The sequence below is a fragment of the Coregonus lavaretus genome, assembly GCF_964263955.1.
Source record: "Coregonus lavaretus genome assembly, chromosome: 12".
Taxonomy (NCBI): Eukaryota; Metazoa; Chordata; class Actinopteri; order Salmoniformes; family Salmonidae; genus Coregonus; species Coregonus lavaretus.
This window is the reverse complement of record NC_139999.1, coordinates 20,118,932-20,236,552: the sequence shown is the minus strand read 5'-3', so window position 1 is coordinate 20,236,552 and position 117,621 is coordinate 20,118,932. Positions and strand designations below refer to the sequence as shown.

The 117,621-nt window shown below is 43.5% G+C and overlaps 1 protein-coding gene and 3 pseudogenes across 4 annotated transcripts in view; 2 read left to right on the top strand and 2 right to left on the bottom strand.

The window, feature by feature from the left end:
• The first annotated feature begins 1,273 nt into the window (after positions 1-1,273).
• LOC311138357 (desmocollin-2-like) lies at positions 1,274-35,281 on the top strand (annotated as a pseudogene). The gene is made up of 8 exons: positions 1,274-1,315; positions 3,323-3,454; positions 15,830-16,012; positions 16,322-16,465; positions 31,364-31,518; positions 31,763-31,923; positions 33,609-33,766; positions 35,144-35,281. The product of its transcript is annotated as a desmocollin-2-like (transcript).
• An 803-nt stretch (positions 35,282-36,084) lies between these two features.
• On the bottom strand, positions 36,085-40,281 carry LOC311138356 (protein LSM14 homolog B-like; annotated as a pseudogene). Its single transcript has 5 exons — positions 40,278-40,281; positions 39,863-39,985; positions 39,543-39,706; positions 38,873-38,960; positions 36,085-36,244 (listed from the first exon to the last, which is right to left on the bottom strand). The product of its transcript is annotated as a protein LSM14 homolog B-like (transcript).
• Positions 40,282-41,391: 1,110 nt separating this feature from the next.
• On the top strand, positions 41,392-52,897 carry LOC311137972 (transcription initiation factor TFIID subunit 4-like; annotated as a pseudogene). Its single transcript, XR_014615473.1, has 15 exons — positions 41,392-41,628; positions 41,759-42,619; positions 44,300-44,454; positions 44,616-44,735; positions 45,337-45,450; positions 45,702-45,824; positions 47,812-47,901; positions 48,036-48,230; positions 49,546-49,681; positions 49,772-49,883; positions 49,993-50,162; positions 50,290-50,420; positions 50,507-50,632; positions 50,787-51,084; positions 51,285-52,897. The product of XR_014615473.1 is annotated as a transcription initiation factor TFIID subunit 4-like (transcript).
• Positions 52,898-73,066: 20,169 nt separating this feature from the next.
• LOC311137899 (cadherin-4-like) overlaps positions 73,067-117,621 on the bottom strand; it is a gene marked incomplete at both ends in the record, with an annotated part of 368,521 nt that continues 323,966 nt past the window's right edge. The window contains 10 exons of the mRNA XM_084172505.1: positions 73,067-73,273; positions 73,909-74,073; positions 74,300-74,439; positions 74,611-74,844; positions 82,918-83,154; positions 84,878-85,029; positions 88,162-88,415; positions 88,587-88,772; positions 93,923-94,060; positions 108,450-108,622. Of these exons, the coding sequence (XP_084028631.1) occupies positions 73,067-73,273; positions 73,909-74,073; positions 74,300-74,439; positions 74,611-74,844; positions 82,918-83,154; positions 84,878-85,029; positions 88,162-88,415; positions 88,587-88,772; positions 93,923-94,060; positions 108,450-108,622 (1,886 nt within the window). The remainder of the gene's footprint in view (positions 73,274-73,908; positions 74,074-74,299; positions 74,440-74,610; positions 74,845-82,917; positions 83,155-84,877; positions 85,030-88,161; positions 88,416-88,586; positions 88,773-93,922; positions 94,061-108,449; positions 108,623-117,621) is intronic.

Sequence of the window (117,621 nt, the reverse complement as noted above, 5' to 3'; positions counted from 1 at the left end):
TACCAATAAACACATTAAACGTGAGACAACTAGACATGCTAGTGTAATTGTTCACCACACAGGCACTACCTTAGGCAGATTTTAAATGAGCTAACAGGTGTCTAAAAAATGTAGGCTACGCATAAGGAATGCAGTTCAACTGCTTTCACCACTCTATTGAACATACATGAGCATACATCCATCCCCAAAGGTTATGACAATCTATCGTAGTGGCTGTCAGATGAAATCTCCAAAATATACACTTTCCAGGAAATGGAAAAACTGCAATATTTTGACGTTAACGAACGACAATCATACACTGAGTGTACAAAATATTAGGAACACCTTCCTAATATTGAGTTGCACCCCTTTTGCCCTCAGAACAGCCTCAATTCGTTGGGGCATGGATTCTACAAGGTGTCGAAAAGTGTTCCACAGGGATGCTGGCCCATGTTGACGCCAATGCTTGTTGTGTCAAGTTGGCTGGATGTCCTTTGGATGGTGGACCATTCTTGACACAAATGGCAAACTGTTGAGCGTAAAAAACCCAGCAGCATTGCAGTTCTTGACACATTAAAACTGGTGCGCCTGGTACCATACCCCGTTCAAAGGCACTTTTGTCTTGCCCATTCACCTTCTGAATGGCACACGCACAATCCATTTCTCAATTGTCTCAAGGCTTAAAAATCCTTCTTTAACCTGTCTCCTCCCCTTCATCTACACCAGGGATGGGCAACTTTGATGGGGTGGGGGCCACAAAAAAACGGAACTCATCATGAGGGGCCGCAGTGGCTCGTGGGTCTGCGTACCAACATTCATACCCCCGATTTTGCCATGGGGTGTAGAGAAAATCCCTACCCCGGTCAGTAATTCGACCATGCTTACTACAAGTTTAGATCGCTGGCCGCTAGACTAATTTACCAATCTAAAAATGTTTAGCTGACATGGACTAATTGAGTGACTGCTTATGCACAACCAATTTTTTTATTGCACCTTGTGTATTCTATTATTCTAACTCTCAAAAGTAATTTGAGGGGCTGCCAGTTGCCCAACCCTGATCTACACTGATTTAAGTGGATTTAACAGGTGACATCAATAAGGGATCATAGCTTTGACCTGGATTCACCTGGTCAGTCTATGTCATGGAAAGAGCAGATGTTCCTAATGTTTTGTATACTCAGTGAGGGGAGTTACTGTTTCAATACATGTAAAAATTTTACCTGGGTCATGTTTAGCATGGCACACTGTGGTAAAGCAATTGTAAAAACATCTACTACAGTGTGCCCCACTGAACATGACCCCGATGATCTTTGCCATCTGGCTGTTTACCCAAAAGGTATATGAAGACACCAGTTTTAAATGACAGTAGCACAGTAGTAGACTAATTACACAAATAACAAAATTGAATAATTCAGAAGTGTCAGTGTAAGTTTAACCTTTGGATTTGACTCCATAATTTCCACTTTCAATCATTGGCAGGTTCTTCAAAAATACTGTATGACCTTATCTTCAAGTTGCCTAATTATTTCTTAAAGTTCTCTCAATATATTCTCCTCACCTCCTCATAAAGGCCCCCTCTTTCTCTCTCTCACACACTCATACATGAACGCACACAGATTGTATAAGCCCTCCCCCTCAATGTGTGTATTACATGAAAGGCAGCATTTCCTCTGTCGGTGCTCAGGACCTGCCAGATACCATCACACTCTCCCCTAGGCTGGTCATCCAACTGATGTGTCTGGCTTTACCATGACATCAGTCATATTCATCTCTACTGGGCTCTTAAGTGATGGTACTGATTTTTGGATCAGTCATGTTATACTTTAGAAACATTTCAATAATCTGAAATGGTATCTTGTAATTTCTTAGGTGACCTGAATATGCCGTTAGCAAAGTGTACACTCTGCACATTCTGGATTTATTTTATCAGAGTTTGAAACTGACTATTGATGGAAGCTTGAACTTTAATGTATTCTACGTACTATTCTAATTTAGAAAGGGTATCTATGCTGTTCTGCAATGTTGAACCTACAGATTATTATAAAATGTGAATGGTTGCTATGAAAAAAGAAAAAATATGAAAATGTATGCACTCTACTGTCAGTCTGAATAAGACTGAAATGTAAAATTATGAATCACATACAGTAAACATATAACATTGTTAATTTATGATGTTCAGGACAGGCTTACTATTACTGACTCCTTTCAGGAAGGTCCCATTACCACAGGATCTTCATGATACACTTTAGGGTCAGTTAAAAGCTTGTAAAGGAGAGGTGTATCCAATTGCTGATGTCTATCTTAAACCATCCTGCAGGTCACAGTAACTCCATATTCCCACAAATAGTGATGGCTACTACTGAAGGCTTAAAGGCATAGTTCACCCAAATTACAAAATGACATATTGGTTTCCTTACCCTGTAAGCAGTCTATGAACAAGGTATGACAGCAATCCATGCTTTGGTTTACTTTCCCTGGCATTGTTTCCACATAATAATAATAATAATAATAATAATAATAATAATAATAATAATGAATTAAACTTCTATAGCGCTTTTCATAGAATCACAAAGCACTTCAAGCGCAAAAAAACAAAGAAGCAATATATAAGGACAGGTCAACCAATAGAGGCCAAGTCTTTGAATGCTGCATCCTCCAAAGATTGAGAGGGTCAGTTCATGGTTTGAGCGAAGGGAGCTGGTCAGAGGATGGTAGATGATGATGATGGAGTCTGCTGATGATCTTGTAGAGGGCAAGTCTGGGAACCAGCCTTATAGCCACTGGACTTCTCCTCTTCCACTCTGTGTAGCACCCGCCTAAAATGCTAACCTTTTAGCATTTATGGCACAAATCCCATTCAAGTCGTGGGACCGATATTAGCATTTTTCGCGCATCATGTTCAAATCATCTATAAGTGACTTTGTTGAGCTTCACAATCAATTTTTAGATACTTTTGGATGATTTGGACATGATGCGTGACAAATGCTTATATCAGTCCCATGACTTGAATGGGATTTGTGCCACAAATGCTAAAATGTTATCATGTGGAAACAGTGCCAGGGAAACTAAACCAATGCATGGATTGCTGTCATAACTTGTCCATAGACTGCTTACAGGGGAAACCAATGTGTCATTTTGTAATTTGGGTGAACTATCCCTTTAACTGGGCATAATATGAAACCCTGTGCTCATTGTGTTCTCTCTGTGAGGAGTTGGGGTCTGTTTGGTCAAAACACAATTTGGTCTAGTTCAACCTTATGAGTCTACTGTATAATCAGCTCTCAAACCATATAAAAAACTAAAAGCATTTTATTTGGGACAAATCATTCACTAAACCTCACAGACTGCAGAAAAATACACTGTGATGGTGGAAGCAAAGGACCACGGTGAAGTTGTCAGTCTGTCTAGTTCAACTACTGTGGTCGTCCATGTTGAGGATGGCAACAATAACCTACCAACCATAACTGGTCACACAGTAGATATTTGACTAAGTCTACACATTGTAATGTCTCATAGTTCCTTATGTAATAATGCTTATGTGCTTTCTGTTTACGTATGTGAACTTGTGCTGTAAGTTTACACAACAATGAGCTGTTCTGGAATGTTTAAAGATTGTAAAGAACGCTCCTGTCCTGTCAATAAGATTAAATTAGATTTACCAGGGTCTAAATGGATAAAGGTCAGGCATAAAGGTCAGCCGTTGTGCTCAGGGAGTTGGTCAACCATGGTTTGCCAGTGCTGTGACAAGATATTGTGTAAAATAATGAATTTGAAGAATTTATCGGCACTGTATGTTTGTTAACTAGCTAGCCAACCAGTTTTAGAGGAATGATTCCATACATTTTTCAAATTAACTGCCAATATGCCAACATTCCATTCAAACAATGCAGTCAATCCACAGCCATACACTGTCTGAAATCAGTTGTTGATAGGACTTAGACAAGTTATAAATGCAACAAGTACTGATATTGCATCATATAATAGCACTCACAGCTTTCCAAGAAAACAGAAATGGAGACATTTCTGGTCTGTTTACATATACTAAACCGGCTATTTATATAGAAAATTGGTATAAAACCTGTATAAATTGTATTTATAATTATATGACAATATTTTAGATTGACAATAATTATATTACACAATTGATATATCACATGCCTTACTTTTATTCCCCTGCATAAGTAAAATCAGGATTATGCCTCACTGTCATTAATTCCAATTAGACTGGTTTGGATATCTCCCTGACCAATATGGCTGCCATTTTCACCCCATTCTGGAACATTGAGGGTTTATGACAAAGTCCGTCTAGAAATGTAATAGCATATCTATGGGTCTGGGCACGGTTACATAAAACATCTTAAGTGTTTCCCTCAAGGGTTTACCTTATGGAATCCTTTTTCCTTACCTAAGGAAATTGTTTAAGGATGTTGCATAGAGCCCCTCAAACATTTCCTCAGGTAAGGGCATTTCTGGTTACAAATGGAGACGACTTGATTCACTGACTGAACCTCTTGTCAAAGAGATTGCATTTATTTTGGGAGATCGCAAAATATAACTTCTACATTCAAGACAGGAGAAACAAATTGATTCAGCAGATAATAAAACATGTTTCTTATACTAACTTCTTTTCTCAACTTGTTTCTATTACTTTCTAGCAAGTCAAGCTAACTTGAAGAGTAGGTAGCTAGCTAGTCAGCTAGCTTTGTAGCCATGGATTATGCACCTTCCATTGTTTAGCTACCTACCGAGCTAGCTAGCTACCTCTGAGACACAAGAGGTTGATGGTGTAGTATCTGAGGAATTATGACTTTGCTAACGTTTTCAAATGGTATCTGAGAGGATGTTTATTCAGCTTGGAGGGAGCATCTGGGGAGCAGTTTTGTGGGGACACCCCATAGAACAGAGGAAGTATGTTGTGTGGAGACAGGTGATTGGTCTGTATGGGAAACCACCCACATCATGGTAAAGATTATAAATACTTGGTTGAGACAAAGGAGATCAGAACAAACATATTATTTTGGGTCGCTGTTCTCCAGATGCCTGCAGACATCTGTAAACTTATGCTGAAATCTTGTGATATAAATAAAACTTTATAATCAAAGTACAGTGTAAGTGGACTCCTTGGTCTCACAGCAAAGATTAGCATTATTCTTTATAAACAACAGAAATGGCGACGAGGATTTGGACGAATTGCGTTTTTTCTCAGCGTTCCATTCATGGGCGCCGAGCTGACTTTCGCTCCGGAGTCCGGCAGATAAGGGTGAGTTTTCTCACTACTTTGGGCAACTGGTCAGTTCGTGTGTCTGTGCGTTGAATGAATGCACCGTTAAGAACTTGCGTGTGTTATTTGCTGTGGGATAGGAGTCCGTTCTAAATTTGTTTGCGCTGGTAAACAACGCAAAAAGGGGGGAGTGTCTATAGGGATATTTTGCTTGAATAAAATTCAAGAAGAATAGATTGAAAGGAATAAGGCCAAGGTAAATGTATACAAATTAGGACCATTGCGAATCTATGGGAAGCCCTCTCAGGAGGCGATCATTAGGATGGGCCGAAAATCCTAAAAACACGTTAGGTGTATTTAGGTGAGTCCAGGGGACTTGAGGCTGTGGTATATATATATATATATATATATATATATATATATATATATATATATATATATATATATATATATATATATATATATATATATATATATATATTCGGTTGCAAGTTACCTCTCAACATGTGGTTGACGTTTATATGATTGATGTGACCGCTCATTGAATTTCCGCGGACCTCGTGGTAGCCTAAATTTAGGAACAAAGGAATTATACGGCGCAATGGAGGTAACATGCTATATGCTACCTTAGGGGTCCATAGGAATGGAATTAAGCCTCTTAAACTGTATGTATGTTTGTGTAGAATAGAGTAGGATTTGTGTTCTATGGTTTGTGAGCTCTGTTAAGTGTTATTGTTTGTCTATGGGGGGTAAAAGAGAGGAAGTACAGCGGGACTGTCTACTTTCTGTTGTATAGCTTGGAGAGAGCTGGGAGAGAGCTCCATCCACTCTGAAATCGTATTGGCGGCAGGTAGCTTAGTGGGTAAGAGCGTTGTGCCAGTAACCGAAAGGTCGCTGGTTCTAACCCCCGAGCTGACTAGGTGAAAAATCTGTCGATGTGCCCTTGAGCAAGGCACTTAACCCTAATTGCTCCTGTAAGTCGCTCTGGATAAGAGCGTCTGCTAAATAAAAAAATTAATTAATTAAATTAATTAATTAAATTAATTACTACGCATGCGTGTGATTTTATGACTTTAGAGTTACGTAGGGAAAATATGCCACTCCCCTACACTGAGCGGCTGGGAGATGCAGACAAAGAGAGAGAAGATTTAGAGACTAATAGTGTATTCTGGTTGTTAAATCGGCTGTTGTTTGAAGATTAAACTGTTTTCTTGAGACCTATTGAATTGATAAACTAGAGATATGTCGACGGATTAAAAATAAATAAAATAAAATGTTATTGAGCTATTTATAATATTCCTGAGTTAAGTTGTTTGCTTATTTCTTAGCGCGAATGTGAACGGAGGAATATTGAATGGTTGAAATAACTCAGTGTGTGCATAAAATACTAAATTCTTGTCTGTTCTTTGTTATTCTGTCATATGAGAGACGAGAGGGAGGAGACAGAGAGAGAGCGGAAGTGCTGACGTGTACATCACGCGACAGGGTGTGCTGCGACAGAGTCTGCTGCAATGGATCAAGTCAAACTAAGGCCAGTACTGTTCTATTTACAAAACGTACCTTCCCATACAGGATATTTTGTGTGCCTAGCAACAGACTGATCAATTGATGTAATTGCATATTGGAGTTTTTGTGAATAAGTTGGTTTAATTAGAGTTGTGTTGGGAATCGAGTACTGACATTATTCTGTAAAATTAAGGTAATTGGGTGCTTATTAAGCAATTGGTTTGTGAGTACTGTAGTGTTGCTGGATTATAGGTCTTTTCTTTTTTGGATTGCTCTGAAGTTGACTACTTTCATTTACTTTCCTGATTGGATGTGGTAAGATTGCCACTAATCAATAATTTGGTAAAATAAAATAAAATGAATAAATAAGTAAATTTATGAATTAATTAATTAATTAATTTAGGGAGAAAAAAAATAGGGAGGAAACTATAAGCTATATAGTCTAAAATAATAAAATAATTCACAATAAAGGACTATAAAATAGTTGTTACAATGGGGAAAAAGGACATCAAAACTATGAAAGTAATTACACCTGTTGATATAGTTGAAAATAGTAATCCTCTAGTTAATGGTATTGCAAGGTTATCTGGAAAATGGAATAAACGTTGGCCTGACATTGAACAACCATGGCCAGTGGAAGGGACTCTTAACCCTGACGTCATCAACATGATGAAAGTGATTGAATAATAGAGAGAGGACAAGCAGACACGACCATAAAAATTAATCCAAACTCCAAAAGTAAGAAAAAACCGAGATGTCTGGAAACTAAGAGTGGAGTGAGGTTAAGGAAGATAGAACTTGAAGATGAACAAGATGATGATGATGATGATCAGAGTGATTCAGAAGAGATCATGGGTGGATATGACCCTGTGATCAGACGGAGGTTGGCCAGAGCGGAAAGAAGGGGTGATGGATGTTTGAAGAAGAAGAATACAAGAGATTCGAGTTCTGATGAAAGTAAAGATGGAGACAGCGATGAAGATTTGGAGATTAAAGGTGCTTCATATTCAAGAGGATTTTATCCTACAATGACTAGCACAGAAGAAATAGAACGAGATATAGACCGATGCGTATCATGCCTGGATAAAGCGAATAATTTAGAAGAAGTAAGAGAACTGGAACAACAACTCAAGAAGCTGAAGATACAGAAGAGGAGAAAAAACTGCTGAGAAAAGGATCCCAAGAATTGGAGAAAAAGTATACATTGAGGCAAAGGAAAGAGGGCACCAGTAAGAAGATGATATTTCGAGGACAACCTAGAATATAAGCCTTTGCAAAATACCGATATGTCAGATATACTTGAGAAGCTGCCTACTCTTCAAGATGGAGCCTATCCTTGGATTTAAAAATTGGAAGAAATTACGGTGGGAACACAGTCAGCCATAGGAGACATTAAGAGACTTTTGGCTAATCTCCTTGGGATTCCAGATATGGAAGAAATATTTCAGAGAGCGGGACTCAATAGATATGTGGGGACTGCAGTGAATGATCCTGAATTGTTGGCTGCAAGTAGGAATCGTCTGTGGAGAGCACTGAAAGATACGTTTCCAACAAATGTGCATCCTGATAACATTCTGATTGACCGACTAGGACAACAAGAAAATCCGAAAGCCTATGTGTCAAGAGTCCATCAAGTGTGGAGAAATATTACTGGAAATGATCCAGATGTGAGTCAAATTGAGCAGTCAATTTTGAAAGCTAAACTGCAGATGGGACTGCCCTCACCAGTAAGGAGCAAACTGGCAGAGGTGGTTGGACTTGGAAGCATGGCAAAAGGTGTCTATACAGATCATATAGCCCATCAAGTGGATCTGTACAGGAAAAAGGAACACAACCAGAAAGGACCAAGAAACTCTCAGAACTTGATGAAATACAACTGGGGGGAGAATAAGAAGGAGAAGAAAAGCTTTGGTTATGAAGAATCAGTGTGCACCAAATCAACAATCACTGCCACAGCTTCAACTGAACAAGGTCAAATGCAATTGTACCAGCCACAACTAGTGGTACAAGTTGTTTCATATCCATAGATAGTTTCTGGAAAGAAAGAATTTCAGAGGAAGATACAGGAGCAAGTGAAGATCATCTGGAGGACAGGTGAACCCCTATAGGGGCAAGGAGCAAGGATTCTAGGGGTGCCCAGAAGATCCGAAAGGGGGGTGTCAGCTGGTAGCATCAGGACCGGAAAAAGATCCAACAATTGAGGTGAAAATAAACAACCGAACATTGGAAGTGATGATGGATAGCGGAACTGCTTTTATCTGTGTTCAGCCTGAAGAGGTTACACATCTCACTATGTAAAATCAACTAATTAGGATAGGGATTCGAGAGAGTAAAACAGTTGATTCCTCTTACGAAAACATTTGAGCTCTGCTATAAAAATCAAAAAATTACAATACCCATACTGGTATCAGAACATACACCTATTGCATTGTTGGGAAGAGATGCATTGTGTAAGTTGAACTGTACAATAAGATGTACACCAGACGGCTGTCTGGTAGAAGTGCCAAAGGAGAAGGTTTACCAATTGTTGATGATGACAGAAATGGATTTGTCTTTAGTATTCTGGATTGGAAATCTCAGTGAAGATTTTTTAAAGAAGGCTAAGGTTAGGAGAAAGATTATAAAAGAGTATGGTTTTTGGGAATCATATTTGCTTGAAAAGATTGACTATATCATAGGAAGGAGGACAATCTGTCTGAAAAATAATGTTTACAGGGTGTGACTGTTATTCTTGGTTACATTCCTACACCAAGAGGTGAATAAAATGTCAAATTAAGCTAAAAGATGCTCAGTCGTTTGCCAAGTCTGTGTGTAAAGAAGTCACAAGCAGGTGGGGACTACCCGATCACATATCCTAAAATTAGTGGGAAAGGAATTTGTGGATAAATCAGTGAAATGGTTTTTGAAAAAGTTAGGAGAAAAGTCAGATTAAAATGTTAGCAAAACTAGGGTTGAAGGAACTCTAGGACAGTCAGCTAAGCTTCAATGTTAGTAGTAAGAGAGAGAGAACAGTGGTGAAGGGAAATTTAGAGTTCAGGGGGAAAATGAATGAGATGAAACAACGACAATGACATCAACACTTCAGCCTATTATAACAACAGTGAGAAGCAATTCAACTCTTTCAACATTGACAGTTATTAAAGCTATAAATGTATCACATTTGATTACAAGGGAGCCAATCGCTCCAGCACCAATTTTAGAGGAAAAGACTGTCATTAGGGTTAGGATGGGTGATACAGCTCATCTTCCTTGTAGATGTGAGCGATGGAGTGGGGGTGGTGACGTTCCTCCCACATGGAGAGATAATTATGGAGAAGAAGTGTTGTTATCAGGACCGGAAGTAGAAGCTGTTTCACCTAGTCAAAGGAAGTATATTTTGTACAACGATACGAAGTGGAAGAGGGTTATGAGTGATTGCTCACTTATTTTGCGGAATGTTACATGGAAAGATCAGGGAGAATATATGTGTACTTATTTAGTGCAAGCATTAAAGTTTGTTCCGGCTAAGAATTATTGGTTAAAAGGCTATGTAACTCGTAAGGTGACGCTTATGATGGAAGATTTGAGGTCTGTTGAAGCTTCCACAGTCACCAAAGGAGTTCAGGAGAAGTATATTACAGTAGCCACTCCAACAGTAAATACTACACAGAGGATATCTGTAACTTTCCCACTGGAAATAGTTAAGAGTGTTAATACATCAACTAAAGCAACTATTTTAATAGTAACTTTGAAATAGATTAATGGTACGACGGCAATAACAAATGTAGGAAATATGACACAGACACCAACAACAACTTTTCTGAAACTAAAGGATGTAGCAAGAGTGACTCAGGAGTTTATGATACGGATGGAGAGTGCTGTCAATGGTAGTAAGGATAGTGTTGAGATAGGAGAGAAGATGGTAGTAGAAAATGATGCAGATTCATCTGAAATAGTGCAGGATACAATCATGGAGTTACAGGATGAGTTCTTTGATTTTAATGGAAGACAAGAAGATATATCTGATCAATACCGCTCGTTAGGGAAGAGAGAAACTAAATAATAATAATATGCCATTTAGCAGACGCTTTTATCCAAAGCGACTTACAGTCATGCGTGCATACATTTTTTTTTTTGTGTATGGGTGGTCCCGGGGATCGAACCCACTACCTTGACGTTACAAGCGCCGTGCTCTACCAGTTGAGCTACAGAGGACCACATGGAAGGCATATGGATTTGATTCTTCTGTTTTGCAAATTAAAGATGGATGGGCAGGTAGGAATCTTTGGTTCCAGCAGTTAACTCATTCTGTAAGATCAGTGATGAATCTTGAGGGTCCATGTCTGTTGAGAATTCCAGCACCAGGCACATGGGGTTCTATTTTAGAGACGGTTGCTAAACCTTTATCAAGTACGTGTCAATCTTATGCTTTATCATGGCTGTTGTATCAGCAACAATCATTAACAGATACAATAATGTCGTTGTCGAAACATTTGTTTAGGCCTAGGTTTAAGTGTTCTTGGTTAGATGAATTACCCTATGTGAATTTGTTAGATGGGAAGGAAAATCAGTTAACAGCGACTCCTGAAGCATTGGAGGTGAAACCAGTGAGGGCTAAAAGCTGTTTTTGTTCTAATAAAACATATGATGGAAAGGGGATGTTTAGGGGAATATCAGATGGTGATGATTATATGATGACTTTGGGGTAAGCAGGAACATAAGGTTAGTAATGAGAAATATAATGTAACTTTTGAGGTTTAATTTAGTAAAGAGAGGAATTTCATAGTCTGGAAGCCTACCATTGGAGGATAAGTATAGGAGAGAAGTGGGGACTGGGACTTTTTCCATGGTATGGTGTAACATTTTTGGCAGATCATATTGATAATATTACCTATAATTTGAAGGGTTTTGCAAATGAAACGATAAGAGGGTTTAACCTTCTGTCAAGACTCAAAGGAGTATTGATAGATAGATATCAATTTTGATTATCCGATTGTTTTTCAAATGTTTTTAAATGTTAGTGTGATTTTAGTATTTTGTTATGAATCAAAGGGGGGAAATAGAATGTGATTCATTTTATATATCATTTTTATATTTTTAGTTGATATTGATGTTTTAATTTGAATGTGTTGTTTTGCAAAAGATACTGTTTGGTCTTTTCTTTTCTTCCAGAAGCATATGGGGGAATGTGTAGAGGGGATTCAAATACTCAAACATGGACACTATGAAAGGACAATATGAATGGACTGGAGGAGGTGGAACAAGGAAGGTGTGGAAATGTTCCGATTCCATCATCAACGATGCATTGGAAGTCGACACTGCTGAGGAGATGAAGTGTAGTGGACTACATTCCAGTGTCTGCAATGATATATAGACATATTTGCATGTGTAATACATAATTTGTGTCATATTCTTTCTGTATTAATTTTTGTAGAATGATATTTGCTGTTATTGGGTACATGTGGGGATCTCAGATGTTTTTGTTTATTTCGTGGATGCTTAGGGACATGGGGTCTAGGCAGGGATAGAGAGAATCCACAGGAGGGTCCGATGGGTTGACCAGCCTGAATGTGGACATTTTTGATTGTATTTTGTTTGCTGAGGCTTTCATGTGTATTCAAATTGCATCATAGTTTCAAATGCATTGATAAAGATTTATGAATTGATCTGGAGTACTTAGGTGGTTGCCTGGGGCAGAGGGGCCGTGAGAGAATTTTACTGTCTTGATTGATGGAGGGATATTTGGAAAGAAGGCTGCCAGACAGGTTTTTCGCTCTCACACTCCATAAAGATTTGTTCATATTTCATAGAAATGTATTTACACTCCATAAAGATTTGTTCATATTTCATAGAAATGTATTTACACTCCATAGAAAAATGTGTTTTTGGTTTATTGTTAAAGATACTCAATAAGATAAATTGTTACTTGTCATAATCCTATTCTTTTTGTTTTCGAGACTTAATTTGTCTCGAAGGGGGGAATATGTAGTATCTGAGGAATTATGACTTTGCTAACATTTTCAAATGGTATCTGAGAGGATGTTTATTCAGCTTGGAGGGAGCATCTGGGGAGCAGTTTTGTGGGGACACCCCATAGAACAGAGGAAGTATGTTGTGTGGAGACAGGTGATTGGTCTGTATGGGAAACCACCCACATCATGGTAAAGATTTTAAATACTTGGTTGAGACAAAGGAGATCAGAACAAACATATTATTTTGGGTCGCTGTTCTCCAGATGCCTGCAGACGTCTGTAAACTTATGCTGAAATCTTGTGATATAAATAAAACTTTATAATCAAAGTACAGTGTAAGCGGACTCCTTGGTCTCACAGCAAAGATTAGCATTATTCTTTATAAACAACAATGGCACCTTAACTGGGGAGGACAGGCTCGTGGTAATAGCTGGAGCAGATGAGTGGAATGGTATCAAATACATCAAACACATGGTTTCCATGTGTTTGATGCCATTCCATTCGCTCCATTCCAGCCATTATTATGAGCTGTCCTCCCCTCAGCAGCCTCCACTTGATATCCATACTGAATGAAGCACTTAATGGACCTCATGGGCACACTTCATATTTTCACTTTATTTAAGGGGGAAATTCACCTTAAAATCTTTTGTGCAACTGACTTAAAGTTAAGGAAACTTTAAGGGAAAAGATAAGGGGAAAATGTAATTAAGATGTTTTATGCAACCGGGGCACACTATTCCTGCTAACACAGTTCCATCTGAAATGTATCACTACGCTTCATAAGAATATCATGTTAATGTTGCTGTCCGAATAATCTCCTGAATTTATCTTTACTCACACATTATTTCCACTTGTTTCCAGGCTAGCATTTAGTTGGGTACAGCGGGGGTTAATATAAGCCTCACTGTCTCCCTGTCTGACCTCGGAAACAATGTTTCACTTTAGGATTTCGATCTCTGTGCCATACATGGAGAGTGAACGGTGCCCAGACGAGACGAGACAACTTTTTCTGAACCAGGCAAAATCACGCATCAACGTCATTATCATGGACATATCCAAGTAAATGCCAATAGAAAAAAAGCTCAAACAAACATGCAGCTAGTGTTGTACTGTCATTCCAGGTTAAATGTTTGACTCGACTGAGTTAGCTGAAATTGGCTATCTAGCTAGCAATAAAGCAATTGTACACGAGAGGGCGTGCTAAACGATTTGTTTTGCACGGGTGTGCTGTGGTCATAGGTACAAGATGGAGCTAAGTACCGTAAATCAGCACAGCTGTGCTAAAAAAGTTGTTTAGCATGCCCTCTCTACAACGTTATTTTGATAAATGTATTCATAGCCTACTGTTTTATCCTTCAACGAAAATATAGGCCCAGTCCCGTCACATCTATAGTTGCTAGCCAAGCCGGCTGGCAGTTCATTCTATCGGTTAGGTTGTCAGAGACGCGACCGAGGCGTTAAGTCTTTTTGTTCTTTATCTATGGACGTGACCCAATCGTTTGTTCTAAATGTTCCGTTGCTATTCTGGCTTATCCCTTGCTTGCTAGCTAGCCAACTATGGCTAACACAGTCGGAAAGTATTCAGACCCCTTGACTTTTTCCACATTTTGTTACGTTACAGCCTTATTCAAAAATTGATTTAAAAAGAAAAACTCATGAATCTACACACAATACCCCATAACGACAAAGCGAAAACAGGTTTTTCAGAAATGTTGCTAATGTATTAAAAATAAAAAACAGAAATACCTTATTGACATAAGTATTCAGACCCTTTGCTATGAGACTCGAAATTGAGCTCAGGTGCATCCTGTTTCCATTGATCATCCTTGAGATGTTTCTACAACGTGATTGGAGTCCACCTGTGGTCAAATCAATGGAAGGCACACTCCTGTCTATATAAGGTCCCACAGTTGACAGTGCATGTCAGAGCAAAAACCAAGCCATGAGGTCGAATGAATTGTCCGTAGAGTTCCGAGACAGGATTGTGTCGAGGCACAGATTTGGGGAAGGGTACCAAAACATTTCTGCAGCATTGAAGGTCCCCAAGAGCACAGTGGCCTCCATCATTCTTAAATGGAAGAAGTTTGGAAACACCAAGACTCTTCCTAGAGCTGTCCGCCCGGCCAAACTGAGCAATCGGGGGAGAAGGGCCTTGTTCAGGGAGGTGACCAAGAACCCGATGGTCACTCTGACAGAGCTCCAGAGTTCCTCTGTGGAGATGGGATAACCTTCCAGAAGGACAACCATCTCTGCAGCACTCCACCAATCAGGCCTTTATGGTAGAGTGGCCAGACGGAAACCTCTCCTCAGTGAAAGGCACATGACAGACCACTTGGAGTTTGCCAAAAGGCACCTAAAGACTCTCAGACCATGAGAAACAAGATTCTCTGGTCTGATGAAACCAAGATTGAACTATTTGGCCTTGATCGAGGCAAAGATGAACGGAGCAAAGTACAGAGAGAACCTTGATGAAAACCTGCTTCAGAGCGCTCAGGACCTCAGACTGGGGTGAATGTTCACCTTCCAGCAGGACAACGACCCTAAACACACAGCCAAGACAACGCAGGAGTGGCTTCGGGACAAGTCTCTGAATGTCCTTGAGTGGCCCAGCCAGAAACTCCCCGAATACAGGTGTGCCAAGCTTGTAGCGTCATACCCAAGAAGACTTGAGGCTGTAATCTCTGCCAAAGGTGCTTCAACAAAGTACTGGGTAAAGGGTCTGAATACTTATGTAAATGTACTTTTTCTGTTTTTTTTTTATATATACACATTTGCAAAAATTTCTAAAAAAACAGTTTTTGCTTTGTCATTATGGGGAATGATGAGGGGAAAAAAACAATTTAATCAATTTTAGAATAAGGCTGTAATGTAACAAAATGTGGAAAAAGTCAAGGGGTCTGAATACTTTCCGAACGTTTTAATGAAAATATGTAATTCATTGTTATTTTAATATGTTTTTAACAGTTTATAAAAGCAATAAGGCACGCGAGGCAGGCAGTGCTGTATCATGAATACAGTCACAGGTAAATGGGTTGACTGGCCCTCCAGTATCGCGTTGGGCCGAACAACGCCATTTACCTGTGACTGTATTCATGATGTGCCTTATTGCTTAAATAGAACAGTGGACTGTAATTGTATGATTCAACCTTTCTCACCTGACCCCAAGCATTAGGGAACTGGCAGGGTGATGAAAGGAGAGACTGGGGCTTCACCGTAACGGATACATGTAACAGACTTGGATACCAAGAACACCCTGGCATGGATGGTGAAATACACCATCGAGGGGGATGAGAGAGGACACTTTAACATAGTGACTGACTCAGAAACCAATGATGGAATCCTGACAGTTGTGAAAGTGGGTGTTATCAGACTGCATTTTATGCATTGTATTGCCTCCACCTGTACTGTCTGAGATATAGCGGATAGGTAAACTCTCATGTTACATCCTGTACTTTACGACCATACCATGCATTTCTAATTTAGACAGGATATTATTTAGAAGCTTTTTTATTGTCTTCTGAAAAAAGTAAATCACAAAATTCAAAAAAAGGTAGCAAATCATGTTTTTGCTGCCCTTAAATGAAATGCCATTGTTTTGCACACTGATAGTGATTGAAGCATTACCTAGCCCTAACAACTTATCCTCTGTACTGTGTGACTGTAGCCCCTGGACTATGAGGATGGGGCAGAGAGACAGCTGACAGCCATTGTGCTGAATGAGGAGCCATATTTCTCTTGTGTAGTGAAGGAGAGAACAAACTCAGGGCATTGGAGTGTTGACCCCACCGGAGACGAGTTACACATCATGGTAGTGTCATGCGATAATGAGTAAAGAAATGGACCAAAGCCCACTTCTATGAAATTCATCCTTCAAGTAGAGGATGCCAACGACCCACCAGTGTTTCTGGACTCTGTCAAAGATGTCATGGGGGAAGAGAACACAGAGATTGGACACCCTGTAGAGACGTTCACTGCCATTGACCCTGATTTCAAAACGTTCAATGCCATTGACTGCTGCTTTCAAGGAGCGGGACACTAATCCAACGCTTATAAGAAATCCCGCTATGCCCTCAGACGAACCATCAAACAGGCAAAGCGTCAATACAGGACTAAGATTGAATCCTACTACACTGGATCTGACGCTCGTCGGATGTGGCAGGGCTTGAAAACTATTACGGACTACAAAGGGAAACCCAGCCGTGAGCTGCCCAGGGACGCGAGCCTACCAGATGAGCTAAATGCCTTTTATGCTTGCTTCGAGGCAAGCAACAATGAAGCTTGCATGACAGCACCAGATTTTCCGGACGACTGTGTGATCACGCTCTCGGTAGCCGATGTGAACAAGATCTTTAAACAGGTCAACATTCACAAAGCCACGGGCCAGATGGATTACCAGGACGTGTACTTGAAGCATGCGCAGACCAACTGGCAAGTGACTTACATTTTAGTCATTTAGCAGATGCTCTTATCCAGAGCGACTTACAGTTAGTGAGTGCATCAGTCTGGCCCAGGAGTGTGAAGGTGAACGGAAAGGCTGGAGCAACGAACAGCCCTTGCTGTCTCTGCCAGGCCGGTTCCCCTCTCCACTGGGGTTCTCTGCCTCTAACCCTGTTGCAGGGGCTGAGTCACTGGCTTGCTGGTGCTCTTTCATGCCGTCCCTGGGAGGGGTGCGTCACTTGAGTGGGTTGAGTTACTGACGTGATCTTCCTGTCTGGGTTGGCGCCCCCCCCTTGGTTTGTGCTGTGGTGGAGACCTCTGTGGGCTATACTCGGCCTTGTCTCAGGATTGTAAGTTGGTGGTTGGGGATATCCCTCTAGTGGTGCGGGGGCTGTGCTTTGGCGGAGTGGGTGGGGTTATATCCTTCCTGTTTGGCCCTGTCCGGGGGTTTCTTCGGATGGGGCCACAGTGTCTCCGGACCGCTCCTGTCTCAGCCTCCAGTATTTATGCTGCAGTAGTTTATGTGTCGGGGGGCTGGGGTTAGTTGGTTATACCTGGAGTACTTCTCCTGTCTTATCCAGTGTCCTGTGTGAATTTAAGTATGCTCTCTCTAATTCTCTCGTTCTCTCTTTCTCTCTGAGAACCTGAGCCCTAGGACCATACGTCAGGACTACCGGGCATGATGACACCTTGCTGTCCCCAGTCCGCCTGGCCTTGCTGCTATTCCAGTTTCAACTGTTCTGCCTGCGGCTACGAAACCCCTACCTGTCCCAGACCTGCTGTTTTCAACTCTTAATGATCGGCTATGAAAAGCCAACTGAGAGACCTGAGCCCTAGGACCATACGTCGGGACTACCGGCCGTGGTGACTCCTTGCTGTCCCCAGTCCGCCTGGCCTTGCTGCTATTCCAGTTTAAACTGTTCTGCCTGCGGTTATGGAACCCCTACCTGTCCCAGACCTGCTGTTTTCAAACTCTTAATGATCGGCTATGAAAAGCCAACTGAGATTTATTCCGGATTATTATTTGACCATGCTTGTCACTTATGAACATTTTTGAACATCTTGGCATGGTTCTGTTATAATCTCCACCCGGCACAGCCAGAAGAGGACTGGCCACCCCTCATAGCCTGGTTCCTCTCTAGGTTTCTTCCTAGGTTTTCGCCTTTCTAGGGAGTTTTTCCTAGCCACCGTGCTTCTACACCTGCATTACTAGCTGTTTGGGGTTTTAGGCTGGGTTTCTGTACAGCACTTCGAGATATTAGCTGATGTAAGAAGGGCTATATAAAATAAAATTGATTGATTGATTGCATACATTTTCTTCACTGACATTTTTCAACCTCTCCCTGACCGAGTCTGTAACACCTACACTAACAGTCAAAAGTTTTAGAACACCTACTCATTCAAGGGTTTTTCTTTATTTTTACTATTTTCTGCATTGTAGAATAATTAAAACTATGAAATAACACATACGGTTGAAGTCGGAAATTTACATACACTTAGGTTGGAGTCATTAAAACTCGTTTTTCAACCACTCCACAAATTTCTTGTTAACAAACTAAAATTTTGGCAAGTCGGTTAGGACATCTACAAGTAATTTTTCCAACAATTGTTTACAGACAGATTAATTCACTTATAATTTACTGTATCACAATTCCAGCGGGTCAGAAGCTTACATACACTAAGTTGACTGTGCCTTTAAACAGCTTGGATGATACCAGAAAATTACGTCATGGCTTTAGAAGCTTCTGATAGGCTAATTGACATCATTTGAGACAATTGGAGGTGTACCTGTGGATGTATTTCAAGGCCTACCTTCAAACTCAGTGCCTCTTTGCTTGACATCATGGGAAAATCAAAAGTAATCAGCCAAAAATTGTAGACCTCCACAAGTCTGGTTCATCCTTGGGAGCAATTTCCAAACGCCTGAAGATACCACGTTCATTTGTACAAACAATAGTACGCAAGTATAAACACCATGGGACCACGCAGCTGTCATACCGCTCAGGAAGGAGACACGTTCTGTCTCCTAGAGATGAACGTACTTTGATGCGAAAAGTGCAAATCAATCCCAGAACAAAAGCAAAGGACCTTGTGAAGATGCTGGAGGAAATAGGTACAAAAGTATGTACAGTGAGGGAAAAAAGTATTTGATCCCCTGCTGATTTTGTACGTTTGCCCACTGACAAAGACATGATCAGTCTATCATTTTAATGGTAGGTTTATTTGAACAGTGAGAGACAGAATAACAACAAAAAAATCCAGAAAAACGCATGTCAAAAATGTTATAAATTGATTTGCATTTTACTGAGGGAAATAAGTATTTGACCCCTCTGCAAAACATGACTTAGTACTTGGTGGCAAAACCCTTGTTGGCAATCACAGAGGTCAGACGTTTCTTGTAGTTGGCCACCAGGTTTGCACACATCTCAGGAGGGATTTTGTCCCACTCTTCTTTGCAGATCTTCTCTAAGTCATTAAGGTTTTGAGGCTGACATTTGGCAACTCGAACCTTCAGCTCCCTCCACAGATTTTCTATGGGATTAAGGTCTGGAGACTGGCTAGGCCACTCCAGGGCCATAATGAGCTTCTTCTTGAGCCACTCCTTTGTTGCATTGGCCGTGTGTTTTGGGTCATTGTCATGCTGGAATACCCATCCACGACCCATTTTCAATGCCCTGGCTGAGGGAAGGAGGTTCTCACCCAAGATTTGACGGTACATGGCGCCATCCATCGTCCCTTTGATGCGGTGAAGTTGTCTTGTCCCCTTAGCAGAAAAACACCCCCAAAGCATAATGTTTCCACCTCCATGTTTGACGGTGGGGATGGTGTTCTTGGGGTCATAGGCAGCATTCCTCCTCCTCCAAACACGGCGAGTTGAGTTGATGCCAAAGAGCTCGATTTTGGTCTCATCTGACCACAACACTTTCACCCAGTTCTCCTCTGAATCATTCAGATGTTCATTGGCAAACTTCAGATGGGCCTGTATATGTGCTTTCTTGAGCAGGGGGACCTTGCGGGCGCTGCAGGATTTCAGTCGTTCACGGCATACTGTGTTACCAATTGTTTTCTTGGTGACTATGGTCCCAGCTGCCTTGAGATCATTGACAAGATCCTCCCGTGTAGTTCTGGGCTGATTCCTCACCGTTTTCATGATCATTGCAACTCCACGAGGTGAGATCTTGGAGCCCCAGGCCGAGGGAGATTGACAGGTCTTTTGTGTTTCTTTCATTTGCGAATAATTGCACCAACTGTTGTCACCTTCTCACCAAGCTGCTTGGCGATGGTCTTGTAGCCCATTCCAGCCTTGTGTAGGTCTACAATCTTGTCCCTGACATCCTTGGAGAGCTCTTTGGTCTTGGCCATGGTGGAGAGTTTGGAATCTGATTGATTGATTGCTTCTGTGGACAGGTGTCTTTTATACAGGTAAAGAGCTGAGATTAGTGTGCTCCTAATCTTAGCTCGTTATTTGTATAAAAGACACCTGGGAGCCAGAAATCTTTCTGATTGAGAGGGGGTCAAATACTTATTTCCCTCATTAAAATGCAAATCAATTTATAACATTTTTGACATGCGTTTTTCAGGATTATTTTGTTGTTATTCTGTCTCTCACTGTTCAAATAAACCTACCATTAAAATTATAGATTGATAATTTCTTTGTCAGTGGGAAAACGTACAAAATCAGCAGGGGATCAACTACTTTTTTCCCTCACTGTATATCCACAGTAAAACGAGTCCTATATCGACATAACCTGAAAGGCCGCTCAGCAAGGAAGAATCCACTGCTCCAAAACCACCATAAAAAAGACAGACTACGGTTTGCAACTGCACATGGGGACAAAGATCTTACTTTTTGGAGAAATGTCTGGTCTGATGATACAAAAATAGAACTGTTTGGCCATAATGACCATCGTTATGTTTGGAGGAAAAAGGGGAAGGCTTGCAAACCGAAGAACACCATCCCAACCATGAAGCACGGGGGTGGCAGCATCATGCTGTGGGGGTGCTTTGCTGCAGGAGGGACTGGTGCACTTCACAAAATAGATGGCATCATGAGGAAGGAAAATTATGTGGATATATAAAAGCAACATCTCAAGACATCAGTCAGGAAGTTAAAGCTTGGTCGCAAATGGGTCTTCCAAATGGACAATGACCCCAAGCATACTTCCAAAGTTGTGGCAAAATGGCTTAAGGACAACAAAGTCAAGGTATTGGAATGGCCATCACAAAGCCCTGACCTCAATCCTATAGAAAATGTGTGGGCAGAACTGAAAAAGCGTGTGCAGGCAAGGAGGCCTACAAACCTGACTCAGTTACACCAGCTCTGTCAGGAGGAATGGGCCAAAATTCACCCAACTTATTGTGGGAAGCATGTGGAAGGCTACCCGAAACGTTTGACCCAAGTTAAACAATTTAAAGGCAATGCTACCAAATACTAATTGAGTGTATGTAAACTTCTGACCCACTGGGAATGAGATTAAATAAATAAAAGCTGAAAGAAATCATTCTCTCTACTATTATTCTGACATTTCACATAATTAAAATAAAGTGGTGATGCTAACTGACCTAAGACAGGGACTTTTTACTAGGATTAAATGTCAGGAATTGTGAAAAACTGAGTTTAAATGTATTTGGCTAAGGTGTATTAAAACTTCCGACTTCAACTGTATGGAATCATGTAGTAACCAAAAAAGTGTGAAATAAATCAAAATATATTTTATATTTGAGATTCTTCAAATAGCCACCCTTTGCCTTGATGACAGCTTTGCACACTCTTGGCATTCTCTCAACCAGCTTCATGAGGTAGTCACCTGGAATGCATTTCAATTAACAGGTGTGCCTTGTTAAAAGTTAATTTCTGGAATTTCTTTCCTTCTTAATGCGTTTGAGCCAATCAGTTGTGTTGTGACAAGGTAGGGGGGGTATACAGAAGATAGCCCTATTTGGTAAAAGACCAAGTCCATATTATGGCAAGAATAGCTCAAATAAGCAAAGAGAAATGACAGTCCATCATTACTTTAAGACATGAAGGTCAGTCAATACGGAACATTTCAAGAACCTTGAAAGTTTCTTGAAGTGCAGTCGCAACAACCATCAAGCGCTATGATGAAACTGGCTCTCATGAGGACCGCCACAGGAATGGAAGACCCAGAGTTACCTCTGCTGCAGATGATAAGTTCATTAGAGTTACCAGCCTCAGAAATCGCAGCCCAAATAAATGCTTCACAGAGTTCAAGTGACAGACACATCTCAACATCAACTGTTTAGAGGAGACTGAATGAATCAGGCCTTCATGGTCGAATTGCTGCAAAGAAACCACTACTAAATGACACCAATAATAAGATGAGACTTGCTTGGGCCAAGAAACAAGAACAACATACATTAGACCGGTGGAAATGTGTCCTTTGGTCTGGAGTCCAAATTGGAGATTTTTGGTTCCAACCGCCGTGTCTTTGTGAGATGCGGTGTGGGTGAACGGATGATCTCTGCATGTGTGGTTCCCACCGTAAAGCATGTAGGAGTAGGTGTTATGGTGTGGGGGTGCTTTGCTGGTGATACTGTCTGTGATTTATTTAGAATTCAAGGCACACTTATCCAGCATGGCTACCACAGCATTCTGCAGCGATATGCCATCCCATCAGGACAATGACCCAAAACACACCTCCAGGCTGTGTAAGGGCTATTTTACCAAGAAGGAGAGTGATGGAGTGCTGCATCAGATGACCTGGCCTCCACAATCCCCCAACCTCAACCAAATTGAGATGGTTTGGGATGAGTCGGACGGCAGAGTGAAGGAAAAGCAGCCAACAAGTGCTCAGCATATGTGGGAACTCCTGATGGAAAAGCATTCCAGGTGAAGCTGGTTGAGAGAATGCCAAGAGTGTGCAAAGCTGTCATCAAGGCAAAGGGTGGCTATTTGAATATGAAATATATTTTGATTTGTTTAACACTTTTTTGGTTACTACATGAATCCATATGTGTTATTTCATAGTTTTGATGTCTTCACTATTATTCTTCAATGTAGAAAATTGTAAAAATAAAGAAAAACCCTTGAATGAGTAAGTGTTCTAAAACTTTTGATCGGTAATGTACATGTTTCAAACAGACCACCATAAACCTGTGCCCAAGAAAGCGAAGGTAACCTGCCTAAATGATTACTGCCCTGTAGCACTCATGGCAGTAGCCATGAAGTGCTTTGAAAGGCTGGTCATGGCTCATATCAACACCATCATGCCGGAAACCCTAGACCTACTTCAATTCGCATACCACCCCAACAGATCCACAGATGACGCAATCTCAATCACACTCCACACTGCCCTTTCCCACCTGGACAAAAGGAACACCTATGTGAGAATGCTGTTCATTGACTACAGCTCAGTGTTCAACACCATAGTGCCCACTAAGCTCATGACTAAGCTAAGAACCCTGGGACTAAACACCTCCCTCTGCAACTGGATCCTGGACTTCCTGACGGGCCACCCCCAGGTGGTAAGGGTAGGCAACAACACATCTGCCATGCTGATCCTCAACACCGGGGCCCCTCAGGAATGCGTGTTTAGTCTCCTCCTGTACTCCCTGTTTACCCATGACTGCATGGTCAGGCACGACTCCAACACCATCATTACGTTTTTTTTTTTTTTTTTCTTTTTTCTTGGGGTAGATCAGTTTTAATGTTGCAGATAGATTGTAACTTCCATCAATGTAATTGTCTGCATCACTTCCAATCCCCCATATGTTTTTTTCTCTTGCATATATATGATCAGTTTTAATGTTGCAGATAGATTGTAACTTCCATCAATGTAATTGTCTGCATCACTTCCAATCCCCCATATGTTTTTTTCTCTTGCATACAGTGGGGAAAAAAAGTATTTAGTCAGCCACCAATTGTGCAAGTTCTCCCACTTAAAAAGATGAGAGAGGCCTGTAATTTTCATCATAGGTACACGTCAACTATGACAGACAAATTGAGAAAAAAAATCCAGAAAATCACATTGTAGGATTTTTTATGAATTTATTTGCAAATTATGGTGGAAAATAAGTATTTGGTCACCTACAAACAAGCAAGATTTCTGTCTCTCACAGACCTGTAACTTCTTCTTTAAGAGGCTCCTCTGTCCTCCACTCGTTACCTGTATTAATGGCACCGGTTTGAACTTGTTATCAGTATAAAAGACACCTGTCCACAACCTCAAACAGTCAAACTCCAAATTCCACTATGGCCAAGACCAAAGAGCTGTCAAAGGACACCATAAACAAAATTGTAGACCTGCACCAGGCTGGGAAGACTGAATCTGCAATAGGTAAGCAGCTTGGTTTGAATAAATCAACCGTGGGAGCAATTATTAGGAAATGGAAGACATACAAGACCACTGATAATCTCCCTCGATCTGGGACTCCACGCAAGATCTCACCCCGTGGGGTCAAAATGATCACAAGAACGGTGAGCAAAAATCCCAGAACCACACGGGGGGATCTAGTGAATGACCTGCTGAGAGCTGGGACCAAAGTAACAAAGCCTACCATCAGTAACACACTACGCCGCCAGGGACTCAAATCCTGCAGTGACAGACGTGTCCCCCTGCTTAAGCCAGTACATGTCCAGGCCCGTCTGAAGTTTGCTAGAGTGCATTTGGATGATCCAGAAGAGGATTGGGAGAATGTCATATGGCCAGATGAAACCAAAATAGAACTTTTTGGTAAAAACTCAACTCGTCGTGTTTGGAGGACAAAGAATGCTGAGTTGCATCCAAAGAACACCATACCTACTGTGAAGCATGGGGGTGGAAACATCATGCTTTGGGGCTGTTTTTCTTCAAAGGGACCAGGACGACTGATCCGTGTAAAGGAAAGAATGAATGGGGCCATGTATCGTGAGATTTTGAGTGAAAACCTCCAGCCAATCAGCAAGGGCATTGAAGATGAAACGTGGCTGGGTCTTTCAGCATGACAATGATCCCAAACACACCGCCCGGGCAACGAAGGAGTGGCTTCGTAAGAAGCATTTCAAGGTCCTGGAGTGGCCTAGCCAGTCTCCAGATCTCAACCCCATAGAAAATCTTTGGAGGGAGTTGAAAGTCCGTGTTGCCCAGCGACAGCCCCAAATCATCACAGCTCTAGAGGAGATCTGCATGGAGGAATGGGCCAAAATACCAGCAACAGTGTGTGAAAACCTTGTGAAGACTTACAGAAAACATTTGACCTGTGTCATTGCCAACAAAGGGTATATAACAAAGTATTGAGAAACTTTTGTTATTGACCAAATACTTATTTTCCACCATAATTTGCAAATAAATACATAAAAAATCCTACAATGTGATTTTCTGGAAAAAAAACTTCTCATTTTGTCTGTCATAGTTGACGTGTACCTATGATGAAAATTACAGGCCTCTCTCATCTTTTTAAGTGGGAGAACTTGCACAATTGATGGCTGACTAAATACTTTTTTTCCCCACTGTATATATATATATGCAAGAGAAAAAAACATATGGGGGATTGGAAGTGATGCAGACAATTACATTGATGGAAGTTACAATCTATCTGCAACATTAAAACTGATCTACCCCAAGAAAATAAAAAAATAAAAAATAATAAACGTAATGATGGTGTTGGAGTCGTATATACATACAGAACATACACATACATATACACATACATACATATAAATACATATACAGTGGGGGAAAAAAGTATTTAGTCAGCCACCAATTGTGCAAGTTCTCCCACTTAAAAAGATGAGAGAGGCCTGTAATTTTCATCATAGGTACACGTCAACTATGACAGACAAAATGAGAAGTTTTTTTTCCAGAAAATCACATTGTAGGATTTTTTATGTATTTATTTGCAAATTATGGTGGAAAATAAGTATTTGGTCAATAACAAAAGTTTCTCAATACTTTGTTATATACCCTTTGTTGGCAATGACACAGGTCAAATGTTTTCTGTAAGTCTTCACAAGGTTTTCACACACTGTTGCTGGTATTTTGGCCCATTCCTCCATGCAGATCTCCTCTAGAGCTGTGATGATTTGGGGCTGTCGCTGGGCAACACGGACTTTCAACTCCCTCCAAAGATTTTCTATGGGGTTGAGATCTGGAGACTGGCTAGGCCACTCCAGGACCTTGAAATGCTTCTTACGAAGCCACTCCTTCGTTGCCCGGGCGGTGTGTTTGGGATCATTGTCATGCTGAAAAACCCAGCCACGTTTCTTCTTCAATGCCCTTGCTGATGGAAGGAGGTTTTCACTCAAAATCTCACGATACATGGCCCCATTCATTCTTTCCTTTACACGGATCAGTCGTCCTGGTCCCTTTGCAGAAAAACTGCCCCAAAGCATGATGTTTCCAACCCCATGCTTCACAGTAGGTATGGTGTTCTTTGGATGCAACTCAGCATTCTTTGTCCTCCAAACATGACGAGTTGAGTTTTTACCAAAAAGTTATATTTTGGTTTCATCTGACCATATGACATTCTCCCAATCCTCTTCTGGATCATCCAAATGCACTCTAGCAAACTTCAGATGGGCCTGGACATGTACTGGCTTAAGCAGGGGGACACGTCTGGCACTGCAGGATTTGAGTCCCTGGCGGCGTAGTGTGTTACTGATGGTAGGCTTTGTTACTTTGGTCCCAGCTCTCTGCAGGTCATTCACTAGGCCCCCCCGTGTGGTTCTGGGATTTTTGCTCACCGTTCTTGTGATCATTTTGACCCCACGGGGTGAGATCTTGCGTGGAGAGATCGAGGGAGATTATCAGTGGTCTTGTATGTCTTCCATTTCCTAATAATTGCTCCCACAGTTGATTTCTTCAAACCAAGCTGCTTACCTATTGCAGATTCAGTCTTCCCAGCCTGGTGCAGGTCTACAATTTTGTTTCTGGTGTCCTTTGACAGCTCTTTGGTCTTGGCCATAGTGGAGTTTGGAGTGTGACTGTTTGAGGTTGTGGACAGGTGTCTTTTATACTGATAACAAGTTCAAACATCTGCCATTAATACAGGTAACGAGTGGAGGACAGAGGAGCCTCTTAAAGAAGAAGTCACAGGTCTGTGAGAGCCAGAAATCTTGCTTGTTTGTAGGTGACCAAATACTTATTTTCCACCATAATTTGCAAATAAATTCATAAAAAATCCTACAATGTGATTTTCAGGAAAACATTTTCTCAATTTGTCTGTCATAGTTGATGTGTACCTATGGTGAAAATTACAGGCCTCTCTCATCTTTTTAAGTGGGAGAACTTGCACAATTGGTGGCTGACTAAATACTTTTTTTCCCCACTGTACATACATATATATCCATATCCTTTAAAAAAATATATTTCCCTTTATTTCTTTCCAACCCCACCACCCCTTCCCTAATTGGAGTAAACTAGTGAACAACAACGCTTAGGCCTCTACTTCCAGCTTATACATACTAAATACATTTTATGGACACAGTCAATTTTAATTTTCTATTTTGTTTGTTTTTACTCCTGAACTTCCTCTATCCTCAACCTCTCCGATCATTTTCATGATGTCCATCCGGTTTGCTTCTATATGCAATATATTTCTAACTGTGCTCTTTCACAAAAGCTCTCAACCTATAACCTATATACCTATTATGGACACAGTATGCTTTACATGAGTTATCTTGTTGTTATTAGTTGTTGTTAGTTGTTATTAGTCCCATCCTTCAGCTCCATTCAACACCTTCCATCTATCTCTTAACACCATCCATATTGGATTTCTATTTGCCATATATTTTTCAACTGTACTGTGATGTTTCACAAAAGTTCTGAACCCTTCTATTCTCATTGTTTCTACAGATAGTAATTACAAAATAAACATTTTTGCTAGAAGTATTATTATATTATTGATCGATTGACTATGACTTTTCAGATCACCCAGTAGTGCTCTCTGCAGGGTTAGCTCCAGGTAAATATTGCAATCCTTCAGCCATTCCTGGACCTGTGACCAAAAACAAGCTACAAATGGACAGTACCAAAACAATTGATCTAAATGATTCTGTCTCTTCGCAGCAAAATCTGCAGATCTGGGAAGATTGTATCCCCCATATAAATAACATTATATTGGTAGCAAGAATTTTGTATAATAACTTACATTGAAAAATTCAAAGTTTTGAATCTGGCGTTGTTTTGCGTATCAGTTCATAAACACTATGCCATGTAATCGGTACGTCAAAAATCACTTCCCAACTTTTTTGCAATCTATATGGGACGGCTGTCAATCCTTTGGTCCTTAAATTAAACTGGTATACTTTTTTATTTATCACAATTTTCTTTAACCATTTATGTTCTTTAATGCAGGGCCGACAGACACGTTCCTTACTTTTTCCCCCTACCACTTTCCTCTTCCATTTTTGGGGTAATGCTGCAATTATTTGGTTGTAATTTTGGGTAAAGCAGACATTTCCATATGTTTTTGTTAGCTGCATGTGCGACATAACTCCACCAGTCCTACCTATGATATCATTTACAAAGATTATACCTTTTTTAAACATTTTTTCAAAAAATAATGTTTCTTTATCAATTAGTAAATTTGAGTTTAACCACAATATTTGTTGCATTATTTGTTCTGTCGTTTCTGGAGGATTAAATTGAAATTGCAACCAACTTTCTATGGCTAGTTTAAAAAATAGTGATATTTGGGAGATTATTTCCTTTTCAAATAACTGAAAGTGAGAGGTTGTAATCTGAATAGAGGGAAAAAGGCCATTCTTGAACATGGGGTGAGACAATCTTACTAATTTGCTAGAGAACAAGTTCGGATTTAAGTATAACATTTGTATGACTGAAGCTTTTAGTGATAGGTCTAATGCTTTAATATTTAATAATTTCTGTCCTCCAAATTCATATACATTATATAAATAGGCCTGTTTAATTTTGTCTGGCTTGCCGTTCCAAATAAAATGGAATTTGTTTTTCTCATATAATTTAAAAAACTGTTTGCTAGGCATAGGCAAGACCATAAACAAATAGGTAAACTGGGATAATGCTAAAGAGTTAATCTGTCACGCCCTGACGTATGGAACTCTTGTATGTTGAGTCAGGGTGTGGAAATCTATGTGATGCATTCTATGTTTGTGATCTAGGTATTGTGTTTCTATGTTTGGCCGGGTGTGCTTCCCAATCAGAGACAGCTGTCGCTCGTTGTCTCTGATTGGGGATCATACTTAAGTAGGCTGTTTGCCTACTATTTTTGTGGGATCTTGTTCCTGTGTTAGGCTTGTATTGTGTATAGCCTTGGATTTCACGTTACGTTGTTTCTTGTTTTGTTTGTATGTTTATTTGAGTTAAATAAACATGTACGCCTTGGTCTGACCCGTCTCTCAACGATCGTGACATAATCACGGTGATTTTTCCGCAAATAGACAGGTATTTACCTTTCCATGGTAGCAAGATCTTATCTATTTTTGCTAACTTTCTATAAAAATATATTGGAGTGAGATCATTTATTTCATTTGGGATATGTATTCCGAGTATATCCACATCACCATCTGATCATTTTATTGGTAAACTACATGGTAATCCAATACGTAATATAGTACATTTATCATAATTTGGTTGTAATCCAGAGAGGTTAGAAAATGTATCTAGATCCTCTATGAGGCTGTGGAGGGATTAAAGTTGTGGATTTAAAAGAAAACATGAATCATCAGTGTACAATGACACCTTTGTTTTTAAGCCCTGGATTTCTAATCCCTTGATATTATTGTTGGATCTGATTTTAATAGCTAACATTTTGATGGCCATAATAAATAGATATGCCGATAGTGGACAACCTTGTTTTATTCCTCTTGGCAGTTTAAAACTTTTTGAGAAATAGCCATTATTTACTATTTTACACCTAGGGTTACTATACATGATTTTAACCCATTTTATAAGAGATTCTCCAAAATTGAAATGCTCCAGGCATTTTTATATAAACTCCAGTCGTACTTTATCAAATGCTCTTTCAAAGTCTGCTATGAATAGCAGGCCTGGTTTCCCAGATTTTTCATAGTGTTCTATTGTTTCCAGTACTTGCCTTATCTCCAATGTATCGTCCATGTAAAAAACCTGTCTGATTAGAATGAATAATGTCCGACAATACCTTTTTAATTCTATGCGCTATACATTTTGCAATTAATTTTTTTAATGGAGTGGATCTTTATATTTCCCACTTGTATCCTGTTTCAGTAATAATGAAATCAGACCTTTTCTTGAGTGTCTGATAATCTACCATTTACATAGGAGTGGTTAAAACATGCTAATAACGGTCCTCTGTGTATATCAAAAAAGGTTTGGTATACCTCGACTGGTATGCCATCCAACCCTGGAGTTTTCCCGGACTTAAACTCTTTAATTGCATCCAGAAATTCCTCCTCTGTAATTTCACCTTCACATGAGTCTTTCTGTATGGCTGTTAATTTTACATTATCAATAGAAAAAAAATCCCTACAATTAGCTTCTGTTAGAGGAGATGGAGGCGACTGAAACAAAAACATATGCTTAAACACCACCATTAAGTTTGCTGACGACACAACAGTGGTAGGCCTGATCACCGACAATGATGACACAGCCTACAGGGAGGAGGTCAGAGACCTTGCAGTGTTGTGCCAGCACAACAACCTCTCCCTTAACGTGAGCAAGACAAAGGAGCTGATCGTGGACTATAGGAAAAGGAGGACCGAACAGGCCCCCATTAACATCGACGGGGCTGAAGTGGAGCGGGTCGAGAGTTTCAAGTTCCTTGGTGTCCACATCACCAACAAACTATCATGGTCCAAACACACTAAGACAGTTGTGAAGAGGGCACGACAACACCTTTCCCCCTCAGGAGACTGAAAAGATTTGGCATGGGCCCCCAGATCCTGAAAAAGTTATACAGCTGCACCATCGAGAGCATCCTGACCGGTTGTATCACCACCTGGTATGGCAACTGCTCGGCATCTGACCGTAAGGCGCTACAGAGGGTAGTGCGTACGGCCCAGTATATCACTGGGGCCAAGCTTCCTGACATATGCTTCCCCACTCCCCGTTCAGGTATGTGAAGGGAGATGATCCGGATGACTGGGTTATGGTGGACCCTCATACAGGCCTTGTCATTACCGCCAAGAGACTGGACACAGTCATACTCTATGCAGTTGACAATGGTAAAAACATTCATAATACAGTCAATGCAGTTGATCAGCAAGACAATATAATCAATGTTTTACAGCCCTTTATTCTGTGCCAAAACACAAGATATATAATTTCACACACTATGGTAATTGACTTTTTAATGGACATGTGAGCCACAGATGACAGGCACAGGGACCCTGAGGATCCACGTGACGGACCCACAGCTGTCTGAGAGCAGACTGGACATGTGTGTGTGTGAGGGGCCCACCAGGGCCAACATCACAGCCTCTGACCTGGACCAAGAGCCCTGTGGAGGACCCTTCCAATTCGAGCTGCCTGGAAACGTGGAGGGGAAATTGAGAATGGACCTTTCATATGGTAGATGATTCTGCTCTTAAAAATGCCACTTGTTAGGTTTTGTGACAACTAAATCGCTGTGCGAACAGAACAGAAATGTTGTCAGAAGTAATCACCCATCTGGCATAAAAGTTCAACTCAATGTCATCTGTGAAAACTATCCCTTATCTATCTCTGTGTTGATCTCAACATGTATGTCTCTCATTAATTTCATTCACAAGGTTTCACTGTGACCTGGTGAAGGAGTATTCTGTGGATGCAGGTCCATACACTCTCCAGCCGAAGATCTCTGACATGCAAGGCCAGTTCTTTTTGTACAACCTCTCTGTCACTGTGTGTGACTGTTCCGTTTTGCCCAACTGCCACCAGAGCGGAGCCACTGGTGGCAGTTGCATCATATTCGCTTCCTTGTTTCTGCTACTCTGTAAGACACTCTTCTTTTGATACATTGTGTAATTCATACTATGGATGTACAGTGGGGAAAAAAAGTATTTAGTCAGCCACCAACTGTGCATGTTCTCCCACTTAAAAAGATGAGAGAGGCCTGTAATTTTCATCATAGGTACACGTCAACTATGACAGACAAATTGAGAAAAAGAAATCCAGAAAATCACATTGTAGGATTTATATTGAATTTATTTGCAAATTATGGTGGAAAATAAGTATTTGGTCACCTACAAACAAGCAAGATTTCTGGCTCTCACAGACCTGTAACTTCTTTAAGAGGCTCCTCTGTCCTCCACTTGTTACCTGTATTAATGGCACCTGTTTGAACTTGTTATCAGTATAAAAGACACCTGTCCACAACCTCAAACAGTCACACTCCAAACTCCACTATGGCCAAGACCAAAGAGCTGTCAAAGGACACCAGAAACAAAATTGTAGACCTGCACCAGGCTGGGGAGACTGAATCTGCAATAGGTAAGCAGCTTGGTTTGAAGAAATCAACTGTGGGAGCAATTATTAGGAAATGGAAGACATACAAGACCACTGATAATCTCCCTCGATCTGGGGCTCCACGCAAGATCTCACCCCGTGGGGTCAAAATGATCACAAGAACGGTGAGCAAAAATCCCAGAACCACACGGGGGGGGACCTAGTGAATGACCTGCAGAGAGCTGGGACCAAAGTAAAAAAGCCTACCATCAGTAACACACTACGCCTCCAGGGACTCAAATCCTGCAGTGCCAGACGTGTCCCCCTGCTTAAGCCAGTACATGTCCAGGCCCGTCTGAAATTTGCTAGAGTGCATTTGGATGATCCAGAAGAGGATTGGGAGAATGTCATATGGTCAGATGAAACCAAAATATAACTTTTTGGTAAAAACTCAACTCGTCGTGTTTGGAGGACAAAGAATGCTGAGTTGCATCCAAAGAACACCATACCTACTGTGAAGCATGGGGGTGGAAACATCATGCTTTGGGGCTGTTTTTCTTCAAAGGGACCAGGACGACTGATCCGTGTAAAGGAAAGAATGAATGGGGCCATGTATCGTGAGATTTTGAGTGAAAACCTCCTTCCATCAGCAAGGGCATTGAAGATGAAACGTGGCTGGGTCTTTCAGCATGACAATGATCCCAAACACACCGCCCGGGCAACGAAGGAGTGGCTTCGTAAGAAGCATTTCAAGGTCCTGGAGTGGCCTAGCCAGTCTCCAGGTCTCAACCCCATAGAAAATCTTTGGAGGGAGTTGAAAGTCCGTGTTGCCCAGCGACAGCCCCAAAACATCACTGCTCTAGAGGAGATCTGCATGGAGGAATGGGCCAAAATACCAGCAACAGTGTGTGAAAACCTTGTGAAGACTTACAGAAAACATTTGACCTGTGTCATTGCCAACAAAGGGTATATAACAAAGTATTGAGAAACTAATAAATTCATTAAAAATCCTACAATGTGATTTTCTGGAAAAAAAATTCTCATTTTGTCTGTCATAGTTGACGTGTACCTATGATAAAAATTACAGGCCTCTCATCTTTTTAAGTGGGAGAACTTGCACAATTGGTGGCTGACTAAATACTTTTCCCCCCACTGTAGTCCTGTTTGTCTGCTTTCTTAATTGTTTATTAGAAAAGACTACAATTAATATTTGTATCCGACTGTCAATTTTCCTGCTGATGGCAATTTCCATCTCTTGTGATGCGGAGATGTCCACCATCCATGTTGACCACAGCTCTGGAGATGTACTGCTCCACTCCAACATCGAGAAACCAGGAACTGACTGTGAGGTATTGTAATACCTCAACTGCTGGCCTATAAATGTACAATAGTTTATATTTAATAACAAAATTGAATAAGGTGCAATTACAGCTTTAAGTATTTGTTGTTGACAATCATGTATTTGTTGATTGATGCCAAGGTACCCAATGCATCATTGACGCCTAATGTCAATCATCAGCAAACATCACTGATGAGTTGGTATCAAAAATATGGAGTAATTCAATAAAGCCAATGGACTCAGAATATGGGTGAGGCTATAATTATGATTGGGCAATAGACACGCTATGTTTGTTTATTTTGAGCTTTTGCAGAAGCAGCAGCTTCTCTTCCTGGGGTCCACAAAAAACATGACAAGTAAAACACTGATACACAAGGACAGTCACAGAAATGTAAAATACAATGATATACAAACACAAAAAAATAAACAATACAACAAAATTATGTGTGTGTGTGCGCGTCCCCTCACAGTCCCCGCCGTACCTTGAGTTGTTGAATCCGTTTTTTTAAAGGTAATTTTGCTGTTTGCTTGAGTAATTGGAGATGGGAATTCCATGCGATCATGGCTCTGTATAAAACTTTGCGTTGCCGTGAATTCGTTTTTGGACTTGGGGACTGTGAAGAGACCCCTGGTGGCATGTCTTGTGGGGTATGTATGGGTGTCGGAGCTGAATGTTATTTGATTATGCAGACAATCTGGAATTTGTCACAGTAATATTGCTGAACCACTAAACAGTCTATAAAGAACTTTGAGATGAATATCCCTATTCCTTACCTCACCTTGTCATCAGTCCTACAGGATTTAGACAAAAGCTTTATAAATCTAAATGTTGTGGAGCATGGTGAACAACATTTAAGATCTGTTCAATGACAGCTCAATGTATAAGGTATGCATTAATCTGGTCATGTCAGATTATCCACGTTAAAATTATAGAGTATGCAGGCATGGTTTTAGCTTGGTCTGAATTTCATGACTCATCATACCCGTATGCTGCGTTTTCCACTCTTAACTTTTCAAACTTTAGAGGACGAGTACACCAATAAATTACAAACAATGGCTGCCATCATCAGGTAGCCTACAGTAGCTGGCATATATCCACTTATCAAATGTCTGTTAAACAGTTGAGACAAGTGCACTTGTTTAGAAGTCTCCTCTGTTCTACAGGGACCGGTTTTACGCAGGAAATATTGCACTACTAGAAGGTACTCTAGTTTTGTGACAGAGGCTGCCATGTTCAACTTGGGCCATCAGGTTGGTTTTTCAGGTGGCAGACTTTTTTTGCCAGATATGCAAAGCCATCAACTTATTTTTGGAGACCTAGTGACATGTAATTTAGTTTGCTACTACTGTTCTAGACTGCCAACTCATCTCCCCTCTCTCACTGCAGAGATTAGTCTCCATACAAGCCCCAGGCCAGGAGCTGGGTGATCATGACCCTCACCCCTACTATGAGGGAGACTCAAACTCTGCCGCAGAACCAGACCTGGACTCTCCATCTCCAGCCCCGACAACACCCTTGACCTGAGCGAGTTAGACAACCTGGGGCCCAGGTTGAACCAGCTAGCCTCTATCTGCACACCAGCCTATGCCAATGATTAACACTACAGTATAGTAGGAGCAGCATGTAAAATATTAATTTCAATTTTGAGATCAAACAACTTTTGCAAATTGTTTGAAGTTCACTGTTGACAGAATATGAAGAATCAGTACAATCATAATTTGTCATGTAATTTAATGGATTAGTAACAATACAAGTTTCCCACAGTGTTAATGTGAATTTTCAGTATCAAGAGAAAAAATGATTTGCTTTTGTACAACCATGACCAAGTTAGCATGTGGAAAATGTGAGATACACAAGGAGGGACAGAATCAGATTTAATTCACCACTCCTTCATGAAACTTTTTTTTTTTTACTAGTATTCTTTTTATACCCAAACTTAAATCTCAGATGAGACATTGTCAAAGAAGCACTTTGTTTTGTCATAGTATAACTTCTCCCTGGGAGGATCCTCCTCCACTGTGCCCTCATGTTCTGGCCCTTACTAACCCCAGAGCCCACCTTCTCCTCTGGGTCAGAATGAGAACAACCAAGGGTCACATTTTCATACTGGGATTAAGAAGAGAAAGGCCACAAACTCCAAACCACATCTTAGGTGTGGTTAAAATATAGACTTGCTACTGCAGGCAAGACAACTTACTGCCTAGATTGACGACCAGAGTTACACATACAGTATTTCACTGAGCAACAGTTTCAAATTTGGACTACTTGAGGAATCACTTTTGATGCAGGTACCTTCGATGGTCAGCTTTTCCTGAAGCTCCTTCTCTAGTTCATCTTATTTTTTTTATTTTTTTTTCTGGGTTCTCTAGTTCATCTTTGTTGAACTGAGCATTGGAAGTTTCAAAATCAAAGTCAGACTCAAATTGTAAGCTTTTGAGTTTTCTACAAGAAGCTGACCTCTCCCACTGTTCCTTGACCTACGATTGCCTGTGAGCATAACACTGTTACATTTAGACATTTGACAACAGTATGTGTATTAAAGTAGTAAAAAGTTTAGCATTGGGTCCATAATTATAGCGCGCAAGGACTACATCAAGCTTGTGACTCTACAAACTTGGATGCATTTGCCATTTGTTTTGGTTGTTTCAGATTATTTTGTGCCCAATAGAAATTATTGGTAAATAATGTATTGTGTCATTTTAGTATCACTTTTATTGTAAATAATAGAATAGGTTTCTAAACACGTCTACATTAATGTGGATGCTGTCATGATTACAGATTGTCCTGAATGAATTGTGAATAATGATGAGTGAGAAAGTTAGACAAATATCATAGCCCCAAGACATGCTAACCATTACAATAACAGGGGAGGTGATATTTTTGCGTCTAACGCTCATCACAATTCTCGATTCATTCAGGATTATCCATAATCATGGTAGCATCCACATTAATGTAGAAGTGTTTAGAAACATTATATTCTTATTTACAATATGTGACTCCAAAATGCCAATTATTGACCATTAATGTCTATTGGGCACAAAATAATATGAACCAAAAACAAAAAGCAAATGCATCCAACAAGTTTGTATAGTAACAAGCTTGATGTAATCATTGCGTGCTATGAATATGGGACCAAATACTCACCATTTGACTGCTTTAATACACAAGTGAATTTGTCCCAAAACTTTTGGTCCCCTAAAATGGGGGGACTATGCACAAAAGGCGCTGTAATTTCGAAACAGTTCACCCGATATGCATGAAAATACCCTCAAATTAAAGCTGACCGTCTGCACTTTAACCACTTGAAATGTAATCTACATAATCCCCAAATGTAATTATTTATAACGAAGGCCATAAACTATAACTAGTAAGGATTGCATACTCAAAGAAAGGTTAAAATCTCACCTTTCTGGTAAAATAGTTATGAATTGCTGAGGTGTAGTCACTTTTGACAACACAAGCACACAGTAAAAATATGATACAAATATTAAAATATGAAATTTGATATGATGTATTTCCTATACAAAGCTGTATAAGTAGGGCTTAAAATGACATGCTTTCTAAATATAAATAGCATAATCAAATAAAATGACTAAGATTTCACCTTCCTTATAACTAAAATACATAGTTGTATGTTTAGTGTTAGAGAAAATTTGCATATTTTCTAAAGGTCTCGCTTGATCAAAATGTCTGTTAGCGTCGCTGGGAACGTCTCACATAGCTCTAGCTTGGCTTCCTGAACTCGTTAGGAACACACCTTTCATCTCATATTAAGCTTGTCTGTCTATGACAAACAGAAAGCCTGAATTTAAAATCTGAATTATTTTAGATTAATGGATATATAACCAAAAATATATAATAAATAAAAAAAATCTATGAAACCACTCTCCTGTTGAGCTACGATGTAACGATTGCAGCATGCATGTGCTTTGTCCGTGGCTGTGATGTAGGGTTCAGCCATGAGTTGATGGACAGTCAGAAAAGCAAATGAAATGGTAGGAGGGACATCCCAGCTTGAAGTGGTTTCAGATTCCACATCATATGTCACACAGGCTCAGAAAAAAAAATATATATATACTGTGTTTGTGGGAACCAGGGCTATTGCTCAACACAAGCCAGTTCGATCTGGGGTATCCACAGATCGATTTACATTTTACATTTTAGTCATTTATCCAGAGCGACTTACAGTTAGTGAGTGCATACATTATTTTTTTTCATACTGGTCCCCAGTGGGAAACGAACCCACAACCCTGGCGTTGCAAACGCCACGCTCTACCAACTGAGCTACATGGGACTATAAGCGAAAATGTCAGTCGGAACAGGTACCAGAACCACACAGGTCCTACATCTAAGAGGTTAACTTCGTAGTCATTGTATCATTAAAAATCCAAAGTGCTGGAGTACACAGCCAAAACAAACAAAAAGTCACTGTCCCAAAAAATTTTGAGCTCAATGTAGTTCTCCTGCTCCCTAAAGTGATGAGAATTCACAAAGCAGGAATGAAAACACGGCAGAACAGGTGTTACTCAAACTATGTACCAGGCTGTATCAGAAACCATCATTCCGGTTGTCTGAGCTTACCACTGGAGGCAGTCGTCCTCTGAGACTGAGGATCATCTTTGCCAGAGCGCTGGGAAGGCCGACCAGACTCTGTTCCTTACTGCTGGGAGGCAGACTGGCCACTTGTAGACAGAATTCTCCACTGGTACTGTCTGGACAGCCTGCTCTACCATCAGGCCTCTTCTCGCTGGAAGGCTGTGAAGGACTGTTCCTGAGGAAGGCCAGGGAATAAATGGGAAAGACATTTTAAGAGATCTGGGGACAGTTTCCCACAGACATCTTATAATAATATGCATTTAGCAGATGCTTTTATCCAAAGCGACTTACAGTCATGTGTGCATACATTTTTACGTATGGGTGGTCCCGGGGATCGAACCCACTACCCTGACATCTTGAGATGAGACACTACATGGTGACAAAGTTCAAAGACATAGCAGTTATGTACAAGGGCCTCATAACAGTTCATTGGCTATTATGACAAAATCTTGAAATAAAATACATCATGAAGGTGGTTGTGTGTTTGCTAGGGTCTCTCTCCAAGACAGTGTCACTCACCCAGACCCAGGGCAGCAGCATACTGCTGGCTGAGTAGAGAGCTGGCAGCCAGCTGGTTATATGAAGGCACCATACTCCTGTAGGGGGCCTGGGACAGGTATGTGGCAGAGGCGCTTTAACACTACCCGCATGTACATATTATCTCAATTACCTCAACTAAACGGTGCCCCTGCACATTGACTGTACCGGTACCCCCTGCATATAGCCTCCCTACTGTTATTTTATTATACTGCTGCTCTTTAATTATTTGCTATTTTTTATTTATCTATTTTTTACTTTTCTTAAAACTGCATTGTTGGTTAAGGGCTTGTAAGTAAGCATTTCACTGTAATGTCTACACCTGTTGTATTCGCGTATGTGGCAAATACAATTTGATTTGACTTGATTTGGACAACTACAAAACGCAAAGCAAACAAATGCTTAGGGGCGCCTTCCTCTGTCCAGGCATCACTGACGCCTGCCAGATCTTACAACGCCTGGATAGGTATTTAACGCATCAGCTAACCACATATGTTACAGCAATCTGTCAGTCGATGACGTGGGACGCAACCATTGGTTGATGCATGCAACGACCAGTCTTAGGCTGTGTGATGATATGCATGGCGGTCAATTATGTCATGTTTTTTTTATTTTGCAGAGTAGAGTTGATGTATTGGTCCTTGTCTCCTACCTGTACAATGGCAGGGTCTTGAGGTAAACCATGGTGTGGTTTAGGCGGCTCACACACATTTATGTCCTTGATGTCACTTCCTCTGAAAATGATGTATTTATACATTTCATCTTTGGGTAACACTGGTCTGTTTGTAGGCTGGCCTTCTGTCCCAAATGATTTATCCGTGGAAAAAAGATGACAAGATTGTTACCCGAATAGGCATGTAGGCCTATAGGTCCAAACTCAGTGTGCCAGAGTTAATAATTCACAAATGTGCAGCACTATTTAAATTCGGGGCAAAACCAATTGCCAAACACCTAAATTGAGGGAAAACTCACTCTTTGCCAAAGCCACCATCGAATTATCCGTGTCGATTGTATACAAAATACCCTCATAACGAATCCCGGCCTTGGATATTATACTTATTTTACTTCCAATATGAGTTGCAGTGCTAACTTTTGCTGTTAAAATGAGCTTTTATTTCTACTTCTCAACACAAGCCGTCGTTTTGTTTGAGCATTCCCCGAAGCCCACACCAAACTCGAATTTATCAGCAGGTGCACAATTTTTTAAAACAGGTGCTTTATATTACAAACCCAATTGGGGAAACGTCCATTCAAATTATAGCCTAGAAGACTAATTTAATTATTGTCGTATCACTGCAACACGTGACTTTAATAGGCCTAGAGAGCAATGTTTCAGTTGGATTTAGGGGAAAACTTTTTCTGACAACTCGAAATTGATTTAAACTACCCATGGCACATAGGCCTATCATTGATGGGGCATCAAGTGTCCTATGTATGCACTGTGAAATTTCTAATATTTTTTTCAGTCATTCATGCAGCTAAAAACCAATCTGTTCAATATGTATTTTTTTTTGTGCTGCATTTTCTCCTCTCTATCTTCGAGGAAAGACACATGCTGCCCTATTTGTGGGATAAATTAACAACCACTAAAAATCATGAGCTGGAGAATATCTTCATCCGTAACCACAAACTTTCAGTGACAATTTCCCGATTTATCATAGTCCTGGCCAAAAAAACACTTTCATTGGGGATTCTCAATTAAACGGGCTTTTGAAAAATACTGCTAGGCAGCTGTGTCTGGGAAATCGACCCTTTAAGGGCAGGGGCTAAGGTTTTTAGGCTATGCCGGCACAGATAAATAGCCTACAACATATTGTCATAGACTGTTTTTTTGTTTTAATTGTATACATTTTTTTTTACATTTACGCTATTTGTCTCCGAGATATGCATTGTCTGTGAGCTGTTTTTTAAAATAAGACAAAGGGGATATAGGCTTACACAAGCCTAATAATAGGCAGATCCTATCAAAAACAGCAAATTCTCAAGTTTACCATTTTATAAATTCCACACAGAATCCAACTTTTCCTTTGTGTTGACAGTCCCCATGTGGTTTTGACAGCATGCAAAAACTGTATTGTAAGAGGTGTGGCCAAACGCATTTCTACAGTGGCGCTCCAAACTAGCTGAACAAAAACAGCGTAGCCATCTTGAAGCCCCAGAGCACAGGACCCAGATGCAATCCACCCGGGAATTTCTCTAAATGTTTGGTTCAAATCCTGTCGCTACCCATAATTTCATCATCGAATATAGAGTAATTGGCTAGAATATGAACGCAAATACGTGTCATACAACGTCTACTATCGAGTTGATTTTCTCCCCACTAGCTCTTGTTATTCGTTGTTGTTTCAGCCCGTACATCCACGGTAATGTCAGTCGGGAGCCATTTGTCCCGCCCTTTATCGTCTGCAAACGACCAATCACCGCACTTCGGAATCCCTGTGGGGTGACGTTGCATGTATTCTGCGCATGCGCGCGTCACTTTCGGCGCTCCATAGCTCGGAGCAGTGTGAAGATGGCGGCAGGCTCCGATCTGCTAGATGAGGTTTTCTTTAACACTGAGGTGGACGACAAAGTAGTTAGTGATCTTGTGGGGTCTCTTGAGTCCGAGCTTTCGGGTCACAGGAACCCTGAGGCAAGCAGCCAGACAGTCGCTAAACACATGGCCAGTTCCGGGACAGGGGTTAATGCTAATGTCCAGCAGAACAAACGGCGACTTGCTCAAGAGGTTGCAAAAGCAGGTATGCTGTGTTAACGTTGTTTTGCTTGTTGTTTCAAGTGTAAACGAATGCAAACACCAGTTTATCTTGTGAGTACCTACTTAGCATTGTGTCACCCCCTTCTCTCACCCTTGTTTCTGCTCCACAACAGGGGCTGGAGTGCAAGGGGGTGTCATTATTAGTAATACGATGTCCCAGGGTTCAGCTATGGATGCCTTATTGGCTGAGTCGGACTCATCGGTAGGACACAGTCAAGGCAAGACGGTTGCTGTCAGTGACAGTATAATAACTCCTCTCCCAAATCACGGGGGAAAAGTAGCCTCTTCCGCAGCTCAAACTTTGAATGGAGGCAGTATAATGAACTGTTACAATTCAGGAAGCGCTGTCTCTCTTACTGGGACACCGCTGTCAAGGAGTTGCACGAGTAGCAGCAATGCCTCGGTAGCTGTCACAGTTGTCAACAACGGGCCGGGGTTGTCAAAAGGACATGCGAGCGCAGTAATGCCACCTTCATTGAACAGCACTATCATCCAGACATCATTCGTGAACTCTCAGAATGTTGTCACCTCGTCTCACACTGCGAGTCTGGGCACTGAACCTGCCATATCACATATTGTGAGGCCATCTATGCAAACTGAGGGATCGGGTACAGCGTTGAATGGTCCTAATGCGGGATTGCCTTTCAATGTCAATGTAGCGGGTCAGCCCACTACAACTGCACCGGGCATGGCCATACAAACTCCACCATTGAACAATGGTCAGTCGCCCACCTCTGTGGCTGTCAGTGCGTGGTCGCACATCATCAAGGCAGAGACGCCCAAATCAATCATACAGACTGCTCCTGGTGCTGTAACGAACCCGTCGTTCCAGAGCGCACCGAGGACTTCCACTCCGGTGACAGTGGCTGCCAGCCCGGGAGGGATCCGAGCTATCGCGCAACAGGTGTTGGCCCCTCGGCACCCCCAGACATCCCCGAACCAGCCCAACGTTCAGAACATCCAGCTTCCCCCAGGTATGTTTGTCTCTCTTTGAAATTAAATAGTTACAAAAATGTAATATTGTTCTGATATGTATCATTGTTTGCCTACACATCATTTTAAAGACAGTCAAATAGAGATATATTGCAGAATTGATCTTTGAAAATTATACTTGCTGCTTCATTGATTATTCACTGATGATGATGACCCATCAATCAAAGGGTAAAAACATACTGGTTCTTCATTGCATCATCATTTGCACAGAAAATCCAGAACTTTCCCTGCTGATCTGTCTTGGTAGTTCATTGAATTGATGTAGAGTGCCCTGTTGTGCCTCCCAAGCGCACTCCTGTTGTGTATGTGCTGCGCTGTTCTCTGCCTGTGCACTGTTAACACACTTCTGTCAACTCCTGTTAACACACTCCAGTCAACTCCTATTAACACACTCCTGTCAACTCCTATTAACACACTCCTGTCAACTCCTGTTAACACACTCCTGTCAACTCCTGTTAACACACTCCTGTCAACTCCTGTTAACACTCCTGTCAACTCCTGTTAACACACTCCTGTCAACTCCTGTTAACACACTCCTGTCAACTCCTGTTAACACACTCCAGTCAACTCCTGTTAACACACTCCTGTCAACTCCTGTTAACACACACCTGTCAACTCCTGTTAACACACTCCTGTCAACTCCTGTTAACACACTCCTGTCAACTCCTGTTAACACACACCTGTCAGCTCCTGTTAACACACTCCTGTCAACTCCTGTTAACACACTCCTGTCAACTCCTGTTAACACACTCCTGTCAACTCCTGTTAACACACTCCTGTCAACTCCTGTTAACACATGCCTGTCAACTCCTGTTAACACACTCCTGTCAACTCCTGTTAACACTGGAAATGGAAATTGATGTATGTATGACATGCAGATAATCAAATACTCAGAGCTTTTCAATACATTTTCTCTTATCCCTAGGCTTTATTTCTTCTATCATGTTACATTTAGCCTACAGAGTAAAAAGTTCATAAACATCAATAGATATAATGGCAGGCAGACAGGGATATGCCATATGCAAGTATAGCATACCGTACTATCCTGGTAAGAGCACTACTACTGGCTAACCACAGACTGTATTACCTGTATGATGATGATGACGACCACCACCAGAAGTGGAGACTGTTGCTGCCCAATGTGCCAGCCTGTCTGAGAAGTGTGTGTATAATGTCCTGTCCTCTGTGAGCTCTCTGTGAATACAGGACCAACTGTGCCTGTAATGCAGTCAGTCTTTTTCTTGAGACCCTTCTTGTAGTGTAGTCAGTGTTGATCCCCCTGTGGCGAGGCACGGTGTCCCGATGCATTACCATGCACATTACAGCGTGACTCGTTTACACTGCCGCATCGGTCTGTATGGAACTCTGCCGCCTTGCCTCGTCTCGCCTTGCTTCTTTAGGAAGACTGATTAGCATGAAATGGCACAGTGATTATGGCCCTTATCCAGCGCTCTGTCTCTCAGCTAAATGTTAGCAGATGTGGGAGGATTGGAGCTAAACTGCTGCCAAGTACTACCTGTTCTATAGAATCCCTCTTCTGTTGATGTAGAGGAGTGTTGTTACAAATGTGTAACAAATGTGTTACAAAGTGTTGTAAAGGGAATCTAACATGGTGACAGGAGGGTTAGGGGAAGTCGAATGACTTCTTCTCTCTCCCACAGGTATGGTCCTGGTGCGCAGTGAGAGTGGGCAGCTGTTGATGATCCACCAGCAGACCCTGGCTCAGATGCAGTCCCAGTCCCAATCCCAGGGAGTCATGGCCCCCCGCCCAGCCACCCCCACCAGCACTCCTCCTTTTCAGATCACCTCAGTCCAGGTTTGTTCAATAGACAATGTCACCTCAGCCCAGCTACCTCTACCAGTACTCTCCAGATCAGACCACCAGCCACTCCCCTTTTCAGATCATGTCATTCCAGGTTAAATCAGTCTTTCCCCTGGTGCAGATCAGCTGGTCTTAAACCTTCCTCTTTTCTTCAGGCTCCTGGAACGCCCATCCTCACCAGGCAGGTGACTCCCACCACTATCATCAAGCAGGGCCCACCTGTGCCAACCTCTGCTCCTGTCACCACCACACTCCAGAGGCCTCCTGTCCTACAGGTACAGTGGGGGACAGGCAGTGGGGGGCTACAGCAGAGCAGGAGAGATGTAGCATACACACAGTAGGGTATATTATACAGTAGGGTATATTATACAGTAGGGCCTTAGCAGAGGGCAGAAACAGCACCAGTCATGTGGAACTTGCTTTTAAAAAATCTTGAGGGGCGCTTCTGTAACATAGGCATCTCCTTTGAGCTTGAATCCCCTTTTGTGTGTGAGAGTGCCTTCCTGGTGTGTCAGTTTAGTGTATGTGTGTTTTCTGTGTATCCACTATGAATGCAAGCTGCAGGCTCTCACAACTCATTATCACAGCCAGTGGTTTCAATGAATGCCTGATTTGTCCCGGGCCAACAGTTTCGGACTCCTTTTCAGTTCTCTAAGGTCTTGTATGCACTGGGTCCTCTCTTAAACGTATCTGAAGAGTGTTTGCTGTCGGCCAGTGCTGGATAGTATGTGTGTGGAGCCCCATGCTATAGCTCTCCAACCCCTTTAATGAGGTGTCTGCTCAAAGCTCACTATTTTGGTCATACATTTGATCTGGCTTATGGCTTATGGTGCATTGAACATAACAACCTGGATGATGTGTGTATTTACCCCCCAGAGTCCCATGATTGTGGGAGGGGCTGCTGCAGGCACTTCTATGGGGACAGTGCTACCAGGGGCCACCCAGAGGACCGTCACCATGTCACCTGGGACCACTGTCACCTTGGCAACGGTGCGGAACTAGGTTCCACCCACCCCCATTGGTCAGGGCTAGGCCCTCTGTTCAGGGAATGCTCCTCTGCTAGACCTTAGCTGTATTTCTAGTGCTTTGATGGTCTCTGGTAAATGCAATAAAAATATGGCAGATATGATAGAAGGATACGATGGCTTTTGATGTGTGAATGACGCAAGAGCCCATGATGGTTGCTTAAATAAGGAGCTTGACTTTGTTTCTAAGGCTGCCCTTTGTTTGTTTTGCTGTAGGAGACGATGGATAATGTGAAGAAATGCAAGAACTTCCTGTCTACGTTAATCAAGCTGGCGTCCAGCGGGAAGCAGTCCTCAGAGACTGCCGCCAACGTTAAAGACCTGGTCAAAGATCTCCTGGTGAGTGACCACACCAGGGCTGCTGGAAAACATGTGGCGAGGCAGCATTTGCCACAGCACTTTTCAGTCAGGTGTGGCTGCGTCACACCACTTTTGATTTAGTTTAATAAAATATATTGATGCAAAGTGTTAAAAAGTGCTGTTTTTTAGACCAATTTGCACACGATTTCTCTGGCCTTCACATTGGAATGCTGCTGCAGGCTCTTAACATGTCTTGACCAATCAGATTCACGTAAATTGCAGGTCGCACAGGCGGGGCACAAAGCTCAAGGCGTTATCTCAACTTATCCGGTATTTATTCAGCAAGCGTTATAACACATCACTCCCGACCGACACAAGCAAAAACTCTTCCATAAATGTAGCAGCCTATACACCTAAACATTAGCTATCTGACATTATGTATTGCATAGAAACGAGACCATTTTTTAGTCTGATCAACTGTAGGCTACTAACAACAGCAACTGTATAGTCTAGCCTACTATGCGCCCTGTCCCTCTGGCCAGGGTAAACAAAGTGGTAACGTTGTGTATTTATAGCCCATTTGTTTGTAAGAAAATGTGAATGGGAGAAAATGTGGTTTTTATACTGAACAAAAATATAAACACAACATGTAAAGTGTTTGTCCTATGTTTCATGAGGTGAAATGAAAGATCACTGAAATGTTCCATACGCACAAAAAGCTTATTTCTCTCAAATGTTTGTGCACATATTTGTTTACATCCCTGTTAGTGAGCATTTCTCCTGCCAAGATAATCCATCCACCTGACAGGTGTGGCATATCAAGAAGCTTTAAACAGCATGATCATTACACAGGTGCACCTTGTGCTCAGGACAATAAAAGGCCACTCTAAAATCTGCAGTTTTGTCACACAACACAATGCCACAGTCTCAAGTTTTGAGGGAGCGTGCAATTGGCAAGCTGACTGCAGGAATGTCCACCAGAGCTGTTGCCAGAGAATTTGGCAGTACGTCCAACCGGCCTCACAACTGCAGACCACGTGTAACCGCCAGCCCAGGACCTCCACGTCTAGCTTCTTCACCTGCGGGATCGTCTGAGATCAGCCACCCGGACAGCTGATGAAACTGAAGAGTATTTCTGTCTGAAATAAAACCCTTTTGTGGGGAAAAACTCATTCTGATTGGCTGGGCCTGGCTCCCCAGTGGGTGGGCCTATGCCCTCTCAGGCCCACCCATGGCTGCGCCTCTGCCCAGTCATATGAAATCCATAGATTAGGGCCTAATTTATTTATTTCAATTGACTGATTTCCTTATATGAACTGTTACTCAGTAAAATCATTAAAATTGTTGCATGTTGCGCTTATATTTTTGTTCAATATATTAAAACTTGGGCTGACTAGTTTACCTAGACCTTTTCAATCCAAAATTATTAACTGGAATTAATCAATAAACACAATAGCTGACACACTGTGAATTAATCTTTAAATATGCCAACAGTTGCATAGGGCAGGACTACATGATGCAAACCTGCATAAAGCAAGCTCAGCCCTGTGAGTTTTATTGTCCAATTAGGTTGCTTTCTCTGTGTAACCCCCCTAGTCCTTCTTTAAAATATAATTCATATGAACAAGGTTGCTGCAGTTTGACAGAGTTTTCATCCTCCCCAAGGCCAGGAGTTAAAAAAAAACCCATGTGACCTGATTAGAAAATCTCTGGTACCATCATAGCCCACATTAAACCTTTTTACAACAGATTAATCACGTTATACCGTATAAGGTCCAGAGTTTTACTGGTTTAGGTTACCAGATCAGAAAAAAACTACGGGCCCCAGATTTTTTTTTTGACACACCACTCTGGGACCTGTGGTGCCCCCTCTAGACCACACACCTCTGATGGAATCCAGCTAGAGATCAGGAGATATTTGGTCCAACTGTTGATGTCAGCTGCTGAGAGTATCACAATAGACAGGGATTGCAATCTGATGATTAACATTTAGCATATTTCTTTGGTCTGTTCTCATTTCCAACAGGAAGGGAAGATTGAAGTTGAGGACTTCACCAACAGGTTATACAGGGAGCTCAACTCCTCACCTCAGCCTTACCTCGTGCCTTTCCTCAAGGTAAGGAATCCTCCTACGCACCAATGAATAAACAAAACCGAGTCACCCACCCACCAGTTTGCTCTCACCAAACCATTCTGCCAAATGACCAAATTATCTCTGCCTTTCTGTCTGTGTGTCTGTCTGTCCTCCAGAGGAGCCTTCCTGCCCTGCGGCAGCTCACCCCAGACTCGGCAGCCTTCATCCAGCACAGTGGGCTCCAGCAGCAGGCCTCTGCCACCACCCCCACCACGGTGGTACTGGGCAGCCCAGCCCTGCGTCCCGCAGCCCCACCCATCAGACCACACCTCCAGCCTGTCATCAGCAAACAGGGGCAGACTACCCCAATGGTACTCTACCACCATATTGCTATTATTAGGGATAGATTATAATCACATATCATTGTTTACTCTTGTTAAAATCTTTAGTATTAGAAGTACACTACATTACCAAAAGTATGTGGACACCTGCTCGTCGAACATCTCATTCCAAAATCATGGGCATTAATATGGAGATGGTCCTCACTTTGCTGCTATAACAGACTCCACTCTTCTAAGAAGGCTTTCCACTAATGTTGGAACATTGCTGCGGGGACTTCCATTCCATTCAGCCACAAGAGCATTAGTGAGGTTGGGCACTGGCTCGCAGTCAGCGTTCCAATTCATCCCAAAGGTGTTGGATGGGGTTGAGGTCAGGGCTCTGTGCAGGCCAGTCAAGTTCTTCCACAACGATCTCGACAAACCATTTCTGTATGGCGCTCGCTTTGGCCTTACCCAAACTGTTGCCACGAAGTTGGAAGCACAGAATCTTCTAGAATGTCATTGTATGCTGTAGCGTTAAGATTTCCCTTCACTGGAACTAAGGGGCCTAGACCGAACCATGAAAAACAGCCCCAAACCATTATTCCTCCTCCACCAAACTTTACAGTTGGCACTATGCATTGGGGCAGGTAGCGTTCTCCTGGCATCCGCCATACCCAGATTTGTCCGTCGGACTGCCACATGGTGAAGCGTGATTCATCACTCCAGAAAACGCATTTCCACTGCTCCAGAGTCCAGTGGCGGCAAGCTTTACACCACTCCAGCTGACGCTTGGCATTGCGCATGGTGATCTTAGGCTTGTGTGCGGCTGCTTGGCCATGGAAACCCATTTCATGAAGCTCCCGTCTAACAGTTATTGTGCTGACGTTGCTTCCAGAGGCAGTTTGGAACTCGGTAGTCAGTGTTGCAACCGAGGACAGACATTTTTTACGCGCTTCAGCACTCGGCGGTCCCGTTCTGTGAGCTTGTGTGGCCTACCACTTCGCGGCTGAGCCGTTGTTGCTCCTAGACGTTTCCACTTCACAATAACAGCACTTACAGTTGACCGGGGCAGCTCTAGCATGGCAGAAATTTGACAAACTGACTTGTTGGAAAGGTGGCATCCAATGACGGTGCCACGCTGAAAGTCACGGAGCTCTTCAGTAAGGCCATTCTACTGCCAATGTTTGTCTATGGAGATTGCATGGCTGTGTGCTTTATTTTATACACCTGTCAGCAACGGGTGTGGCTGAAATAATTGTTTGAAGGGCGTGTCCACATACTTTTGTATATATGGTGTATATGAAAGGATTTTCCGGCTACATCTTTCCAACCGCCCCATTGACCCCTAACCTTGAACCGTCAGGTGCTCCAGCCTCAGCAGCAGGGGGCAATGGTAAGGCCTCTTCGGGTGACCCCCATGGTTACCCTCAGAGGTCAGCCCCCCCACAGTCATATCATGCTGGGACAGCCACAGGTGCAGCTCAGACAGCTACAGACAGGTGAGTGGGGGAGGAGACCAAGTGATACACAAAGAAAAACCAAGAAATCCTATCTGTCTGATCTCTTTCTCTCTCCTGTCTCTCTCCCAGTCCCTGTGGTGAAGCCTGGAGTGTTGACTGGATCTAAGTTGTCTCCTAGTGCTGCCTCTCTGGCCACTGCAGCTCAGACGAACAAGCTGAAGGAAGCTGGGGGCACGTTCAGGTCAGCTATGGATGTCACATCCACAAACCAGTAGGAGGACAATTATCACAACTAAAATGAAAGATTGAAAAGTTCTGTAGCTGTTGCCTGGCTGACTGTGTGTGTCCAGGGATGACGATGACATCAATGATGTGGCGTCTATGGCTGGGGTTAACCTGTCTGAGGAGAGTGCCCGTATCCTGGCAACCAACTCCGAGCTGGTGGGAGCAGTGACACGGTCCTGTAAGGATGAGGCCTTCCTCCATACCTCCACACTGACCAGAAGAATACTGGAAATAGGTGAGACTAGCACACACACACACACACACACACACACACACACACACACTGAAAGATGCACCTTTGAGCTTAGCTTTCATACTGGTTCCCTAGATCCTCACTGACTGCAGGTGTTTCCTCTCCTTAGGTAAGAAGTTTGGTGTGAGTGATCTGGGGCCGGAGGTAGTGAACTACGTGTCCCACGCCTCCCAGACCAGGTTACAGAACCTGTTGGAGAAAGTCTCTGAGGTGGCCCAGCTGAGGAACATCAACTTCAAGGTCTGTACGGTTTTGTGCATATTTGCTTCTTTAGCATCTGTTCCATGGTCTGGTACTTTATGGTGAATTAATGTATGTGTTGAAAGGAGGACAGTCGGTACGAGCAGACGAGCGACATGCGTGCCCAGCTCAAGTTCTTTGAGCAGCTGGATCAGATGGAGAAACAGAGGAAAGAGGAGCAGGAGAGAGAGATTCTGATGAAGGCAGCAAAGGTACTGGAGCTGTTTCAGCACAGACCCATTCCACTATCACTCCCATTATATTTGACTTTTAGGACCACTATGGGTGAGAGGTGGAAATTAATTACTTTATTCTGGAGACCCACTTGACCCACTCCTATCTGTTTTCTGATGGGTGTCCTTTCAGTCTCGTTCTCGTCAAGAAGACCCTGAGCAGCTGCGGTTGAAGCAGAAGGCCAAAGAGGTAAGAGGGATGGATAGGGTCATGAGAATTTGGCATAACAAAATACATGTGACTGAAGTGTCCATAATAGGGGTGTGTTTGTGTAGGCCTATCTCAAACGTGTATATGTGTGTGTCTCCAGATGCAGCAGCAGGAGCTGTTTCAGTTGAGACAGAAGGAAGCTAACCTGACGGCGCTGGCGGCCATCGGCCCCAGGAAGAAGAGGAAAATGGAGGCTGCAGCCGCTGCAGCTGGAGCTGAGGTAACATGGTCTCCACCTTCTCTCAAAGTGTGGTTGTGGGCTGTTTCTTCATGTAGTCAAATCACAATCTTCTGTCTCCTTTTTTTATTTCTCTTTCGCCCTCAAACCCCCTCAACTCTCTGCCCCTTTCTCTCTTTCCGCCTCAAACTCCCTCTCTTGTTCTCTCTGACTGTCGCTCTCCCTCCCCATCTCTCTCTCAGGGCTCAGGGTCCAGTCCCGCTCCGTCTGGTAGTGGCAGTTCAGGAGCGTCCAGACAGTTTATCCGCCAGCGCATCACGCGTGTCAACCTCAGGGACCTGCTCTTCTGTCTGGAGAATGAGAGAGACACCAGTCACTCCCATCTCCTTTACAAAGGCTTCCTCAAATAGACACCCATAGAGACAGACCAGAGAGCTGTCACTCTAACCTCCACTACAGCAACTCCCTCAAATAGGGCTGTACCCTAGAATTGCATAAAGAGGACAGTAATACAACGATGTCAAGATTCTCCAGGCCACAGTGAATGGCGCTAACTAAAGTGACTGGAACGTTTGTCTCCCCTGTATACTCTGGTTCTCCTATCGCTCTTCATCTGGTTCTAGGCCCGACCGCTCCCTCTACACTCCTCCACCTTCCATCAGAGCAATCCTGGAACTCTCACATTTTCTACTGTTTTATTTTGTTTTTATTGACTTTGTTTTAGAATCCCCTTTTAATTAAACTGTAAATAAATAAATACACATTATTATACATTTTACTTGGAAGGCCGTTTTGTAGTGTGCAAATGAACGATTCTACAAAATAGTCAATTCATTTTGTAATTCTGTTTATATGAAACAAATATTTTAAATAATTAATCAGCAGTGTTTCTAGCGATTGTTAAGAACATTATCCTTATTTTGTTATAGGTATTCTATCGGCCTCTGAATTAGTTTGAACACTTCTGATTTCTTCTTGCCTTCCTAGCAAAGCAATTAATCTAGTGATTCCTTCTGAAATCTGAAGCAGTCGATTTGTCTCTTTAGTTTGTCTATGTTTGAGCTTATCTTGAATTCAATGTCTTGTATTTATATTTTGTAATCAGATCAAACACGTTTTTGTTTTCAGTCTCCGTTTGTGTTTTTGAGATCACATCTCTCCTGTGTTCTGCATGGGTTAACGTGTGAAAATCTGTATTTTAGAGTATAGTCTCTACAATTGTGGTCTAATGATTTAATCCTTTTTTAATTGAATTTTTTTGGTAATTTAGGTATTTGCAATGATTAATTATTGGATTTCTACAATAGTAAAAACTATTTTAAAATATACACACTCAAAGAACCCTTTGTCACCACAAAACAACTGTGCACATGCATGTAGGAAAGTTTCATTGGTTTTTCATTGGACTGCATGTATTCTTCTACCATTTCTCAAATAACTTAATTATTATAAATCATTGCATTATTTTCTATTCTAACCCTAGACTTGATGATATTCTGAGGTATGAATGTTGATGTTATGATTTTTAAAGCTGTCCTATCTGTTCAATAATCTGTGCTTCTGTTCTGATGCCCCATTGCACAGCCCTGGCTAGAGCGCTGTGGTATATTTTCCTGATCACTTCGATTTTAGATGCAGAGTTTTCGGTACCTGTTACTTTCCATATTTGTCTCTTACAGAGAAATCAAAGTAATGGGGATGTCAGAAGCATTGCATGTCTCCCTTATTTCTTGTACATTTTGCACAGACACTTGTTCATATGTAAATATTTTACCTAAAGTTTTTTTAACTGCATTGGTTTTGTATAGGATTGAAAGAGAATAAACTCCTTCAATAAAAGTGAAAGTCCTGTTTTGCCATCACGGATGTCTGCATGTTCAGTTGATGAAATGAAATGATGATTTGGTTATTGCAGATCTTGGATGAACAGTGTTGTAGTAGAGCTGTAGTTTTGCAAGGGCAATATACTGTACAGACTGCCCATGTAGCTCATTTTAATTTAGGTGGTCTGGTTGAACCAATAGGATTGAGACATTTTCCCATTCCCCTGACCCATTTCCTGTCTGCTAGCATCTATACAACCAACATCTGTCATCCTCAACATACAGTGGGGAGAACATGTATTTGATACACTGCCGATTTTGCAGGTTTTCCTACTTACAAAGCATGTAGAGGTCTGTAATTTTTATCATAGGTACACTTCAACTGTGAGAGACGGAATCTAAAACAAAAATCCAGAAAATCACATTGTATGATTTTTAAGTAATACATTTTCATTTTATTGCATGACATAAGTATTTGATCACCTACCAACCAGTAAGAATTCCGGCTCTCACAGACCTGTTAGTTTTTCTTTAAGAAGCCCTCCTGTTCTCCACTCATTACCTGTATTAACTGCACCTGTTTGAACTCATTACCTGTATAAAAGACACCTGTCCACACACTGAATCAAACAGACTCCAACCTCTCCACAATGGCCAAGACCATAGAGCTGTGTAAGGACATCAGGGATAAAATTGTAGACCTGCACAAAGCTGGGATGGGCTACAGGACAATAGGCAAGCAGCTTGCTGAGAAGGCAACAACTGTTGGCGCATTTATTAGAAAATGGAAGAAGTTCAAGATGACGGTCAATCACCCTCGGTCTGGGGCTCCATGCAAGATCTCACCTCGTGCGGCATCAATGACCATGAGGAAGGTGAGGGATCAGCCCAGAACTACACGGCAGGACCTGGTCAATGACCTAAAGAGAGCTGGGACCACAGTCTCAAAGAAAACCATTAGTAACACACTACGCCGTCATGAATTAAAATCCTGCAGCGCACGCAAGGTCCCCCTGCTCAAGCCAGCGCATGTCCAGGCCCGTCTGAAGTTTGCCAATGACCATCTGGTTGATCCAGAGGAGGAATGGGAGAAAGTCATGTGGTCTGATGAGACAAAAATAGAGCTTTTTGGTCTAAACTCCACTCGCCGTGTTTGGAGGAAGAAGAAGGATGAGTACAACCCCAAGAACACCATCCCAACCGTGAGGCATGGAGGTGGAAACATCATTCTTTGGGGATGCTTTTCGGCAAAGGGGACAGGACGACTGCACCGTATTGAGGGGAGGATGGATGGGGCCATGTATCGCGAGATCTTGGCCAACAACCTCCTTCCCTCAGTAAGAGCATTGAAGATGGGTCGTGGCTGGGTCTTCCAGCATGACAACGACCCGAAACACACAGCCAGGGCAACTAAGGAGTGGCTCCGTAAGAAGCATCTCAAGGTCCTGGAGTGGCCTAGCCAGTCTCCAGACCTGAACCCAATAGAAAATCTTTGGAGGGAGCTGAAAGTCCGTATTGCCCAGCGACAGCCCCGAAACCTGAAGGATCTGGAGAAGGTCTGTATGGAGGAGTGGGCCAAAATCCCTGCTGCAGTGTGTGCAAACCTGGTCAAGACCTACAGGAAACGTATGATCTCTGTAATTGCAAACAAAGGTTTCTGTACCAAATATTTAGTTCTGCTTTTCTGATGTATCAAATACTTATGTCATGCAATAAAATGCTAATTAATTACTTAAAAATCATACAATGTGATTTTCTGGATTTTTGTTTTTAGATTCCGTCGCTCACAGTTGAAGTGTACCTATGATAAAAATTACAGACCTCTACATGCTTTGTAAGTAGGAAAACCTGCAAAATCGGCAGTGTATAAAATACTTATTCTCCCCACTGTATGTCCTCCAGCTCAACAGACTGACGTATTGGAAACAGATGCTACATCAGATGCTAAGTAACGTTCACCACAACTGGGGGACTGAAACAATCACACCATTCAGAGTGTCTGTTGGGACATAGGCCTGATGTTACATTGATTGTGACCAGCTTCAACATGCATGCAGAACAATTCATATAATGGACAGTTGCAGCTTTCAATACTGATCCATTCTATTTCCGCTCTGTTCAATGGTCATGCTGTTGATCTCCACAAGATGGCAGTAGTAACTTGTGCTATTGACAACAATAACAACAATATGACAGGTGCATGTTTTCAGGTAACCTCAGCAGAGCAAGATCTGCTCAATATGGACTTCATTATAAATTGTAGGCCTAGCCGCATGGCTGTGACTTGATTTATCACTGAACTCAAGTATTGCACTGTTTACTCAGTACAATCTCCAATCTAAGACAGCCCGAGGGTGGGGTCGGTGCTCAGTGTCTGTGACCTATAAAGCATCATCTCATGGATGCTCTTGCTGTGCATATTCCTAAACAACACACAGCTTTTCATTGAATAGTGATCATTGTTTCCAGTGTCAATAATGTACACAAGTGTGTGGCACTCCCCCAAGTGAGCAGAGCACTCAATGCTGGGATGTGAGTCATTTTTGGTTGGTTCCTTGATGCCAGACAAACAGGGCATTTGAGTACAGCTCTGGTTTTTCAGGCTCACCTACCCTTTGTGCTTCGGCCCAATCCAATATTTTCCCTGGTAATTCCCCTCTACTGCACGACATGGCTGCTCTTTCAGAGTTAAGACCACATAAGCTCCCACTTGAGTGCCAGAAACAGAACGACGACTGTAGTTGCCTAGCGACATCTCAGCGAGTGCACCTGGAGGTGGTGGGTAAACACCCTGAGCCTTCAAGGGGGTAGAAGTGACATCACTGCTTCCTGTGATAAGGATCATAGAACGTGTTTGTTTCTGACCTCTCATTTGTTGAAGGGGAACTGCACCCGCTGATTTGGCATCGTTTTTTGGCTTGCTCCTCAATAAATGATTCTTCTTCTTATTTTTCTTCTTCTTCTTTGGAATTTAACGGCGGTTGGTATCCAATATGTTGCATTACTGCCCCCCAACTGGACTATAATATAAATCCATTATACTTTGTGATAAAAAATAAAATAAAAACACCCTTCCAACTAACCCTAAACTCATTAAAAATCCACTACCCCATTCCACTACTTTGACCCTATCTGCTCCTGCACCATGCCAATGGCCTGGGAGGACGGGACACCACCACTCAACACGCCCTGTAACTCTTCTCAAGTCAAATCTCGTATGCCCAAATACTTCTCTGCAGCTGCCACCACAACATCTATTTTCTGTAATTTACATTCCATTTCTGCGGTACAGTTGATAACTATTGCTATGAACGCTAAGAAGCCAACCTTACTGAAGCATATATCACTCATTGGCCTATCCCTCTGTGCTGGCACAGATGTACTACTCACAGGGATCCTTTCAGGATCCCTCACCGTTGACCCCTCCTCTACTTTCTTCACTGCCTCAGCATACAACACCTTCTGCACTACTCTGACTCTAGCCACCTCAACCTGCCTCTCTCGCACCGGACACTTCCGATCCCCAGCAACATTGGCACCTCTACAGTTGAAACACACCATTTTATCCACCGAAACTACACAATCCTCTATCCCATGCCCTGCTGCACACTTCCCACATTGGAATCTCCCTCCTACAAACTGCTGCGACATGACCATAAATGTTGCACCTGAAATCTCTAACAGGATAACTGATATATCCTAACATGACTTTGTCGGGTAAAGACTCAAAACTCAAAGTGACTGACAGTGACTCCTCTGCTTCACGACGGTCACCACTTGGTCTGCGTCGCAAAAAACAGTGGGCATCCCAAACACCTGGAATCTTCAACTTCAATAGCTCCACCTCCACAATTAACGATACCCCAGAAATCACTCCTTTCAATGGTGCCCTGTTCCTTAGAGAAACAGATCTTGACCCAAATATCACAAGTCCACTACAGGTTACCTTCACTGATTCAACTTCACCCAACTCCTTTCCCACCCACCCTGAAACCACAAATGGATCCGCCAAAAGGCAAGGATCCACTTTCTCCAAAAATGTCACTCCTACTGGACCAGATTCTTCTTTATCATGAGCATTGATGCCAGGCTGGGGTTCCGAGCTCTTCACCACACCTTCCACCTCACTTAACTCACCCTCATTTACTTCCATTTCACCTCCAGAACTCGGTCTGGCGCACGGCTCACTCTGTTTGCACTTGACACCATACTTGACACCAATCCTCTTCAACACCCCATCTCCATTTTTATCGCCATCTTCCTCAAATTCAAATCCATCCTCATTCTCTTCGACCTCTTTTTCCTATTTTTTCTCCTCCGTTCCTCCTCAGAAAGCCACCTTTCTGTGTCCCTGTCCCAATACTCCTCTTCTCCTGACTTTGCTGGCAGCCCGGTGGCATCCCGACTTAACTCCATCCCATAATCATCCTGCTCACCTTGGAAACGTGTCTTCTCTGGGCACCAAGATTTTGAGAGCATGAGCAGTGGCCACACAGAAAAAAGATCCCCAAACTCAACTCTGTTCTACTCCCGTCGCAGCGGAAAACCTTCAGCTCTCCGCTTCTTTCGTCCCTCTCGCAGAATAATCTTCTAGCCTGACTCCAGCTGTCCGCCTACGGTTTGGTTGAAACAGCCCACCTATTTACCTAATGCCAATGGGAACTAATGTGTAGCACAAAGTGGGATACCGCAAGAAATGCTGGCGGCCATTACAGAAGCCAAACGTGAGTTCTTCTTCTTCTTCTTCTTCTTCTTCTTCTTCTTCTTCTTCTTCTTCTTCTTCTTCTTCTTCTTCTTCTTCTTCTTCTTCTATGATATATTGGCGATCACACAATTGAATGTGTATCCCGCCACCTACTATGCGGAATGTAAACAGGATTCCCCCCATAAATTCAAACAAACAACTTTTCTGTTAAAAATATATAAATAAAACAGATCTGATCCCTACACAGGCTCAAGGGGAACCTGGGAGGGCGGGTCTTCCGATGTAAAATCCTTGAGTCCCAAAAACTTTCCTGCTGCAGCCACAATAATGTCTAGTTTGTAATAATGTGGTCCTGTGTAGCTCAGTTGGTAGAGCATGGCGTTTGCAACGGCAGGGTTGTGGGTTCGTTTCCCACAGGGGACCTGTATGAAAAAATTAAATGTATGCACTCACTAACTGTAAGTCGCTCTGGATAAGAGCGTCTGCTAAATGACTAAAATGTAAATGTAGTTTCTTCGACTTCTTTGAGACTTGTGCTGTACAGTTTATAATTGTGGCAATTAACGCAACAAAATCCACCTTTTTAACCTCTAAGGGATCGGTGTCCCTTATGCGGGACGGTTGTTGCTCAATATGTGATATGTGACTAGAATGGAGTTGTAAACAACAGCCAACTTTCCGGGACATAGATTTGCCTTATATGGGCAGAAAGCTTAAATTCTTGTTAATCTAACGGCAGTGTCCAATTTACAGTAGCTATTACAGCTAAAAAAGACCATGCTATTGTTTGAGGATAGTGCACAACAACAAAACACTTTTATCACGGCAACTGGTTTGGTACATTCACCTCTGAAGGTAAATAATGTACTTACATTCAGTAATCTTGCTCTGATTTGTCATCCTGAGGGTCCCAGAGATAAAATGTACTGTAGTTTTGTTTGAAAAATCAATTTTTATATTCAAATGTAGGAACTGGGTTCTACAGTTTGACCTCTGACTCCACACCCACCCCGCCCGGCCATCTAGATGTGTGAAGGTTAGTGTCTTTTCTGTAGGGAAGCTAATGATCCATCATTTATGACATTCCTGGGAGTGTGCAAACTTAAATTTTGTATTACCATAGCATTTTTGTATGTTCTCTATAGTTATGTATTTGAAAACCAATTCCGCACATTTGGGAAAACTCCTGGCAGACTTCATACAAAATATTGTGTAGTAATGTAATTCTTCACTGGATCAGTCTGAAACTTTGCACACATTCTGCTGTCATCTGGTGGACAACAACTAAATTACATCTAGAATCCTACATCACCGTCTGGCCTTTCTCTTGCATTTCAAAGATGATGCAACCAAAACAATAATAGAAAACACATGATCCTTTACCAGATCTAATGTGTTATATTCTCCTCCATTAATTTCACATTTCTACAAACTTAAAAGTGTTTCCTTTCAAATGATATCAAGAATATGCATGTCCTTGCTTCAGGTCCTGAGCTACAGGCAGTTAGATTTGGGTATGTCATTTTAGGTGAAAATTGAAAAAAAAGGGTCTGATCCTTATTAACACACAGGCCAAACGTGAGTTGGCTTGGGAGTGTGGTTTAATGTGGGTATTTTGTGGGTGTGTCCTTGCCTCCACCAAGACACACCCATCTTTCATAACCTTGCCCACACAGCTGTTTCCACCCACTCCATCACAACAAACAAACCTCCTGCAGGTTGAGTTCAATAACTACAGGCAGATGTATGGTAAGATGCCGGAGGAAGCTTTGAATAGGTTAGTAACCTACAGAGTAATATGAGAATAATACAATTGCTAAATTTATAAGATATTCTAAACTAAGTGTTTTGATAACTTTCAAATATAGTAACAGGTCCATGTAGAATAAATAACCCTTTACATAATATAATAGAAGCAGTGTTCTGCTAATAAAACAATGTACAGCTTTCACCTTTCATTGTCATTACCAGCTGATACAGATACTATTGGTATTTTGTCTGGTGGTAATGGGGCTAGTGTACGTTGGCAAACATGTCAGAGTGGTCATACCTTCCTGTGTGGTATCCCGTATACAACAGGAGTTCCCTGATCCTGTTGCACAATACACTGGGTTTCTCCCTCCCCATATTGACTGATACCATACAAAAATGAAAAAGAAAAGAAAAGAAAAGACAATACAAGTAAAAGTTGTGTCTAGTGACAAATGTATGCCAGGTGCCAGGTCTCTCTCCATTTAGAGACATCAGTGTCAAGCCCCTCTGTCAGTATGGACTTCATTACATCATCTTGCAAGTCTCCATACATGTTTATGTGAACACATACACACATAGTCACTGTTCTATTACCAATGGCAGTTAGGATAGGTAATACCTGACACACAAACAGGTACTATGTTGAAGCTTGTACAGGTCAGATAAAACCTACCCAATTATGGTATCCCCATCAAACGACCGAGGCTGGCGTCTGGGAAAAGCATCTACAGTCCTGTCCATATAGGCAGAGTTGAGGCAGAGTCATTTACATTTTAGTCATTTAGCAGACACTCTTATCCAGAGCGACTTACAGTTAGTGCATACATTTTAATTTTCATACTGGACCCCAGTGGGAAACGAACCCACAACCCTGGCGTTGCAAGCGCCATGCTCTACCAACTGAGCTACAGGGGACTACATCAGTGACACATGGAATGAAAAGGGTGTTGCAAATACTGGACATTTCTGCTGTACTGTATTATTAGTAATCCCCTTCAGTCCCACATTGTGGATGTGTTGAGTGCCAGGTCTCTCTCCATTCAGAGACATCAGTACCAAGCCTGTCTGCCGGTCAGGACTCCATCACATCATCTTGCAAGTCTCCAAGTGCTGGCTCCATAGATGCATCTGTGAACACATACACAGTCACTGTTCTATTACCAATGGCAGTTTGTATAGGTGATATCTGACAAACAAACATATACTGTGTTAAAGTTTTAACAGGTCAGACTAAACCTACCTAATTCAGGTCTCCCCATCAACGAGCCAACGGTTGTTAGGTAGGTTTGGTGAGCAGGCAAGAGGTGAGGCTGGAGGTAAGGTCTTTGCCAGCGGCCCATTGTACTTCAGTAGTGAGTCCAAAGTCAGAACCTTTATACATTAGCAATAGCTGGTGGTGAAAGGAAGAGGTCAAGTTAAAGAACCTTCCCCTTGTTTATCTACTCAGATGGACGTGTTCTTGAAGGCCCATGATGGTTAAAAGTTAACAATGATTCAAATGAAGAGGAGGCTCAGTCCCGGAGGACCAGAGGTCAGGGGGAAGGTTCAAATTAGTTTTTACAGTTTGAATGAACAAGTCAAAGATCATATAGCAGCTGGCCTCCATCTCCATGAAGAGGAAGAACACCTATTCCTTATTTACAACAACTTATTGCTCCTATTTATGTTCCTGATTTTCCTTGTTCCAGAGTGGGTTAACTATGACTTTAGGGTTGTTGAGTATTTGGGTCGTGTGGAGCAGTGTGCTCTGTCCTGGAAATGCTATAATAAGCCAAGTGTTTGACACTGGAATGGGTTCATAACTGCAGCTGAACCTATGAAGTATTGACTGGGGTTAATAGTTTGTTGGCCTCTTTAATGTGCCTCATTCAGACCAGCCCACTGCTGCAGGCCACACTCACACGCACACACAAACACACATATTAGTTTATTAGGTACACCACCCCGTTCACGAAAATGGATCGCTCCTACAGACGGTGAGTAACATGGCCGTGGCTTGCTATATAAAGCAGGGAAACAGGCATCAAGGCATTCAGTTACTGTTTGATTGAATGTTAGAATAGGCAAAACGAGTGACAAAAGGAAACTATACTGAACAAAAATATAAATGCAACATGTTAATTGTAAAGTGTTTGTCCCATGTTTCATGAGCTGAAATAAAAGTTCGCAGAAATGTTCCATACTCACAGAAAGCTTATTTGTCTCAAATTGTGTTCATACATTTGTTTACATTTGTTTACATCCCTGTTAGTGAGCATTTCTTCTTTGCCAAGATAATTCATCCACCTGACAGGTGTGGCATATCAAGAAGCTGATTAAACAGCATGATCATTACACAGGTGCACTTTGTGCAGGGGACAATAAAAGGCCACTCTAAAATGTGCAGTTTTGTCACACAATACAATGACACTGGCCGCCAGAGCTGTTAACAGATAATTCAATGTTCATTTCTCTCCCATAATCAAGTGTCGTAACCGACTTCAGTGGGCAAATTATCACCTTTGATGGCCACTGGCACGCTGGAGAAGTGTGCTCTTCATTGATAAATCCCGGTTTCAACTGTACCGGGCAGATGGTATCGAAGGTGAGCACTTGCCCACTGAAGTTGGTTACAACGCCTAACTGCAGTCAGGCCAAGACCCTGGTGAGGACGACGAGCACACAGATGAGCTTCCCTTCTTGAAGTAATGATGAACTGCCGTTTCTCCTTGCTTATTTCAGCTGTTTTTGCCATAATATGGACTTGGTCTTTTACCAAACAGGGCTATCTTCTGTATAACACCCCCCCCCCCCCCCCCCCCCCCCCTTCCTTGTCACAACACAACTGATTGGCTCAAACGCATTAAGAAGGAAAGAAATTCCACAAATGAACTTTTAAGAAGGCACACCTGTTAATTGAAATGCATTCCAGGTGACTACCTCATGAAGCTGGTTGAGAAATGGCAAGAGTGTGCAAAGCTGTCATCAAGGAAAAGGGTGGCTATTTGAAGAATCTCAAATATATTTTGATTTGTTTAACACTTTTTGGGTTACTACATGATTCCATATGTGTTATTTCATAGTTTTGATGTCTTCACTATTATTCTACAATGTAGAAAATATTAAAATAAAGAAAAACCCTTGAATGAGTAGGTGTTCTAAAACTTTTGACTGGTAGTGTATATATACAGTGCCAGTCAAAAGTTTGGACACACCTACTCATTCAAGGGTTTTTCTTTATTTTTGACTAAACACAAGTATTATTAGCGAGATGGACAGTCAAGAAACTGTATGCATTATCATTTGTACACAGTTTTGATTTGGTTTTAGTCATTTTAGAGTAAATAAATATGGGCCGTATGTTTGACACCCCTGCTCTTGTGGGATGTAACTGGATAGTTGAGTCCTCCAGTTTGTTACTGAGGGTGAATATGGAGCTTTCCAGTTGATGGCTATCTTTTTTTGTTGTTGCAGCACTTAGACAGAGATTACAAAACTCTGATATAGATCACCAATATTTACATTTCCCAACAGACATAATCGTGGAGATGGAGGGATATAAATTCCTAGACAAAATGAAATGATAGCACATACAGTGCATTCGGTAAGTATTCAGACCCCTTGACTTTTTCCACATTTTGTTATGTTACAGCCTTATTCTAAAATGGATTAAATCATTTTTTCCCCTCATCAATCTACACACAATACCCCATAATGACAAAGCAAAAACTGGTTTTTAGAATTTTAGCAACCAGCTCAATAGGGTAAGTGTAAAACAGTCAATTTGACTCTTGAGGTCTTTCCATTCCAAATAAAGCTGGAGAGCAGGCCATTTATTTTATTTAAAAAGTTGGATGTAATTGAAACTGGCAAGGCCTGGAATAAATATTACATCAACCTTGGAAATATATCCATTTTGATGATGTTTACCCTACCTAACGTAGAAATAGGGAGAGATCTCCATCTCTGAACATCGGATTCAATCTTATCTATTAAAGGAGAGCAATTGATTTTATATGCCTCCTCCAGATTGCATGGTATCATTACACCCAGCTATTTCATATGTGTCTTTGTCCATTTTCACTTAAATGTACTTTCTAAGCATGAAAAGTCATAATTAGAAATGGGCATTATTTCAGTTCTCCCAATTCACTTTGAATCCTGATAAAGCACCATATGTGTCCAACAGTACTAAATAAATGACCGAGAATGTTCTGGTTCAGATAAATAAAGTAAAATGTAATCTGCCCACAATGAAATCACATGTTGATCTCCACCAATCTCTATGCCCCGGATTGAGCCATGAGTTAAAATAATAGATGCTCGGGGTTCTGTGGCTAAATAAAATAAATAACTAGACAAAGAGCATCCCTGTCTTGTCCCTCTTGATAACTTAAATGATTCTGAGATCTGTCAATTTTTCCGCATTTACAATGATTGAAGTGGATTTAACAAGTGATAACAATCAGGGATCATAGCTTTCACCTGGATTCACCTGGCCTGTCTATGTCATGGAAAGAGCAGGTGTCCTCAGTTTAAATACCGGACCAAAAACTGCTGGGAGATTTGAAGGACCACAGTCAGTCAATAGGAAATGTCATGGTGCTCTTGGGTATAATTTTTTTTTGGGGGGGGCAATTTCGGCAGAAATGTTGCAGATGTGGAGGTTCAAGTCCCTAGTGAGACACCATGGGAGAGAATGGAGGGATGTATTGCAAGAGGAAATGGTATAATGATGATTTATTGGGAAAGATGGGTTGATCAGTGGCTGTCTGAAGGGTGGAATTGATGAGTGTTGGAATAATAATATACACAAATGTACAGTAGAAATGTTTAAGGTCCTCCAATCAGGGGTGAGGGTGGGGATGGGATTATTGTATGTTTTGCTTTTTGTTTTTTATGTTTTGTGGTTTGGTTTCATGCTGTGAGCGGTGTGTGTGCTGGTCCTGGTAGTTATGGGTGCGCTCACTTCGATGCCCACTCGGGCATCGGGCAGGGCTCGGTTTTTCCCGCCCTAGGGAAAATCCCTTAGGGCTGTAGGCGGGGTCTTGCCGGTGTTTCGGGGCGGGTGGGGGCGAGCGCACCCTCTGACCACAGCACCCTCTGACCACAGCACCCTCTGACCACAGCACCCTCTGACCAGAGCACCCTCTGATGGGAGCGGCCATTTGTATTGCCTGTATTGTATTGAATTGTTGTTTTAAAGAAAAAATATATTAATATAAAAAAATGTAAAATGAGTCCCACCGTAACGCCAGCGCATTTTGGACTTCTAACCCCTTTGAAATATTGTGTGTCTGAACTACAGACTTCTTCTGGGTTGTACCATTAGACCTTATTTTTTTATTGACATTTGTCAATTAAACTCATGAATACAACTGTTTGTGTCAAATTTTGTGTTCTACTTGTAGCTCTGGTTGTCCTGAAAATAAAATCGTGAAACACTTCGTGGTGAGGCTAAATATAAGGGCTGGACATGCAGATAAATGAAAGTCAGATAAATGAAAAGCCGATTGTTGCTGGGGTCTCGGGACTGATATGGTTAAAACAGCCACCAAATATGCCCCTTCCACCTTATCGAATGCTTTTTCAGCATCTATTGATACTGCCACTTTTGGAGGTTTCAAGTTCTTGGTATGATGGATTATATATATTTTTTAAACGGTGGAGATTGTCTGAAGATATCCTGTTTCCGTATAAACCCTGTTTGATCTGAGTAAATGAACTTTTGTATCACTGTTTCTATGCAAAAAGCCAATACCTTAGCATTGATTTTGTAATGCACATTCAAAAGTGATACTAGGCAGAAGGATCCGCATGAAAATGGATCCTTATCTTTCTTTTTAAGTAGGGGGATTGTAGCCAAACATGACTGGGGAAGTACATTTTTCTCTAGAGTTGATGTGAGCGTAAGTAACATAGGCTTTAGTAATTTAAGACGAAAGTGTCTATGAAATTCCACTGGGAATCCATCATTACCATGATATTTGCAATTTTGTAGATTATTGATGGCCTCCAACAGTTCACCTGGGGTAATGTTTCTATCCATATTAATTTTCTATGGTTCACTTATAATTGGTTAAATGGCCTTATTAAGGAAATGTTCTATATTTTCCTTTGAACTTTTCTTTTCTGATTGACACAGTTTTTAATAAAATGTTTTGAGTTAATTTCAGAAGGATCCACTGTTATGCTAGTGTCTGGGGTTTGAATGCTATGATGGTACGTTCCTCTTCCTTTTTCTTAATTTGCCAAGAAAGCGTTTCCCCTGCACTTTCACCTTGCTCAACATATTGTTGCTTGGATTTCATGGCAGCAATCTCTTCAGATTGGGTGTTTATTGTGTTTTATTTTCGAGCTTCAAAGTGTTCAACTGTTGAAGGGTGTCAACATTTCTATCTAAACTGTGTTTTCACATAACAAAAAGACCCATAAAGAATATGAAATACTAGAACAGAAAGTCCACGACTTAGAAAGAAGAGTAAGACATACTATAATACACCCTCTCATATATGATTTAAGAGCTTCTCAGACAACAGTTTGGCATACTTCATTATCTACATTTATTTCCAAAAACATGTCTTTCTGTGTGTTGAGATATGAGGTAAACTCCTTATCTCCAAGTACTACAAAATTGTGTTAAATTGCTATGTCTTTCTTATTGGCATAGGAGGTTTGAGTTTAAACATGAAGGACAATGGGCTATGGTCCATTATTATTCTAGAAATGTATTTATATTCAGAAACACATTCAATTAAAGAAAAGTTTACAATAAAAACAGTCAATTCTTGAATATGAGTTATGGACATCAGAGTAATAGGAGTACTCGCTTTCAGTTGGATGTTGATATCTCCACAGTTCACATAAACGCATCTCTTTGATGTTGTGGTTGAATACCTTAGACATGTTAGGAAGAGGATATAGTTTAGTTGATGACTTGTCTAGAGTTGCATCCCGCACACAATTAACACCCCCCCCCCCCCCCCCACGCACACTAACCTCACCCACCTGCACAAAAGGAATGGATATGTGAGGATGCTGTTTATTGACTACATCTCGGCCTTCAATACCATGTTGCCCGCTAAGCTCACCACAAAGCTCAAGGCCCTGGGACTGAACTCCGCCCTTTGCAACTGTGTCCTGGACTTCCTGATGGGCCATCCCCAGGTGGTGAAGGTAGGCAACACCTGTTTTGAGCCCCACCTGTTCAGCAAAAAAAAAAAAAATGTATAAAATATATTTTCTTAAACATATTTTGCATGTTATTTTGGCATTCATCGGTGTTGCATATCAGTTTGTAAACAATTTAAAAACAAAGCAGCATAGTCTCTTTCTTGAGTTAGCCAGCTCCAAAATCCAGGTGTATCAGCCTAGCTCAATGCTTTCTGTAGTGGAGGGGCAGCCAGCGAAAGCGTAGAGCATAGGCGTAGGTATTCTTCTCTAGTTGTGCTGTGATTGGCTCAGTGTTCTGTCACTCATGTCACTGCAGAAACTACAGGGAGAGCTTGGCAGTTCAAGCCCCCTTGGGTGCTGCCATAGATTTACATTAGAAGTGCCAGTCCAAGAAGGCTCAAGGTCATTGGCCACAGATATGTCAAATCACGTTATAACTACCGTAGCTTTTGATTGGACTGATCATGTCAATGTCATACTTTCAAAATATTAGCTAGCAAGCTAGCTAGCTAGACAAGCAGTCATCATGAAACATGTCGACAATCTACTGGCAAATCCTTTTCAATCCTTGCCATTGGACATAAATATTACACAACCAGTCAGAAATTGCAAATTCATCAATTAATGGTTTGTGGTTAAGCACAAGCGTTGCAAAGCAATCACTATTTTGCTTCCCCTGCCTGCTATTTGGTGGAGAGGGTGTGTGGTCCAAGTCTGGGTTTAAGGATTTAAAACATCTGTCTGAAAGGGTCTCTTTTCCAAGCTTAAAATTATAAACATTCACAAGCAACACCATGGGCCAGAAAAGGTTGAATACGTTGGCCATGCTGTCAATCCAGCATGACTTCTGCCGCGTTCAAAACAACTGGAAACTCGGCACTGGGAAATCTCAGACTTCAGTGAGTTCAAGACAGCTGGGAACTCGGACAAAAACTAGCTCAGACTGGGAGAATACGTTTTGAACGGTCATCCAAGTCGGAATTCCAAGTCAGAAACTCTGGCCTCTTTCTATAGCTCCTACCTGAAGATCACTGACGTCATGATTCGACCTTGTTTTTTTTCCAAGTTCCCAGTTGTCTTGAAAGCACCATAAATAAAGAGAATCACAAAGTTTCAAGACAAAATTGCCCACAAGAAGGACCGCCGCGCCACCTTCATGTTCAAGTGAGCGCAGCACAACGGTGAGTCCAAAAACGGCTTGTATGCTGCTGCATAAATGATGTAATACGCCAGGAAGATATGTATACTGTAGCTAATAAAGTAATACTAAGTGTATGTGGTGTAGTAAGCTGTTAGTAGCCCATGTGCCTCACCCTAATAATTTGGTCCCTTTCCCCTTCATAATTTAGCCAACTGTTTTGACTTGGTGGTGCACATGTAGCCTATAGCCTGTTTTAGAGAAATGTCATCTTCGAATATTGTAAGAGCTTTCATTGTCTGCTTATATGCCCCCTTTATTTATCATACGGGGAGAATGCTATCAGAACGGCCCATGTTCTGAATTCTGTCGCTGTACATTTAAAAAGTGCTGAACAAATAGTTATATTGACCACGTCCGTCTTAGCTCGCTCATTAATGTCTTAATAGAAATTTCGGCTTGCCTCTTATCCACTCATCGTTCCCTTATGCCATAGTTTGTACTTCTCAATTGTCAGTAGAAACCACATTTGTTTCAGCAAGTCAGCCATATCAGCTATGTTTTAAAAAAAGGCAGTAACTGAGGCTGAATTAACTGTTTTGTTGCCGTACAAGGCTCCGGTGATAGCCAGGTGTAGTGGTGGTAAGGTTTCACTGCATGATGCTGAAAAGAAAGCTCTGCTGTTGGGACAGCTTTATGTAGGCCCTAACAGTTTGTGGGCACCGTTTGTCACCGTTATAGTGCAATTAATGTATTGTTCAGTGTTGTGTTGTGGCTTTGCTGGCCTGCATCTAAAAAATAAAATGTTGAGTTTGCCCTACCAAGATTTACATGCTAAAATCGCCACTGTGCGCTGTACATGGCTAAGTTTGTCTGACAGCTATGGAGACTCATCAGCCAAATGCAGTCATACCTACAGTACAGCATGCACATAGCCAGATAGATTGACATTACTCTCCATCATGTTATTCAAATATCATTACACTTACACAGTTAATGCTAGTACACATGTGTGCCGGCTGATTACTTATTTATACTAATTACTCTGCTTCCAATCTATTATTAATGTAAAACACTGGTCCGCATGCCTGTAGTGATGCTGACAAATGGGAATGGGATTGGATGGAAATAGAGGCCAGAGCAGTAGATCTCAGACAAAACATACGCTCCACCCCAGGCTACATTAGGTCATGCCATGGATGAAGGCTTCTAAACCCTTCAATGTGGGCTTTCTCACAATCACTGCGCTCTGACTGGATCAGATAAGGCCGTATTGGGAAAGGTAGATGCAGCATTTTAGTGCGACCCAGTGATACTGTACTTTGCAGAGATAGGCCTAATAACAGATACTCACACAATCACATTCTGATCGAAAGTTCGCAAGTCTTTGGTAGTTTGGTATGTGATGGGTAAACCAATGTCTGAAACATGTTGTTTACATAAATACAGAGATTTACATGTTGATGTGAACCCATCTGGTCTCTGCTCCATTACTCTCCCCACCATTGCATGACTCAACCCTTCAGATGAGTAACCAGAGGTACAGTAAACTGGGATGTGGACCGGACCAAACTGGCTCTATTCAATCCGTACCACGGAAGTTCAGCGTTAAAGCATGACTGAAATTTAAAGGCAATGTTCCTGCGTTAGCGTAGACTGCATTCATGGTAAACGCTGCATCGGCTCAATCAGAAATTGTCTTTAAATATCTATTGCGGAATCTGTAGCGCTTCAGCGATACAGTTTGAATAGAGCCCTCACACTCTACTCTGAGCAGTAACATCAAATTGATTATCCTGCTTTGATCTCATTCACGACCTGATCTTTAAATAGCAGGAGGGCCCCACTGTGTCAGCACAACAGACCCGGTAAACAAGTCCCTCCCGGGGTGCTGCTCGCACCGAAGCAGCCCCATCAGCACTAAATTGTAAACAGCAAATTAACCGGGCACCACCAAAACCCGGCAGAGTCATTCTCAGATTGGATTGTTCCCACTGCCAGCCCAAGAGACTAGGGCCTTTATGGGCAGGAAATGAAAAGAGCTGGGCTGAATGCATTTGAAAATGAGAACTTTATTTACAACACATAAGGGGCTGGCTGCTGGCCAACTGCTAAACTCTTGCTCAGTATACACCATTTATCAACAAACCACCTCAAGTTGGCTTTTCTCTCTCTTTAACAAGCAATGCAGAGCCACAGGAACTGCTTGTCAATACACTGAGTATACAAAACATTAAGAACACCTGCTCTTTCCATGACAGACTGACCAGGTGAATCCAGGTAAAAGCTATGATCCCTTATCGATGTCACTTGTTAAATCCACTTCAATCAGTGTAGATGAAGGGGAGGAGACAGGTTAAAGAAGGATGTTTAAGCCTTGAGATAATTGAGACATGGATTGTGTATGTGTGCCATTCAGAGGGTGAATGGGCAAGACAAAATATTGAATGCCTTTGAATGGGGTATGATAGTAGGTGCCAGGTGCACCAGTTTGTGTATTCACTAAGTTGATGGTTATGTTTAGGAAAATGTTTTACAGCTTTGTCATTCAATTTTTTATTTAAAAATCATCTTATTCAATGATTTCATATCTTTTACATGTTGTAAGAACACACAGAGGACCACCTGTGATAATCTGAAGCACACAAAAGGGCCACTAGATATCTTGTGATAGATTACATAAAATCCTTGAAAGATACCAAAATTCTGATAGTTTACTGGTAAACTTAGAAAGTTTCAAGTAATATACCCTCCCTTTGCAACCCTAGATGTGATTCACTGTGCACTGCAAATACAGTATTCCGTATTATATATAAGGATTGCTTTTTATATAGAAGGCTTGATTATTGAATCTCCTTAATACCAGGCTTCCTTCTCAAGTGTAGAGATTAACTAACTGGACAATCAAAGCACACCTCATTATCAGCCACAGCATGTAGCACGCTCCCAAAGCCTATCAGCACAGCTCCCACTCTCTCTCTCTCTCTCTCTCTCTCTCTCTCTCTCTTGTAACAAGGGTTGGGTCTGAATGAACCTGGGTCTAAAACAGTTTTTTTAAAGAATATAATTTCTCTCTCTCCATCCCTCTGTAGGTTTTCTGTTCTGTCCATCCTCTCATACCTCCGAAGTACCCATATACAGTATCTCTGATCTTTTCACTGTAGGATGCATCCTTTTAGCCCATATCTCTCCCCCCTTTCTCTCCCCTCTCTCTGGGTGTCTCATTAAAGGCGCTCTATCTAATGAGATTAGGTCCTGGGGATTAATGGTGTGTCTAATTGATACAGCCGGGGAGGATTAAAACCCTTCCATTCCCCCGCCGCTTTTTGGGGCCTCAACTGATTCATTGAAATCACAGGGATGGACACAAATATATGTTGTTACCCAGCAGAGTATTCCTCCCACTCTTTGCTCTGCAGTGTACAGAATGCTAGAACTGTGAGGGAGAAGGGTCCTTGACATTCACATTAAAACACTGAGGTTATCACAAGTCAGTCAATCAGCTTCAAGGAAAGGGTCGTCTATGTGTCTGTTCCTTCTCCTTGCCCTCAAACACAGAGAAAAGATGAAGGTCTGGATTCAATCCGTATCGTGGGAGATCCGTGCTAAAATGTAAAGGTAATTCCCGTTTGATCAGTCATATGTAGCTAATGGATTTACTAACGGAGGAAGTTATTTCTGATTTTATGCTTTGGGCAGGGCCAGGCTTTAAATTTGGCAGAAGCAATCGGGCCTGAACGTCACGGGCATGGGTAGGGCTCAGGCTTAAAATTCATGCCCGATCAGAGCTCTAGAAGGTTAGAATGAAGGACACTGATGGTTGAACATGAACAAGGTATAAGTAAGTAAGTTACAACATTTTAAAAACATTTCTCATTTATTTTCTTAAGCACATATCCAGTATCTAGATGAATGAAGAAAATTATTCAGATACACTTAATAATAGAACAACTATCAGCAGGCATGGCTGGTTAACCCTTCCACAGTCCCAAGTCCAAAGGCGTTCGTCAAACACACAAGAGAAGAGGGAGGGCTGCATTTGACATAAAAAAAAACAGGATTATAACAAAGCTTTCTTAATTCTTAAAAAACAACCCAAAAAAAATAAAAATAGAAAAAGATTTAACTGAAACAAACCTACAGCATCTTGACCAAAATGAGAAAAGAAACACACGCACAAATTGAAAATAGCTGGTCCAAAACGTCTTTCAGCCCATTGAAGCAGCAACTTATTTTGTAATTAATACTTGAAAAATAGGTATCTTACAGTGTTTTCTTTTTACAGAGTATATTCACATTCTCACCACATAAGAACAAGTGCGTTAAGTAAAACATAAGAAATAAAATAATTCATGCATCTCTCAATAGTTTTGTTGACCTAAAAATGGGAATGTTCAAGGCCAGAAAAATCCTTCTAATGCTTATTTTTCAGTGCATTCTTTTCAAGCCATTTCAAGTCTTACTGTGTTATACTGTCTCACTATTCAGATCATGCCTACATAAGCTTTACAGTGTGGAAAGCAACACAAAACCGTACATGGCAGGCAAGCGTCTGAACGTAAAGGCTCCTGGACTCATGAGTTCACAGAGGAAAGGCAGGCATTCTCTGTTTGTTAGAAACCCCCCACATTTATAAAAACAGACACACATACACACATCCAATGTCAGTGTGTTGTTGTGTTGACCGGATGATGCTTGGGTAAGGCTTCGATCAGCCCAGTGATGTATCAGGTCTCACTGACAGAGGGTTGCTTTAGTAGTACTTCCCCAAAACGCTCCAAAGGGAGTTTAACTGATCTTAACCTCCAGCCAGCCCTCGTTGTGTGGTTCTCTTGTCTGTGTTGCTGCTGGGCACAGCAGTTATTTTTCGACACCAGAGAGAAGAGGAGAGGGACTCATATGAAGGTTGGGGGAGCGTGGAGGTTACAAGGGAGTGTGCCACTCGAAACTACTCCAATGGCAACCAACCCTGAGATAGCAGGAGTCCAATAAAAAACACACCACAAAAGGCACTTTATAAAACAACAGTGCTTCTGTTCTAAGGAAATTCAAGTTGAGAGAGAGAAAGTGAGTGTCTTTCTGTACATTGTGTTCAGTGTTAAACTAAAAGGAGATGAGTTTGTCATGTTCCTTTTCATCATCCAAGCCAAACGAGCGTCAACACTGCTGTCTCTCAGAAGTGTCTCGCAACCCCAGATAGCTCGATGTCCAGTAGAGTAAGAAACAAAACACACAAAAAACTTGCCACTAAAAAAGCCAGAATAGAGTAGCAGCAGAACCTGGTGAGGTCACAGGCCGTCTTCTAGAACAGTCTCTTAGGTTCTGTCCTCTCCTCACTGGTCTACTATGGGAATATCTCATGTGGTACTGCTTGGGCCCTGCCTGTGGTTTCGAGGAGCATCTGACCCCAACCCCTCCCCCCGGACCCCCTCCGTACCCCACCACACCCCTCTCTCAGTCGTCGTCTCCCCCGCTGTAGAGGTCTGCCAGCTTCTTGAAGCGGGGGCCCCAGTCGTTGAGGTAGTCGTAGTCCTGGTCTCCTGAGCTGGAGGAGTTGAGGGAGCTGACAGAGCCGGCCGTGGAGCCACTGCCCTCGTAGTCAAACACCAGCAGGGAGTCATAGGGCGGGGCTGTGGGGTCGTTGTCCGCCGCCCTCAGACCCTGAGAGAGAGAGAGAGACAGAGAGGGTTAGTTAACACTGAGGAGAGGAAGGCAATAGTGATTATACTGATGGCATGCTTGTTGCTAAGTTTGGTATGAACTGTGCTGTTACTGTGATTTTATGAACTGTGCTGCTACTGTGATTGTTATGAACTGTGCTGCTACTGTGATTGTTATGAACTGTGCTGTTACTGTGATTGTTATGAACTGTGCTGCTACTGTGATTGTTATGAACTGTGCTGCTACTGTGATTGTTATGAACTGTGCTGTTACTGTGATTGTTATGAACTGTGCTGTTATTGTGATTGTTATGAACTGTGCTGTTACTGTGATTGTTATGAACTGTGCTGCGTCTGTGATTGTTATGAACTGTGCTGCTACTGTGATTGTTATGAACTGTGCTGTTATTGTGATTGTTATGAACTGTGCTGCTACTGTGATTGTTATGAACTGTGCTGTTACTGTGATTGTTATGAACTGTGCTGCTACTGTGAATGTTATGAACTGTGCTGTTACTGTGATTGTTATGAACTGTGCTGTTACTGTGATTGTTCTTTAGTATAGAAACTCAAACATTAGAACACTTATACAGTCTTTTGAGATAAATTACGTCTGATGTCTAATAGTTAACGTACATCGTTGATGAAGTCTCCGATGTCTCCAGGGTGGGGCAGGCTGGGTCTGACGGGGTACTGGGACTCAGCGATGATGGGCCTCTCGTCCACCCTGCGCACCCCCACTGGTTTACTGATGATATGCTCCAGAGACTCAGGCTGCTGCAGCTGGCTAAGGTCATAGTCCTGCAACACAAAGCAAGGAAGGAGACTCAGAGGGACTGTAAGAATGACTGAGGAAGTGTCTGAGTGCAATCACAGTAATTAAATATGCCATCTTCATCATCATAATCATCATCGTCTTCACATCATCATTGTTGTCACCATCATCATCATCATCATCACCGCCATCAACTGTATGGCTGTGTTGTTAGATGAAGCCTTGTGCATGTGTAATGTGTATAACACTGACCTGGTCCTCCTCTCCTCCACCCTCCTCGTCATACTTCAGGATGTTGTCTCTGATGTCGTCCTCTGGGTCGATCAACAGGGGCTTGGCCTGACGCTCCTTCTCCCTGCGCTTCATCCACATCACAAACACCAGCACCAGGACTGCAACACACAACACACACAACACAACACCCCAGACATGAAGTGAAAAGGGATATATCAGAGGTTGTGTGTGTAATGTACATGATATACTTACAGTATCTAGTAGTATGTTGATACAGACAATGACTCCTACAGCACAGGCGTGTGTGTGTAAATGTGTATTATACTCACCAAGCAGTATGATGATACAGATGAGTATGGCTATGATGGCTCCGGTCCCCAGTCCGGCGGCAGCCACAGCTCCGGTGGTAGTACAGTCTCCGTTGTCATCACATGGACACACCTTGACCTTTATAGTGGACCTGTTAGAGAGGGGCGGGTTCCCGGAGTCCGACACGATGATGGGAACATCATACACCCCTGTATCCAGGTAGGGAATCCTCAGTCTCAGCTGGGCATAGTCACCTGCACATAGTCACACAGACACAATGTCCAGTCACTGCTTGAAGTGCGGTGGTGTAGAAATAAACAGTTGACCACTCCGGAGTTTTACTGTAGTCATCTGTGGCCATGTGAGCAGTACTGGTAGAGATATAGTACATGCAAATACATACAGAATAATACACAGGTACTTTTTTTCCAGCAGCAGACTATGATCGATAATGTCAAAAGCCGCACGGAGGTCTAAAAAAATTGCCCCCACAATCTTTTTAGCATCAATTTCGCTCAGCCAATCATCAGTCACTTGTGTAAGTGCTGTGCTTGTTGAATGTCCTTCCCTATAAGCATGCTGAAAGTTTGTTGTCAATTTGTTTACTGTAAAATAGCATTGTATTTGGTCAAACACAATGTTTTCCAAAAGTTTACTAAGGGTTGATAACAGGCTGATTGGTCGGCTATTTGAGCCAGTAAAGGGGGCTTTACTATTCTTAGGTAGCGGAATTACTTTTGCTTCCCTCCAAGACTGGGGGCACACACATTCTAGTAGGCTTAAATTGAAAATATGGCAAATAGGAGTGGCAATTTCATCCGCTATTATCCTCAGTCATTTTCCTTCCAAGTTGTCAGACCCCGGTGGCTTGTCATTGTTGATAGACAACAATACTTTTTACACCTCTTCCACACTCACTTTATGGAATGCAAAATTACAATGCTTGTCTTTCATGATTTGGTCAGATATACTTGGATATGTAGTGTCAGCGTTTGTTACTGGCATGTCATGCCTAAGTTTGCTAATCTTGCCAATGAAAAAATCATTAAAGTAGTTGGTAATATCAGTTGGTTTTGTGATGAATGAGCCATCTGATTCAATGAATGATGGAGCTGAGTTTACCTTTTTTCCCAAAATGTAATTGAAGGTGCTCCAAAGCTTTTTACTATAATTCTTTATGTCATTTATCTTTGTTTCATAGTGTAGTTTCTTCTTCTTTTTATTCAGTTTAGTCACATGATTTTTCAATTTGCAATACGTTTGCCAATCGGTTGTGCAGCCAGACTTATTTGCCATTATTTTTGCCTCATCCCTCTCAACCATACCATTTTTCAATTCCTCATCAATCCATGGGGATTTAACCGTTTTTACAGTCATTTTCTTAATGGGTGCATGCTTATTAGTAACTGGAATAAGCAATTTCATAAATGTGTCAAGTGCAGTGTCTGTTTGCTCCTCATTACACACCACGGACCAACAACTATTATTTACATCAACAACATAAGAATCACTACAAAACGTATTGTATGACCTAGATATAGCTACTATATTGTGATCACTACATTCGATGGATCTGGATACTGCTTTCAAGCAAATTTCTGCAGCATTAGTAAAGATGTGATCAATACATGCTGATGATTTCATTCCTGTGCTGTTTGTAACTACCCTGGTTGGTTAACTGATAACCTAAACCAGGTTGTGTAAGGGATCGGGGGTTGGCTGGGTCTAGACAGAGTCTGACACTTCCCCGATCTACTGAGAGGGGGAGTCATCAGACTCGATCTGGTTCACCTGAGTTCTGAGCACACCTGTCAGTAATTAGTGTAGGATATAAGGTGTGCTCAGAAGCTCAGTCGGTGCGAGGTATTGTTCCATTGTGACTTGCTAAGCGTTTTGTTCCGAGAGAGAGAGAGAGTTTGTTGTTTTTGATTACCCGTGTATCCGACCTGTGCCTTGTTGTTTGACTCCCCGTATTGCTTAATCCTCTGCTTGTTTATCCCAGTGATTACCGTACTCTGACCCTGTGCCTGTGCCCTCGACTACGACTACGCCCGCTCCCTTGGTACCTCTGCCTGTCTCTGCCTGGCCCGGTTTTGACCACAGCCCACCCGACTACGATTAAGCTATTCCCTTGTCTGTACTCTAATAAAGCATCGCAATTCTGCGATTGGATCTTACCACTCTGTTCGAGTATTCATTACAGAATACCTCGCCTTTACCATGGATCCAGCGGAATTACAGAGGCGATGGGAGATACAGGAGAAACGGATGGATGAACTCCTGCAGCTACACTACGCTGGTGCGGCTGAAGGCACCACCCCGAGCACGGTCAGTCCTCGTCCTGCACCTCCGATTTCTCTACCGACAAGGTACGACGGGGAACCTGGCAAATGTCAGGGGTTTCTACTCCAGACGTCCCTTTATATGTCGTATAATCGTACTATGTTTTCCGATGACCGTAGCAGGGTGGATTTCATGATTTCTCTGCTAACGGGTAGAGCACTGGATTGGGCTACTGCGCTTTGGGCAGCTGAGGTCCCCGAGTTGAATGCGGAAGTTCAGTTTAAGAGACTGTTCCAAGAGGTGTTCGACCACCCAGTATCTGGGCGTAGCGTGGGAGACCAACTATGCGAACTTCAGCAGGGCCGTCGCACAGTAGCCGACTACGCTTTAGAGTTCCGTACTATAGCAGCCGGTAGCGGATGGAGCGAGACTGCTTTGTTCACCGTTTCCGAAGAGGGCTGCGCAAAGAAGTACAGACTGAGTTGGCTTGTCGGGGAGATATCACTGCGCTACATGAGTTTATCAACATCGCCATCTCTATTGATAACCTGATAGTGCAACACAAGGTATCCACAGTCCGGGAGCCCTCGGTCACTGGTCCTACGCAATCGTCAGAGTGGAGGAGAGAATCTGAGGAGGAACCTATGCAACTGGGACGGTCACCTCTACAGGGTTCGGTGAGACAACAACGTCGGCAAGACGGACTATGCCTGTATTGTGGTCAGTCGGGTCATTTCATTCGGCAATGTCCGGTACGACCAAACCGTACCCCAGAATATCGCCTCGGAACTGCCAAACCGGTGAGTGAGACTCACGTTTTCAACATCACATCTAAACAAATGTATGTGCCAGTTACCTTATCTGTTGGAGAGAGAGTGCGCAGATTGGAAGGTCTTATTGATTCCGGGGCGGCTGCCAGTTTTATGGATGTGGGTCTCGCTGAGGAATTGGGAGTTCAACTTATCGCAATTCAACCTCCCCTGCGAGTCAACGCACTAGACGGTGAGCCCATGGGCACTGGGTTCATTACGCACCGTACCGAGGAAATAAAGTTACAAGTGGGCTCCCTGCACCATGAGAACATCATTCTGTTCGACATCTCCGCTCCACGGGAGCCGCTAGTCCTCGGCCACCCCTGGCTCGTTACCCATGATCCGGTCATCTCCTGGAGATCTGGCGATATCACGGCTTGGAGTGACGTATGTAGGGCAGAGTGCCTCAATTTACCTTGCAAAACGTCTACTGTGGAGGATGCGCAGGGTGCGGTGTCTACGGTTGTTCCTACAGAGTACCAGGATTACGCGCAGGTGTTCTCCAAGGAGAGGGCTACCGTGTTACCACCGCATCGGGCCTGGGACTGTGCAATTGATCTGCTATCCGGGGCTACACCTCCTCGCGGAAGAATCTACCCTTTGTCACAGCCGGAACGAGAATCTATGAGCAAGTATATTGATGAGGCAATACAGCAAGGGGCCATTCGCCCATCTACGTCTCCCGCCGCATCCAGTTTTTTCTTTGTTAAGAAAAAGGATGGCGGACTGCGTCCTTGTATAGACTATCGAGGTTTGAACGATATTACCATTAAAAATCGCTACCCTCTTCCTTTGATTCCAGCAGCCCTCGAGCAGGTGGGGCAGGCCTCCATCTACAGTAAACTGGACCTCAGGAGTGCGTACAATCTGGTGCGCATTAGAGAAGGGGATGAATGGAAGACCGCCTTCATCACCCATCAAGGACATTATGAATATTGTGTCATGCCCTATGGACTTACTAACGCGCCCTCTGTGTTCCAGGCGTTCATGAATGACATTTTCAGGGACTTGATTGATCGCTTTGTTATAGTGTACATTGATGACATCCTAATCTACTCTAACTCTCTGAGTGAACATGTGTCCCATGTGCGACAGGTTCTGGACCGACTCCGACAACACTCTCTGTTCGTGAAGGCCGAAAAGAGTGAATTCCATGTCACTACGATTTCCTTCCTTGGGGCCATACTCACTCCCGACGGGGTACAACTGGATGAATCCAAGGTGCAAGCTGTACGAGACTGGCCTCAACCCCAGACGGTGAAAGAGCTCCAGAGATTCCTAGGGTTTGCCAATTACTATAGACGGTTCGTGCGTAATTTCAGCACTACCGCAGCCCCCCTGTCGGCGATGACCAGCTACAAGGGTCGTGGTCTGAAATGGACGGAGGGGGCAGTGCGGGCTTTTGAGACATTGAAACAACGATTTACCACCGCTCCCATTTTATGTCAGCCGGATCCTACCTTGCCGTTCATCGTGGAGGTGGACGCCTCGGAGGTTGGAGTTGGAGCCGTGCTATCCCAGCGCCAAGGTGAGCCGCCCAAATCACGACCCTGTGCTTTTTTTTTCTAAGAAGCTGAATCCGGCCGAGCAGAACTACGATGTGGGAAATCGTGAATTACTGGCGGTGAAGTTAGCACTGGAGGAGTGGAGACATTGGCTGGAGGGAGCAGATCATCCGTTCCAAGTGCTCACTGACCACGCAATCTGGAGTATCTTCACAGTGCTAAACGACTGAACTCCCGACAGGCAAGGTGGTCTCTATTCTTCAACCGTTTCCAATTCACTGTCTCTTATATTCCCGGGTCCAAGAATTGTAAGGCGGACGCGCTTTCCCGACGGTTCGAGCGCGCGGAAAGACCCGTGGAACCAGAACCTATCCTCCCCACGAGTTGCCGTGCTGGTCCTGTGAGGTGGGCTATCGTTGACACTATTCAGGAGAGCCTACAAGCGGAACCAGCCCCTCCAGAAACCCCGGTGTCGAAGGTGTTTGTACCAGCTCCGCTTCGACCTCAACTGATGGAATGGTGCCACACGTCGCTAGGATCTGGTCATCCCGGAATCACTCGAACGACACGACTCATCAGTCGAAAATACTGGTGGGATTCCCTCACAGATGACGTCAGAGACTACGTATTATCCTGCCCAGTATGTGCTCAGTCCAAGGCGCCTCGAGCACTACCGGAGGGTAAGCTGATGCCATTGCCAACTCCTCAACGACCCTGGTCGCACATTGCTATGGACTTTGTTACCGACCTACCAGAATCAGAGGGCCATACTGTAATTCTCGTGGTCATCGATCGATTCTCCAAGATGTGCCGGTTAGTACCCATGACCCGTTTACCTAACGCCACTCAGATGGCGGAGACTATGTTTAACCAGGTGTTCCGGCAGTTTGGTGTTCCGGAGGATATTGTTTCCGACCGGGGACCCCAGTTCGTATCCCGGGTATGGAAGGCCTTCTGCGAACGCTTGGGCATCTCAGTGAGCCTCACCTCCGGATATCATCCCCAGGCCAATGGGCAGACAGAACGGCTCAACCAGGAAATTGGGAAGTATCTACGGCAACAATGTTCGCGGCAGCCGCAAGAGTGGAGCCGATTCCTTCCTTGGGTAGAGTATGCTCAGAACTCACTCACTCACACCTCCCTACGTCTAACGCCCTTCCAGTGTGTTCTAGGGTATCAACCACCCCTGTTCCCGTGGGATACCGCACCCGGGATGGTACCGGCGGTGGACGAGTGGTTCCGTCGGAGTGCGCAGGTCTGGGAGACGGCCCATCAACATCTCAGTCAGGCCTCACAACAGCAAAAGACCTACGCCGACCGACGCCGGAGACCTACTCCCACTTATCAACCCGGGCAACGAGTGTGGCTGTCTACCCGAGACCTGCGGTTCCGACGGAGCTGCAAGAAGCTCCAACCCAGGTACATCGGGCCTTTCAAGGTACTGAGACGTATTAACCCTGTCACCTACCGTCTGTTACTCCCTCGACACTACAGGATAAACCCTACGTTCCACGTCTCCCTGTTGAAAGCTGTCCACTATAGCCCGATGTACCCCCCTATTGCTCAACAACCTACTACACCACCTTTGGAGGATGAACAGGACACCACCTATACAGTCCACGAGATACTGGAGTCAAGACGGAGACGAGGGGGCATCGAATATCTCGTGGACTGGGAGGGATATGGACCTGAGGAACGGTCCTGGATCCCTGCTAAGGACATACTGGACCCCGCTCTCAAGGCCACCTTCCACGCTGAACACCCAGATCATCCAGGACCACGACCCAGAGGAAGACCACCCGGTAGAGGTAGAAGGCCGTCAGGAGCCGGCCCTGGGGAGGGGGATACTGTAAGGGACGGGGGTTGGCTGGGTCTAGACAGAGTCTGACACTTCCCCGATCTACTGAGAGGGGGAGTCATCAGACTCGATCTGGTTCACCTGAGTTCTGAGCACACCTGTCAGTAATTAGTGTAGGATATAAGGTGTGCTCAGAAGCTCAGTCGGTGCGAGGTATTGTTCCATTGTGACTTGCTAAGCGTTTTGTTCCGAAAGAGAGAGAGTTTGTTGTTTTTGATTACCCATGTATCCGACCTGTGCCTTGATGTTTGACTCCCCGTATTGCTTAATCCTCTGCTTGTTTATCCCAGTGATTACCGTACTCTGACCCTGTGCCTGTGCCCTCGACTACGACTACGCCCGCTCCCTTGGTACCTCTGCCTGTCTCTGCCTGGCGCGGTTTTGACCACAGCCCGCCCGACTACGATTAAGCTATTCCCTTGTCTGTACTCTAATAAAGCATCGCAATTCTGCGATTGGATCTTACCACTCTGTTTGAGTATTCATTACAGGTTGCAGGCAGTGGTAACAGTTTGAAGCTTTTTCTTGAGTGGGCAGCTTGATGAAAGCCAGTCAATATTTAAATCACCCAGAAAATATACCTCTCTGTTTATATCACACATATTATCAAGTATTTCACACGTTATCCAGATACTCACCGTTAGCACTTGGTGGTCTATAGCAGCTTCCCACCAGAATGGGCTTTAGGTGAGGCAGATTAACCTGTAGCCATATTACTTCAACAGTATTTAACATGAGATCCTCTCTAATCTTTACAGGAATGTGGTTCTGAATATAAACAGCAACACTTCCACCATTGGCATTTCGATCTTTTCTGTAAATGTTATAACTTTGTATTGCTACCACTGTATCATCAAAGGTATTATCTAAGTGAGTTTCAGAGATAGTCAGAATATTAATGTTTCTTAAGCTACCTATGTTAACGTGGGCTATTTTGAGCACTTTTTTCTGGGATGCTTACTTGTTTTTTTGCTTGTAGATGTGCTCATGTTATTTATGTTAGTGCAGGGTGAGCTGCACACAGTGGACTTCCTCATAGGGCACACCGGCTCAGTGCTAACAGTATACATCTGGTTCATAGGCACATGATTACTGCATACAATAGCTGTAGGATCAGCAGAGGCATTCAGGGCAGTTAGAGGGACATAAATTAGGTTACTTATATTGTTTCTACCGACACCCCTGGTGTAATGTACATTTGCTGAAGCATTATGACAACTCCGTGCCACAATGGTAGAGATTTGCTGAGCTGGGCTTGGGTCATTAATAAGTCATTGTCTCAACGCAGCCTCATAATGCTGTGAAAGGATTATAATGCAAATATAATGCATATATGACATATAAGAGCTCCTTTATACCACAGGCCATCAGCCTGAGACCACACCATGTCATCTGTCACACAGCAGCAAACACACAGGGAGCCAGCATCCACATCAGACAATATTTAGACAATATAAATCAACAGCATTTACATTTTAGTCATTTAGCAGACACTCTTAACCAGAGTGACTTACAGTTAGTGCATTCATCTTAAGATAGATAGGTGGGACAACCTAGTAAGTACATAGTGGTCCTCTGTAGCTCAGCTGGTAGAGCACGGCGCTTGTAACGCCAAGGTAGTGGGTTCGATCCCCGGGACCACCCATACACAAAAAAATATATATATGTATGCACGCATGACTGTAAGTCGCTTTGGATAAAAGCGTCTGCTAAATGGCATATTATTATTATTACATTTTCCTCAATAAAGTAGCCATCAGCAGAGTCATAGCTAGAAGGGGGGTGGGGGGGGGGGGCTGTGTGGAGAAGTTGGACTACAGAATTTCAACTATGACACACTACCCCTCTTGTGGAGATCCCATGTCTTACCACTGATCCGGGAGACGGTCCAGTTGCGTCGGACACTGGGGGGGTAGGAGGGCAGCTCGAACACAAAGGGCCCCACATGGGGGTCAGCGTCTGCATCGGAGGCTGTGATGTTGACCTTGGAGCGGGGATTGGCGCGCTCACACACCTGGGCCTCCTTGGGCATCAGCACCGGAGCATTGTCATTCACATCTATCAGATGGATCTGCAGAGTACCTGTTCCACTGGCCGGAGGAGAACCTGAGAGAAGGGGAAGAGAGAGAGAGAGAGAGAGAGAGAGAGAGAGAGAGAGAGAGAGAGAGAGAGAGAGAGAGAGAGAGAGAGAGAGAGAGAGAGAGAGAGAGAGAGAGAGAGAAGGGGAGTAAGGAAGAGAGAGAGACAAACATAATCAATTTGAGGAAGAGAGAAACTTCATGCATATATACACAGCCTAGCCACAGGAAGTAGGGGTACTGAGGGTACTGCACCCCCCCCCCCCCCCCTCACCCCAAAACATCTTCCCGAGGCCATATGTTATTAAGTGTCTAAAAATCACTTGAGCTGAATTGAAGAGAGCAAAGGGACAGAGGGAGGGGAGATGAGGGAGAAACAGAGAAAGAGAAAAACGAGGGAGCTGAGAGAATATTGAGAGAGGGTTTGAGAGTGATGGAAGAATACAGCATGCATTTGTTCTAAAAGCTCCCAGTGATGACAGCCATAACAAATGAAACCGCACATAAATATTTCACTCTTCGTGAGTCTGGAGCTCAGCACTCTCAGAAGACACATGAAATGTTGTTGTTAAAATGCACTGAGGAGAAACACACCCTAACCTACAATATACTATGACAACGAACACACCCTAACCTACAATATACTGTGACAACAAACACACACTAAACTACATTATAAACTAGGTGGTTCGAGCCCTGAATGCTGATTGACTGACAGCCGTGGTATTTCAGACTGTATACCACGGGTATGACAAAACATTTTTTTTTACTGCTCTAATTACGTTGGTAGACAGTTTATAATAGCAATAAGGCACCTCGGGGGTTTGTGGTATATGGCCAATATACCACGGCTAAGGGCTATATCTAGGCACTCCGCGTTGCGTCATGGATGAGAACAGCCCTTAGCCGTGGTATATTGGCCATATACCACACCCCTCGGGCCTTATTACTTAAATATACTATGATAACAAACACATCCTAACCTACAGTCAGACTCTGACACTATGACAACACACCCTAACCTACAGTCAGTGACAAACAGACTACCATAACTTTGTATAGCCGACTGATTACCATGGAGTATTTTCTGCTAAGTAACTGATGCTGCATTGTCTGCATGAATGTTTACCCAAGCTCATCACACTGAGGAGAACCACCTCTGTTTTCTATTACAAAGTAACGCAGTGCATGAGCTACAGCTACTTTATGTAAAGGTCTATTGCCTCAGCACAGCAGAGCACACCATCGACTGCTTGTCTGTTATGATTGGTTCAGCGCTTTGTTGAGCTCACTCCTTCGTGGAGCAGAATTAATAAAAGCAAAACTCAATCAAAGTGCAATATATCCCCATGTCGACTGGTGTTTGGAATCAATAGGCAATCAGCAGCTTGTTTGCCTAAATTCTGTGCACTCGAGGGCAGCACACCTCATTCCCGCAAACCAATCTGTCATATCTCTGTGGTATAACACCACCTGTGCCCTCTCTCTCAAACACAGAGAGCAAACACCTCTATTCGTAATGTGTCGATTGGTTTTAGAGTACTTCACCGATCGCTACAGCAGCTTTGACAGCACTCACCTTTTGTACATTTAGACAGATATTTCACTCCTCTCCACAGTACACAAGGGATACATTTAGCAGGCAACACACACACTTATGCAGTACGCATGCACGCACATGTACACACATGAAGACAGACAGAGACACACACACACACACACAGAATTACCACGTGCACACACTCACTTACCAGACTTACCATTGTCGGCAGCCAGGAAGGTGGCCTCATAGATGTTGTTCCTGACATACATAGACTCCCTGTCCAGCACAGCCATGGTGGTGATCTGACCATTGGTCCTGTTGATCCTCAGCCAGTTAGCTGGGTCAGACAGCTTTGAGTACCTAGAGACACACAGTAGATGTAAAAACTATTACAACATATCTAATCCCATAGTGATAATGCCTTAATATATCCTTCAGTACAAATACAAGTAGAATTGGCGAATACCCTGTATCTAATCTTAACTTCCAGATAGGATCAGGAGTTTATCATTGCACACATCTCCCCTGTATCAGGAAGCAGTTTGGTATTCTTGCAGCTTGGTTTTGCCAGGCAAAGCTGACAGCTAACAAGAGTAAACTGATGCAAATGAAGAGCAATTTGCAGAAACAAATGAGTATGTAAGTGGAGATATTAATTAGAGGTACAGGAGCTTACTTTCATGCAGGTAACACTGCCTCGAATTCAAAATCAATGTAAATCAATGTGATTACTCCGTTAAAAGGCGTTTGTCACAGTGTATAGAGAGGGAGAGATACACTACATTACCATAGGTATGTGGACACATCTCATTCCAAAATCATGGGCATTCATATGGAGTTGGTCCCCCCTTTGCTGCTATAACAGCCTCCACTCTTCTGGGAAGATTTTCCACTGGATGTTGGAACATTGCTGCGTGGACTTCCATTCAGCCACAAGCATTAGTGAGGTCGGGCACTGATGTTGGGCGATTAGGCCTGGCTCGCAGTCGGCGTTCCAATTCATCCCAAAGGTGTTCGATGGGGTTGAGGTCAGGGCTCTGTGCAGGCCTGTAAAGTTCTTCCATACCGATCTCAACAAACAATTTCTATATGGACCTCGCTTTGTGCATGGGGGCATTGTCATGCTGAAATAGGAAAGGGCCTTCCTCAAACTGTTGCCACAAAGTTGGAAGCACAGAATAATCTAGAATGTCATTGTATGCTGTAGCGTTAAGATTTCCCTTCACTGGAACTAAGGGGCCTAGCCCGAACCATGTAAAACAGCCCCAGACCATTATTCCTCCTCCACCAAACTTTACAATTGTCACTTTGCATTGGGGCAGGTAGCGTTCTCCTGGCATCCGCCAAACCCAGATTTGTCCGTCGGACTGCCAGATGGTGAAGCATGATTCATCACTCCAGAGAACGCGTTTCCACTGCTCCAGATTCCAATGGCGGCAAGCTTTACACCACTCCAGTCGACGCTTGGCATTGTGCATGGTGATCTTAGGCTTGTGTGCGGCTGCTCGGCCATGGAAACCCATTTCATGAAGCTCCCGACGAACAGCTCTTGTGCTGATGTGGCTTCCAGAGGCAGTTTGGAACTCGGTAGTAAGTGTTGCAACCTTGGACAGACGATTTTTACGTGCTTCAGCACTTGTGGGTCCCATTCTGTGAGCTTGTGTGGCCTATCACTTCGCGGCTGAGCCGTTGTTGCTCCTAGATGTTTCCACTTCATACTTATACACCTGTCAGCAACAGGAGCAACAGGTGTGGCTGAAATAGCCGAATCCACTAATTTGAAGGGGTGTCCACATACATTGTATATATAATGAAAATATAGAGACAGAGGTATAGAGAGATTAGATGCCTGGTGGGAAGAGGTTTGATGCTGCTGCCGATGATGATGATGATGATGATAATAGGTCTAATTAGAGAACACGCTGGAGGATGACACAGGTTAGCGAGTGCCAACGAGATGTGTGGGAGATTATTGCAGCTAGGCAGCTAAATCTATCTCCCGCTAATGAAACACACTCTGCCACATTTAGACTCCTGCAACAATGGAAATCCTGCACTCCAAGGGACGGAGGGAGGTAAAGACAGATAGATGTGGTGTTCCTTCATGGGGATATCAACAACAGAATAGAAGGCAAAATAACAGGAACATGAGAGTTAGAGAGAGTCATGCCAACAGACTTGGATGTCAGTTTGGATTTGGTGTCCCTTGGCAGGTGAAACAGAGGTCTCTAGTTGGTGTGAGAGGCCCTGTCATCTCTTCTCATGCCACAGTGGCTCTCTCTGACACCCAGCTGGCAGAGGCTGGCACAGGGAGAAGGACACACAACTGGTGGGGAAGTTATATGATCCATCCACACATTCCACTACTTCCCTCAAGTCTGACAGTGAAATTAGCTGGCAAATCAGACCCTGTTCAACTCTTTCTTCTCCTCTCTCCTCTCCTCTTCCTTCCCTCTAGATGAGCTAGAAAAAAGGGAGGAGGAGGGATGGGGAAGGAGAAAGGAAGAAGAGTCTCTTCTGGTGCACACACACTGTAGATCCTCACGTCATCTGTGTGCAAGGTCACTAAAGTGAATCAGCCAGTGAAGATTAGGCTGTCCAAACATGAGTTGCCTGTCTGCTGCAACGACATCTCTGCAGAAGATGGGAGCGCTGACTTCCCATCAATAAAGGAGAAAAAGAGACTGAGAAAGTGAAAGGATTGAGTTAGAGAGAGAGGGAGGCGAGAGAAGAAGAGGAGTTCTGTGGCTCTCAGAAGACAAAACAACAGTGAAAGAGTAAGTTTGCATGAGTGAGTCCATTTATGAGAAGAACTGGTGTTTTTAGTGGTCCTCTGTAGCTCAGCTGGTAGAGCACGGCGCTTGTAACGCCAAGGTAGTGGGTTCGATCCCCGGGACCACCCATACACAAAAATGTATGCACGCATGACTGTAAGTCGCTTTGGATAAAAGCGTCTGCTAAATGGCATATTATATTATTTTTAGAGTTTATTTGTTTGCCGGCACCGCATCAATTCTCTAACATTTCCAGAGTGCCTCCGTGTACGGGTGTCAGACTGAATTTAGAGTGGAATTGATTGGTGCTGAATCTGGAAATGTAGTGGCTGTAGTGGCTCAATGACCTTTGACCCGGTGAGTATGTGGGAGTTCTCTCCAGGGAGGTCCACTGGGTCGATGTAGAGATGGCACCATGCCCCTAGTGCCACCCCACTCAGGGAGTATGGCCACGGACGCAAGCAATAGAGGGATCGATGAGGAGAGACATGGAGAGAAAGAGGGGTAGAGAAGGAAAGAGTGGCTGGACACACAGTCCAGCTCATTACGATTTAACCTTTCGTCTCTAGTCGCTAGGCAACAGGGAAACGATTGGACCCTGGTCTTGGGAGAGTTCAGTTAGGAAAGTCACAGAAAGCAGTGTTTCAGCCTCACGAGAGAGCAAATCCATGCAAAATACACAATCAGCATCTATTGTAAAACAGTGAACATCCAGTACCTGACAGTTTGCTGGATGAAGAGGTCAGGGTCTTGGGCAGCAAACACGGTGAGCGTGGTGCCTGCAGGGACACCCTCCTCAAAACGGATGGACTTGGGGTTGGTGGGGAAGACAGGGGATTCATTAACATCCTGTACGGAGATGGTGACCCCCGCTGAAGACTGGAGAGAAGACTGGATCCCACTGGCCAGGGGGGCCTTGTTAGAGACTATCACAGTTAGCATAAAGGCTCTGTTCTGCTCATAGTCCACCGGCTGGATGGAGAGAAGGGTGGGGGAGAAAGAGAGGTAGGGAGGGAGGTTGAGAGAGAAAGAAAGAGAGAGAGAAGCCAAAGATAAATTAAATAACAACTAAATTGCACCAATATCAATATGGAACCAAAGCACTAGGAGTTGTTTATGTAAAACAGTAAAGTAGTCCCCTACCTTGACCACAGTGACCATGCCGTCGTTGTTGACAGGGTTGGTGCGGATGAGGAAGTGACCTTGGGGGTCTCCGCTGGCGATGCGGTACTGGGCAGCCCAGTTAGGGCTATGGGGCTGATCCCTGTCAATCACTGTCAGGTTGGCCACCACCACGTTCACCCTGTTCTCTGGGACCTCCCCCGAAAACTACAGACAGAGAGAGGGTGTGAGGGAGGGAGGTTGGAGAGAGAAAGTGAGATATTTGCATGAATTTGAATAATAGAGACACTGTTTTCATTACAGTAATTATGTTCCTTATACTGCTGAATGTCTATGTGTGGAAATTTTTATTTAAACCAATGAATTTGTTCAATGAAGGGTTTACACATTTACATTTAATTCTGCACATTTACCAATTAAGCAATTAAATAAGTAATGTAATTAAATAGATTGCATGGACCATCTTTGAGTAATGATCTTCATTATATTCCAATCTAAAACCATTCAGTCTCACTAAATGATAGAGGAAACTCAGCAGAAACAGCATACACAAAAACCTACTGTACATGAATCTAGTCCAATCAAGTCGCAAAGTTACATTCTGCAGCAGTCTCTTTAATAATCAAGAAACACAAATGCACAACACATACACACACACACACACACAGCTCTCATTGTCAGACAGTAATCCTTGTTTCCTCTTGTGATGCGTTAACTGGTTTATGGTGTGTGTCTGCCAGCTGCTGTTCAGTCTAATGACTTCATCATGGCGCTGGGGCTGCACCCCAATCCCCCCTCGCCCTCCTCCTCGCCCCATGTCCCCCGCAGCATCGCCATGCCGATAAGCACAGAATAAATGTAATATGCACATTATCTGTGGTGTGTGGGTTCCTCTATTTCATTTTCATCCCCAGCTTCAACACAGACAGGAAAACAACTTTCCAAGCTTGTCTGACAACATTGGGAGAGAGAGGGGGAGAGGCAGAATGAGATGTGGTTTTAAAAACCTTATGCAACTGTTTAACTGGATACTGGGCTCTGGGAAGATGTCCTCACCCTTGAAAGTAACAGTTGGTCTGTCTGATAAGCAGCCAGAGAGACAAACAGATACTTAAGGGAACCTCCACTGGTTGCTTGTTAGGGAACTGCAGCTCCTAACATGGGTTCAAAAAGGACAGAGGATAATGGTGCACAGTTAAATCAGAATACTTTGGTAAACTCAAGAATCAATGGTTGGAATTTATATTGAAGTTCAAGAGAAAGTGCAGAGGTTGAATTGGAATGGAATCCATCTAGTTCAAAATGGAATAGACCCCAACCCTTAGTGGGAATGTGTCCCATTGAACTGCTTTTAACCACAACATTTTAGAGACTGAATTGAGAATAACTGAATAATATAAGAATTGAGCCTGGAAAAGGAGAACCCTGCTGTTTCAGAGTGTAGTACTGCATTATGTTTCCAGTTTCTCACAAGAGAATCAGCAACGCAACATGAATCCATGGGCTCTTTTACTGTTCTCAATAGAAGCATAGTCTTGGTTGAAAATAACAACAGCAAGAACAAGGCAATAATGTTAGCAAGAATTGTGAATAGAAATGCCCTTAAAAACAACTCTTGAAATTCTGGTGCACAGTTAAATCTGTTTTAAGGGTGTTATTATATCCCCATTGTGATGGTGAAGGAGTCCTAGGCATTGGCAACACCAACACACTTAATTTCTGCCTTTTTCATGTCACACCAGTGCCACATGCAGTTGCACATTTACTATCACTAATAGTCAATGACGCCTCCTGTGCCAACACCATGCCACTGACTGTCCTTCAGTAATACGCTTAAGTAAAACTAGTCTATTAGACACAGAGGCTCTAAAGGTAAACCAGCAATAGCATGCAATCAAGGCATACTGGAATCTATCTGGCTGAGATTTGAACATATGAACCTACATACCACAGCTCCAAACACCCACCATTATGAATTGAAAACGTCGACAGGATTATAGAGTTTAGTTTGAGTGTAATGCACTTGATTAGATCACACCACCATAACACTAGGAGAGAGAGATTATACAGTCGCTGAATGCAGCCTGATGAGTTGTGGCAAGTACCTTTGTCTTTTTGTTTTTCACATAATGACGAACATCACACTCATATTCATGCCCATGTTCTGAAATGAAAAAAACATTTGGCTTTTTTCAAATTAGAAGCAATATATCTGCTTGGTTTACGCCCCCGCAAGCAATTTTACTTAATTAGTGTGTTTATGTTTTCTCTCCATCTCCCATTGAGAGATGCACATTATTTTCTGTGTCTGTCATACACAAATAATACAGTGGGGAAAAAAAGTATTTAGTCAGCCACCAATTGTGCAAGTTCTCCCACTTAAAAAGATGAGAGAGGCCTGTAATTTTCATCATAGGTACACGTCAACTATGACAGACAAATTGAGGAAAAAAAATCCAGAAAATCACATTGTAGGATTTTTTATGAATTTATTTGCAAATTATGGTGGAAAATAAGTATTTGGTCACCCACAAACAAGCAAGATTTCTGGCTCTCACAGACCTGTAACTTCTTCTTTAAGAGGCTCCTCTGTCCTCCACTCGTTACCTGTATTAATGGCACCTGTTTGAACTTGTTATCAGTATAAAAGACACCTGTCCACAACCTCAAACAGTCACACTTCAAGCTCCATTATGGCCAAGACCAAAGAGCTGTCAAAGGACACCAGAAACAAAATGGTAGACCTGCACCAGGCTGGGAAGACTGAATCTGCAATAGGTAAGCAGCTTGGTTTGAAGAAATCAACTGTGGGAGCAATTATTAGGAAATGGAAGACATACAAGACCACTGATAATCTCCCTCGATCTGGGGCTCCACGCAAGATCTCACCCCGTGGGATCAAAATGATCACAAGAACGGTGAGCAAAAATCCCAGAACCACACGGGGGGACCTAGTGAATGACCTGCAGAGAGCTGGGATCAAAGTAACAAAGCCTACCATCAGTAACACACTACGCCGCCAGGGACTCAAATCCTGCAGTGCAAGACGTGTCCCCCTGCTTAAGCCAGTACATGTCCAGGCCCGTCTGAAGTTTGCTAGAGTGCATTTGGATGATCCAGAAGAGGATTGGGAGAATGTCATATGGTCAGATGAAACCAAAATAGAACGTTTTGGTAAAAACTCAACTCGTCGTGTTTGGAGGACAAAGAATGCTGAGTTGCATCCAAAGAACACCATACCTACTGTGAAGCATGAGGGTGGAAACATCATGCTTTGGGGCTGTTTTTCTGCAAAGGGACCAGGACGACTGATCCGTGTAAAGGAAAGAATGAATGGGGTCATGTATCGTGAGATTTTGAGTGAAAACCTCCTTCCATCAGCAAGGGCATTGAAGATGAAACGTAGCTGGGTCTTTCAGCATGACAATGATCCCAAACACACCGCCCGGGCAACGAAGGAGTGGCTTCGTAAGAAGCATTTCAAGGTCCTGGAGTGGCCTAGCCAGTCTCCAGATCTCAACCCCATAGAAAATTTTGGAGGGAGTTGAAAGTCCGTGTTGCCCAGCGACAGCCCCAAAACATCACTGCTCTAGAGGAGATCTGCATGGAGGAATGGCCCAAAATACCAGCAACAGTGTGTGAAAACCTTGTGAAGACTTACAGAAAACGTTTGACCTGTATCATTGCCAACAAAGGGTATATAACAAAGTATTGAGAAACTTTTGTTATTGACCAAATACTTATTTTCCACCATAATTTGCAAATAAATTCATTAAAAATCCTACAATGTGATTTTCAGGATTTTTTTTTCTCATTTTGTCTGTCATAGTTGACATGTACCTATGATGAAAATGACAGGCCTCTCTCATCTTTTTAAGTGGGAGAACTTGCACAATTGGTGGCTGACTAAATACTTTTTTTCCCCACTGTAACTGCTCCAAGTGGAGTTTGCTGTGTGGGAAGAGAAGAACAGGGATTGCCAAACAAAGCAACAGAGAACCTGGATAATACTGCAATCTTCTAGGAAAATAGAGTGTGTTTGTTTTTGTCTGTGTATGTGTGTGCCCACGAGTAAAGCTATGTGTGTCATACACAGCAGTAAGACAGTAAGACAGCTGTCTCTATGACTAACATGTCCTCTCCTGTACCCACTCATCTTCTCTTCCTCCCTCCCCTGTCCTCTGCAGTCTGCACCAACATAACCACTGTCCCTCCACAACAGAGACCCATCCATCTGTTACTGTTGGAACACACAGTTTGACACTTGAGTTCCAAACCATGTGTTCTAAACCATGTTGCCAAAGCTTGTTTCTTTCTCCTCCTTTGTCATCCTGGTTTGTTTGCTATTATAATGTGTTATCGCTCTTGCAATGCCACACGGTTCTAAACACTGTGAGGCAGTGAGGATACTCAACACTCTCCTTCCACCCAACACCATGTCTGATACACCAGTGGCCCTACAACAGCATACAGAGGCTGAGCTGTGGAGAGAGTAGAGACAGTGTAGAGTGGAGAGGAGTGTGGCAAGGCAGTGCATGTGTGTGTGTGTGTGCGTGCATGTGCCTGTGGAGGTTTGAGTGTTCCCCTGTGAGAGGGGAGTGACAGAGACAGGACAGAGTGGTCCGAGGCGAGGCATTGTTCAGTGGGCTAGTCTCTGACAGCTGGGTCCTCTTATCAGAGCATCCGGCTGGAACTACGCTGCTGCCTGCCTGGCACACTCCTCTCTCTGCAGATGGATGGACATACAGACAGAAAGAGCAGAGAGATGGAGAAAGAGAGAGAAAGAGAAACCAACGAAGGGAGAGACAGACTACTCCTCCCTTTTGATGCACGCATACATGCATGCACAGATGCGCGCACACACACGCGCGCACACACACACACACACACACTCAGACAGACACACACAATACGGAAGACAGGCTGCCTCCAGACTGAGGCCAGACGCCTGCAGACAAACCATGGTCACCAGAGGAGGGAGGGCTCCTACCGTCACCAAATAGAATGCCTATGATCATTCTCTCTCCTCCCTCTCTTTCTGTCCCTCCATGTCGCTCCGAACCACTCTCCCTTTACTTCAGTAGCTCCCTCTTTCTCTCTTTCCCTTTGGTCCCTTTCTTCTCCCTATTTTTATCTCTCCACATGTCTCTGTCCCTCTTGTCTGTCCAGCTCTCTTACGTCCTGTCAAAGAGCCATGACCTCTTGTTCTCTAATATAGCATCAGACACATGGATTGCATCTACTGCAGAGTTGGGGCACTGCCCTGTTGAATATCCATCAACTGATGTTATCCTGTCATGAAGACAGATGTGTGGCCCTACAGTAGCGGTCAGTCCTAGGGTGGACAGGAGACTCACCGTCCTGGCGGTCAGCTCGGGAGGGTTGTCGTTGATGTCGGTCACAGAGATGAGGGCGGTGGCCGTGTTGGACAGGCCAAAGTTCAGGTTCCCCTCCATGTCTGTGGCCTGGACGATGATGATGTACTGGGACACTTTCTGGAAAGACACATTAGATTAAGTGGGTGAATTAATTAATGAATTAATTAATAATCTTTCAGAGTATGTGGGGCTGTGACTGCACTGTCACACCCCCTCGCCTCAAATAAAAGCATAGATTCACACAAACACTTTGCACCATTGCAGCATAGAAGAGAGTATCACATTTGCAGCTCTGACACAGCACCCCTGCCAGCATTAACAGCTCTGAGCCTGACACACATACACGAGAGTGAAGGCTTAGGAAGTGAGGGAGCTACGAGCGAGAGTGAAAGGCTCATCCATTACGGCCTACAAGCCCTGCTTTCAACTCTCTGAGCAGCTCTGATCATCACTCATTCTAATGGAGGTGCCGGCACTTTAAGAAGAACAACTGTGCTGCAAATATTACAGAGAGTGAATGGACATTATTTAGCCCAGTTAGATGGAGAGAATAGCTAGAGGCAGTGCTACAGTACCGACCGCCATTGAAAGAACAGTCAATCATGACGTCAGACAGTGGAGACGACACAGCACACTGAGACACTGTTCTCTGCTCTCTTTTTTGTCATTCTCTGTCACACACACACAGATGCACACACTAAAAAACAAAACTCATTCACACTTTTCTGCTGTCCATGGTGCTGAAGGTTCACTGTGTATATCAGTGCAGCGATAGATTCTCCCCTCTCCCTCTCCAGTCTCCCCTGTTCTCTCCCTGTAAGCCTCTCAGAGACACCGCTCCTCTCTGCTCTCATTAATCCATTTGGCTAAACCCCCTATTGTGCTGGTGTGGAGACTGGACGTCAAGGACAGGTCAGTCAGTGTGAAGAGGAGAGGAGAGGGAAGACCAGCCTAGCCTGCTGCGTCCAGCTGAAAAGGCCTCTCTTTTCAAGCCTTCCACCATTCAGCAACCCTGCTATCTGCTATAACTGGGCCAGTTCTGCACTGTTGACCTTGAGAGCACGGCCTATAACAGCTCTGGGGTCAGGACCTGAATCCCAGAAGCATTGATGGTGGAACCCATGGGCCATCTAGTGAACCCTAATGGAGGTCAGTAAAACGCTGGGGAAAAATCAATTATCTCTCTCTCTCTGCTCAGGGAGCAGTGTGTTTAATAGCCAAGTCAGTTGAGGCTCCAGAGAGGCTTTTTGAAGCATTTAAACTAGCCCAGACTCATTTAAAGTTCTGCAGAGTCATTAGGACTCGCTCCACATGTTAACCTGAACTAGACCAGCTCTATGAATGAAAACTCAATACGGGCTGCTCTTTATTACAGTCATAATGAAATATCAATACCATCTCTTCTCATAGTGCACTGCAGTAATAGACCCTTTACGCTCTCTCCAGACTGTCTCACTCTGATTCAGCCACATCAGGGTAACAGTAGTCCTAGATAGCTGCTGTCCAGTGGGTAACCTGACTCTGAGCAGCAGACGTGCATGGTGTTTGATCACGCAGGGAAAGGTGAGATAAGCCTAACAGCAGATGGCACTCTCACACAGTAGGGAAAATGGGACATGCTGTCCTGCAGCACTTTGTTCCTCACCTGAGTTGATAGAAGTTTATCCAAGCACACATGTATGCAAACACACGCACAAGGTACACCCATACCCACATCCTCTCCCTCCCGTCAGTTTGGCTGCCCTAACAAGCCAGTAAAGGGGTCTCTAATGAGTCCTATAGATCTGCTGAACAGAAGTCTGTTAGATTAGAGAGTCCACCTCAGAAAGGAAATAAGCCTTCTTCTTCCACCAAGCAGAACAACAGCAGTGCTTTTCCCACGGGCCTAAGCCCTTGGATTTTAATGGGAAGGGTTGAAAGGCATCTAGGGCCATAAGAACAGAACACCGCTGGAGGTAAAATTAGATCCTTTTTACAGGTACTGAATGAGGCCGTTTTTTTTACCAGAGAGTCCGCAGAAAGAGCAAAAGGCTATCAGAACTCAATGGCCACCATTCCACCAAAAAGGTAAAATGAAAACTAAAATGGTTGTCCAATGGTCCCTGTTCGGAGTTTGAGAGAAACTGAGTTTGTTCTCAAATCTTTGTTTAAAAGATGGCTGGCCCAAATGGGGACGTTACTGACATTGACAAGAAAAATGAAAGGTAACATTTTTACTAGCAAAACATTAATGGAGAATGAACTGAATCTGAGCTGTGTGTGTTTGAGCTGTGTGTGTTAGACAGGGGCAGACTGAACAGGAAGAGGAAGAGAAAGCGAGCGTGAATGAGCACTGAACCAGCACCTTCCGTATTTGTTCTGTGGTTTGTCAGTCTGGTACTGATCACAGTCACTACCCTGTCACTAACAATCTCCATCAAACAGCCACTGACTCACATTTAACCCAGAGAGACTCCCTCCCTCCCATTCACAGAGCTCCTGCACATGGACATACAATACAAATACACACCCAGACCAATATGATCCACACATGACACATGAAACAGTCACACAAAAACATCCATATACACATTTTCCCCCAGATATGCCAAACAGAGTATGGCTAACTTTTCTCCAGAAGGAGCCCCTAGTGCTGAACCATTTCCCCATATTGAGAGAGTGATACTCAGTCGCCTGGATATAGAAACCCTAAGCCCCTGTAGATGCCCAGAGCCATGCCTGGTCCCCTGGGGACAGTGTGTAGGCACTCCACCACAGTGTCCGATCAATGCCCTATCAGGCAGAGCAGAGCTGACACGCTCCAACCTGGAGCCGGCACGAGTCAGCCACACAGATCAGCATAGCACCCAGCCAGGCCCCAGAGAGGCTGCAGTAGCCTGGGGGAATGAAAAGCAACAGCCCTGCCACTCCAACCGGGCCCCAGAGAGGCTGCAGTAGCCTGGGGGAATGAAAAGCAACAGCCCTGCCACTCCAACCGGGCCCCAGAGAGGCTGCAGTAGCCTGGGGGAATGAAAAGCAACAGCCCTGCCACTTCAGCCAGGTCCCAGAGAGGCTGCAGTAGCCTGGGGGGAATGAAAAGCAACAGCCCTGCCACTCCAACCGGGCCCCAGAGAGGCTGCAGTAGCCTGGGGGAATGAAAAGCAACAGCCCTGCCACTTCAGCCAGGTCCCAGAGAGGCTGCAGTAGCCTGGGGGGAATGAAAAGCAACAGCCCTGCCACTCCAGCCAGGGCCAGAGAGCACTGAGACAGCCCAGCCCAGCTGTGGCACACAGGGGTCAAGGCCACCTGAGGACAGCACGACTGTCTCACACTCAGCAGCTCTGAGACCCAGCAGGCTACCTCACATTGTACTCTACCTCACAGTTACAATCAGCTGCACTCAGGACCAGGGGCCTCATTTATAACCGTTGCATAAATGTCACACTAAATATCTGCATGTGCCATTTCTGAAAAGAATACGTACAGTTTACATTCACTTAGGTTGGAGTCATTAAAACTCGTTTTTCAATCACTCCACTAATTTCTTGTTAACAAACTATAGTTTTGGCAAGTCGGTTAGGACATCTACTTTGTGCATGACACAAGTACATTTTCCAACAATTGTTTACAGACAGATTATTTCACTTATAAATCACTGTATCACTATTCCAGTGGGTCAAAAGTTTACATACACTAAATTGACTGTGCCTTTAAACATCTTGGAAAATTCCAGAAAATGATGTCATGGCTTTAGAAGCTTCTGATAGGCTAATTGACATCATTTGAGTCAATTGGAGGTGTACCTGTGGATGTATTTCAAGGCCTACCTTCAAATTCAGTGCCTCTTTGCTTGACATCATGGGAAAATCAAAAGAAATCAGCCAAGACCTCAGGAAAAAGATTGTAGACCTCCACAAGTCTGGTTCATCCTTGGGAGCAATTTCCAAATGCCTGAAGGTACCACGTTCATCTGTACAAACAATAGTACGCAAGTATAAACACCATGGGACCACACAGCCGTCATACCGCTCAGGAAGGAGACGCGTTCTGTCTCCTAGAGATGAACGTACTTTGGTGCGAAAAGTGCAAATCAATCCCAGAACAACAGCAAAGGACCTTGTGAAGATGCTGAAGGAAACAGGTACAAAAGCATCTATATCCACAGTAAAACAAGTCCTATATCGACATAACCTGAAAGGCCGCTCAGCAAGGAAGAAGCCACTGCTCCAAAACCACCATAAAAAAGCCAGACTATGGTTTGCAACTGCACATGGGGACAAAGATCTTACTTTTTGGAGAAATGTCCTCTGGTCTGATGAAACAAAAATAGAGCTGTTTGGCCATAATGACCATCGTTATGTTTGGAGGAAAAAGGGGGTGGCTTGCAAGCCGAAGAACACCATCCCAACCGTGAAGCATGGGGGTGGCAGCATCATGCTGTGGGGGTGCTTTGGTGCAGGAGGGACTGGTGCACTTCACAAAATAGATGGCATCATGAGGAAGGAAAATTATGTGGATATATTGAAGCAACATCTCAAGACATCAGTCAGGAAGTTAAAGCTTGGTCGCAAATGGGTCTTCCAAATGGACAATGACCCCAAGCATACTTCCAAAGTTGTGCCAAAATGGCTTAAGGACAACAAAGTCAAGGTATTGGAGTGGCCATCACAAAGCCCTGACCTCAATCCTATAGAAAATGTGTGGGCAGAACTGAAAAAGTGTGTGCAAGCAAGGAGGCCTACAAACCTGACTCAGTTACACCAGCTCTGTCAGGAGCAATGGGCCAAAATTCACCCAACTTATTGTGGGAAGCTTGTGGAAGGCTACCTTTAACGTATGACCCATGTTAAACAATTTAAAGGCAATGCTACCAAATACTAATTGAGTGTATGTAAACTTCTGACCCACTGGGAATGTGATGAAAGAAATAAAAGCTGAAAGAAATAATTCTCTCTACTATTATTCTGACATTTCACATTCTTAAAATAAAGTGGTGATCCTAACTGACCTAAGACAGGGAATTTTTACTAGGATTAAATGTCAGGAATTGTGATAAACTGAGTTTAAATGTATTTGGCTAAGGTGTATGTAAACTTCCGACTTCAACTGTATGTCTAAAAATACGTACCTCTATAAAATATTGAGATTTATAGATGGGTTTTTTTTTGCCCACGCTACAGACAGCTATATCGGTCCGCTAATACAGGACTAGTAGAGGCCCAATGCACTACTTTTGTGAAAATATAATTAAAAAACATGTTATAAAAATGTGTATTATTATAATTTGCTTTTACTCCCCGCGGCTATGAGGTATGGGCAGAATGTTTTGATATTTTGCAGTGACTTTTTCAAACGAAACATGCATGCTGCCTATAGCGAGTGCCTGTCCGCGCATTCTGCAAGATTGATTGTATATTGGAAACCATTTAAAAGAAGGCTACAGTCCACACTTCTATGCAAAGGACCAATTATTGTTTAACATTTTGTTCATCAATAGATTATTGGGTTTATATGTCCTACCTTGGTATAGGCTCTGAAACGAAATAGTTTTATGACGTCGGGCTCCTATCGCACAGTAATACTGTAGCCTACCCATACTGTCAAATATTTTACATAAGCTATCCGTCTATTTACTGTGTTGGCAGAATGTTTTAAAAAGTTAAGTAATTGATGCTGTATTTGGCAAAGGACTGTGACAGTTTCTGAAAGAGAAAACGAAGGCAAATTGTTGTGGACCTGTCAGCAGAATGTTTGAATTCAACAATTATTTGCATAGACATTTCCCCCAACCTAAATATGCTGGACTACCCGCAAATTCTGAAACATTGTCTAGGCTACTCCAAATAAATTCAGTAGTAGCATACATACTTCAAACTAAAAGATCAACTGTCAAATTCTTCAGTGTGACACTCTGGCTCCGGGACTTTTGTATTTGAGCCAGGGTGTATTTTGTTATGTTTGGTTGGGTGTTTCTAAGTGTTGTATTTCTAGGTTTGGTCAATGACTCCCAATCGGAGGTAACGAGTGTCAGCTGTCGGCTCGTTATCTCTGATTGGGAGCCATATTTATTTCTGTATGTTTTCCTGTGGGGTTTGTGGGTTTTTGTTCCTGTTTAGTCAGAGTCACTATTGGACTTCACTGTCGTCTTTTGTTTTGGATTGACGTGCTTTACTAATTAAAGTCATCATGTTCACTCAACGCGCTGCGCCTTGGTCTCCTGTTTTAGGCGATCGTGACAGAAAAACCCACCAAAGAAAGACCAAGCAGCGTGTCCAGGAGCAAGGAGACTGGACATGGGAGGAAGCGCCGGGCAAGGAGATAGAGAGGCTGGCGATGGCCCAGGTGGGCACATCGTGGTCCTGGGAGGACATGCTCGGAGGCAAGGGACCTTGGGGAAGGATCAAGGCCCTGGCGAGAGAGGAGCAACGGCGGCAGCAGGGCCATCGTCGGAGGGTCGTGAGTCAACCCCAGAAAATTTTTAGGGGGGGGCACACGGCATGGACGACGGGGCTGACGGAGGAGAAAAGGGGGAGTATCCAGGAGGCCACCAGGCCAGGGGTACACCGCCCTGTATGTCCTGTGCGAATGCCTCACACAGAGTGTGTGAGGGTAGGCATTCAGCCAGGACGGGTGGTGTCCGCTGTTCGCTCCAGGCCTCCTATCCGTCTCCACAGCCCGGTCCGGCCTGTTCCTGCCACCCGCACCAAGTCTACGGTGTGCGTCGCCAGCCCGGTCCGGCCTGTTCCTGCCACCCGCACCAAGTCTACGGTGTGCGTCGCCAGCCCGGTCCGGCCTGTTCCTGCCACCCGCACCAAGTCTACGGTGCGCGTCGCCAGCCCGGTCCGGCCTGTTCCTGCCACCCGCACCAAGTCTACGGTGTGCGTCGCCAGCCCGGTCCGGCCTGTTCCTGCCACCCGCACCAAGTCTACGGTGCGCGTCGCCAGCCCGGTCCGGCCTGTTCCTGCCACCCGCACCAAGTCTACGGTGCGCGTCGCCCGGCCAGAGTCTGCCGTCTGCCCAACGGCGCCTGAACTGCCCGTCTGCCCAACGGCGCCTGAACTGCCCGTCTGCCCAGCGGCGCCTGAACTGCCCGTCTGCCCAACGGCGCCTGAACTGCCCGTCTGCCCAACGGCGCTTGAACTGCCCGTCTGCCCAACGGCGCCTGAACTGCCTGTCTGCCCAACGCCGTCTGAACTGTCCGTCTGCCAAGCGCTGCATAAGCCGCCCGTCTGCCATGAGCCTTCAGAGCCGTCCGCCAGACCGGAGCCGCTAAAGCCTTCCGCCAGACAGGATCAGCCAGAGCCTTCCGCCAGACAGGATCAGCCAGAGCCTTCCGCCAGACAGGATCAGCCAGAGCCTTCCGCCAGACAGGATCAGCCAGAGCCTTCCGCCAGACAGGATCAGCCAGAGCCTTCCGCCAGACCGGATCAGCCAGAGCCTTCCGCCAGACAGGATCAGCCAGAGCCTTCGGCCAGACAGGATCAGCCAGATCCGTCAGCCTGCCATGAGCAGCCAGATTCGTCAGCCAGCCATGAGCAGCCAGATCCGTCGGCCAGCCATGAGCAGCCAGATCCGTCGGCCAGCCATGAGCAGCCAGATCCGTCGGCCAGCCATGAGCAGCCAGATCCGTCGGCCAGCCATGAGCAGCCAGATCCGTCAGCCAGCCATGAGCAGCCAGATCCGTCAGCCAGCCATGAGCAGCCAGATCCTTCAGCCAGCCATGAGCCGTTCAGCCAGGATCCGCCAGAGCCGTCCAGCCAGGATCCGCCAGAGCCAGCCAGCCAGGATCCGCCATTGAGTCCGGTGCTGTCCCTTAGCCCGGTGCTGCCCCTTATCCTGGTGCTGCCCCTTAGTCCGGTACTGCCCCTTAGTCCGGTGCTGCCCCTTAGTCCGGTGCTGCCCTTTAGTCCGGTGCCGCCCCTTAATCCAGTGGGGTTTAGTTGGGGGGTGGTCATGTGGAGGAGGCTACGGAAGCGGATAGTGACTAAGGTGGGGTGGGGACCACGACCAGGGCCAGAACCGCCACCGTGGACAGACGCCCACCCAGACCCTCCCCTAGACTGTATGCTGGTGCGCTCGGAGTTCGCACCTTTAGGGGGGGGTACTGTGACACTCTGGCTCCGGGACTTTTGTATTTGAGCCAGGGTGTATTTTGTTATGTTTGGTTGGGTGTTTCTAAGTGTTGTATTTCTAGGTTTGGTCAATGACTCCCAATCGGAGGTAACGAGTGTCAGCTGTCGGCTCGTTATCTCTGATTGGGAGCCATATTTATTTCTGTATGTTTTCCTGTGGGGTTTGTGGGTTTTTGTTCCTGTTTAGTCAGAGTCACTATTGGACTTCACTGTCGTCTTTTGTTTTGGATTGACGTGCTTTACTAATTAAAGTCATCATGTTCACTCAACGCGCTGCGCCTTGGTCTCCTGTTTTAGGCGATCGTGACATTCAGTAGGCTATAAACCACGCTGCCTATGGGATCACATACAGCAAAACTTGAAATAATAGCCTACCTATTCACATAGACCTTCATTAAATGAGAGATGCAGATGGTAATTTGATGTATGGCTACAGGAATATGAACCCATCACGGCTAGAAAAGGTGAGGAATTTATTTAAAATCTATTTCTTATTCAAATAAATTGAAAATAGATTCTTATGTCTAATTATTTTATATTCCAAAACTAAAACACTTGATTTTCAATCTTCTCACTAACAGCGAATGGCTGCATCTTGTTATTATGTTTTTATGAATAAGCATGTCATAATACTTAGGCCTACTTGCCTGATTGCAATACAATACTTCAACCACTAGAATATGTATGTATGAATGGTCTAAAGTTTGTGTGGAGGAAAGGACATTCTCACGTCAAGTTCCATTTGAATAAATGCCAACTTTTTGGGGTACATTTTGAATGCACACATGGTTTATAAATGAGGCCCCAGGATCAGCTTCAATATTGCAGATAGATTGTGGCTTCAATCAATGTAATTGTCTGCATAATTTGCAATCCCCATATTTATTTGTAAATATATATGTAAAATATATATACATATTTTAAAATATATTTTCCTTTATTATTTTCCCCTAACCCTACCATCCCTCCCGTAATTGGAGTAAACTAATGGACAACAACGCTTACAGTGCCTTCGGAAAATATTCAGACCCATTGACTTTTTCCACATTTTGTTATGTTACAGCCTTATTCTAAAATGGATTAAATTAAAATGAAAAAACTCTGCAATCTACATTCACATTTACATAATTTAGCAGACGCTCTTATCCAGAGCGACTTACAAATTGGTGCATTCAACTTATGATAGCCAGTGGGACAACCACCTTTAAAAAAAAATAAAAAAATAGTGGGGGAAGAAGGATTACTTTATACTATTCCAGGTATTCCTTAAAGAGGTAGGGTTTCAAGTGTCTCCGGAAGGTGGTCAGTGACTCCGCAGTCCTGGCGTCGTGGAGGAGCTTGTTCCACCATTGGGGTGCCAGAGCAGCGAATACCTTTGACTGGGCTGAGCGGGAACTGTGCTTTGTAGAGGTAGGGGAGCTAGCAGGGCAGAGGTGGATGAACGTAGTGCCCTCGTTTGGGTGTAGGGTCTGATCAGAAGACATAGAATCTACACACAACACCCCATAATGACAAAGCAAAAACTGGTTTTTAGATTTTTTTGCAAAAATATACAAAATAAAAGCCTTATTTACATAAGTATTCAGACTCTTTGCTATTAGACTCGAAATGGATCTCAGGTAAATCCTGTTTTCATTGATCATCCTTGAGATGTTTCTAAAACTTGATTGGAGTCCACCTGTGGTAAATTCAATTGATTGGACATGATTTGGAAAGGCACACGCCTGTTTATATAAGGTCCCACAGTTGACAGATGATGAAGCTATGGCAGTGGATGCCCAGCAGCCTGTGGATGTCAGTCAGTTGAGAGGTCCTGAAGCACTAATCGCGAAGAAGGCTGATTTTGTTGCGTTTATTGCACAGGTGATTCATTTTACAGGACAGACAAACCAAAAAAGAAACTGGAAATCATTGTGAAAGCAGCTAAAAGGTTCTTGGATCTCCAGGACTTCACGTCTGAAACATTGCTGGGAATACTAACTAAATATGTTCGCTCCTCTCATGCCCCAGAGCCTGCGTAGGGATCTGAGTACATTTGACTAAGTGAAGGAATACATTGACTTTAGTTTTTTGAGAATAATATTTTTTATTTATTTATTTAAGTATCTCAGTTTTCACCCCACCCAGTAGGTGGCGGCAATACACCTTTTTGGTTGTAGTCCGCCAATAAAACCTTAAAGAAGAACCAGAACTAATGCTGCTCCTTATCTGTATCATGACAAATCTACGGTACCACAAAAGACTACAGATACAATACTGCCCTATCAGGCAAAAGAGCAGTAACTGCACATTTGGTCAAAAATGAGTTACTGACATTTTTTGATACATTTAATACATGCTTTATCATGTAGACAAATATCCTGCCTCCATTGTTTTGTGTTATGGAGGAAATGGGGGGGGGGGGGGTGGTGTATGTTTGCAGTAACTGCAAAAAGTTACAGTGAAACCAAGGAGAAAAGCAGTAACTGCTATCACTCACATCAGTTACTGCCCTTTACCTTGGTTTCACCGAGCTTTGGGCTGCAGTGTCTACGGTTTACCTTGGTATTATTGATTGTTATTTGCTGATATACGTATCAAACTATATGAAACTGACAGCCACGTGAAAATACATCTATGAACACAAGTTTGTGTTAAATAAAAATCATCATGGAAACGTATTCCAGTGGGTGTACCAAGCAAGAAGGCAGTAACTGCTGTCTAGGGTCAAAAGTCATGTCAGAAGTCAGGGTCAATATGAATAAAAAATTACCTATTCATTAGATAACAGATAACCACATTTCCAGTGATCTGGCTACAACTAATATGGCTTGACAATTAAAAAACTTCAAAGCCATTTTTCTCAGTTCCACTCAATTAGCAGTTAGTGCTCTTTTGCTTGGTAGGGCAGAGTAGCTTCTATATGTACTGTAGCTTTATTTCTCAGGCAGAGAAAGAGGGTCCCATAAACAGCTTAGCCCTGCTTGTTAACCCGTGTGCTGAAACATGCAGTGATACGTGAGGGCACGGGAGAGGTGAGGTCAGGGGTGCAGTGAGTGGGAGGGTAATTGGCATTCAGGAGTGATCAGGCCTGGGTGATGCTGAAGTGCCCTTCCTGCCTCCCTGTTCTCCTCCACGCTGAAGAGGCTCCCTCACCCCTTAATTAACACATTAATATTCAAATTAGACACCAGTGCTACTGATGAAGAGGATTAACTGCTACAGAACTGTGTGTGTGTGTGTGTGTGTGTGTGTGTGTGTGTGTGTGTGTGTGTGTGTGTGTGTGTGTGTGTGTGTGTGTACTGGCGTGTGCATGATACATGTCTGTTAATGCCTGAGAGTGTGTTTACAATGTGTGTGACCTTGAGTGTAAGTGGGTGAACACCCAGATATGTCCCAGTTTTAGGGGGAGGATCAGAAGGAGAGAGGCAGGTGGGATTGGGCTGCTGCTCTATTTAGATTAATGGGGTTGACTCCCATCCATTCAGCTGTGGGGGAGACCAGGGAACAGGGAAACAGGCGCTGCATTAACTGCAGACTGATTTCCACTGTCAACACTATACTGTCAACACAACATGTATACTTGAATGAGTGAAGGGCATGCATACATACAGTTGAAGTCGGAAGTTTACATACACTTAGGTTGGAGTCATTAAAACTCATTTTTCAATCACTCCACTAATTTCTTGTTAACAAACTATAGTTTTGGCAAGTCAGTTAGGACATCTACTTTGTGCATGACACAAGTCAATTTTCCAACAATTGTTTACAGACAGATTATTTCACTTATAATTAACTGTATCACAATTCCAGTGGGTCAGAAGTTTACATACACTAAGTTGACTGTGCCTTTAAACAGCTTGGAAAATTCCAGAAAATGATGTCATGGCTTTAGAAGCTTCTGATATGCTAAATTACATCATTTGAGTCCATTGGAGGTGTACCTGTGGATGTATTTCAAGGCCTACCTTCAAACTTAGTGCCACTTTGCTTGAAATCATGGGAAAATCAAAAGAAATCAGCCAAGACCTCAGAAAAAAAATTGTAGACCTCCACAAGTCTGGTTCATCCTTGGGAGCAATTTCCAAACGCCTGAAGGTACCACGTTCATCTGTACAAACAATAGTACGCAAGTATAAACACCATGGGACCACGCAGCCGTCATACCGCTCAGGAAGGAGACGAGTTCTGTCTCCTAGAGATGAACGTACTTTGGTGCGAAAAGTGCAAATCAATCCCAGAACAACAGCAAAGGACCTTGTGAAGATGCTGGAGGAAACAGGTACAAAAGTATCTATATCCACAGTAAAACGAGTCCTATATCGACATAACCTGAAAGGCCGCTCAGCAAGGAAGAAGCCACTGCTCCAAAGCCACCATAAAAAAGCCAGACTACGGTTTGCAACTGCACATGGGGACAAAGATTGTACTCTTTGGAGAAATGTCCTCTGGTCTGATGAAACAAAAATAGAACTGTTTGACCATAATGACCATCGTTATGTTTGGAAGAAAAAGGGGAAGGCTTGCAAGCCGAAGAACACCATCCCAACCGTGAAGCACGGGGATGGCAGCATCATGCTGTGGGGGTGCTTTGCTGCAGGAGGGACTGGTGCACTTCACAAAATAGATGGCATCATGAGGAAGGAAAATTATGTGGATATATTGAAGCAACATCTCAAGACATCAGTCAGGAAGTTAAAGCTTGGTCGTAAATGGGTCTTCCAAATGGACAATGACCCCAAGCATACTTCCAAAGTTGTGGCTAAATGGCTTAAGGACAACAAAGTCAAGGTATTGGAGTGGCCATCACAAAGCCCTGACCTCAATCCTATAGAAAATGTGTGGGCAGAACTGAAAAAGCGTGTGCGAGCAAGGAGGCCTACAAACCTGACTCAATTACACCAGCTGTCAGGAGCAATGGGGAAGCTTGTGGAAGGCTACCCGAAACATTTGACCCAAGTTAAACAATTTAAAGGCAATGCTACCAAATACTAATTGAGTGTATGTAAACTTCTGACCCACTGGGAATGTAATGACAGAAATAAAAGCTGAAATAAATCATTCTCTCTACTATTATTCTGACATTTCACTTAATTAAAATAAAGAGGTGATCCTAACTGACCTAAGACAGGGAATCTTTACTAGGATTAAATGTCAGGAATTGTGAAAAACTGAGTTTAAATGTATTTGGCTAAGGTGTATGTAAACTTCCGACTTCAACTGTACATGAGGAACTTGCATGTAATTGGGTTTGTTTATTTTCCTGAATATTCACCACAAATCAGATATTAAGCAACTAAACCTGGCAGCCATACCAGTCTTTTGTTTTCAATATAAGTCAAATCGGTCTGCTTTCTAAAGGATGGTCAGGCTGGAGTTATTACCTAATGGGACTATTGGGAAATCTCTGAATATAAACGTTATGAGACAGACTCGTGGTGCCACAGCTCAAAGGTTTAGACGCAGCACTTGTGCTTTTATGGCTGTGGTAAAATCATCAGACTAAGGGATGAGTATCAAATAATATCATAATGATACAGTATGTTATACATTTGTGTCTTTGGAACATTTAGGAGTAGGATTGGCAGTCGTATTTTGCCCTGAATGTCAGGCCACAGAGTGTTAGAAGTGTGAGTCTGAGATAATGTGAGGGACTCTGAGAGACAGATGCAGAGTGAGAACAGCTTCTCATAAACGACTCTGCCGGCAGCCTGCTGATGCATTATGGGATAAATAGAGTTGACCCTCCGTGATCTCCCTCATTAGCGATCTAAGAAGGAGTGGGATAGGCACACATCTGCAGGGGTAAGGTAGAGGATAAATCAGGTGAAATCCATTCCCATGACCCCCTCCAGGAGGGCCAGAACATGTTGGTATTTTATAGTCATTAATGGTGCTGTTTGCAGGGTTGGGGTCAATTCCATTTAAACTTCTGTCAACCTAATCGGACATGAACAGTCTCTAAACATTAATAATATAATTCAGTTCCTGAACAGACTGGAATATAGATAGGAATTGACCCCAACCCTGTGACTATTTTGCTCATAATGGTTAAGGTTTAGTCGAGGGAGGGAGGGAATCCTGAGTTAGTTATTAAGGGCAGAAGGTGACTGACTGGTGTACAGGGGTGGTGACCTATAGGAGGTGACAGACTGGGGTACAGGGGTGGTGACCTATAGGAGTTGACTGACTGGGGTACAGGGGTGGTGACCTATAGGAGGTGACTGACTGGGGTGCAGGGGTGGTGACCTATAGGAATGAGAATACCATCCACTGTCAGACTATAGCTAACACCCACAACATACACTGTGGATGTGCAGTAACAGGCGGACATGAAACTGATCCAAAAGGAAGTCAATGCCCTTTCCTCCCCCCTGCTCCCCTGACAGACAGTGTGACCTTGTTGTGCTACTGACCTCCCTGTCCAGGCCAGCAGCCATGGTGAAGATATCTCCCGTCTCACTGTTGATGGTGAACATGTTGGGGATGGGCATGTGGGGGGTCTGGGACAGGATCCGGTAGCGCACCATCCCATTGGCTGTGGTGTCGTCATCTGAGTCGTTGGCTGTCACTTGCATCACCAACGTGCCTGCCAACAGAGAAGAGACACAGCCAGCAACAGTTAGAGGAAAACACTGTGAATCACACAGTGAAGGAAACACCTCCTCCTGGCAAAGACAGAGCCAGGATCAGTCATACAAACACCAAGAGATTTAACATATGTGCCCCATCCTCATTCACCCATACGAAAAAAATATACATTTCAATATATTTAACTTCACGTAAAATGTATTTCAGATACATCTACATACATTTGCATCTTTGCTAAAATGCATGTAATGCCTTAAAATGTATTCCAGAGATGCATGTAAAAACATTTGCATATTTTCTCAAATGCATATACAGTGGCTTGCGAAAGTATTCACCCCCCTTGGCATTTTTCCTATTTTGTTGCCTTACAACTGTGAATTCAAATGGATTTTGGGGGGTGGGGGTTTGTATTATTTGATTTACACAACATGCTTACCACTTTGAAGATGCAAAATAAAAAAATGTGTGAAACAAACAAGAAATAAGACAAAAAAACTGAAAACTTGAGCGTGCATAACTATTCACCCCCCCAAAGTCAATACTTTGTAGAGCCACCTTTTGCAGCAATTACCGCTGCAAGTCTCTTGGGGTATGTCTCTATAAGCTTGGCACATCTAGCCACTGGGATTTTTGCCAATTTTTCAAGGCAAAACTGCTCCAGCTTCTTCAAGTTGGATTGGTTCCGCTGGTGTACAGCAATCTTTAAGTCATACCACAGATTCTCAGTTGGATTGAGGTTTGGGCTTTGACTAGGCCATTCCAAGACATTTAAATGTTTCCCCTTAAACCACTCGAGTGTTGCTTTAGCAGTATGCTTAGGGTCATTGTCCTGCTGGAAGGTGAACCTCCGTCCCAGTTTCAAATCTCTGGAAGACTGAAACAGGTATCCCTCAAGAATTTCCCTGTATTTAGCGCCATCAATCATTCCTTCAATTCTGACCAGTTTCCCAGTCCCTGCCGATTAAAAACATCCCTACAGCATAAAGCTGCCACCACCATGCTTCACTGTGGGGATGGTGTTCTCGGGGTGATGAGAGGTGTTGGGTTTGTGCCAGACATAGCGTTTTCCTTGATCGCCACAAAGCTCAATTTTAGTCTCATCTGACCAGAGTACCTTCTTCCATATGTTTGGGGAGTCTCCCACATGCCTTTTGGCGAACACCAAACGTGTTTGCTTATTTTTTTCTTTAAGCACTGGCTTTTTTCTGGCCACTCTTCCGTAAAGCCCAGCTCTGTGGAGTGTACGACTTCAAGTGGTCGTATGGACAGATACTCCAATCTCCACTGTGGAGCTTTGCAGCTCCTTTAGGGTTATCTTTGGTCTCTTTGTTGCCTCTCTGATTAATGCCCTCCTTGCCTGGGCCGTGAGTTTTTGGTGGGCGGCCCTCTCTTGGCAGGTTTTTTTGTGGTGCCATATTCTTTCCATTTTTTTATAATGGATTTAATGGTGCTCCGTGGGATGTTCAAAGTTTCGGATATTTTTTTATAACCCAACCCTGATCTGTACTTCTCCACAACTTTGTCCCTGACCTGTTTGGAGACCTCCTTGGTCTTCATGGTGCAGCTTGCTTGGTTGTGCCCCTTTCTTAGAGGTGTTGCAGACTCTGGGGCCTTTCAGAACAGGTGTATATATACTGAGATCATGTGACACTTAGATTGCACACAGGTGGACTTTATTTAACTAATTATATGACTTCTGAAGGTAATTGGTTGCACCAGATCTTATTTAGGGGCTTCATAGCAAAGGGGGTGAATAAATATGCACGCACCACTTTTCCATTATTTATTTTGTATAATTTCTTGAAACAAGTAATTTTTTTCATTTCACTTCACCAATTTGGACTATTTTGTGTATGTCCATTACATTAAATCCAAATAAAAATCCATTTAAATTACAGGTTGTAATGCAACAAAATAGGAAAAATGCCAAGGGGGATGAATACTTTTGCAAGGCACTGTAATGCCTGACAATTCCAGAAATGAAAGGCTATGACATCTAGTCTACAGGGTGACCAAAGTGGTTCCTAATTCGGCATATGACATAGTTTGGCCCTTCAGAGGATTCTTAAATTACTCTTTACGTATTGATCAATGGAGATACTTTAACATTCTGTCATAAAGAGCACATTTAATTTTAAAAAAAACACGTTCCCCATCTCAAGAGGTTAAGAAATATATTTTTCAACTTCATATTTGTCATAATATGTGAAAATGGGATAATATGTGAAAACAGTTGTTTCTATCTTTTGTAATAAAAAAGATAGAGAAAGATAAGTGTTTCCAATGACATTATCAACCAATTAGTAGACAATTCATAGGCAATTAGTAGGCAATGCCTACTCACAACTGGTCAAAATCACACTATGATGTCATTGGAAACACTTATCTTTATCTTTTTTACTACAAAACATAGAAAAGCACCATATTCACATATTGTGATGTTGGTGGGTGGTACTGGAGATCATGAATATGACATACAGTGCATTCGGAAAGTATTCAGATCCTTTGACTTTTTCCACATTTTGCTATGTTACAGCCTTATTCTAAAATGGATTAATCTACACACAATACCCCATAGTGACGAAGCAAAAACAGGTTTTTAGAAATTTTTGCAAATCAATTAAAATATAGAAAACTGAAATAACATTTACATAAGTATTCAGACCCTTTACTCAGAACTTTGTTAAAGCCCCTTTAGCAGCGATTACAGCCTTGAGTCTTCTTGGGTATAACACTACAAGCTTGGCACACCTGTATTTGGGGAGTTTCTCCCATTCTTCTCTGCAGATCCTCTCAAGCTCTGTCAGGTTGGCTGGGGAGCATCACTGCACAGCTATTTTCAGGTCTCTCCAGAGATGTTCGATCAGGTTCAAGTCCGGGCTCTGGCTGGGCCACTCAAGGACATTCAGAGACTTGTCCCGAAGTCACTCCTGCGTTGTCTTGGCTGTGTGCTTAGGGTCGTTGTCCTGTTGGAAGGTGAACCTTCGCCCCAGTCTGAGGTCCTGAGCGCTCTGTACTTTGCTCCTTTCATCTTTCCTTCGATCCTGACTAGTTTCCCAGTCCCTGCCGCTGAAAAACATCCCCACAGCATGATGCTTCCACCACCATGCTTCACCGTAGGGATGGTGCCAGGTTTCCTGCAGACGTGACGCTTAGCATTCCGGCCAAAGAATTCAATCTTGGTTTCATCAGACCAGAGAATCTTGTTTGTCATGGTCTGAGAGTCCTTTAGGTGCCTTTTGGCAAACTCCAAGAAGGGCTGTCATGTGCATTTTACTGAGGAGTGGCTTCCATCTGGCCACTCTATCATAAAGACCTGATTGGTGGAGTGCTGTAGAGATGGTTGTCCTTCTGGAAGGTTCTCTAATCTTCACAGAGGAACTCTGGAGCTTTGTCAGCGTGACCATCGGGTTCTTGGTCACCTCCCTGACCAAGGCCCTTCTCCCCCAATTGCTCAATTTGGCCGGGCGGCCAGCTCTAGGAAGAGTGTTGGTGGTTCAAAACGTATTCCATTTAAGAATGATGGAGGCCACTGTGTTCTTGGTGACCTTAAATGCTGCAGACATGTTTTGGTACCCTTCCCCAGATATGTGCCTCGACACAATCCTGTCTCGGAGCTCTACAGACAATTCCTTCGACCTCATGGTTTGGTTTTTGCTCTGACATGCACGGTCAACTGTGGGACCTTATATAGACAGGTGTGTGCCTTTCCAATTAATGTCTAATCAATTGAATTTACCACAGGTGGACTCCAATCACGTTGTAGAAACATCTCAAGGACGATCAATGGAAACAGGATGCACCTGAGCTCAATTTCGAGTCTCATAGCAAAGGGGCTGAATACTTATGTAGATAAGGTATTTCTGCAAAAATTTCTAAAAAACAGTTTTTGCTTTGTCATTATGGGGTATTGTGTGTAAATTGATGAGTTAAAAAATACTTTCCGAATGCCCTGTAACTGCATGTGATACTAAAGAGGTCAATTGTTAAGACAGTCACCATGTCATTACAATATGATTTGGCCAATGTTTTACATTTGCCATTCTGTCACGATCGTTCATGAACGAGACGGACCAAGGCGCAGCGTGATATGTGTACATGTTTATTTATATAGAATAAACACCACAACAACAAAATGAAACGAAACGTGAAGTCCAAGGTAGCATACAACCATCATACCTTACACGGAACAAGATCCCACAACTAACAGGTGCCAAAAGGCTGCCTAAGTATTGCCCCCAATCAGAGACAACGATCTACAGCTGCCTCTGATTGGGAACCACACAGGCCAACATAGATCTACACATTCTAGATCTAACAATGAACAAACACAACACGGAATATACACACCCTGACTCAACAAATAAACGTCCCTTGAGTCAGGGCGTGACAGTACCCCCCCCCCCCCCCCAAAGGTGCGGACTCCGATCGCGCAACTTAAACATAACAGGGTAGGGGCCGGGTGGGCATTCCGCCTCGGCGGCGGATCCGGCTCCGGGTGTGACCACCACTTACTCTCCACCTCCCCGTTGCGCCCCTGGTCTGGTCTGGACCTCGGCGCGCTGCTTTCCCTCTCCTTCCTCCCACGAAGTACCAAGCCCTGTCTGGACCCTGGTGTGGGAGACCCCGAACCTGGAGAGGGGCTGACGTCTGGGTCTGGACTGGAACCGCTGACTGGAGCTGGACCCGACGACGGTGGATCGAACTGCTCTGGCTCCGGGGTGGAGCCGCTGACCGGAGCTGGACTGGACCCCGGTGGAGCGGATTGCTCCGGAGTGGAGCAGCTGACCGGTGCCGGACCAGGCACCGGTGGAACAGGCACGGGCCGTGCCGGACTGGACACACGCACCACTGGCTTGGTGCGGGGAGCAGGAACGGGCCGGACTGGGCTGACGACGCGCACCACTGGCTTGGTGCGGGGAGCAGGAACGGGCCGTACCGGACTGGCGACGCGCACCACTGGCCTGGTGCGGGGAGCAGGAACGGGCCGGACTGGGCTGACGATGCGCACCACTGGCTTGGTGCGGGGAGCAGGAACGGGCCGTACCGGACTGGCGACGCGCACCACTGGCCTGGTGCGGGGAGCAGGAACAGGCCGGGTCGGGCTGGCGACGCGCACCACTGGCTTGGTGCGAGGGACAGGAACAGGTCGGACCGGGCTGGAGATGCGCACCACTGGCTTGGTGCACGGGGCAGGAACAGGCCGGGCCAGGCTGGCGACGCGCACCACTGACTTGGTGCGAGAGACAGGAACAGGCCGGACCGGGCTGGCGATGCGCACCACTGGCTTGATGCGAGGAGCAGGAACGGGCCGAACCATACTGGGAACACCCACCACTGGCTTAGTGCGGGAATCAGGAACGGGCCGGACCGGACTGGCGACACGCACCACTTGATTGGTGCGAGGAGCGGGACTGGGTTCCTTCATAAACCCCCGCTCGTTCTGCTGCCTAACCAGCCTCCTGCTGCCTCGTTGTCCACGGCGTGAGCCCCCCCAAACATTTTTTTGGGGCTTGTCTCTCCCCCGTGATCATGGCCTCCATCCCTCTTGCCAGACTCTCGCTCATCTCCTCCCAAGTCCATCCTCTTTCCTCGTCACGCTGCTTGATCCAGGCTTGGTGGGATCTTCTGTCACGATCGTTTACGGACGTGACGGACCAAGGCGCAGCGTGATATGCGTACATGTTTATTTATATAGAATAAACACCACAACGACAAAATGAAACGAAACGTGAAGTCCAAGGTAGCATACAACCAACATACCTTACACGGAACAAGATCCCACAACTAACAGGTGCCAAAAGGCTGCCTAAGTATGGACCCCAATCAGAGACAACGATCTACAGCTGCCTCTGATTGGGAACCACACAGGCCAACATAGATCTACACATTCTAGATCTAACAATGAACAAACACGGAATATACACATCCTGACTCAACAAATAAACGTCCCTTGAGTCAGGGCGTGACACATTCATTTTAAAGTAAACATATATTTCTTACAAATACAATCAAATGTAATATATTTCACAAGACATTTCCAAATACACTTTAAAATACATTGACCAAATACATCAATAAATATATTCTAAAATACATTGTTTAATGTATATATGTATTCTATAATGGATTTTGAAATACATTAAATACATTTCCAAATGCTTTTAACATACATTAAGATATACATTTTACATACAGTACCAGTCAAAAGTTTAGACACACCTACTCATTCAAGGGTTTTTCTTCATTTTAACTATTTTCTACATTGTAGAATAATAGTGAAGACATCAAAACTATGAAATAACACATATGGAATCATGTAAACTCAGCAGAAAAATAAATGTCTCTTTTTTCTGGACCCTGTCTTTTAAAGATAATGAGTAAAAATCCAAATAACTTCACAGATCTTCATTGTAAAGGGTTTAAACACTGTTTCCCATGCTTGTTCAATGAACCATAAACAATTAATGAACATGCACCTGTGTAACGGTCGTTAAGACACTAACAGCTTACAGACGGTAGGCAATTAAGGTCACAGTAATGAAAACTTAGGACTCTAAAAGAAGCCTTTCTACTGACTCTGAAAAACACAAAAAGAAATATGCCCAGGGTCCCTGCTCATCTGTGTGAACATGCCTTAGGCATGCTGCAAGGAGGCATGAGGACTGCAGATGTGGCCAGGGCAATACATTTCAATGTCCGTACTGTGAGACGGCTAAGACAGCGCTACAGGGAGACAGGACGGACAGCTGATCATCCTCGCAGTGGCAGACCACGTGTAACAACACCTGCACAAGATCGGTACATCCGTACATCACACCTGCGGGACAGGTACAGGATGGCAACAACCACTGCCCGAGTTACATCAGGAACGCACAATCCCTCCATCAGTGCTCAGACTGTCCACAATAGGCTGAGAGAGGCTGGACTGAGGACTTGTAGGCCTGTTGTAAGGCTGGTCCTCACCAGACAGAACCGGCAACAACGTCGCCTATGGGCACAAACCCACCGTCGCTGGACCAGACAGGACTGGCAAAAAGTGCTCTTCATTGACGAGTTGCGATTTTGTCTCGGATTCGCGTTTATCGTTGAAGGAATGAGCGTTACACCGAGGCCTGTACTCTGGAGCGGGATCAATTTGGAGGTGGAGGGTCCGTCATGGTCTGGGGCGGAGTGTCACAGCATCATCGGACTGAGCTTGTTGTCATTGCAGGCAATCTCAACGCTGTGCGTTACAGGGAAGACATCCTCCTCCCTCATGTGGTACCCTTCCTGCAGGCTCATCCTGACATGACCCTCCAGCATGACAATGCCACCAGCCATACTGCTCGTTCTGTGCGTGATTTCCTGCAAGACAGGAGTGTTCTGCCATGGCCAGCGAAGAGCCCGGATCTCAATCCAATTGAGCACGTCTGGGACCTGTTGGATCGGAGGGTGAGGGCTAGGGCCATTCACCCCAGAAATGTCCGGGAACTTGCAGGTGCCTTGGTGGAAGAGTGAGGTAACATCTCACAGCAAGAACAGGCAAATCTGGTGCAGTCCATGAGGAGGAGATGCACTGCAGTACTTAATGCAGCTGGCCACACCAGATACTGACTGTTACTTTTGATTTTGACCCCCCCTTTGTTCAGGGACACATTATTCAATTTCTGTTAGTCACGTGTCTGTGGAACTTGTTCAGTTTATGTCTCAGTTGTTGAATGTTGTTATGTTCATACAAATATTTACACATGTTAAGTTTGCTGAAAATAAACGCAGTTGACAGTGAGAGGACGTTTCTTTTTTTGCTGAGTTTATATAAGAAAACTATGTCAAGATGTTACTATTCCCTCTGCTAGAATATACTGGAATGCAGCCCTAGGACAAGTGAACTGGAACAAAGTCTCGTTGTTGTCTGGCAAATATTGTATATCTAATAAGGTGAAATAAGTATCATACAAACTCATTCATAGAATCTATCCTGTAAAGACCTTTATTGTACACAGATTCAAAAATAGCTATTGATAACAAATGTGTATTTTGTGGTTGTGACCCAGAGACTCTTGACCATTTCTTTTGGGACTGTTCTCATGAGGTGTTATGGTGTGTGCTTTGCTGGTGACACTGTCTGTGATTTATTTAGAATTCAAGGCACACTTAACCAACATGGTTACCACAGCATTCTGCAGCGATACGCCATCCCATCTGGTTTGGGATTAGTGGGACTATCATTTGTTTTTCAACAGGACAATGACCCAACACACCTCCAGGCTGTGTAAGGGCTATTTTACAAAGAAGGAGAGTGATGGAGTGCTGCATCAGATGACCTGGCCTCCACAATCCCCTGACCTCAACCCAGTTGAGATGGTTTGGGATGAGTCGGACTGTAGAGTGAAGGAAAAGCAGCCAACAAGTGCTCAGCATATGTGGGAACTCCTTCAAGACTGTTGGAAAAGCATTCCAGGTGAAGCTGGTTGAGAGAATGCCAAGAGTGTGCAAAGCTGTCATCAAGGCAAAGGGTGGCTATTTGAAGAATCTCAAATATAAAATATATTTTGATTTGTTTAACACTTTTTTGTTTACTACATGATTCCATATGTGTTATTTCATAGTTTTGATGTCTTCACTATTATTCTACAATGTTAGTAAAACTAAAGATAAACCCTTGAATAAGTAGGTGTGTCCCAACTTTTGACTGGTACTGTATATATTTTTTTAAATACAACATTACAGAATGTATCCTGAAGAATTTATTTAAAAAAACATATATATGGCTGCCTTACAAACACACACTGAAAATACAATACACAACACTCACACACTTCAAACCAAACTTTATTTCAAGCCCATTCCCTGTATCTATGTCCTCAGTGAAGGGAACCTTTCAGATCGGGGGCTCCTGGGGGAAAGTAGACAATATGAACTCTGAAAAAGCCCCCAACCCGTCCCATCCCTGTATATAGCAGGCTGGCTGGCAGGCAAGTTGAAGTTCCCTCCTATAGAGTCCATTTAGTAATG